The sequence below is a fragment of the Coloeus monedula genome (assembly GCF_965178545.1).
Source record: "Coloeus monedula genome assembly, chromosome: 1".
NCBI classification, from domain to species: Eukaryota; Metazoa; Chordata; class Aves; order Passeriformes; family Corvidae; genus Coloeus; species Coloeus monedula.
Genome location: NC_138781.1, coordinates 78,318,366 through 78,462,544, shown reverse-complemented (window position 1 = coordinate 78,462,544; position 144,179 = coordinate 78,318,366). Strand labels below are relative to the sequence as shown.

The 144,179-nt window shown below is 36.0% G+C and overlaps 1 protein-coding gene across 1 annotated transcript; it reads right to left on the bottom strand.

Moving 5' to 3' along the window:
- Positions 1–61,042: 61,042 nt before the first annotated feature.
- Positions 61,043–129,344, bottom strand: LOC309582968 (cadherin-9; the record flags this gene model as incomplete). Its single annotated transcript, XM_082298412.1, has 11 exons — positions 61,043–61,530; positions 64,264–64,515; positions 64,602–64,719; positions 74,636–74,757; positions 76,094–76,230; positions 77,512–77,765; positions 79,053–79,240; positions 82,937–83,104; positions 85,404–85,523; positions 105,578–105,872; positions 129,114–129,344. The coding sequence occupies 11 exons, from the start codon at positions 129,342–129,344 to the stop codon at positions 61,043–61,045; spliced, it is 2,373 nt and encodes a 790-aa protein (XP_082154538.1).
- Positions 129,345–144,179: the final 14,835 nt, after the last annotated feature.

Genomic DNA, 144,179 nt, shown 5'->3' with positions numbered 1-144,179 from the left:
TTTAAACACAGATTGGTGGCAACCTAAATGAAATGACAGAGCTAACTGTGATTCACAATTCTAGAAGTTCTTTAATCTGTTAAATATTTCACATAAATATAAGATTTTAGATTTTGTTTTTCCCTTGCTGGATATATGTTGAAACAAGGGGATGCACAATACTGTAATTTTATATTCCTCGTAACAAACTCTCATGTCCTGCTCCTCTTAGAGCAAGCAAATTCTCAGTTACTCTTTAAATTCTTCTTTAGTAGCACTTTTGAGCTGAGTACTTGAGAATTCATATTAGTACAAAGAAAGAAGGGTAGTTTTAGTAACCCTTCATTTTATTGTTCAGGGCCAACTGTGTGAAGATAGTAAATGGTAAATTGATATTACTGTATGAACACTTTTATTGTGAATTGTGAATCACGTCTGGAAGAATTTACCTCATAATATTCCCTCAATCACCAGAGACATTCCTAAAGGGAAGATTCAAATTTCAAATAGATACACACATACACATTTTTCTTAACTGTAGTTACGCTGTGACATTCAGGTTAAGCTTCTGTGGTGCAGAAATAGTTTAGAAATCAGTGTACTTCAAAGCTAACATTCTTCTGTCATTATTTGATTTGGAAGGACAGAATAAAGTCAGAAAGGATTAAGGCATGAAGGACGTTAATATAAAACGGAGGGTAGGGTAGGAAGGCTAAGTCTAACAAGCATGCTGTGAAATCCTGATGGCCAAGAAGGAGAGATTCAGGTCAGAAATGGTTACTGACAACAGTGTCCTTACCAAGCTTTCCTTCTGATCTGCAAGCTGTTAGACAGCAATCAACATCAAAACACATGTGCAGATAACTAAAAGAACAGTAACACTACTTACAATCTGTCCTCCTTTCTGCATTTCGTACAAAAGACAACTGATATGTTTCACTCAATTTACCCATAGAGTACAGTATTGCACAGAATTGTTGTTGAGAAGGGATGTTGCCTGACCTTCATCTCAAAATGATCCTATGTCTAGCACTAGGTCAGGTCAGACAAGACTTTGTCTAGTCAAATCCTGGCAAACTTCAAGGACAGTGATCCTATAGCTTCTGCACCTGTTACAGCTCTGCACTACTTTCACAGTACACATGTAGGTAGGGCTTCTCTCTTAATGTCCAAGACAAAGCTCCCAAGCCAGAATAGACATTACCCTTTGTAACACTGTGCAATAATACTGACAGTTGTTTTGTTATGTCTTTTTTCTAACCCTCCTTCAATCAGCTAATCATTAAATTGCCTTATTTGACAGAAAAAGAAAAAACTACAAAGAAGCCTGTCTCTTTCAGGTCAGGTGCACGAAAACTACTTGGGCAAAGGAGTGGTGGATAATGCACGCACGCAGAGTATATGTGATAATTTTCTAGATGGCTGTTTTCAGCTGCATCAGATTTTGATAAGTTGTGGGAACTCTGAATATTCTGTCACTTTTTGCTTTCCCAACTTAGGCTGATGTATGATCATTGCACCACTTCCTCTCCAAGTCACTTTGTGCAGAAGACATTTAACATGAGCAAAGTACCTCTGCAAGGATATACACAGCTTAAATTGCAAAGCAAGTATTTAATGGTTAAATTACAGAATACGTAGTTAGAGATAATGAGCTATTACAGTAACCATTAATATTAAAGGTGAATCTTTGCTGTCCAAGCAATCATCAGACTGTTGGAAAGGGTCAGCTTCCATTCCACCTTGGAAAGGGCTCATCCTCAGTGCTTCTGAGTTGCCATCTTATGTCTCCCTCTTTTTATGTGAGGATTTAATACCTTTTCATGTCTGTTTTTCCTCTTGAGTCCTTGTGCAGCTAACTACTGCTGTCTCAACAGTCTTACCTCTTTCTGCAGTCTTACCTTTCGTATTTGGGTATCTCTGATTTCTAGACTTCACCACTCATTCTCAAAATTTAGCCTTTCCTCAGAGAGCTGAGCCAAAGTTACCTAGCCATCTTGAATCAAAACCAGAACTTAGCTCAAATTCAGTTGAACCTGTGGAAGGAGCTAAATCCCTGTTTCCTGAAGAACATGTTAACAAACAGTTCAACTCTTACTTCCCCCAAAAGAAGAAATGTCGTTTTAGATGTGCAAATATCTTTTAACCTGTGATCTCAGATACCCATTCTCTGGTGTTACACAGAAAATTACACCAAAATTCCTGCATATTTTCAATCACAAACTGAGATTTCTCTATTCTGACATCCATCCATTTCTCAGGCTCTTGATTCCACCCACTTTCCCTAAGAGGTCAGTGAGCAAACAGTATAATTTAATACAGCTCAAATCATCACTAACATATGAAGCAAACACCAGAGCAGTCTCATGTAACAGTGAAAACAATTTCACTTGCCTTAGGTCGTACTCAGGTTTTCCTTCCAGGCCCTGCTCTTCCCATACATAAATGCTCTATGAAATGGAGGGGTTAATGGGGGCTATGCTGTGGCAGGGGATCTTTACTGAGTGCAAAAATGAAGTTGGCTTTTAAAACCATAAAGGAATATATACTGTCTGTCCCAGGGAGTCACTTTTTCTTTGATAGCATAGCACAGTTCTGCATGAATTCTACTTATCCTTCTCTCTCTTCACAGAGCAAGGAAGAAGAGCAAATGAGCCAGAGAAACTCAGACAGCCTGGGGAATTTTAAAAATTCTTTTTGAGATAAAGATTTCAGTGCCCACAGTTTTATGTGTGCTAAGAAGCTTTACTAGCAACTGAGTGCTGAAGCATGACCTGCATGTGCCTTTTAGGTCATCAGAGCCAGAATGATCTCAACCCATTTAGCTTTCAGGTTATGCCTTGGTCAAGTGAATACTTTGAAGTCATTTCAGCTGAGAAGGTTAAAGGTTGACATTTGCAGTTATGACTTGTGTATGCCAGCTTTACTGTCCTTATTAGTATCATAAATTCAGTTTCCAAATCTTCACCATAAGCAATTGAACACATTTCTAAAACTTTGGAAATATTTCTAATGTATTTTTACTCTTCAGTTTCCCCCACATACTTCCTTTGCTTTTGTGCTTTTAAATCGATTATAAATAATTTCTGTAAATGGATAATTATTGATACTATATTTTAATTTCAACTATTTTAGGGTGATATGTCTCATTTCAGCTAAAAGATGCATATTATTTTCATAATTTTATGATCTATGCATAGAAATCCTATTCTAGTGAGACCTTACAGTATATAATATGCAATAATTAGAAAACCGCTTAAGAAAAATTAAAAAAAATCTTTCTGAAAATCCCCTTTATCAGTTATGTGTTCACACAAAGATCATTCAGACTACCTGGGACCAGTCTAGTGAAAAATGACAAATTAAATTATATAGCAGCCTTTCACTGGTGTTTGTTAAACAGAGTAACACAGAAGCTGTTATATTCTATGTTATATTGCACTGACAACTCTTTTTAGTACGATTTTTGTCTTTTTTTTTAGTTCAGATGAGATAAATTGTTCACTCTTTATTGAAGGAATAAAGATAATGAAAAGAATGACAATCTTTAATACTCTTTTATGCTTTTCCCTGTCTTTCTAAGTCATATTGATGTTATTTAATTTACTTTTCAAATTAGGAAAGTATTTTTTAGGGATGACACGTGGGTAATTCTGTAGTATCAGACCCATGCAACATTTTCATACCTATACATGTTTATTTCAGGACATTTATAATAACATTAAATTAAACGCTATAACGAAGCTCTATTCATGTACACTAGAATGCAAAATAAGAACTGATTACAAAATGTAGTAGAAGTATAGTAGATTATGTTTGGCAAGAAATAGAAAATACTTGAACATAATGAAAACTATTTAGCAGGTTTTTCTATATCACTTGTCACTCAAGACAAAGCCAAGGCTGGAGAAGCCTTCTAGCTTCCACCCATCTGTGGTTTAAACTCATTAACAGAAAAGACAAAGAAAGATCCAGAGTGCTGTCTGAAGTTCTTAGCCTGCTCACTGAGGTGCAATTGTGCATTTGTATATATTTGCCTCTGTGTGTGCCTATAAACTACATATGAACACTTTGAGTTGACTGACTTTTTGGAATACTGGAAAAACGGTCTAGTCATTTATTCTTGCTATAGATTTCACAATTGTCTTACAAATTCTGACGGTTAAAAGTGGAAAGCTGGGAAGCCAGTTTGCCAGATTTCTCTCTGCTGCTGAAAATTGTGATGAGAGATTGTCACTAGGTCAAGGAGTTTGAACATGCATCATACTGGTGGTGACCTATGCCATGCTGCTGGTGCTTTTCATTAAGCTGCCTAAAAGTAGTTTCTTTCAAACCAGAAACTGTACAGGTGAGTACATGCTTAAAGCTAAAATGGACATGAGTTCAGCTATTCTTTAATTTCAAAACCTTGTCCTTCCAAGTTAGGTTTTGTGGTACATTGACATTGTGGACATCAATTTACACTAATTGCTACTTGTGTTTGCAATTTCTTATTTTTTTCTTCTTTTTTTTTCCCAATTAAAAAGAAAGGAAAAAAAAAAGAAAAAAAAAACCAAACCAACAAAAAGGACAGATAAATTATTGTGTTTTTCCTCTGTCATATTCTTCACTTTCTTTTTCTCCTCTCCTTTGTAAAGCAGCAAAACCCAACAAAAACATGATGTGTTCAAACATAATGACCAGTTTCTCTACACAAGAAAATTTGCATTCTTACTTTAGTATTGCCTCTGGCTTGTTCAGTGGACCTGTTTGTAAAGAAATTGACTTGGTTTTCTGACTGTGCTTTCACTCATATCTCAGCTAGGGACCACTAACAGAGCAGTATAAGAGGAACTGCACTTTGAATAATCATACAGTATTCATATTTTGCTACCTTTATACAAACCAAGAAGCAATCAAGTAAAACACTGCTGTCCAGACTTCCAGGAAAGTTTAAAAGCCATGGGATTTATGTTGCTTAGCTAATTTCAGTCAATACTTGTGTAACCATTGTTGCATTGTGTCAAATATTTCTGTGACTTAGAATTGAAGTATAACTTGATTATGCCCCCTTCTTTATAATGAACTACACAAAAATTTAGGAATTTGAGCTAGGTGGTACTAATACTTAAGTTTATCTGATACTTGCAAATGATAATTTGACGGGCCACATGTCATTCCAAAACAAGACAGTATGACTGCATTCAGAACTCAGAAAACTTCATGTCTTAAGGGTTCAAAAAAAAAAAAAGCAAATAAATATCTGGAAAAAAATTACCCTTGGCTGTACACCAATGTCTGATGCTTTCTGCAGCATAACATGAACACTGATTAATCTGTGTACCTATGCTGTTGATTAAGGCTGTTTTCTAAAGATCGGTAGCCCCAAATGACTTTCTGTAGTGGAACAAGATTAATTCTTATCAGACATTATCAGGTCACGTATAGTAAATGTGATGGTGATGAGGCACTGGAAGAGAACAGGAGTATCATCTTTGTCATCAGTGCTGACAGCCCATCTATGTGCATTTTTACCTGGTCTGAACTTAAAGTCACCACATAGGTGACAGAAGATTTTACCTCAGTGATTTTTTTTGTATTCTGAAACAATTACAATCCCTATTTTAGTGTGTTGGTTTTGGTTTTTGCTGCATCTTCATTTCATATTCATGAACTCATATTAGCACTGGCCTTCACCTTATTCAGGGCTGAGCATTGGTAGCTTCAGGAAACTGGCCATGTAAAACTGGAGTTGTGTAGGAACCCTGGGTTCAGAGAATTTCAGTCTTTCAGTGCTGACAGGCTGTGATGCTGAAAAGCACACTGCATTTGACCTGAGGCCTTGGGAAAAGCTTCCCAAATTGTGTGATAACACTGAGGTTGTTGCTGTGTAATTGAAGTTTGTTGTATCACTAGGTGGAATATGTAGAGATGTAGAAAATTTAGGTTTATGGGATATAGTTATATATATATATGTAACAAGATGAAGGATTTTGGGTGTAGGCTAGTTCTTCTTCCTTTCCTCCTTATTCTTCACAAATCTGGGTGGTCTGGTATTGGTTCCCGCAGTGTGGAACATGAATGATTAGTTACTGGATTATAAGTAAAAGTAAATTAGTTGGCATTCCATAATTGGATAGATTGGGCTTTAAAAGACCTTGAAAGGTAGAGCTCAGAGGCCATTTTCACCTTGTTAACTTAGAGGCACATTCTGTGCAGCTGTACTATTGATAAGAAATAATAAACATTAATTTTCTCTGGTTTTGTATTTCAAGTTCTTTTACTCAGAGTTTGAATGGAGACGCAGGAGATTTAGAATTCTTGTTTGGACTTAGTTGTTTATTATGTCTTATCAGTAATACAGCTACACAATGTGTGCCTCTTAGTTGGCAGGGTGGAAAATGGCCGTGAGTTTTAACTTTCAAGGCTTTTTAAAGTCTAAACTAGCCAATTATGAAATACCAATATGTTTTTACTTGCAACCCAATTACTAACTTTTCATGTTCTGCAGTGCAGAACTTTTGATCCAATGACAGAGCACTCAGATTTGTGAAGAAGAAGGAGAAAGAAGAAGACATAAATCCACACCCGAAATCCTTCATCTTGTTACTTTCACCCAGTGATATAACTTTTAATTACACAGCAAAAACCTCAGTGTTATCACACAGTTTAGGAAGCTTTTCCCATGGTTTTGGATTGAATACAGTGTACTTCTGAGGATCACTGCTTGCCATCACTGAAAGGCTGAAATTCTCAGAACCCAGGGTTCCAACAAACATTTGAGTCCAAAGATAAACTCTGTCTCCTGCATTTCAATCTGAACTCTGAGTAAAAGAACCAAGAGACTGAGGAAAGAAAATGCCTCAAAGAAAGAAAATTTAATAGAGTTAAAACAATTTTTTTGATCTTAGAAGTGTAACTCCTGTAGAGCTTAATTTTGAAATAGAGTTTGCTGAGAAAGCAGGAAAAAAATTTGTCAGACCTGTAGGAGCCCTGCACAAAATTCAGCAATGATTTATATGAAAGTCTACTGTTACAATTATATTAGTCACAATTACTTAGTATAATATTGAAGACAGCTACCTTATTCTGGAAAACTACTTATAGAGAAACGGTACTAAAAGTACAATGGATGCCATCTGTGTCAATAACAATATTTCTAATTTGGAATTACTGAAAACATGCCTTCCTTAAGAAAATCCTAAAATGTAGAATTCCTGTGCCTTATAACTCAAAGTCTGGGCTTTTATTTTCCAAAATTTTAGATATGCAACATGGGGCAATTATCCTGTGTGCCTTTTACCACTGACATTTGATTTTCCCCTTCATCTTTCAATGTGTGGCTTTGGAAAATTCAAAAATTTCAATATTTTTTTTTTCTAACCACTGTACAAAAGAGAAGAACTAGGGAGCCCACCACCAGCCAGTAGTCTTGCATGAGTTAATGCCACCTGGGGGCTCAAACCCAGCAGCTTTAGATTGTTACATCTTGAATATACTGGGTTTAATGTTACTTGCTCTTACAAGCCCACTTTTGATTTTTTACTGTTTAAAACTAGGTCAGGTCTGTAAGACAGAGATTGAAGTAGGAGTTAGGGTAAAATTGTACCAGTCTAAGCTTGTGAGGGAGAAACAATATATCAAGGAAATTCAAGTTCAAGGAAACTAAATCTTCCATAGCAGGTATTTTGCCTCAGCAGTCACCTCTGAAGAAATTCTCAGGGGTATGATGTTTATCTATGTGCTCCATGGGGAGAATCCCTTTAATCAGATAATTTATACTTCCATTCTCAGCTCTATGGCTTTCAGACCACTAGCAGAGCAATGTGACTCTGTTCAAAAGACATTCTTGATTTCCAGGTATGTTTTACAGAAAATGATCCCTGAGGCTATGGAGAAATGCGAATTTCTTTCTAAAATGCCCTGAAATATTCTTTTTCTCTCCCTGGAGGTAATGTCTGATGTCCAGCACACAAGAATTCATACACTGCAGTGGTAAATATCACAACAATAACCTCTTGGCAAAACAACACAAGCAGAATTCCATTCTACAATTTACTAAATTCCCAGATGCCACCATGAAAACATACAGACCCAGAAAGTATAATTTGCATTTTAGTGCAGGTAAATAAAGTATAAAGTGTGACATTTATGAAGAAGCCATTGTGATGCAACATTTTGCTGTTCATAAAATCTTGCAAACTAAATTCCAGTGTCAGAATCTAGTAATTTTAATACATCAACTTTTCTGACAAGCAACATGAAAACTACCTTTCAAAGACTAGTAGCAAAACTATGAGAGCACTACTTATATAAAACAAAGGGACTGACCCAAGGCACACTTAAATCAATGAGTGCCTTTTGATTAACTTGATCAAGTTTTTTGATCAGGCCTGTCCTGTCTGAAGCATAAATTGTTTTTTCTTCCATGTTAGTTCACAAAGTAGTGTTGTTAATTCACAAAAATTAGTTTTGTTCTATGACAAACTGCAATTTACCTAATACCTATGATTTTTATTCTACTTTTTCATATTTTTTGTTCTAGCAGATGCTTATATGTCTCTGTATATAAAACTGCTATTTTTTTTTCTTTTATGTATATAGATTAAACCAAATAATAACTTCAAAGAATTTCCTAGTAGAAAATATGAATGATTTGCATCATTGTGAGTCTTGGATTTGAGATACATTCTTGTTCTTACTATTGACATTAGAAAGGTTATTGGGCTCATAAAAGGTCAGGATAAATCAAAAGAAAGGTGGTTCAATGATCAAGTTTTGCATTGGAGATTTATGCTTCTATTAGTTCAATAACTTTGATTGCCATAGAGAAGAAACTAGGGCAATATTCAGGACATGATGTTCAGCCAAGAGTTTGGATACACGCCATCATAGCAGCGCATAATTTTAGTATACCTGCTACATCTCTGTGAAGTTGGTACAGACCAAAACTTATGTATACAACATATATGTGGGGGTTGGCCAAAAAATGTAATAAATAAAATCCCAAGTCCAGGTCCCTTCTTCTTGTCTTTCTGCCAGTAAGTGCTAGGTTTCAGTTCACAACAGAGGCTGAATGACTTTGTTGTACAGTTCACAGTTCCACAGTTCAGCTTACACCTCCCTTCTTTTGTTCACAGCATGACACATTTTTTATATCACAAATAAGATACTATGACAGGAACATATACAGGCAATCTGGAAAAATTTATAATAATAAATTTGTCTTTTAACTTCAAACTGAACAAATAAACATAGCTGGCATTTTTGCCTATATCTATCATACATGTAATGTAGGAAAATATATATGGAAGACAGAAGATACACAAGTTGTTGCCTAAATGAGACTTTAAGCAGGAGTTTCTAACCCAGCTGAGGACAATACAATGAATCTCAGCCAAAAACCTGATTGTCTAAAGAAATTTTTTACTGCTAGAGAATGTCATGGACTGCTTAGATAAAGGTCACATAGTTTTGTAAATTGCAATTGTTTTTCTAAACGCTTTATAGTCTTTCTTGTTTCTCTTCTAACTGAAAAAGACTTCATGATGTCATAATGGAAGACAGTCTGCAAAACAGCCCAATAGAGAGTGTTAATGCTTTTAAAAAACAGGACTGCTGTCAATAAAATCTGAATCAACGTGGTTAGGTCATTGATAGGTAATATAATTCAAAGACAACTGCAAGTAAGGAAGGTGAATATGAATCTGGTTTATTTTAAAGAGTAAATTTATTGATTTTTATATAGACAAAAAGTCATACAGTAGTAATAGTGCACAAGAACTATTCTGTAGTTTCCAAGAAAAAAATTGAGCAGAGCTGGGGTGGGGAAAAATTAAGATATTTTTCCTTAGATTGTAAAATATTCTGAGGCTTGTGAAATGTTGTTGGCATTCTAGGTTGTGGTCATAACAAAAAGTGAGATCCTACTCAGGAACACTGAACATCCCATGATAAAAGTACTTTACCTGTTTACTTAGAGAATGCATTGTGTGGAGAGAAGATAATGGAAATTTTCCCTGTACTTTTCTAATTCTCCGCTGAATTCCACTTGGGATATGTTATGGTTTAACTCCAGCTTGGTCACTAAGCATCACACAGCCACTTGCTTCCCATCTGGTGAGATGGGGAAGAGAATCTTAAGAATAAAATTAGAAAACTCATAGGTTGGGATAAAGACAAGCAAACAACTAGAAGAGTGAAATTAAATGTGTCTATGTTCAGTATTAGTTTGCCTATTTTCAAATTTAAAAAATCTATTTTGAATAATAATTTTGAAAAACAGTAGTTTTTCTCTAGCTCTGTTTACTTTTGTATATTTTTCTGTCTTCCATTGCAGTCTCTCTCACATGCCACCAGAATATTTCTCTGTATAATGCATTTTGCTATTAAATACACATACCTATTTTCCTTCTTTCTTAAGGGTGATTCATAATCTTTGTCAGAGATACAAGTGTGTAAGAATAGGCATTGACTCCTTCAATATTCCTGAGATCTACCTAAAACACTTCTTACTGAGCTCAGAATCTGGTGTGAATTATCACCTCCTTTTATCTATGATTCATATTCTTTTGTAATTTTGTATTGTACTCTTTGTGTGGAAATACTGGTTTATTGTATGGTTATGTGGAGATATACATGTGTATGATACTAATAAAATAGGACCATGAATAGATCTTTTACACTGTTAAATCTCTTAGTCTAGAAGGCCCTCTTGAACATCATTACAATAGGAGTATTTTAGGAGCCAGATAACCTATTCTATGTCATTCTAAAATAAATGCTGAAATTCTTCAGGTGAAATAATATTCCAACAGAAAATGGAAACTGTCAGACATTTCAGGTGATGACCACTAATACATAAGCCTCAGTAGATAGTCAGAGACAACATGCTTCACCCTTTAGACAAAAGCTTTCCAAAACTATGGTTTTGATTAAGTCTCTAAAAATGCTTAAAGTAAGTAAATAAAAAGACTTGTCATCTACCAGTATGCATAGAATTCAAAATACCAAACACAGGACAAACTGAATTTGACATTAGAAAAAACTGACTGTGACAGCTGCAGCAGTTACATCTTGTGGAAGGATATGTGTGCTTGCAAAGACTTTACATCAGGTCCTGGTTGGGAGCTGGCATTTTCAAAGGTCATGAAGCTCCTTAGCATCATTCAATTACTGCACAAAGGGTACCACTGACAGTTTTAGCACTGTGGTTAAATTAACTGAGTATTATTCGAGACAATCAAACTTTTGACAGGAATGGTAGGATAATATCTGTATATCAACAAATACCTCAAATATAATACACATCTTCCCCCCCCCCTTTAGTTTTGAATGACAAGGAAAATACAAGACAATTATTTAGTTGTCCTGTAGCTTGTGAAGATATCAAAGATATCAACACTCTCAGCCTGAAAATTGTACAAATAAAGATAAGGCAAAAACCTTTGATTTTACCCACTTTTGATTTTGTTCTTTATTTTAGGTTCTAAATGAACAGTCTGAATCATTAACATACTGTTCAAACTGTATTGTCATGGTTATACTGCTTAAAACAGAAAAAGACCAAAACTGTTCCGTTGTGTAGAAGTGCATCTGCTTTGTTGTGTCTTGACCTTCAAGCAGTTTAGATGAAACTGGAATCATAGAATCATGAAGGCTGGAAGAGTTCTTTAGGACCAAGTTCAGCCGTTAACACTGCCAAGCCTACCACTAAATCATATCTTTAAGTGCCACATCTACACTCCTTTTAAATACTCCCCTGGATGGTCACTCAGTCACTTCTCTAGGGACCCAGTTTCAAGGTTTGACATCCCTTTTGGTGAAGGAATTTTTTCTAATATCCAATCTAAACCTCCCCTGGTGCAACTTAAGGCCATTTTCCCTTGTCCTATTGCTTTTTACTCGGGAAAAGGAGACTGACTCCCACCTCACTACAACCTCTTCTCAGGTAGTTGTACACACCAGTAAGTTCCCCCCAAGTCTCCTTTTCTCCAGGCTTAACAACTTCAGCTCCCTCAGCTGCTTCCCCTAGGATTTGTGCTGGTGACATTTTTCCAGCGTTAATGATTCTATGATTTTATGCATCTTGTCTACCTGAGGGGCCTTTCCCAGGGACATCAGGGTGTGATTCCAGTAGTGTAGCATACCTTCAGTCCCCCTAATACTCCTGAACCTACTCACCTCTTCTGGAGCTCTGTCACTAACCAGAGGAGTTCCTGTACCTGGGCACACCTCCCACAGGGGTGCTCACAGCTGCTGGCCAGTCCTGGTGTAAGAGCAGGGCACACCCTGCAGCTGGTCCTGGGGTGTACCCTGCATGTTCCCACTGGAGCTGACTGCAAAGTTGCATCAGTCGTGGAGTTGTAGAGCTCAGAGAGGCCATGGCTTCTGCCAGGTGGTTACCATTGCTCCTTGTTTGAGCTGGCAGAGCTTCAGCACCCTTTGTGTATGCTCTTCCATGAGAACTCCTATGGAAACTGCCCCACAACCCTGGTTGACATACCACACTGTGTCTGTCTGCCCTGGTCCCTAACTTTCCCAAGGGGCTTCTTTTAATGTGGGGATTGTCAATTTTGTTGCCCACCATTGCTCCTTGCCTCACCTACATCTTGTGAGCCACTATTGCACGAACCATTGGCTCCTGATCAATCTCTCTACTCCCCTAAGGTTCCTCTGGTTCAGGAAATCCCCTTGTGCACCATGCTACATCACCCCACTGCAGATCATGCCAGCACCAGTGGCGGTCACTTCATCATTTTGGTCTTTATGATTGTTTACCTCTGTGTACATTCTAGCACCGTGCATTGAAGTGACATAGGGAGGCCTAGATAAATCTAAAGGAGATGGTAAACATAACACCATAATGCAACCACAACTTCTGGATATTTACACAACCACATTTGCTTCCTGTAATTAAGTATGTACACGTGTTTCTAAGGTATATACTTGCATACTTACAAGTCCCTATACAATACAAGCTATAATCAACACCTTGAAATTGAGGGGAGCAATTTGTCAGCTCTTCTGCACAGGGCACAAGTATAGTGATAATCCCCTGTCTTCGCAAATTTTCTCCTTATTTCTGATGTTTTCTATTTTCAGTAAAGATTTTTTTTTTTATACATGTTTCTAATGTTTTTAAAACTCCCTTATTAATTTCCATATAACAGTACAGAATCCAACTCCAAATATACTCACATATTCAGGGTAGGATAGAGCATTTTCATAGGGTTTGTATTAATGAACCTAGCCATTACCACTACTTATCTCGATGTTTTTCAATATTTTATATTCTTGAAAGCAAAAAGACATGCCATAGGACTGGACTCCCTGAACTTAAAATAAATTGAAATTATATTACAGTAAAGCATCTCTGTCCATTATAAATTCCTTTCCTTTCAAATATTCTCTCCCAAATTCTCAATAAGTGTTGATGACCCAAATCTTCTCTTTTGTAGCAGTAGTTTCTATTCAGTTATAAATTCAGCATCCTGGTTTTTTTTACCTCCTTTCCACATTTTGCCCTTCATATCCACATTTTAGATATCTGGAAATCACGAAAAGATGAATATGTGTCTAATCTCACTATTCACAGTTTAGGTTTTGCTGCACATCGAAATGTGTCAGCATCATTCATGAACAATGATCTGGGGCTGCTGAAGAATCTGAGATTTTCATCAAGACCTTCATGAAGATAAAATGTAGTGTCTTAGCATCTGCGTGAATTCTACTTTTTTTTGTGTTTAAACAGATTAAGGTTCATATTTATTGGGTGTCACAGACATCACCTTTGGCTTTCTGGAAGCTCCATCTTGAATTTGAGTCTTTTTATCATAGTTGATAAAGTAAACCTTGTTGATATGAGGCTATATTCTCTATAGAGATTCTGACGTTTCAGAATATCCTTACTGAAGATAAAATTTGTATGTTTTGCTAAGAAATCAAGACAGAAGTATGAAAAAAATGTAACTATTAAAACCATTAAACTATAGAAAATTATATCAAGGTACGTGAGCTAAAGTTTTACTCTAAAAATAAAGACTATGGACATGATTTTTGCTAAAACTTTCAGACTACTATTTGCATACTACTTCTCTCTTAGTCAATGAAAGTATGAAATGTAAGTTTTTACATTTACTTGAAACATGAGTCATTAGTAGCTCTACATCACTTTTTGAGTTATGGACTCTTTCACTGCTGTTATTATGCAACTTGATAGTGAAATAAATACAGGCATTCCTTTTTTAAACTTTGTGCCAATTTAGTGTCATGCTGTGCCAAAGTATCCAAATCTCAATAGTTCTTGACCAGTGCAGGTGTGCATTAATGGACCAGGAAGCAGAACAATTTCTCATTCAGTAATATTTCTAAGCATAAGAAAGACCTACAGTATTTATGACAGAGAAAATATTTGTGAAGTCCCAGACAGTGACCATTCAGATAAATTGCTTAGTTTCTTGCTAGATATCTTGTAATTATCCCCTGAAGCTCATCATATCCAGAAACTGAATATTCAGAGTTGAACATCAAGTATTTTCAAGGGGCCAGCTTGAATTTGGCATTGGACATAGACAGATAAACAGTAAGAAAAATATTTTGAAGGAAAAGGTAAGTCTGAGGAAATAGACACACTACCATGTGTCTTACTGGTCCCAGAGTGAGGGAGGCAGGTACACTTGCAGTAGAGATGCAAGTACAACATGTTTGGTCCAAAATGGCCTAGCTCTTGGAATTTGTGGTGTTCTGATACACCTTTCTGAAATGTGTTCTGTTCTGGAAGACAGAAGATATTACTGTGACAGGGTACACCATAGTAGCAGTGCAGGAACAAGAAATGCAGGAGCTGAAAGGCAATAAACTGTCCAGAAACAACAGTGCCAATGCAGTGTGCCAGGATAAGGTGCTTGTTATGCTCAAATAGTCAAATTTGATAGCCTTCTCCACCCACCTTTCTAATAAATGTTGAGAATTTTAATAAATGGCAAGATCAGAGGAACTGGGTTTTGAACAGTAATGTTTCTGATAAGGTCAATTGGCAGTCAGTCACAGTACACTGAGGCTCTTATGCACAAGTACTCAAAAGATAACACAAATTCATGTTCCATATTTCTTAACAGTGATCTCAAACACCAATGTATGTATATAATTCTAGACAATTTGCTCATACCAGTGTTAAATAGACTGATAAATACCTCATGTTTAATGAGAATCCTAGAGGTTCTGAGTTTGAAGAGATATGTCCATTCTTGATTCAATTGGCCATGATGTATTTTGATGAATCATAAGTCTTAATTTTTGAAAACAAAGCAAATTTAGCTTAAGAATTTTGATTGTCCTGGGCACAGCATTGGGACTTCTGTTCTTATGACATGATTGATAAACTATATGTTATGTGAAAATTAAGAAAGTACAGCCAATTTAACTACATGTTCTGCACATGCTCAGGACTGTTAGGAAAATATGCTCAGTAGTTGTTTTCCAGAAAGTCTGAGAACCCACTCTCTTAGATATTTGGAAAAATGCCCAGTTACAGGAAAAAGACAATCCCATAAGACTGTCTTAAGGGATGTGGAGTTTAGTGATATGCAAGAAATCTCATTATATGGGAAAAGTAGCAATGCTAAGTGGCCAAGGACTCTAGAAGGACTTTTCAAGTGGTAGAGGATTGGGTCTGGTTGCTTAAAAATGAAATTATTGGGAGTACCTAAGAATTAAGGATTTTGTACTGATTATCAGACATCTTCATAGCATGAAACCAAAACATGATTTTCTAATAAAATCTAGCTTAAAGGAGAAAAAAACATATGTAGGGACAAAAAAATCCCATTTTATATTTCAAAGATATTTTACTGGATGTTGCCATAAACAGTGTCACAATTCTATTGGCTTTGTATTGCAGGATTTTGGTAGTGGTGGGGTTACAGGGGTGGCTTCTGTGACAAGTTTCTAGAAATTTCCACCGTGTTTGATGGGGCCAATGTCAGCCAGCTCCAAGACAGACCTGCTGGCCAAAGCTGAGCCCATCAGCAATAGTGCCTCTGTTAATGCCTCTGGGATAAAATAAATATGAAGAGGAGCAATTGCAGCCAGAGAAAAGAATGTGAAGAGTCATCTCCCAGAGGAGGAAGGAACATGAGACACAACATTTGATAAACTGACCACAATTCCCATTCCTTGGCCCCTGCACCACTGAGGGGAAGAGGTAGAGAATTTAGGGCCTAAGGTTATCTCGAGAAGAAGGGAGAGGTGAGCGGAAGATGTTTTAAGATTTTATTTTATCTCTCATTGTCCTGCCTTTGTTTGACTTGTAATAAATTAAACAGATTTCCCTAAGTCAAGTCTGTTTTGGCTGTCATGATAATTGGGAGTGATTGCTCCCTGTCCTAATCTTGACCCATGAGCCTTTTGTTACATTTTCTCTACCCTGTCAAGCTGAAGAGAGGAGTGATAGAGTGGCTTTCGTGGGTACCTGGCATCCAGCCAGGGTCAACCCACCTGTCCTAATTTCCACGGGGATAGAGTTAATTTTTGTCCTTGTAGCTCATACAGTGCTGTTTTGCATTTAGTATGTATTACCGTAGGCCTCGTTCCTACGGTATATCACCGTGTCCCGCAGCCATAGGGAGGAGGTGGAGAGAAGATCCAGCAGGCAGGAATTGTGCAGCAAAATTGATTTATTTAAGTATTTTACAAACTCTTTTATAGACTTTTTTCTTCATAGTCTAATTGGACAAAGGATCAGCCACCCCTTGGGGGTGATTGGCTAAAATCCTAAAACATCCATTGCCAAAATATTTTTCTACTATACCATAAACAAGACTTTTCAAGGTTGCAGGTGGCTTGGTTGTTTACATTCCCTGCTACCTCTTCTGTGAGAGAGAAAAGTCTCTCACGGACTTAGAAAATAGCAAGAAAATCCTTGCTAGCAGCATTTTTGTATCTACAAGTATGAGATAAATGTTGATAACACACTGACATTTTGCTTGTTGCTAAGTAGTGCTTACCCCAAGTCAAGAACTTTTAACTTCCCCATGGTCTCCCACAGCAGAAGAAGGTGAGGGAAGCATAAGTGGGACAGCAGACCTGAACTGGCCAAAGGGATATTCCATACCATAGAATTTCATGCCCAGTATATGAACTGGTGCAATTTGACTGGAAGAGCCAGCTGCTGCCTGGGGATTGGCTTAGTATCATTCAGTGGGTGGTGGGCAACTTTAAGTGTGCATCTTTTGTTTTTCTTTGTTTTTCTTTTTTTTTTTTTAATTACTACTAGTAACTGGTGTAGTAGTATAATTATTATTATTGTTCCTATAATTGTTATTGTTATTGTTATTATTATATTTTGCTTTGTTTGGATTATTAAGTTCTTCCTATCTCGACCCACAAGTTTGTTGTTTTTTTCGTGATTTGCCTCGCCATCTCACCAGCGGGTGACTGCATGGGGTTAGACCAGGACACCAGCACACCATCTAAATGACAGAAAAGGCATTAGCTTTCAGTTCATCTCAGCTCACCACATATCCTCAGAGAATCAGCTGGCCACAAAGGTATTGATAATAACTTAGAAAACAGCTATAACCTTGAGATCTCTCATAAGAGTGGTTAGTCTAAACAATATGAAAATTGAAAAGGTACACAGTACTTACCTTACCATCAGTTGTGGACAAGTATGAATCAGGTCTCAGTTCAGAAAAAACAACAGATGCTTTCATTTTTGGTGATTTTTTTCTCTATAATTTGAAATTGTTACTTTGAAAACTTATTCAGTGTCAAAATAGTGGGTATGATGTTTTTCTTACCATGAAATAACCAGACAAAATATTCTTCATTAAAAAACAGGCATTGCTAACAGTGGGCCTATTAGTAAAGAGACATTTAATAAACATTTTTAAGGACTAAGCATGAAATCAGTGGTTCTGAGAAATTCTCATGTTGCTTTCTGAAGTCCTAGAAATGGTACCACTCCAGCCTTGATCCCAGGATGCAGAGAATTATTGCAAAGGATTCCACATATGGTGGTTGGGGAGCAAAAGTATTAGAGTGCCTCACAGTAGTTGTCTCCCCCATTGGGATAATGTTTTGGGGTTGCTTTTGTTGTTTAAATCTTCTGGAGGGAAAATCATTAAATATAACTAAACTTATCACTGTTAATGATATTTATTCTCCCTCCCTTCAAATGGGTAATCTGAAAAAAAAAAACCAACACAAAACTGCTACAGTATGTAACAAAATAAAATCCCTATAATCTTTTTTTTTTTTTTCTTAGTGCTTTTATAATATATGCAGTCAGTAAAGGGGAAAAAAAAAAATCCAGAAATGACTGACACCAAACATAACTCAATGTTCAATCAGTGACGTACCATGCATATTGTGTTAACATAGATTGTAATTACTTTCTCACCAAATGGTGTGCCAGATCTTTTCACTGAACGAATGTATGCAAGTGATGTGCCATCATTCCATCACTGCCAGTTTAACAGGCATCTCTTTGGAGAGAAGAAGAAAGGTGAAGGTTTTCAACTCATTTCTTTGAACTTGCACATTCAGTATTGAACAGCTATGTTTACTAGGGAACACAGAGGCTTTTATTAAAATGCTGTATAGAATTAACATCTAAAACCGTGGTGAACAAGAAGGAAAAATAAGAGCTCTGAACCCTAAGGACCTCTGACAGTACTGGGACATGAAATTCCATTCACTAGGAACACAGAAGAAAGAAAAACACAGATGGGATGAGCTTATTAGGTCTGTGCTCATCCTTTTATTTAAAAATAAAAGCACAATTAATATTTTGTCTCAAATCAGTGTTGCGGATCTTTTTTTTTCCTGGAATGTCTCCTCAGAGGAGTATAATATTTTCCTTGTATGTTTTTTCTTGTGAAACAATCATCTGAAACCTGTGAAGATAAAACAATACTCTAATGTTCTTTTTTGTGATCCTAGAGCTGACACAGCATTGGTGTGTACTACTGCACATAAAACATGTCGTGTCCACAGTGTGTTGATTGACTTGTATGAGAAATCTGACACTGCAGCATTACAGGGCAGTAAGGGAGCGAGAACAAACAGCAAATACAGACAAAATGCTGAGTATAACATGTTAAGCCATGTTTGACATGCTATAGGCTAGCAGAGAACAAAATCAAGTGAGCTTGGAGACAAAGCAGCAGCAAGCTGTAAAACAATTTCACTTTGACAGTTTTTGAACAGCTACAAAACCACTCTCAGTTCTGGTGCCTCTCACTAGGACTGTGGGATGGATGTCAGTTTTCTGTAAATTTGTGGGCTGAAGGGAAGGATCTGGGAAGGAAGGGAGTGTCACAGATGAAATGGATACGTAAATAAATTAACTTCACACTGAAAATAGGTTTCATTTTACATGAAATAAGGCTTGGGCATTTTGTTTCAGGCACTTTCAGAAGGAAAGCCAATGGAAATATGGGGTCTAGACTTCATTTGTGCTAGACCAATTTTAGGCTTTTATCTAGTATTTTGGTATCAACTGTAGAAGACATCTTTTAAATCCATTCTCTGTCTGAATCCTACAAAGGATTAAATCAGAATGCTTTAAGATATTTTGGAACAGAAAAGGCTCTCCTTTTAATTTTTCAAAACTGATGGAATGCTTAACTATCACTCTAAGGACATGCAATTCAGATGTCCAGTTAGGCCTATTCTGGAAAGCAGATTTTTTTCCTAAAAATAATCTTATTTCCTCTCATCTAGATTGTAATTCCTATCTCCAACTAGCTCTGAAAGAGAGGATTCAATATCAAGTCTTGAAGTACAGAGATATGTGAGATGCTTGACTTTCAAAAAATACACTTCTGCAGGGGTTTTTTAAGAAATCTGAAAGTTTTGTTTGAGCCTCTCTTTTTAAATGCACAAGGAAAATATTTGTTAAAAATATCTGCTGTTTTCCTTTTTACAGCATGGTGCTAATAATGCCAGGGTCATGGATTTGATCCCTGTATGGGCCATTCACTTAAGAGTTGGACTCGACAATCCTTCTTGTGTCCCTTCCAACTCAAAATATTCCGTCATTTTTGTGATTTGTTTTCAATGACAAGACCAGGATACATTATAGGAAAAATAAATGTGATTAAGAATGCTTTAGGAAGTACAAAGTCAGGAGAGACTAGTTTCACTTCCTACAAGTGATCACAAGATACTTCTAAGTAGTATTTCTCAACATAATTGTTTCATGATGATATTCTTTCTCATAAAAAAGTAAAAAATTTCAAGTAGGAAACCATACATTTTCCATTTAAATATTGCAAAGGTAACTTCAGCATACTCATACATAGCATTTTGAAGCTTAATAGTTTCAAGCAATGTAATGCCTGAAGAGTTTCCATGCTTTTTTCACTTTTCTGCATTAATTGAAATTAAAAAAGATGATATTCACAAACACCTCCCTGTCACAGGTTTCTTCTCTAGGCCCACAGCATTTTTGAGTATTTGACCCATAACTATTACTTCAGAATGAGGACTACTCTCTCTCTCTCTTTACATTTTTTTTTTTTTTTTTTTTTTTTTTAAAGATAGTATTCTACGCTGAAAGAATGCCACAAGGAATAAAAACTTAAAATCTCATCAACAGTGAGCTGTCATAAGAGCAACAGATAAACAGACATTTGTTGCTTTGGAAAACAACATCGATGAATGAAAATACAAACATAAATTAAGAAAAAAATCATATGCAATTATAAATCAATATCTTTAGGCTCTATATTTCAGGAAAAGGTGTTTTAATCACAAAAAAACCCCAGCCCAATCTCCCAGCCTCACTAATATACCTCTGTAAGAAAAAGAATGAATCCAAATTTGGAATAAAAAGAAACATCAAAAGAAGGCAAAAGCTTTTAGATATTATTAACACTTACTTTGAGTAAAGGATTTTTTTTAATTTTTCCAAACAAAATAGGTCTCCATTGTTTGGGATAACCGATACAGTGCTTTTTATTTTCTCTGTTATTTTTAGCCAAAATAATTTTAAACTGATTAACTTTATTTCTCATTAGTCTCTAATTGATTTTTTTGCATTTTCTTTTTAAAATTAACTGTACTGTTCTGTTTATATCCTTTAAGGAAAATCTGACACTGAAACTGAAGTGGTGTAATTAAATATATGTGAACCATACATGAGTGAAGAAGAAAAAACAAATAATCGTTTACTCCACAATTTTGTCTGTTATTTATATAAGTGAAATTAAAGGATCAAATTAGCAACTAGATCAATCTAGGTCTTCGAGAGTAGGTTCATTTATCCAAGAAGAACTTAGTACCCACTCAATAAAACTAAAAAAAACAACATGAAAATTTCCCAGAGAAATATGAAAACTACAGTGGACATCTAAGAGTAACAATCTGAAAAATAATAGAATAAACTTCTAATTCAGCCTAGAAGTTTGTCTACAACACTTAAAATATATGTCCTGAATGATTCAGTGTAAACATTTATAAATTAAATTGAGGTTTAATTTTTCTTTTTAGTTCTCTAATTTGTCTTGATGCTCAGACTTCCAGTCTCTATCAGCCTTTTTTATGTTTTTGTTTGTTTGGGTTGTGCTCTTTTTTTTTGGACCTTTTTTTAAAATATGTTGGTTGGGTTGAGGTTTTTTGTGGCAAGAAGTTTTTAAGATTTCTAACCTTGTGGTAATTGATAAAATTTGTGTGCAAAATTCATATGCACTTATATGTAAATGCATTTAAATGCAAATTAATATTATACGTAAAACCTTAAGAATTGGGAAGCCTGAGTAATTTTTCTCTATGTACTTTGTATCAATAAAACAGGTTCTCTAATACTGGGGGTGATCTTAGGGATTTTGTCTTCTATAATATTAATTACATAAACCTTCCTGAATTTTATATTCCTCCATAGATTCTTTATGCTTTATTTTATCTTTTTTCCCTCTGCTCAAGTTTGCCATTTATACTGGACTTTAACTTTTAACTTTAGTTTTAAGTCTATTTAGAGGTTTTAATAGTACATCATTACTTTAGTAGTAAATAAACTGAGGCTGTCGTCTCTGGAAATCTTTTAAGATTTGAAGCATTTCCAACACCAGTTTTTCATTAAAAGGCAATCTCAATTCAAAAACAAGACTACAGATACATTGATACAGATACAGATTTCATTGATTTTACATGAGATATTGTCAGGGCTGATGATAAGTGTCTGTGCTACTTTAAGTAGTCCTAATGAAAGAAAAGAGTTTAGATTCACGTGTCCTCCAGGCAGGAACAAAGCCAGTATTCCTGCTATTTTTAGGTTTCTTTTTTTTTAACATGGATTTAATGTTGGTGAAAAATTATGGATTGGAAATTCTAAACAGTACAGATGCAATGATTATAATAATGGCAGTAATGCCATAAATAGTCTTTTAGACTTTGTTGTGTGTCAACCAGTTTATGTGGTAATTGCTCTGCTCGTAAGAGGTGGAGATTATTCTTCCCTTTTGCCAATGAAGAGTTGTTGAACAGACAGACTGAAACTGCTTCCTTGGTTTCACAGGAGAAAGCAGTAGAAAACTCAAGGACGGAACTTGTACCTGGAAATTAGAATCCAATTGGGATGGAGATGACAACACCTTCTTGGTATCCTGAGACTTTATTTAGGCAGCTGAGCACATATTGTTCCTACATAACCAGTGCTGGGCTAATTTATGGAGAGATAGCTTGCTGCATTGACACACAGTACACCTCCCGCAACCAAAGAGAAGGATCATCTTCATAGAATCAGTGCTAAAAAATAACAATGGATGTTGGTCAAAGTTCAGTAATGATTATTGAAACAAATATTCACTAATGACAAAAAATCCACAAAAATTCAAAGACTGTGTAATCAGGACTTGATGATCTATGAGAAGAGAAATCACAGTAATGCCCACTGCTGAGACTCATGCCAGTGAAGCTCTTGATTTTGTTTTTGAGGTACAAGTGATGTTCTCAAAGACAACGTAAAGAAGCTGAAGACATATTCCCTCTACTTACCATTGAAACTGACTAAATCTAGTAGATCTTTTGAAAAATCTGAGCCACTGATTTCTTTTTTTCAGCATCATCCATTTGAATGTCCTTTTATAGCAACCTTTTATTTCCATTGTGTAATCTTAAACCCAGTAAATACATCATACAAATATATATATCATACTGTCATGTTTGTCTGTTGTATCATGCTGAATTGGTTGTCACACTTCAACAAATAGAAAATCCAGCAACCTTAAATTCATTCAGAAGATTATTATGGCATAATTCATTAAATTATTTGACAAACATTATCCAACCAGGCCTTACTATAAGCAACACTTATTGCTAGAGTCCTAATTATTTCAAAGGTATAAAAAGCTGAGTTTCCCATAGAAACATGGGAACAATTACACAGGTGTCATATAATGAAACATCTGTGCTGGAGTTTAGGACTTTTTTAGATTCAGGAGCAAAGAAAATGCTTCCCAATTATGGGTAAAAAAGATTCATCTTCCTACTAATTTGGCACAAATGGAAAGGTTAGGCTTTTAATTGCTTCAAAGAAGAAATTGGACTAATACAGTAAGAACAAAAGAGCAGGTCCTCAGAGTGCTGTCATAAAGAGCAATGCAGTCTCTAATTTTGTATTAAGCAAAAGTAATCAAAAGACATTTATAAAGAAATAAACATAGCTGTGAGCAATCTGTTTCCACTCAGTGTGCTTAGACCTTAAACCTCAATCCACTGAAACTGGTTTTATGTGATAAGTATTTTAGAGCAAACACACAGCAGGTGCTTGCCATTGAAGTTTGAAGTTGACTTTTACGCTTCCTCCCAAAGGAGCAGCAGATGGTGGTTCTGCTCTCTTTAGGTTCTTGGGAGGTAAGAAAGAAAGCAAACACAAGAAATGTGCTTCATTTTCAGGTGTCCTGCACAAGGGCTCACCTTGCATGTGCTAACCTTTTCAAGTATTGCTCGTGCAAGTTCCATTTGAAGTGTTACTGAGGAGCAGGCAGAAGCTGTGGCCTTTGCTGCTTGTGTACAGACCCAGCTTCATGAAGGGCTCTTCTCCAGGAGCCCAGGCACCAGCATAGCTCCTCACTGATTATTTTTCTTCAGCTCACTTTCAAACTTTTTATTCGTTCTACCATTTATCTTATCCCTTTCTAGAACAAAGTGCCCCAAAATCAGAGTGGAGATATCCTTCTGTGCCTTGTTATGCTGCTTGCTATGTAAAATCAGTAATGCTGGGCAGAAAGATATATCAAATTATCAGCCATTTTCTGGGGTAGATAACACTGATATAATTTTCAAAATCTAGAAGCATTCCTAAACTTTAAGGCTGAGAACTTTAACATATTAAAACATTAGTATAAAGTAGCTTTATAAAATAAAAAATAGGAAATAATAAAATTTTCAGTCAGGGCTTTTCATTTTCAGAAGAAATTTGAATTTTCTACCAATTTGCTTTTAGTAGGAAGTGATTATTTTCTTGGAAAGCTCTTGAAGTGTTTGCAAAAGAATTTTTTGGGTGAGAAATAGTTTAATTTTTTTACTCTTCAGATACATATATTCTGTCACATTGGCTGACAGAAGAGCTAAACAAAGCAATACTTTTGAGTATGTGTCTTAACATGAAAGGACTACTGGTGTAAGTTTTAGCTGTTTCAAGGGTGCAAATGATGGGTAAAACTCTAAATCCTATTTGACATTCAATGAAGAGACCGGTTAACACTCAGAAAGTCATGGACAGGATACAGAAATTGTCCTAGATTACATAGGAAGATAAATGAGGTGTTGCATTGGAATCACTTCCAAGTTTTCCTGTTCTCATTCTTGAAAAGTATTACAGCAACCACATCACATGTCTCCTGGTCTCATGCAGGTGGAAGATCTATTGCTGATTCTATGCAGTATTGCAATACAGAAAATAAAATAAAATCTCAGATTATGCGCTCTGATGAAGAGCAGGCACTGTCCCTTAATTATGCCATTTTCTTTTTTATTCCCACATACTACAAGAAAAAAAAGGAAAATTAAAATATTTTTCAGTGTCGTTTAGCAGGTTTTTATGGCCCTGTGTATACAGAGCATTTCATGTGTCATTTGTGGGGGTTGGTGACTGATACCCAGATACAGAATTGGCTGCCTTTGGTCTGCACTTGACATATTTAAAAACTTCAGGCTTCCCAGTCTTCCCCATATGTTCCCTTTATATACTGAAAACTAAGGAAAAGGAGGGAGATGTATGAGAGAAACAAGTTGCTTGGTAAAGTTTGTTCCTTGGTTTATGTTTTATGTTTACCGACTCTTTGGTAAGAGTTGCAGAGCCACATGAATAAAATACTTCTTCAGAAAGCTAATAATTTTATGTGTGGAGTTTCATTTCTTGTTTTTTATGGTGGTCTTTGCTCTAAGATTCAACCTATTTGATTCCTTATTGGTAAGGTGGATGACTAGTTTGCTAGAGATCAAGGCAGGTGCTTACCAGTGGCTACGAAGACTTTAATACTCTCTTAATCTGACCCAGTGGTATGGCAAAGTTGTGTAGAGTTTCTGTACCTTAGTTCCCCAGCTATAAAATAGAAATATTATCACAGCTTTAGAGTGGTGATGTGGAAGACAATCATGTTAAAATCTGTGAGGTATTTAGTCATTATAGTGATGATGGTTCAGAAATATATTAAAAAATTAGAAAAATGGATTTTTCCCCTCGCAATGAAATTTCATTTCTCTTTTGTGACTTTTGTTTTCTAATTTGAAAATAATTGAGATAAAAGTATATGTTTATTCTCTTCTTGAAAAGTTGGCAATATTTTGAGACGTGTGCAAGCGTGTTTACAGGCTGACAAAAAAAGGAGGATCACCAAAGGTTAACATCAGGTTATATGAACTTAAATAGAACAATACCATATTACCTGTTCAACATGTACTGAGGTATTCTAATGGCATGATGTTGCTTCCCAGTAAAGTCATTAACCCCATAAGAATATTCCAAGTATTTTTATATTAGGAGAAATTTTAAGTGATTCCTTAAGAAGCTGACTGTACAAATAACAGTCCTAACTTACTTTATTAGAGTTCATCCTATTCATTGTAATATATTTTATATCAAAGTTACTCTTAGTTGGAAAGATAGATAATACCCTTCAATTAATGTCTTCCTAATATAGCAAGATGGGTATAGTATAACATGCTTTACAAGATATTTATCTTCAGGAGGTACCTAGTCTGCCTTCTGTGAAAAAGAATTAATAATGTGACATAAAGCAGATAATTGACTTGCCTTAGATAAAGTATATGTTCATATGTTGTCATGAGGTTATGGGAAATTATGCCTTGATGATTGTTTAATAAAAAATAAAAACACCTTAAATTTGGAAGAGCTAGGAGAAAGAAATGCAAGAGGAGCTCAAGGGCTTGAGGGTAGGTGGAATGAAAGAAAGGATTGGCAACAATCAAAGAATGATTGATGAAATACATTTCATGCATTTCTACATGAAGCTTCTTTCTTCAGTGCTTTTTGATACTTATGTACTGAAGTGTTCTTCACTTCTTACATCCACCTTTGAGGATCATAGTGGTCCTAGAAAGAGGAGAAGTGATACATTTTACTGAGCAGCATAAACAGCTGCATCTAGCGAGCCAGATATCTCTGACTGGAACTCTAAACCAGGTGAGGGTTGCATGTTAAAGGCAGATGTCCTAAGGGGAGTACTGGTGTGGAGGTTTCATAAGCAGTTGGATATACCTGGGGCTGGGTGAAAGCCATCTCAGTTGTCTTGTAGCTGACAGCTTTTCACTTGTAAAAAAGGTATTGAGTCCCTTTTAAAAAAACTTTTTGGATTTCTTTTTGTTTGTTTCTTTTTTTTTTTTTTTTTTTTTTTCCACAGTAGAATACAGGCCAGAAGGCCGAGGAAAAACATCTGTCACGGAAATATTTAGTTCCTCTTCTCTTGTTCTGAAATCCATCTCTAAGTGGCTATTGCCTCCTCTCTTGCTGTTGTCAAAGGCTGTAGTGCTTGGCCTCTTCTATCAAGCAACTGTACTGAAAAACAGAGAGAATTATCAATTCTGCTTTTTGTTACTTCTATCAAGTTCATACTGCTTGTATGCCTCTGTATTTTGTAAATATTGTTTTTTTTCAGCACTGTTGTCCCAAGGCCAGTTTGTTCTTGGTTCTGTAGAAAATCTTAACGTGTCACACTTAACAAATAGATCTTCTGAAAATTGTAACCAATCTGAAGTTTTGCATGAATCAATATACTTCACTAGCTGAGCATAACTTGTGACTTAGTGAATTTCTTTTTTTTTTTCCCATTTATTTTCATATCATGATAGAATAATTGTAGTGGTTTGGTCCAAAATACTCATTACTGTTTATCTGCTGTGAGATAAGAATTAGGAGAAATGCAAAGCAGGCACCAAACTTGAAAGAATATAAAGAAGTTTATTAACAGACCTAAAAGAAGGAAAAGAAAAAAAAAATTATACCACCTTCAGAACTCTCCTCCTCCCCCCACCTTCCTCCCTTCTCCCACTGACAATGTAAAAAGACAACCCTTAAGATGTTCAGTCTGTTTACCACTTCCATAATAACCTTGCTCAGTCCATTTAGAAAGAGAAGTCTCTTCTTGCTCATGCTATGAAAACATTATCACAACGAGACAGCCGCCCGCTTCCAAATATTGTTCAGTCCATTTAGGAAGAGGAGTCTCTCTGCCTGCGTGTGAGTCCCTTCCCCCGACTTGCAGCTTTTCCCACAACTGCTTTCAAGGGTCCACTCTTGAAGGTTTTTTGGGGTACAATTTTAAGGTTGAGCTGTTCAGAAACAAAAACAGAGGCCCTCCTCCTTCCCTGGGAGCAAAGGGTCTTCATCATCTTCATCTTTAGGATTATCTCTGGGAGTATCTCTAGGGACTGAGGTTTTCTCCTTTCCCGTTTGGAGCAAAAGTCCTCATCTGGTTCATCTCTCCCTGTCCAAACTTCTCATGGAATTACAGCTGTGTCAGCATCTGCCTATCTCGGCGCAGGTGCTTTTGCTTACGAGTTGAACACTCCACCCCCCAGATCTTCATGAAATTACAACAGGATACTCTGATATATCATAGCTTCACAACAGAATTTCAGCTTTAAGCATCTCCTCTCTCTCTTCCCTCAGGTTTTCAGCTCTTTGCAGCAGTAAAAGGGTTAATCTCACCTCGGCCTTGCAGCTTTGCAGCTGGAATGTTGAATGTTTCTTATCACAGTGGAGAGGGGGGAGAGCCGAGCCGCTCCGGCTGCCCACGGCAAGGCAGTGGGGGGGGTTCCATGGCTGGAACAGGTCCATGGCTCCAGGATGGCCGTGGCCTGGCCCAGCCTGGCCTAAGCAGGGCCTGGCCGGGCCCGCTGGCCCCCACACGGGGCCCGCAGCCACCTGTGCCAGCGCCGGAAACGAGAGAGAGCTTGGAGGGGAGTTTGCCTATTCTTAAATGTGGATCACAGAGGTGGTCACAACTTTAAGTGGCTTCAAGAATTGTCCATATTCAAACTGGCCAGCTGATAGGTTCTATCAGTTCCCAGAGGAAACTGTAAGCACCCCTCAGCAAGGACGTCCCTTCCGGGACTATGCTTGCTAACCTATGACAATAATATTGAAAAATTTTGGTCTAAACACTTGGTGTCATAGAGGTGACGTCAAGAAACATGTTAAAGTTCATGCTTATTATGATAATCCTAAATAGGTGTTGTAATAACAGCAAAAAGGTGTTTATATAATCTAAAAAGCTTATTTTTGTAATGAACCAGTACGCTATATTTTAGATACTAGTTTTGCTAGGGATTTTAAGGCATAACTATTTTTCTGGAAGCTTGTAACTGTGGGAGGTCTTTTTCTGGGGGGAGCAGCCAATTGTACACGGCTGATGAAAAATCCAAAAATCTATAACAAATTGTGTTATGATTTTTTCATTTTATAAGTAAATAGATTTTATAGGGGACTGTAATTTTTGCCTTACATGCAAACAACCTCGTTGTAAATGTTTAATTTTAATTCAGCCATGAAAGCTCGAATGACTATGTAAATTTCTTAGAATCAGAAGTTGGAAGAACTAATTACTGGCCTTTGTGCTTACAACTGACTTCAGAATTGTTCAATTCATTATGCTGCTTTCACAATAAATCCCATTAGCAAAGAAGCTTGTCATTCAAACTGACATCGTGCATTTCATCCTGATTAAGACAAAGAGTCAAGAAAGCTGACCCAGCAATGAATCTCTGACACTCTCCATGTTTAAAGGCCCTGGCAGTCCTCTGATGGTAAAATCATCTGTAGTTTAAGACAGTGATTTTATGTAAGATTTCACGTATCTTAATTCCCCTTGGTTTCTACAGAATTCCAGTTTTACAGTACTGACTACTTATAAAGAGTTGGTGATTGATCAAATAACTACAGTGTTCATTCATTCTGTGTACAATCTTACAGAATGCAACTTGCCTGCTGTTAGAAAGTCAGTGCCTTTTGCTAACTAAAGTAACTGGCACCTTTTCCTCCATCTTTCACAGCATCAGAGTTCCATTACCAGAGAGAGGCCATGGTATTGGTGATTTTCCCCTATCATAAACAATATCTGAATATGTGAAACAATAGCAATGCTTATTATTTAATTGATTTCTACATCCAGCCCCCAACCCCAACTTCTAAATGGCTGATAAATTAAGATATATTACATCTTTAAGGCTCTTTCCTTCTACTGGCCCCTGACTCCTTCAATGAAATTGCCTCAAACACCTTTGATATTACTTCTGCATACTTGGGAAAAAAGAAATCTGACAAATGGAAAAGTCCCTATAAAAATTAAAAGAAAATTAAAACCCCAAAAAAATGAGTAAAACAAAATATCTGGATTAATAATTTTTAATGACTACTTCTCTTGCACTAAATTTGAAGAATAATCTACATATCAAGTGGCTTGAAAGTAATCAGGATATAATAAAATATCAAGATAGATTTAAAGAAAAAATCGTTAGTATTGGGTTTTGACAGATTTTTAAAATTATTTTGAAGTTCTATAATAGATTCTAAACATGTTTTGAAGATTTTCGCTGAAAACATAAGGACTGGACACTTAGTGTAGTTTTAAATGAGCCTCACATGTAAACACTGTTTCAGTGAGCTGTTTTTAAGAAGAAGACCAAATATTTTAAGACCTACAGTACAATTATTAGAATTGTTGTTATTGTAACTGGGTCCAAATGTGCCACTCAGGTGCTGTCAAATATGCAGCAAGTATAGAGTGTGCATTAAATCAGCCATGACAATACACAATGCACTTCAGTGTTAAAGAATGAGAGGTGTTTTCTGCAACTGAATGTTACATTGTTTGAAAATAATTGTTACTGCATAGAGGAGTTTCATCCCTACTCTCCCCCTCCCTAGTTCCTTTCTACTCTCCCCACTTGAGACCTGTGATAGACGTAAAGAAGCAGCATATTTACTTTCAATTTAAATAGCACTACAAGAATTAAGAAGGGGGGAAAAAAAACCCCACAACATAGTGATGGTTTTCTGAGACACAGGGTAGAATAATAAATTGTGTTGCAGAAATCAGTCATTGTCTTGTGACAGTAAGAGACATCACTCTTTCTTCTTTCAATAAACTTTAGCAAGCCGAATGTCCTGAAACTTCTATTTGAGTTAAATTTTTGACTCTGTGCCAAACATTTTCCTTTTAATTCCAGCATTATCAGCTTACTAGCTAAATATGATCACAAACAGAAAAATTACCATCTGTGGTAATGTCATTCATAATAAAGATATTGTCAGAAAGGAAGTGGAAAGATTCACTCGCTCTCATGATAATCCAACATCATGGGAACTAAGTCACATACCATAATGTATTCAGTTTGTTTAGTGAGGAAATAAAATTTTCTCTCTCTTTTTTTTCTTTTTCTTTTTCTTAATTTTATTTTTCATTTTCACCCTCCATTTTGTTTGATAAACCTCCCCAACAAAAACAAACTAACAGACAAAGAAACAATCAAAACACCACAACTCCCTCCCCCAAAAATACAAATGCCCAAATCCATAACTCCAAAATATCTTTAAAACTGTGCTGATGTGGGGTTGGGATTTTTTGGGGGTTCTTTTTCCCATGTCTGTTTTACAAGGAGGAAAAAATATATGTATATCAAGTTGTGGATATGTTTTTCAGAATCAGATTTCTGGGGTTTTTAGTTAGTTGTATTCCCTTGTCCTTCACATAACTTAGAGGAATCTGTAGTTCTTGCAAGACACTTTTCACATAGCACAGAGAATTGAACCACTTCATTTATTCATTATCCTGTTCACCCACTTTAGTCAGACATCTATGCAGCCATTCTGTATCTAAAACCACAGTTTATGCATCACTGACTATTGCTGTGAGTTTGTGGCCACTGGTTTGTATAATTTGAGGTCACACTTCATGGTCCTTCAATTTCCCCTCTGAAGTTGCTCCTGTGGTTGGGTGGCCTGTGGCTCTCAGTGGGTAGGATGTGTTGCTCTGCGACACATCTGCTACTCCACTTTCTGCACACTTGATTCGTATTCAGACCTTGTGAAACAAGCTGACGGTTCATCCTCAAGGAGCAGCTGCAAAAGTATTCAGTTCAAAGGATACTGTTAAAAACAACTGCAATTCCTCTTCAGTCTTGTTAGAGCTGCTCTCTTTTTTACTCCAGTTCAAGCTAAGTCATATGAAGAGTTACCAGCCGTGCAGCATTGATTTGAACTGTAATAATGTGCTTGAAGATTCACTTCCAGAACTAAGATGCAAGCCGAGTATTTTTGCCACTTTCAATGGCAGCAGTTATTGTGGTTGTCCACAGGCTAAAGGTGAAAGGTTCAGTTCTCTTTTTTCTTCCAAATCCCTTTCAAAACTTTTATGTCAGTTGTGCAGAATCATGGTGTCCTTTCTTCCTTCCCGTTAGAAATACTAAGCAATTCCTGCATGCTTATGTGTGTGTTCAAACTATGACATACCTCAGGAAAGCAGCTAACTTATAAACTAGGATTAAATGTAGCATTACTTTTACAGTAAAGTCATTAGTTATAGGTGAATTACACCACGAGTTCTGTTTACATATTTAAATATTGGTTGAAAAGGTCATTTCAATGCAACATATGTTTCTTTTTTGCTTTGCCCTAATCCTCATTATTTCAAGTATCACTCACTGTTCCAGAAAGAATGGCTAAGTACATTTCAGTTGGTAGCTCTAAAAAATATACTCTTCTTGAACATAAGTGACTGCTTGCTTACAAATAGACTATTTCTAGGTCTCTGGGCTGGAAAGTCCCACTGTACTCCCAAGACACAGCTCCAGCTATGAATATTGCTCTTGCAAGATTGAAATTCCCCTTGTCCTCATAGCAAATGGGGTTGTGCCTTTACATGAAGGACGCCAGACTGTATTTTTGTTTGATATTGATCACATGAAGGTGCTATAGATGTTGCATAGGAGTACATGGTCATGCATTCCTATGTGGTAGGTAACAGCATGCCCTTCTAAACATAGGGTGTACCCTGGCTTTTCCCTTTGTGCATAAAATCTAATTCACATTGGGTCTTACCTTTGTGTTTCTGAGGGTAGATAGTATGGAATTTAACATAAATCTTGGCCTCAAGGTCACTTACACTCTGCCGTGTATATTCGCTCAGTAGGTACTGCAACTCAGGTTTTGCAATAGTCAGGATTTTGATCAGTTGCATATGTGCTGTGTTCCATTTTCTGGAGATGCCTCTATCAATAGAGGAAGTGGTACTGCTTTATTTTAAGCAATTAGTTCTATTTAGGCCCTGTTATGATCGCACTCCGACAGTGCTGAATCAATATATTTTGATAGCTCGGAATTTAATGCTTTGGAATTCCATGAGAAATTCCATGAGAAATTCTTCAGCAGCAATGCTTAGTTATGATTCAAGAAAAGTAAAAACAAAACAAAAGCCTAGACTTTCTGAGAGATGAAAATTCAATTTTCAGAGCAGCTCTAATAAGCAGTGGTATTAGTTTATGCAAAAGATATAGTCCTTCTTGAAGAACAGTATTTTTCCATACTTTAAAATTTGTTTGCTTAGTTTGCTTAATACAGCCTCTCTTTTACAAGGGAACTTGATATCTCTGATCTTCCACCATGTTTGGCCTCAGTAAGACAGCTCTTTTGTTATGCTGAAGCAACTAATCAAGAGCAGCTCTCTTCTCTGCCAAGGCAAGACCCACTTGGATACATCTACCTGAAGGGACACCAAAGAGAAGCTTAATATTTCCCAGAAAACTGGTTTGTACATAGCATGCATTAGTAGGTATGTCACAGGTTGTCTGCTGACTGCAAAAGGAGATGCACTAATTGTACTACGGAGCAGAATGCAGAGTGGAATATGAAAGACAGTTTTATCATTGCTTTTTCTTTATGGTTTTGCCTGTTTGGGACTGTTGTCTTTTGGGATCAAGAAGGAGTGGGACAGCATTTTTCAAGTGGTGTTTGTTTTGTTGTGGAGAGACAGGCTAATTATTCCAATTACTACTGAAGGGAAGCTGAGGAGACTGAGAGCTGAACAGGTCCTGCAATTTGTAAGGGGATAATACCATACTGGAAACTGTTCCTGTCATAGAAAAGTCTACATATCTTTTCTCCTTTGTTAATTCTGTCTGACTCATGCTTTTGTTCTAACTGTTGCATTGAGGTAACATCTTGTGACCTTTAAATATTTTTTTTACTTATTCTTAAAAATATTTAGTAGATATATGGTAAATCTCTTGGTCAAGGTAACCGGTAACAGTGCAAAGCTGGAATTGAATTATCAAGTTTTCTTTGTGGTCTGCAAGACACAAGAATCTTATACAAATTCAAATCATGCTGCCTTGGTTTCCCTGTCTGTCAAATGTAAATAAGATGTATTGGAAAGAAGTCTAATAATAACCTTATAATGATTTGAAGATGAGCATCCAGTGCAAGCACAAGACAGAAATTTTGAGGAAGATATGGGAATAAAAAAAAGGAAATTGTAAAGTTGCCAAACAGCATTACATACTCCCCATCTTCTCCAAAAGTAATTTTTCTTATATTCCACTACCTTCTCATAGATTTTTTTTCGTCCTTCTCCAGGTACCTTGGAAAAGTAGCTGTTTCTAAGTTTCAACAAGGCAGAGATGGTACCAATTACAAACTGACATATTTTACGTGTTGATACTGTATGTTTGCCAAGTTGATCACTTCAGCTGCCCTGTACAGTTTAAGGTCTCTGTGGGGTATCCGTTTTTGTTTTGTTCTCAAAAGAGTTTTAAATTTGATTTCCTATGGCACTAAGGTTATCTGCTCATAGCTCATCTATCAGTAATTTTTGAACCAGATTGGAAGATGTGTAACCAGACTGTAACCAGATTTTAGATGTGATTGGAAGACATTCCCTTTCCCTCATCAATTAGTTCTACGTGTGCGGAAAAGGCAAGCAGATATTAATATCATCAGCTTGCTGTTTCCAAACACTCAACTTCTTTGACGAGTTCAGAGACAAGTCCATGCTTCCAAAGGCTATGGTGTGATTATCTCTGGTAGCAATGCTCTTCCTTGTCTCTGGGGATAAAGATTTAATGCTAAAGCAATTGAAAGGAAGGCTAAGGAAGTAGATGCATATGGGTAAACAAGTCTGATCAGTTAAATGGCCCTTTTTTTGTCATTTCTGTCAAATATTTCCACTCTCTACATCCTTTTCTTGTTACAGATTTGAGATCCTTTCCACCCTTTAGAGTTCTTGTTTTTTATAGTCTTTACATCCAAAAGCCCTCCATTTCCAGCCTCAATCTTTGTCACATTTGAATGAGTTCCCACAGCTCCACTTAGGCTCAATACCTGATAATTTTTTTCTGTCATTTTGTGAAAATCAAAATTTCATCTATTGTACAATGATTTTGTGCAAACTGATCATGTCCCTAACTATTTCTAAAATGCATCATGGGGGTTTCTTTAGGCAAAAAAAGCCCAGTAAAGGCATTATTGGAAATGTTTTGGGGTTTTTGGTGGAAATCTTGAACCCAATAAGCTTTGAACATACCTGATTTTTTTTTTCTACCAACAACTGAATCAGCTGAAGCCTTACTAACAATTTCTTCCAGGTTTGCAAAGTATTTGCATGGACTTTGAGAACAGATCAGAAGAGTGTTCTGCATGATTCTCAAATTATTTAAATATTGCCTTTAAGGAATATACACAGGAAAAAGATAACTTGCTTGCCATAAGAGTATTTCCTGTGTTTCACTATTTTCTACAAATCATTGCCTGAAATTCTTCATATTTTATCCCACGGTAGGTTCAGAATTAATTTTCACTTGTTTCTCTTTATTCTTTTCTCTCATGTCTTTTTTATTTTTCCCTATACAGAGAGCTCTTCTCTGCCTTGTTATATTCCATCTCTGGTGAGGCAGAGATATATAAACAATCTCAGACATATTCAATTCTCATTGGAAATGAGGACAGGTAAATAAAAGTTAATGCAGGAATTGGGCTAGAGAAATAATAAACCAAATTAAAGCTGTATAAAACCCGTTTGAAACCAATACACATTAACTTACTTTTCTGTCACTCATTTTCCATCATTAGACCTAAAAAGAAAATCTGAATTAATAATAGGTGAAATACGGAGTTCTATTAAGGGCAAAAATACTTATGTCACTGATTCCTTTTAATTTCCCATGGTGTGTAGGTCCTTGTGGTATATTGTCAAGTCTCATTTCACTTCATGAGGGTTCTTTGAATGAATGTTTCTAATCTAAATGGGACAAGGTAATTCTTCAAGGGTTCAAATAAACTTCTTTTTCTTTCATGTAATGTTTTTTATTTTAGTTTTAAAAGTAATTTTTTTGTTTGCTTTTTAAAAATATATGTTATTCTTCTTAATATTGTTTAAGAGATACAGCATTGAAATGAAAAGGTATAAGTAATACTGTAAATACCCAGTTCCTCTATTTTTTAGTATATTTATACACACAAAGTAATTTGCAAATTCAGTGGTTTTGATCAAGGTCAACAATAAATGATTTATTAAGAATTTTTGAAAGAAATCAACACAAAGGAAACCGATTCTTCTGCGGGCCAGTTAAGAACTGGTACTGGTCTTAGAATGAAATCCTGGGACTCTGCTTAAGCTTCATTGATTTTAAGTGGGAGTTGATGGACCTATTGAAAGAAAAATAGACACCTTCGAATGTTCAGCAACAAAGAAGCAGCTCCCATCTCTGTGTTACTCTAGTGACAAATGCTGGCTGGCTTCTCAGCACAAAAGAAAAGAGCTCTTTTAATAGACAGAGCTTATACTTGCAATTCTGATGCTGCCAAGCTTGAAAAGGAAAATCCTACCACCTCCACTTTCTTTTTTGCTGGTGTCAGTATGACTTGTAGGTAATGAAGCAATGGACACATTGCAAATTTCTGTGTACAGAGGTGAAAAAATCAGGACTCAGCTTACAAAGACAGGCAGCAATCCCTAACAGCAAAGTAAAAGCAATCATTGTGATATGAAATATTTCAGACAAATCCTGTGGAAATAAATTACTGTTGCCTTGCATTCCCTTATGGTAACAGTATCAAGACCCTTCTGATTTGGTCGTTCAATATGGAGGAGTTTCTCAAAAAAATGAAGAATATGGGGATTTCTTATAAGTAGTAGAAAATGAACCAAATATTACAGCAATTGCTAGATTCAAGCAACGTCATGTTTTACTTGGTCTTTTACACATTAAATCAGCATGGGCTGTGTACAGATAGTAGTGTTGGCCAGCAGGCAGCAGGACCAAGCAAAGATGGTTGCTGACTACTGGGACTGTAATCCCACAGCCCCATGTTTGCCTGCAGCCTCCCAAAGCTGCTGACAGGGCAGGAGTGGGAAGAAGCTACTGGTAAAGGGCCGGTTGGTTCCCTTTGCTGAGCATGGAGAAAAGGAAGGTAAAGTCATAAGCAGGCTCACAGAAGATGATTAGGATAACAAGGGATCACCCCTGACTTGATAGCAAATGTGAGGACAGTTTGCAATATTAATACTAGCACAGTCCTGCAAACTTGACTTTCTTGTTTGGGGTGTGGTTGTTTATTCCTTTTAATAGCTAGAATAAGCTGTTGTGTAGATGTAGCGTCATATATAGTGGGAAAAGGGAATGTTGGTGTTAAATTAATCTAGTGCTATTCTTTATATGTAACGGGATGCTACTGAACTTAATCTGCAGATGGCCTAAGTGCTGTTGGGAGGAAGAAGCATTTCCTGATAGAGGTGGCTTCAAACGATGGAGTGCTATCTCCCCCTGGTCACTCCTCTATCAATTATTTATGTTCACCCTTGAATGCTGCTCCATTTGCAACTAGAAAGAAATATCCAAGCACTTTGTCCTGTGCTGGTTTTGAATATTAAATCACATTTATATAAGCAGTTTTTAAATTTATTTCTTTAAAATGCATCATTTTCTTCGTGAGTTTAAGTGCATAATACTTTCTCTACTTTACTGTTTTAGTCCCTTTACCCCTATGAAATTTCATTTTACGCATAGAGGAGATGCTTTTCAGGAACAAATTTCCTTGATGTTGAGTTTTTGTAAACATTTGAAGTACTTCTACAAAATAACAAAATGACCTTAATAGGATATTCTTAGGAGAAATAGGAAATCAACACACCATACTGCTGTAACAGCTTTTATTTTCTTCATACATAGGTTCTAATTTCTAATTCATGTTCTGTTAAGTGTCATAGTAAAAATAGTGAAAGATAAAAAAGATTGTTTGTAATTCATGAAAGCCTCCATTGGTTCAGTCCTCTACTACTTTACAAGACCAGTATGACTTTCAATTGCATACATGAGATTATTTGTATCTAAATCAATTTAATGAAAGGATGTTGCAGAAGACAACAATATTTCTGTCAAAAAATATAAAACAATCACCTCTATTGTGATCTTTGCCACTTTGATTTACATCTGTCCATTTAGTCACAAGGCAGAGGAGTAACATCATTATGCTCTTGTGTGGGTGGTGGATGCCAGGCTGCAAAGAATTGTTCTATCATACTCATGTTTGATACTTTTTTTTAAGATTTTAAGACAAGTTTTTGTTGGCAAATCTGCATGAATTCCAAAAGACGTAAAATTTCAGTTCACAATTTCCTAACCCCAGTTCTTTTGCCTTGCATATGACATCTAAAATTCATCACAGATTTTTTTGCATTTTAAGATTGTCCTTTTTATTGGGACATCATTTGAATTCAGTGATACTAAAGGTTTTTTCCCAGCCTAAGTGACCCTATGAATCTCTGTGAATATATTGTTTTGTATAACTTAACACACTTAAATATATAATTCAATCTCAAATGAATAGCTAAACTAATAGTAGGACTAGTGCAATTATTCTTTTCTAACATTTTCTCAAAGCCTTTAGCACTTCCAGGAATCTTGTCAATTCCAGCTACTCATGAACACTTTTATAAAAGTGATGTGAGGTTTCTTGGCTTTTGTTGGGTTTTTTTTTTTTAAGAAAGGAGGAAAATATCTTTGTAAACCCATGTAACTGCTATAATAAAAATAGAAATAACACACCCATTTCCTGAGGCTTTCTAAAATCAGAATGACTATCCATTACAGAGGCATACTTCCTAGCAGAAAATAGTCAAGGTGTTCCTTACTAACTAAATTTGTATGATTGTGCATGCAGGGAGCCATGAAATTCCAGGAGGGTAACACAAAGAACAAGGGCACTCAGCATGGTTTTCATAGCATTCTTGAAGATAGACACAAGAGGATGGGCTGTGTGAATATTAAATTTTAAAAGCTTCTTATACTCCAGGAAGCCTTTAAAACTATAAAAAATTTAAAGGATTTATAAAAACTACATATGCACAGTCTTCAAAAGAGCTTGAAATATGTTTGGAAAGATCAAAGAGGAATATCTTACATTATCATATGATGGGAGAAGGAGAAGGGAGGGAGAAGAGAGAACTGGAGTTTCATGTTGCAGGTGAAGAACAGAACTGAGGATAAAGGTCTGCTTTTCACAGTCTTATCTGGCACACACTGTTTGCCATCTTCACTTTTTATATCTATCTTAGTGTTAGAAAATTGTAGAAGGAGGTGGGGTGTGAAATGTCTGAACAACCCATGATATTCTGTAGAAAAGAAATGTGCCAGTTTTAGTGCTTGAATGGCTGTAATTATCATATTGTGGGCGAGAGTGCTGAAAGCTTAACATTTCAGTGAAGTATGGTAGGATTATACAATGCAAGATGTTGATATGTACCTATAACTTGCACATGATATAGTGTGTCATTAAAAATAACAACAGAACACCCATTGCATTTAGGCTAAAACCGTACGTGAAATTTAGGTATTTTCTAGAGGTGCCTTTATAAATGTTGCATGGAGTATTTACAATAGCCTTACACTGTGGCACTTGACAGTTCAAAGCGTTCCTTCGGTTTTACTATGGTGAGTGTACTGCCAAACTTGGGATTTCAGCACACTCCTTCCTAAGCAATTACAGTCTTTCAGGGTATTCAAGGAGCTATTTATTCAGTTTGCATCTTTCTCTCCTTTTTTTCTGTCTTTTTTTTCTTTTCACCTTAATTTAAGGGGTGATGTCAGGTTAAAATTAGATCAAGTTTTATGTTTATGACATTTTCTTTAAAAATATAAAACAAAAAAGTCACAAAAGCAAACCAAAAACATGCCACGTATTGGGTTTCCATGGACAAACTTTGGTAGCAGAGGGGTTATGGGGGTGGCATCTGTGAGAAGCTGACAGAGTCTTCCTTCATGTCCGGCAGAGCTAATGCCTGGCAGCTCCAAAGACAAACATACTGCTGGTCAAGGCTGGGCCAAATAGAAATTATGGTAATGCCTCTCTGATAACAGATTTAAGAAGAAGAAAAAGAAAAGTTATTGTGCAGTTGTAATTCCAAACAGAGAAGACTGAGGTGAGAATATGTGAGAGGAACCACTCTGCAGACACCAAAGCCAGTGCAGAACAGGGAGGAGGTGCTCCAGGCACCAGAGCTGAGATTCCCCTGCAGCCTGTGGTGCAGACCATGGTGAGGCAGCTGTGCCCCTGCAGCCCATGGAGATCCATGGGGGTGCAGAGATCCACCTGCAGCCCCTGGAGGAGACCCACACTGGAGCAGGTGGATGCCTGAGAGGAGGCTGAGAACCCGTGGGAATCCCATGCTGGAACAGGCTCCTGGCAGGGACCTGCAGACCCATGGAGAGAGGAGACCACGCTGGAGTAGGTTTCCTGGTAGGACTTGTGACCCCTGGAGGACCCATCTTGGAGCAGTTTGTGGAGAATTGTTGCCCTGGAATGGGCTCATGTTGGAGGAATTAATAGAGAACTATCTCCCATGGAAGGGACCCCATGTTGGAGCAGAGGAAGGACTCTTCTCCCTGAGCAGTGGCAGAAACAATGTGTTGTGGTGATGCGAGGTTTTTTATTGTATTTTTATATGTTCTCTGTACCCCAATGGTTCATCCCTACCTTCCCCACTCCTACCCCCAGCTGGTCTGTCCCAGATCCAAGCCGCGCCCCCGGTGCTCCCAATATGGTTATCCCCTCCCCTTGTTCTGGCTCTTTCCCTATCAATCACCCAAACCCCTCCTGTTGTTCCTGAAAGTTCTGTGCCTGTCACCGAAGCCCTCCCTAATTATCCTTATGGTCCTTGTCAATCCCCCGAGATCCTGCCCCCTCGGATACCTCCCTTCTGGAAATCCCCTAAACCTCGACACCCCATTGGGGCCTGTGACCCCTTTCCCTCCACCCCTCAAGACTATTGGCCCACGTGGATGTCCATCCCTGTCCACATCCCTCTCCTAAAGATCCCTATTGGTCCCCTGTCAATCCATCCCCGTTGTAACGCCTCCCTTTATAAATTGTCGTTCAGACTTGTTCTGGGCTTGTCCGCTGTGGATACTGTTCAATAAAGGTGGATTACCTCCCGTGGCAAGCCTCCTCGCTACTTTTTATCTCTCCCTTCCTCGTGGGCTGCTGGCTGCTGCAGTGCCTGGAGCCGGTGCTCCCCTGGGTAGAGCAGAGGCTTCAGAGGAGCAGCCTTAAAGCTCCGTGCCTCCGGCTGCTCCCCATTCCTGCCGCACACCGCTGGAGCCAGCCTGGGCAGTGGACAGCAGCGGTCACTACGGCAATGCGTGATGAACTGGCGATAACCCTCATTCCCTGTCTCCCTGTGCTGCTGGGGAAAGGAGATATAGCTGGGAAAGAGGGAGTGTTGGTTGTGGGAAAGGTGTTTTTTAAGTATTATTTTACTTCTCATTAGTAAATCCTGCTCTGATTTTATTAGCAAAAAATCAGTTAATACCTCTAATTCAAGCCTGTTTTGTTCATGATGGTTTTTGGTGAGTGATCTCTCCCAGTCCATGTCTCAACCCAGGAATCCTCTGTTATATTTCTCTCCCCTGTCCAGCTGCTGAGGGGAGTGATAAAGAGGTTTTGGTGGGTGCCTGGCATTCAGCCAAGGTCAACCCAGTACAACAACACCCACCCCCAATCGATGTGAAACGAAGCAATAACCTCGCAGTTATCATTGAAGTTCTTGTGTGTGTGTAACTGAAATACTAAATTTTTGGTTAAGTGTTGAAAAGACATTAAAGGTACTAAAAAAAAAAAAAAAAAGATAAATAATTCACATTAATTGTTCAAGAAGGTGGATGCAAGCAGCCCTCCCCAAAAACAGCAGTGAATTTCTCACAGTAACTTATTTCTGTGTACTCTTTCTGTTTGTTGCTCTTTATGGATTTTTCCAAAACCATTTGTGGTTTGTGCTCAGATAGGTCACAACTGTTTTGTCTCCAGATTATCTTGCCCAGAGAGAGAATGAATTTTGTTGGTTCAGAATTCAATTTATCCGAAACACTCACAGTCAGTACCAATTGCTGCTACTCTGTTCTGCTAAAAAACCAGTTTCTGCTTCTTTGTGTTTTCATTGTTGCCACTCTAAAATCTTCTGTACCTGCTTACTGGATTTTGTCTTGTCAGGTCTGGAGTCTTTCTGAGAAACCAACATGGGCTATCAGTGGGGTGCCTCTTCTCCCACCACTTTCTGCACCTGAAGGCACATAATAGCTCTTACCATACACTGCACTAGTATGACACATTCTCTAATTTGTCTGTAGTAGGTGCTTTTGAGACAGGCTCCTTTGGTGCTTTGCAGTGAGGAGCCAGGAGAGTCTAAGAAGCTTTTTGAGCTGTTTGAGAGACAATAAATATCCGAGCTAGACGTGAAACTGTAAGGAAACAAATAAACAGAATCCACTTGCTTCCACTGTCTGTTCCAAACTCATGTATATCAAAATTATTTAACCCCTAAGAACCATATTTTGAGGTTTTAATATTATCAGAGCATTGAAATGAGGAACTGCTTTGTAAAGGTGTTTAGATGCTTTATGTACTTAACATGTCCATGAGGATTTTTGTGATCTACTGAGCTTTTCAGAGAGAGGTGCACTGCTTTATGATGTCATTTATTTCCTCTCTCATTTCCTCTCTCCTTGTTTAATGTTATCTTACAAAAAACGACCGCATTTTTCCTCCAGAATGATCCCAACATATTTTGCAAAGTGCATACTTTGAATTTATTAAAACTCAATGTAATTCTATTAAGTAGCCTCTGAAAATAAGTATGTGCATGTAGAATTCCATATTTCTGGCTACCCTATGAGGAATACAGAAGTGCTGCACATCATATTTATAAGCTCTATCTTGAATTCTTTCTGCAACTAAGACTCCCACTGAAGCCATCAAGCAAGTTACTTTTACAAGGAATGCAGACTCCTACTCAAAGTGAATATTTCTTGTTATAGACCAAGCCAGGGGATGCTGAGGGAATACTTAGTTTTACCTTTAAAAGTTAAAATAAAGTTTTGAGTCTCTAAGCAGTAGCATTACAGGAAAAGAGTAAGGGTGTGCAATGAACAGTAAAGTAGCATTTCTCTGCAGAAGCAGCAAGCCAATTCACATCTCATCAGCTGCCTCATAACCAAATTATTGGATGATGATTTCTGGGGGGGGAAAAAAAAAGGTGATTTTTGTAAATAGATAGGCAAAAAAAGGAAACAAAATAGTAAACTGCCTGTGTCAAGGTGTGGCTTTAGCTCCTTAGGCTGAATGCTCTCACAAAGATGATACACTAGATGAGCTTACTTGTGTTTGGTTCAGGCATATGCTTTTTTTTGCTGCATGTCCTAATTACCAACAAAGACTCTTACCAGAGGCTTTTGCAATCTTTCTGTCCCAAGTTACTATTTGACTGTTTACTGTGTCAACATAATGTTGTGGTGTCATTATTCATACATTTTGAAACATGTGAAGTCTAAACGCATTATTTAAAAAAACAATAAAGCAAACATATTATTGAAATATTTTGAAATTTGAAAGCAGTTTTGGTTTCACCAGCTCAGAATTTTTAGTTGCCATAGTAACAACATTATACGAGAGGGAATTAAACATCATTACAATCATTCCTAAGTATTGAATAGCTGCTCAAAGTTTTACCTCTTGACGTACTGCAAATCTAAAAGTTCATAACTCTATTGTAGCAAGACAACCCAAATGGCTCTTGGGTTTGTTTTTTTTTTTTTTTTCTCTACCAGCTTGCTCTGATATACAACAGTTTAGCAGTCTTCCCAAACATAACAGCCAGAATAACAAATTATAGTTCAGTGAAAGGTATTCTAGTGTTCAGGAACAGCAAGGAGCCCTTGTCCTTTATTCAAGCCTTTTGTTCCTTTCTCATCAAGCCAAATTCCTGTATGTAATCCTTTCACTGAATATGCAGAGTGAAAAATAATGGACGATATCTTAACTCTATTAGCACAAAAAATTATATGGCATTCATCAGTTATATAGCACTAGCTGATGTGTATAAGTCACCGATTGATTTGTATCATGTTTGGATGGCCAGGTTTGGTAGCAGTGGGGGCTACAGGGACAGTTTCTGCAAGAAGCTGCTGAAAGCTTCACCCACTGTCTGATAGGGCCAATGCCAGCCAGCTCCAAGATGGGCACACCATTGGCCACGGCCAAGATCATCAGCAATGGTGGTAGCACCTCTGCAGTGTCAGAGTTAAGAAAGGGGAGAAGTTACTGCTCAGGAGCAATTTCAGCCAGAGAAGGGAGGAGTGAAAATATGTGAGAGAAACTATTCTGCAGACATGAAGGTCAGGGAAGAAGGAGGGGGAGGAGGTGTTCCAGATGCTGGAGCAGAGGTTCTCCTGCTCAGCCTGTAGTGCACACCATGGATTTTCTCCTGTAGCCCATGGATATCCACAAGTGAGCAGATATCCACCTGCAGCGTCTGGAGGATCCCATATCAGTGCAGGTGGATGCCCAAAGGAGATTATGACCCCTTGAGAAGTCCACACTGGAAAAGGCTTCTGGCAGGACTTTTGGAAAGTGGGTAACCCATGCTGGAGCAGGTTTACTGGCAGGACTTGTGACCCCGTGGGGAATAATGCAGAAGAAATCTATTCCTGAAGGACTGCACCTTGTGTGAGGAACCCACACTGGAGCAGTTTGTGAAGAACTGCAGCCCATGGGAAGGGCTCACATTGGAGAAGTTCACAGACAACTGTGTCTTGTAGGAGGGGAGTCGGGGAAGAGTGTGAAGAGGAAGTAGGGCATGCCCTACTTCCATTCCTATAAACTTTTCAGTTGTGTTCTAAACTTCTGTCCAAAAGGTGTGTGTATTGATTAACTGTGCAGTGCACATAGAGAGACTTCATCTAGCTCTGAACCTGATGAAAGCAGTGTGAAGCCTTTCACAGCACTGGGATACAGAGCTACAGGAAATACATTTTTGGGAGGTCTCAGATTCCTCCATCGATGCTGGGAAGGTAGCCATCTGTTAAAAGCTCTTTTACAGAACTGAACAGAGATCTTAGTTCTCTCCTAAAAGATAGGTAATGGCAGCCTTTATATATGTGCATGCATACAAATACATGCATATTTATATATTTATATATTTATCAATAAATAAACAAAAGCTAATAGGGAATTTTCCAGGCTCCAAGGCCAGGTCATATTTCCACATGTTGAGAATTGCCATATCCGTAGCTTCTATTTTCTTCTTTAACCAAAAAAACTTCTGCATGGGTGGGGAGGGGGCATGAGACAAGTTGGACGCAGTAAGTTGAATAGAAATGTTTTATTCTTATATTTGAAACTCTATCAGTACTAGTCAAAAAAACCCCAACAAAAACAAATGAAAATTAAGTTTCCTGAGAGGGAGAGAGTGATTTGAAGGGAGTACAGTTTAACAAGCCTACTATTTTTAGAGCATCTCTTTGGAAAAAAGGCAAGCTCAGATTCTCTTCTCTTCTCTTCTCTTCTCTTCTCTTCTCTTCTCTTCTCTTCTCATCAGAACAATTTCTATATTTTTTCAAATAGTGTTTCAAGTACGTCACAAAAAAAGCCTTGGATTAGGGATTTTTTTTTATGCAAGGCCCTTGATTTTATGCCCCTGAATGATTAAAACAGAATATCTGGTAACTCCCTGTCACATCATATCAATTCACAGCAGCATCCTGAAGTAATGAGTCTTCTTTTCTTGTGTTTTTTAGTGCTTATGCAAACCTTCTCAGAAAGATGATTCCTACACCTGAGGTATACTGCAATTAGTATGCTATAGATAGAGAAGTGCATAATATGCACAGTGTATCATTTGTCAATGGTAGCCTAAAGAATTAGTTCCTAGCTTGTAAGAATTCTTGAATAAAAGTATCTGTTATGCCAGATCCATCTCAGAGACTAAAGAGTGAGAAAATTTAAAATTCTGTGTTCCATGCTTTATCTGCAGAGTATGCAGCAGATATTTTATGTGGCAAATATTAAGTCATAACAGTATAAGAAGAGATGGAAGAGCTCTTCTTTTATGAAGCTAGTTATGGTGTGTATGAAATGGGAAGGTAGAGAGGGTCCTTTGGGAAAATACTGTATAAATAGCAATTTAATACTGTATTGTAATGAATATACACTAGGGGATAAAATGTAAGTTCTGCAGGCGTTTTTTGTAGCATCTCCTAGCTCTCCATGGGTCTTCCAGATTAATAAAAAAATTCTGTAATCACAGAATGGTTTTGGTTGAAAGGAACCTTAAAGATCCTCTAGTTCCAACACCCCTGCCACAGGCAGGGACACCTTCCACTAGACCAAGTTGCTCAGAGTGCCATCCAGCCTGGCCTTGAACACTTCCAGGGATGGGGCATCCACAGCTTCTCTGAGCAACCAGTTTCCAGTGCCTCATCACCCCCACAGTAAATATATATATAGTAGAGCAATCTGAAAGTTCTCTTTTTTACACTAATAGATTTGCCTATGTTTTATTAAAGATGGTAGAATAAACTGTTTCCAAGTAAACAATAGTGATCTCTGCTGTATTTATATTAGCAGCAGTTGCATCTACAGTAAAAATCGTGCTGTTATTATTTTTATTTTTTAGTTTTAGTATGCAATCTATAAGGGTAGTACAGATGTTTGTATATTCTTTTTGTTTTAGAGTAGCTTGACAATAACTTTTATATATCTATTACTAAAAGTAAAAAAAGTCCTGCATTTGCAAGTTGTAGACACAACAGGAAAGAGCACACTGCTTTCTCAGAAATATGGTATGACTGCTGTTCAGCAAAATCATTAATTTGGTAAACATGAGCAACACACTTTTGCCAGATTTATACTTTTAGATACTACATAGGAGGATTTAATATAGACCGGGGCATTCAAAACCGTATTTTTATTATGACAGAAATTCTTCCAGATATTGATATGTTTCTAAAAACATTTAGATTTCAGGTTCTGTGAAACCTGAACTTACTGATTCCATTCAGTATAATGGTGAAATATATCTTAATAGAAATATGAAAATTTGAGCAAAACTGGTTTGCTATTTGCATTTTTTTTCTTTACTGTTAGAGCAGAACACCTTAATTTATGAAAAACACCTAAGAGTAAAGTGTAACATTGATGTCATTATCTAGTTATACAGCTGCCAGAAAACTGGTCATAGTTTGATCAAATATCAGTAAAGTTGCTTCCACTTAACTAACTAGCCCAGAAAATTAGATCCTGTTTTGCTGTGTATATTTATGTTAGTGTGTTTTAATGTGCTACTTAACAGAGGAAGCAGCAACATAGTAAGCCTTTTATCCATGGTTTTAGAAGTGTAGCAGGTTTTCTTTCATCTTTTTACTATTTTTTCCTTCTAGCAATAATAATATTAATGATAGCTAAAAAACCCTTAGTTTTGTGATTGATGTCAGTAAATGAGGACTGCACCCCTCGACTGCCAGAAGTAATTGAAGTTTTCACAGGATCTGAGAACATTCCCATGGTGCTTTACCAATAAACCAGAATTTCCTGTATGCTACCCTCTTACTTAGTGCATGAAAGAACATGCTTGAGGGTAAAACCAAAGGCATTTTTTGAAACATCAGTTCTAAACTTTCCCAGCCTTTTAAAAGTAAATATTAAGCTATATATAAAAATCTGTAACTTCACTGTAATTATGAGATCAGGTGGCAATTATTTTCCTTACATTTTGCATTGTGGTTCACAAATGGGTAATAAACAGTTTTTAATGTATATGGCTTTTGTGTCAGTTTTTCATACTGACATAAAATAACTGGTTTTGGAGAGCAATGTGAGATTTTTTTACCAGAATCTCCCACAGGTAAATCCTGTGAACTACAAAACCTAATCTACAAGTCATGGAAAAAGACAAATTAAATAGCCTGTCTTCCTATGACTTATTTCTGACCCACCTTTCCTCCATAGCTACATCTCCCAGAAAAGTACAAAGAGCTTTCATCATTTTTCTCTCCAGCCCCTTCTCTTCTTACCTCTTTCTTTTACTTTTTTTTCTGTTAATTTATCTGTTAGCAATGTCTGCTTATACTCTTGATTCTGACAAGAAAGGTCAAGGAGAAAGCAAAGCAACATGGAAGAAAGTTCTTTATTATCCTCTCTCACTCTTTCTCAGGCTGCTCAGGGTGCTTTGTGTGTGTAATAGTACCATGAAATTCTCTCATGTTGAACTCCTGGGTATTTTGGGGTGTGAAATCTATTGTTGTTCAGCACAGCTCTTAGAAGTGTTTTCTTACCCTGAGGCAAATTATTTGTCCAAATTCAGTAAGTGTTCTGCTGTGGCTTCCATAGAAACCACTCTCCCTGAAGTAGTTAATGTCCTCTTATTCTCTGCTAATGAAGAGTCCTTAACCTGATTTCAGTATTTGGCATTGTTGATAATCCCATCTTCCTTAATTATCTCCATAGCAATCCTAGTTATCCTACCAATCTAACCCATTTTTGTCCTACTTTGTGTTGAAAAACCTGCTTATTACATAACAAGGTTAAACTTCTGATCTTCCATTGTACATTCCAGCTATACAGCCTTCCTCTTATTTCCTTGTCTACATTTAGTAGGTTTCCATTATTGTTTTACAATAATAAATTCTGAGTGGTTTGTTACCTGTTTTAAGGAGAGGAGCACCAGGTTACAAGTTTAACTGCTAGTGTTAGAATTATTACTAAGACATGAGATCACAAAAAAAATGACATCTTTGTGAAAGACTATGCAAATAATGTAAAATAGCTATATAAAAAATGGTTACCTAATTTTTCAAAAACTTGGAAAAAATACTGTGATGTTAGCTTAGCAGTATTTATATGATGATTGTGAACCAAGACACTGCTTTTTATTTTTATCTAGGTGCATTGAGTTGCTGTGCTAGGATATAATTAGTGGTCATATGGCCTTTTAGAATGTGGCAGTAACATTTATGATAGCATAGGTTTAGCAATTTTAGTGGTTGACTGAAAAAATCCTATCGGTAGTACAAAATCACCAGGATGCTGGAGGAATTCTTGCTGAACCAGTAAGGACTAAAAGCTTTATTGGTGCACCCTCAAATCTACAGTCTTTTCCTGGTGTACTGGGAGATGTAATCCTTTTCAGTGGAGAATTAAATTTAACTTTCTCTAATAGGAATTTTTTTCAAAACATATATTTCATAAAGATTTGAAAGGAGTTGTCCACATGATGCATATGCAGATGAACATTGCTCTTTTCTAAGAAGAATGCAGATATATTTCACAGAAAAATCTAGATGTAGCTTCATTAACAAATGCAGATTTCATACTTTTTGGTTTTGTTTTGGTTTTTTTTTTGAATTTCAGAAGAGTCAACTAGTTATGTAGCACAATCCCAACTAGGGTTTTATCATTATATTCTGTTAATAAATCTCTCCTAATATCAGGTTCCCTTTCTAACCATTAAGTCCAACTACAAGACTGAGGCTAACAAAATCTGTCCTGATCACCTGTGGAAAAGAGAAGTAGGATATAAAACTTATGTAGCAAATGCAAAACAACACCCCTTTTCTGTGAAAAGAGATATGTCTAGAGAAGACGTGACTGTGGGGGAACTGTTTGGATTCTGAGAGTTCTGATTTCTGACCATGAAGTAACCACACTGAATTGGTCACGTGTTCCTTTTGCGCAAGTTGCATGGTGTTATGTAGCAGTTTCCTTGGCTGGTATCCTCATTTTCAGACAAGCCAATCCAGGTGGGCAGAACAGCCCTGCCAAGGGCAACTACATCCTTTTCCATGAAGCTGGGGAATTGGCAGAGTGGAGTATCATATCCTGCCAAATGTCTCTGAGGAGCACAGCAGGCACTGTGGGTTCTGCAGTGTATTTCTGAAGTTGCCTGCCTATCTAAATATTCGTTCAACTGGAAAGCCGTATTGGGATACAATATCACAGATTTGAGTATGGATTCTGGTAAGATGTATGTGCCAAAAAAAAGATTCAGAATAACGCAGAAGGTTAGGGGAGAGCAGTAGTTTTCTCCAGAGACTAGGTTAAAAGAGAGGAACTTATTGAAATAGACTAAATACATCCAATTTAGCTCAAAGTTGGTGCTTGAGGCCTTGCTTGTGTTTTTTCCTGCATTGTGGTTTAAACCCAGCTGTCAAATGAGCCCCAAACAAGCCACTCGCTCGCTATGTCACCTCTCCCTCTGGATGTGGGAGAGAATAGGAATGGCAAAAGGTAGAAAATTCATGGATTGAGACAATTTAACTGAGAAAGAAAAAGCTGTGCACACTAGCAAAGCAAAACAAGGAATTCATTCACTGCTTCCCATGGGCAAGCAGCCATTCCCAGGAGATCAGGGTCCCGTCATGTGTAACAGTTGCTTGGGATGACCAACACCATCATTCCAAGTGTCTCCCTCTTCCTTCTTCTTCAGCCAGCTTTATATGCTGAGCATGATGTCATATTTCAATTGATGGATTTGACAATGGCAAGTTTCTGAGCACTTGATTTTCTTTAAACACAAGTTTTTGTAGAAATCACATTCTTATTCAGTGTTGTCCTATGGCAGATAATTGCTCTAGAGTTTTTTGCTTTCAGTGGATCAACACTGAGACCATCACTTCGACCAACAGACATTGAAATTGCAACAATCAAGTCTTCTTCTTGGATCCATGGGTTGTGAGATCTTTCTACTATTATCATTTTTCTCTTCCATATATATTTTCTTGAGTAGGATCTTTATTTATCTATGTAAATATCTATTATTTGGATAATAATAATAGCCAGAAAGGCTGCACACCTTTTTAGAAAAGCAAATTCTTCTAAAATAAGTCCTACGTATTTATTTATTTATTTATCAACACTGATCATTCGGTGTCATTTTGCTCTAATCTGCCCCAAGGGGTCAATTATCAAGGACCTGAGATACCCTTGACTTCTAGGGTGGATTATAACACCCCCCATGAAATAGACTTCAAAGTCAAGGATTTGGCCTCAAATATTTAGTTGCCAATATAAGCCAACAGCAACAAAATTGTGAACATTTTTCCCCCAGCTTTCAGTGTGGGAAGTTCCATGAAGAACTAATCCATGCTCCTAAGTATGCTTTTCAGGTTCTGCTTTATTCTCACCCTTCTCACCATCCTCCCCAGTGGCACAGACTGTGATTTAGGGCAATGAGCCCTGGGTCTATTTCTCTGAATGCAGAAGTCCACCCCTTCTTGTTGTTAGGGTTACCAGTTTTGTCTGTGAGTGATATTTTTGGTAGCCTTCTAGGTGGCAGAGGAAGTGGCACAGAAACAGCAGAAGCCAGTCACAGAACTCTGTGCCTGCTAGATTTGTCCTACAAACAATGAAATACTCTTCCTTTTTTTATTTCATGCTGTTGCTCTCTATATATCTCAGTATGATAATGGCAGTACAGCAAATAACTTCAGTGCTATATTATACAAAAAATGGGAAAGAATAAAGGAAAGGTCCACACGGGAATAATAATATTTATATATGAATGTAGCTTACAAAATGTGTTTATGCTACTGAGATTTAAATTTCCATATCTGACATATTGGTGATTTGTTTTCCTTTGATTACATCCCGACAAGCAGCACAAGAAATGTATGCTGTTAACAGCTGATACATTGAATGTCATGTTTAATATTTTCCAAACATAATCAAAATATTTAATATTTTCTTGTGGGTTTTTTTCTGTATAATGCTGAAATTAAAGCAAATGAAACATCATATTTTTTTAATATTCCTTAGGAGTGCAAGAGAACATATAAAAAATGTCACATACTGGGCTGATTCAACCATTTTGCTGTATTAGCATAGGCATTTCTTTTTGAAAACAGGCGCATAAAAATCGCAGCAGGGTTGTAAGTTGGCATTCCCATGCCCCAGAGGCTTTATGCTTATGTACCACTGCTCAGAAATGAGACTCTTTAAAAAAAAAAAAAAAAAAAGGAAAGTTGACCAGTAAAAGCAATTTAATAGGGCTATTTTAGATGTATAAAAAGTTTGTCACTGGAGAAGGTCTGCAGGACCAGGTCTGCATCTCAATACTATGCAATAAAAAAAAAGGAATCTATGTACAATTATTTAATATTGCAGATGATAGTCTGTGAAAGAGTAATATTTTCTTACTCCTTCATTCTGTTTCCACTCCTTATGTCCCAGCACAATGGTTCTCTACTGAATTACTGTTTGCTCTTTTCTTAGTAAATTTAAACTGTCAGAAGGAAATGAGCATCTACATTTTTTGGGGGGAGATACTTCTATAGTGTAAGAAATATCAGTGCTTTGATATTGAATTTCCTTATAATCCATCTATATATCCCTATTCATAATTCTAAATTGAATACCTTGTGTTTCTGAAGAGAAGTATCTTGTAGACCACATCTGGTATTTACACTTTCTTCCTCTTCTCAAATTTTAATGATGCAATTCTACTGTGGAAATTTGCTTGGGTTTTAAGGGCACTTCTTGTTTCATTTGTTTAAATTATTTTAAGCGTGTCGTAGTTCACGAACAGGTCAAGTTATTTCTTAACCTATGTGTTATCAGAAGAAACTTTACCTCATGAAAACCTTTTTTATACCACAAAATCTTCTCCTTCCTTCTATTTCACTTTTCACTCCAGAAGTTTTAATTGCAGAACTATGGGTGATGCATGAGCAGAAAAGGAACACAGCTTTTGAGGCACAACTAAGAATGAAAGCAATATTTCTACTAGGAGACTGAGCAAATATGTTATTGAATATACTTCCAGTTAATAAATTTGGAGTCCCCATTTTTGTTGAACTATTTACTAGGCTAGAACTATATTGCCTAGCAATCACAAAAATTAAGATATTCTCTTAGAAGGAGAAATTGTACTTGAAATTATTTTGAAGTTACTACACAAAATCCTTAAGAAAACCCCAAGCTAGTTTAAAAAATTAAGTCTGGTTTTGGAAGTACTCATTTTTGGATACAAATAATATAATTTTTTTTTGTAATTGCTGGCTGAAGGAGGTTTGAAATCAATCACCATTGATCCAATGATCAATAGTACCAATTCACAAATTTAGCCTTTTCTAGTTTTGTGGTTCTCTGTATTGCTAAAACCAATAGCCTAATGCAGGCACATAAGCAGATTTCTGGTTAGCCAATTTCTATTCTTTGTTGCTGACCATATTCCTGATAGTCCACTCTTGGTCCCTTGATCAGTCTGTTTGCATTCTGTGACTCCTGTTTTTAAAATAAGCTCAAAATGTTTGATTTTGATTTTTGCTCCTGAATTTCCATTATCTTTCATCTTCCCACACATCTATCTTTTTTGATGCTATCATTCTGATATATATGTCCCTCTTTTATGATATATTCTGACATTTCCCAAATTGTAACTTGAAATCTGTGATCCACAGCAATTAGTAAAAATCTTGTATATAAATAATTCTTCTTTGTCCTGCTCTTTCTCCAAGCATGGTTATTGTAAGAAAGTAAAAAAAGTCATTTCCAGGTACAAAGGAAAAAGAGTGGACAAAGAAACGTGCAGTAAGCCCTAAAGACGGCAGGAATATGCCCCTTATGAGAAGGGATTCATAAGCCTAAAAGCATGCCTGGCTTTATTAAAGTAGCTAATACAGTTGGATAAAAGATACTACCTCTTTCCTCAGGCTTTCACTCTATTGTAAGTGTATAAATGTGTGGATTAAATCAGTCTGCATCACTAGTACGTGTTTGTATCAATGATGTAATGCAAATCTCATTTTTGTTTTATTTTTAAGGGTTTTTCATAAAATCAAGAGAAAGATCTTTAACAGATGGGGTTTTTTACCTCTAAAAAATTACAGTGTTCATAATACTTTGCAATGAGTTTGGTGTTGATAAGTACAGCAGCACGTCATTGACTTGGGAAGAAAAATGCCGTGGGTGAAATTTGGCCCTTACTGCTATTGCTGTGCAAAAGCTGGCTGTAAAATGGTGCAGGGTTGGCTGAACATCAGTGACAAAAAATATTCTGGCACTATTGTGCGGGATGGCTGAAGGCACTCGTCCATGGAACAGAAGAAAACACACTGGCATTGCTTTGGAAAAGATCAAACTTCCCCCTTGGTCAGTAAGTTGCAGATGGCAGCATATGTGTTAGCAGGTGGGGAAGCTGTTTACTCTCTTTGGCTCTCACTCTGGATCCCATTGGATGTTGCTGTGTTGCCTGGTGCCCATTCTGTATCCTAATTTGAGTGTTAGTTGAAACAAAGCCCTTCATTTACACAGTGGATGGGGTTGAAAAGCCTCTTCATGTCTTGCTTTCTCTCTGCATCCCTGCTGAGTGCCGTTCAGTCTTGTTCCGAAAGATTTGTCATTAAATTACAAATCCGGAATTGCTGGAGAAAATTTTTTTTTTTTTTTTCAGAAATCAAAAGATAATGTCTCATCAAGAAATCAAATGAAAAGGCATGGAAGGAGTCCTTAGGAATGAAACCCAATCAGTTCTGAAGGAGTGGAGACCAGCTGGTGCTGGGTACTACAACCTGATGTTCCTCTACTGTCCACCCCTTCTGTACCACTTGTAATCTGCTTTAAGTGGAAGATGAAGGTTAAAGCTACTTCTTTCTCAAATCTGAGCATGTTCCTACAGTCTTTAGGGCTTACTGCACATTTCTTTGTCTATCCTTTTTCCTTTGTACCTGGAATTAAAAAGCCTTTCATTCACTTTCCTGCACGAGGCTAACCCAGGAAAGCAACTGAACTTGACCTCTTGAAACTATCTTGGATCTGTCTCCAGAGCACAGACTTGTCCAAAGAACAACTTAATTTGGAAATAATCTTTGACATGCAAGGTTTTCCTCTTTTAAGATGTCTGAAATTTGTGGGGCAGTGAAATCTGATTACAAGCAAAATTTCTGCTAATTTTTGTCAGTGAAAGTACATAAATTAATGTCTCCTAAATTGTTAGCTCTCCTCAAGGCAGTATGGCCTGTGGAGAGAGGAGTTTTCTGCTTCTGTCTTCAGTATTGCCCTGCTGGGTGTCCTTGGGGGAACTGGTGCAAAAATAAGTGCTTTCCCTACCTGTAAAACTGATAATGACACTGACCTTCTTTGTATAAAAACGCTTTAAAAACTAGGGATAAAAGCATTATATAAGAAGTAAGTATTATTATCGTTGCCCCTAGCAACTAGCAGCCTGCTTCCTGACAGCTGCAAGAGCAAGTCTCAAGTGACAAAAAATCCCAGCCCCAATTTTCTTCTTACTGTTTTTACTCATGAAACTCTATCTTTCACCCCTTCTTCCACTAGTATGTACCAGATATATGCTTACATGATTTAGTGTCTGGGATGGTCATTCTGCGTCCAGCTGCTGGAGGGAAGGGAAGGCTGTAAGGATCCCAGACAGGTTTTGGGGTCCTGTGTTGCTCCAAAGATACTCTTGCACTACTCGAACAGATCATAAACTCTTTCTAGTCTGGTCTAAATGTCTACCAGTAACTCAAAAAGTAAATTGAAGGACAGAACTATAAGCAGTGAACAGTGTTACCATTTTACCAAAAATCAAGATCTGTGTTTGTGCAGGCATACTTTGTACAGCCTGTCATTCCCCTGTGAGAAGTAATGGGAGAAATGCTTGCCACACTGACTCTAAAAGCAAATGCTTTTTAAATTACATAGTTCATTCCAAGCTTGATAAAAGTATATTAATATGTGTTATGACAGGAGCTGTGTCAAATTCCATGATAAAATTAACAAATCAGGAATGTGCTCATATTTTAGGTTACAGGACTGTTATGAAAATGTATTTCCTGCTATAACAGTGCACAAGAAAAAGACATTGGAGTTGTGACAAGACACTGTCACTTCTTCGGCTTTTACTGATGATCTGAAATTTTTCTAAAAAGTATTCTAATGAATTTTGCTGGAGCGGGAGAAAGGTGCTTTGCTTTGAATGGGGATGATGGGGGGCAGGAAGTAAAAGGAAAGAAGTATATGTTCCTGTATTTCCTGTGCTGCATGGTGCCCTGTGACAACCAGTGGGCTGAGTCTGAGCAAAGGCACTCACTTCCCCTGTCGAAATAACGTCAACATGATTTCTTTGGAACACAAGAACGTTGATATTCACAGCATTCTTTTCTGCATTTTCTTGTCTGCAAGACTTTAATGAAGATGAAAAATCCCAAATTTGGAAGTGATTTTTAAGTAGAGTTCAGGCCAGATCTCTGTGTTTCTGAATTATGATTCATGAACTGAAACTGAACCAAAGTGTAAAATATACCTTCTAACAACAGGATGGTAGAACAGCATAAAACAATCTGTGAAATCAGATTGTTTTATATCCTCCAGTTTCTGCTTAGATGAATGTGTCTTGTGTTCTGCCGTGTTTTTTTTTTTTCCTTTTAGATGGGCATCTCTGTTTGACAAGGTGTGATACCTAAAGGTTGCTGTTGGCAAAACTTTTAGATAATAAAGTGGGGAATTTATTTTAATATATGCATATATATACACTCATGCATGCATATAGAACAAAAAACCCAGGTACCTACAAAATAATATCCATGCTACATTCCTGAAACATTCTTCTAGCGTTCCTCTGTTTCCCATTCATCTTCCCATGGCAGAAGTAAAAAAAGTGATATCCTCATTCTGCTTTTTTTTTCTTTCTGAAACTACTTGTTTGTCTACAAATTCAATTATAAAACATAAAATGTAACAACTCTCCAATTTGTAAAGACCCAAACACTTATGTGCACTGTCTGTCTCCTTACACAAGTGAGAAGTGAAGTGCATATGTAACTTTAAAACACAACGTTCATCAACGTTCATTGTAAATTAGACCACTAGCAGTTGAAATGCCTTTGGTAGAAAAAAAGGTGTTAATGTCTGTTGTTGCATAAGAAATATACTCAGGGAAAGTTTTATGTATTTTTTTTTTGTTCTGTGTGTGACTGTTCAGTTCTGAAAACAGCCATTTAATGAAAGGACTAAAAATTTTAGGCGTTTTTGTATATGGTGGTGGCTGCTTAATCTGGCAAAAGGAGGAGCCTGTTTCAGCATTTCACTGAAAATTGTAACCTTCTGTGGGAGATTGTCTCCAGCATTATTTTGTACTAAGACTACTTAGCAGAGTAAGCTTTTAAGTCTGTGAGACTAGTATAAAATTCAGTTTAAGTGAAAAGAAATAGAAAACACGTAGACGTTACAAAACAAGACCTCCATCGAGCTGGAATGGTTTTATGTTTGTCTTTTTTTTTTTTCCCTTGGAACATTTACTTGACATTTCTCTGTGTTCATTTTTACTCTTTTTTTTCAGCTTATTTGTTCTTAACCCTGGAGAGAGCCCATTCAAAATCGATTTAAGTCTGTTCAGAATGATTACTAAATCTAACAGTATTTCTCTGGGAGTTACTAAATTTATCTTGGTCCTTAGTAGTCACAAGTAGGTTTTCTGCTAGAGATTGAGTTAGTCTTGTAAATTTTAAGTTTCCCCAACTGCTTCTTCTCTTTTGCAGTGAACCACAACAGAGTCATTCTGAGTGGCAGAAAAGAGATCCTTGGTGAGATTAGCACCACAAAAATTACTTTGCTCCTTCCTCTTGAGCCTCTTCTACGACCCCAAGGCCTTGCACCCCCCAGTGAGAGATGTCTGACATATTAGGCAGTCCCATGGATCCAGAACTTCGGTGAACAAGCACAGATGACTTCACAGAGGATAAAGATGTGCAAAAATATGAAATTCCCAGCACTTCAATGCCTCAGTTCTCTCACAGAGGGAGGAAAATCTGCAGAAGCATCACTGGAAGCAGTTTTGACCTCTCGTCCCTCTCTTTGCTTTTTGATGAGTATGCTTTTTGATGAGCATGGCATATCCCACTGTCAATCAGCACTTCTGCCCATTATTAGACCTATCTTATTTGCCTGTCTAGCTGAATCCTGGTCTTTCCTGGTCTTTTTTTGTTAGACCTTCTGTAATTAGTACCCATCAATATCACTCATCTTGAAATGCCAAAGGAAGCTAACTTAATCAGTACCATTTTGTATGGGACAACTCAAAGACAATTTCTGTGTCAGTTAGCTCCTTCCACCACACTAGGGTAGTAGTATCCATGCTGGATCCAGGTTTTCCAAATGTGGACCTGTAAAACCAACAGTAGCCATCAAACTCTAAGAGGCCTCTCATAACCTTCTTTTCCTCTTCTGTGTCTTTGGGAATCAAGCTACTTTTTGTCATCTACTTTTATTCATTGTAAGAATGCTTGAAATTCCCAGTAATTTTGAGAAATTACTCGTTTTACTGTGTCAGGGACCTGAATTTCTGTGATCTGTAAATCACCATGTAGGTAATTTTTTAAACTTGTATTGCTTTAAGAAGTACAGGGCTCTGGGACTCACTAGTAAACTAACAGGAAAGCATGGGAAAGTCACATTCTTTTGCTGAAAACAAAGGCTAAATCTCCCTCTCTTTAGTGGCTATGACTCATGGGATGAAAAAACCTAGGGTGAGAGAAGGGGAGGGTGGTACCTTTTTTTGTTGATTTTCTGGACTTTCTGCTCCTCCCAAAGTACCACAGTGGTACCATGACATGATGATACTGAGTACATGTCTCTACCAGAGCATTCTGTGAGGTCAGTTCTATTATACTTCTTTCTGCTTTCTGTCACTAAAGAAAAACAAAACAAAACCCCAAAATACAGAAATAAGATTATTTCTATGTGGAAAATATATTTTTTTAAGTATTTTTGTGTCTTCTAGGAAGAAGAATTTCTCACACCCTGTTTCCTTTATCTTGCCTTCACTAGTAGCCTCTTTGAAGTCACAGTTTGATGTGTCCTGCACCAAGTCTTGACAACTTAAAAACCTAGTCAACTTCATGGACATACACCTTGCCTGTATCAGTTCTTGCTTGAGGACAGATTTTCCTTTTCCTCTGCCTTGTCATTTTGCTACACTGTGTGATATTCAGACTTCTGATGACAATTTACAAGATTGTTGAAAGATCTCTACTGTGTAAGATGAAGTTTGGAGTACAATTTCTATAAGTCAGGGAAGTTTATCCTATAATCTTTCCATTTTGGTTTTGTTTGGGTTTCACTCCTCCCCTCTCCCCCAGTCACTTCTCTTCAGGAACATGGGTTTTTATTGTCCCTTTGCTTTTTCTTCTATCCCATCTTAAGGCAGTGCCTTAAAGTTATAGAAATTGAAATCAAAGGGTAATGGATTCCTGTGTACTTTCATTTTGCCAGCAACAGGTTGAGAACATACACTGCATAACTCTTTTGCTTTCACCTCCAAAAGGCACAAAACAGAAGTATGTGTTCTTATGCTGTCAAGTTATGCACTCATGCCCTGTAACTGCATCACTTCCATGTACATAGCTGCCACATATTTGCAGGTTATTTTGACATTTCTGTGACACTAAATTTTTATTGTTTTCAATATAGTGTCACAGACCTGACGCGCATCTCACACCAAGCTCTTCAGGTGCTTGTTTGGAGACACAATCACAAGCACAGACATTCCTTTCCTCAAAAAAAAAGGAGTTCAATGTGAGGAAACTTTAGATACATCCTTCAGGCTGGCAGAAGAGTATAATAGAAGGACTAAATAAAGAATAATAAAGAAATATTTTTGATACATTATCTGAAAGTCAACACAATAGAAAGAGAATTAGTAGGCAGGAGTGGGTTCTTATGTCTGGCTGAAGGGTCTTTGGCTGCAGCATCTTTATTAATTTTATGGTAAGAGATGAGTGCCTCAGTAGTCCACATTACATTGTCAATGTGTATCTTAAGTTTCTTTCTGAAAAGACCTGAAAAATGGCTAAGTAATAAAGAGAAAACTTTGAAACATTATTATTTTGGATATCTGTATGTGTTGGTTTTCCTTTAAGTTGATATTAAAAATGGAAATGCTATGGTTAATGTACTTCCTATATTTTTGTCATTGTTTCTTTTCCATACGTTTGAGGTTTTATATTTTTCATTTTTTAAACAAATGTGGATAAACCCTTCAACTCTGTTAGATCACGTGATTAATTTATATTCCTTTTATCCTGTGTTGTGAAAAAAAGTGTGCATTACATGAAAGCTTATCCAGCAAATATATTTTAAACAAAAATATATACTTGCTGTCTGCCATTAAGGCTTTATGAAATATGTAAATGTACACACTTCTTTAAAGGACTAGAACATTAACATCTTTAATAAAATATAGTTAGACTTTTTTTTATTGCTTGGCTCTCTTTTGTTTAAAAGAAACTATTGGTAAAATGTCTGATTTTTCTAATTGTCTCAAAGCTTCAAAATAAGATTAGTATATAATAGCTTTCCTTTCATTATTGATGTTAGCTTAATTACTCAATTTCTTTGAAAGCATATTAAAGATTGTTTTCAAATCTACCAGAATAAACTTTAATAGTTCCTTAGATCCCCAGGCATCTATCTGGTAAGTCCTCTCAGTGGTCATCTGTTCGCATAAGAAGATATGTGGGAGCGAGCTTCACCATGAAACTGTATTATTATGCCATATAGCAATACACATTGCAAGTTAGAGTGTGTTTATTTATAATCACCTTTCAAAATAGATTCTCTTTTTTCTACACTGCATTCCCATTACAGAGCACTCTCTCCATATCATTCTTGCACAGTACATTGCAACCACTAATCCAATATAAGAAGATGCATTCAAAAATGAAGTATTGCACAATACGCAGTTTCCTTTGTTCAGAAAGATTGGACAGTTCTTTATGATTAACAAAGTACGTGAGTAAGTGGTGTTTTTATAAATACTAATTTATTTAATAAAAATACAAAAATATAAATATACATATATAAAAATATCAGGATGAATCAACACACAGACATTCTTTAACTCAATAAATATGGCAGTAATATTAATCTTTTTAAAGTATATTTTTGAGATTAAGTTACAATGCAGATGCACACTGTCCAAGATAGTAGGAAAGGTAAAGCAAAGCAATTTAAAAATATGGAGTTTCCATGTCATTATTAAAGGCACAAAAAGCCTTTTATCTTCTTTTCATTCCCTATAAAACCCTTTCATTGGAGGTTTCTAGGCAGACAGGGTGAGTTATAGGGTTTTTTTTAAATCTCAATCGTTCATATTCATTTACGTTGACTTATTGATTAAGCAAACCCTTACTAAGACAACACCTATTTTTTGTAAATTTTTTCTTCCCAAGAGAGAGTAGGCCACTTTATCTAGGAACATAGACATGAATTCCACTAACACTGACCAGGTCACAGATTACTTTCTCAGTCTCGATCACTGTCCTCTCCACCATACATATCTGCTAATTTTTTAAACCGAGGTCCCCAGTCACTGAGGTAATCATAGTCTTGGTTGCCCTCTGTGGTAAGTGATTCCAGAGAGCTGAGTGAATTTGCTATGGAATCATTTCCTTCATAGGCATATGTTGCTAGTGAATCATAAGGAGGAGCAGCTGGGTCTAAATCATTTTCCTTTAACCTTCTATGAATAAAATCTTGGACATCGATGTTTTCCCAAAGAGGTGCAGTCCGCCTTATCTGAAATATTGTTTCTGGGATAACATCTCTTCTCATCTTACTTTCCTCCCTTGCTTCTGGATTTCTCAGTGTGCCAATGTCAAAAGCCTGGGTGTCTTCTTCCCCACCTCCTTCATCATTGTAGGTCACAATATTGTCTCGAACATCATCCTTTGAGATGATCAAGGGTTCTTTCTTTCTCTGTCTCTTGAGAGCTGTAAACAAGACAACTAATACTAAAAGGAAACAAAAGATAAATGAAGAAATGGATAGTTAGAAAGGAAACAAATGAACCAAAATTCTACCTCATCTTTTGACCTGGAAAGGTTTTAAGGCTGGAATAGGATTTTTAGTAGGAATATAGTGACAAAATCTATCTCCAAGTTGAACTTAGTAAGGGAAATTATTAATGATTTTATAGATTTTATTAATGATTCTACTAGTCAAAAACGCTTTTTTTTTTTATTATTTTTGGGAGAAATGATCTAAATATTTTTATTTTATGTAGATTTACAACTAAGCTGAAGTTGAAAAGTAAACAATACCATAAAATATTATCCTACCAAGGTTTGACTTTGATTTTAATTTTGTGAAATACCACCTTTCTGGCGGTGGTTAACGGTCCTTTCATCAAATGTAGTTGAATCTCCTTGGCAAAAGTTATTCACACTCTTGAAAGTTAGTGATTTAGGTATTCCCAAGTGTCTAATTCACTTCTGAATATGGGATCTACAGGTCCTTCTTAAAATAAGAACCTGAAGACCTTAAGCTATCAATATTATTGACAGAACTACTTTTGCTTCAATGACTGCAAGAATTGAAATCCAGTCTTTGTTACTCAAAGTTTCTTTTGAAAAAACATGATTCCTTTAGTTTATGAAGAGCTAGTTGAATAACTCTTTCTTCTGAAGAGGTAAGGATTGACATAAAAATGGGGCTCTACAACAGGAAATAGAAAAATGAAGTTAGGATTTGTAAATACATTCTGGTGTCTAAATGCTATTGATTTCAGTAGCAATTCAATGCTTAAGTGCATTTAAAAATTTGACTCTCTCTCCGGTAGCTGGAGTAAATGGTAGAGGCCAGAGGGACTGGCTGTCAATGAGACATAGCAGTGGTTGCTGAACTGTAAATTACAACAGTGTTGAATGGTATTGTTGAGTCTTAGGAGCCAAGTTTTTACTCTGAATCACCTAAGTACTGGTGATTGGACATGCTGCAAGTAGGGAGAGGGGAACTGAGATCTTCCACATGCCATGGTATTATGTTGGGAATAGAAAGGGTGTTCCATTCTGTTTTATTTGGATTTTCTTCCTTGTATCTGTAAAGAAGCCCTTCTTTTCAAGTTTTCATAATGCTAGGTGAGTAACTACACACTTTAGTAAGTTTAAGAACTCCATATATGAGAAAAGGGCAGATCACTGAAAGGTTATTTTGAAGAAGTGTCTTTCACAGCCTGGTACTTAATATGTCTCATCTGTGCTGGGAATGTTGACACCAGTCTACTATTATAACACACTACTGCTTGTTGAAAAATTAAATAAGATGCTGGGTATCACACTAGCTGTAGACTAAAAATTCTGTTTAGATGCTCTGCAGCCACGTTTCTTTGACTTCATGTATGTCTGTAGTGCTAAGTAGAGCAGGGCCTCTAACCATGAGGCTGAGAGACACAAAGTGGTCATACTTGTTCTGCACAACAGTGGCCCCTTATCTTCTTCTGAGTCTCATGTGCTACTGCTGTGGCCCTAAGGCACATTTTGAATTTTGATAAGTTCAAAGATCAGTACAGATTTGTTCAATCTGTATTAAAGCATTGCAGCCAATCAGCAATGTTTGCATTGTGAGCGTGTAAAGGCATGTGTTTCACGCTCCATTTTTTTGTGCTCTGAGTTGGAGCATGAAGAATGGCTTTAAAGATGCAGAGCTTGTTGACATGGTGTTAAGAATTATGCAAGGTGAAGAGCTAGGTCTGACAGAGTTTGAACCATAATTTTCTCCTGAATGTGGTGCCCTGCAAGTTCTGCCTCTCAGATTATGCCTGGGCAATATCCTGGAGAATCCAAGGGGGCTAATGCTGAAACCAGGCCAGCAGTGATGCCTGAACCTAAGCAGTCAATCAGTTTGTCAGAGCTCAAGTATTCTCTCTTCCTTAAGCCCAGTACAGATATAGTTTCTAGATATTGCCCTTCTTCTAATACCTATAGCAAATATTAAGAGGATTACAGAGCTATCTTGAATCCAGGGTAAAAACTGAAAAAAAAGTGATCCCCTTATAATGATGTAAACTGACGCCTGTAGCTTCTCAGTGACCCCTCGGCAAGCTGTGTTTGCTAGGGCAGGTGTGAAAGGAAAGAGGCTTTCTGCAGAGTTTTACTGGAAAGTAAAGGTGATGGCACTTTTCTCGCAAAACATGCAAGTTACAATTTTTTGTTCTTAACACCAGATAATAAGCTAGCATTTATTCTACTTCCTTCATATGTCACCACATCTTTCTAATGTTTCTACCTTCCAAACATTCATTTGACTTTTGTGCTCACACTTATTTAATCAGCTGTTCTCGCTATTACTTGGAAGAAATTGAACATTTCTATCCTATGCTTTTGAGCTGAGTATTTTCTGAACAGAAAAAACCCAAATCTTTCATCATTAAATAGCTAATATAATTCATAACATTTAATCAGTGCAAAACTTAGCACTAAGATTCAGAAATATTATTTTAAAGTTCTAGATCTAAATGAAGATCTGATTATGATATGAACATTACTCAAATGAGCATGGTAACTAAAACTGACCCCATATTTTCAAATTTATTTAATCTAAATCGCACAGTCTCACTCTTTTCACACAATCTTCTAAGGAGTAATGATGATATTTTTCTGCAGGATCATGTGAATAAGGGTTTTAAGAATATCAGGGCTTTTAAAGTGACTAGATCTCAAAGTAAACATCTCATCACAGGTACCTACCTAGCAGGATAATGATGCAGAGGAGAATGGCCACCAGTGCCCCCGTGCTGAGGCCGGCAGGGAGGAGCAAGGCCTCAGCGCTGCAGGACTGCATGTTCCCCCGGCTGTCACAGGCGCACACCCGGATGGTCAGCGTGCCTGTGCTGCTCTGGATCGGGTAGTCGTTGTCAAATATTATGATTGGCAGAAGATAGGTACTCGTCTTACTACGGCTGTATCCATTTCTTCTAGTCATAATTCCTGCTGTGTTATCTTGAATGGAAACGCAGAATCAATAAATGTCTCTGAATTAAGTTGTGTGTGATATTGGGGAGAGGGGTGGTAGGGTCAGCAGTTACCTTTGTTGTCTACAACAGAGAAGTTTGGATGAACTGCAAATTCTGGCACCAATTCAAAGAAAAATTTGTGTCCTCGAGGAGGCTGATCTTTGTCAATTGCACTCACAGTCTGTATGAGCTATAAAGAAAAGAGTATTTCATGCTATTTTAGAAACCTCGTGTTTCAATTCTCTGCTTTTCATGTCCAGTAAAAATCCAATGAATCTCTATTTGAAGACAAAAACTGATGTCCTAAGCCAAATATTTCTCACATAAACACAGTAGAGGTTACAGTAAATGAATTGTTTTATCGTTTAAACACATAACAAAGGATGAAAAAGGGTCCAGTCCTCACTACAAAACAGCCATGTGCTTTGATTTGTACTCAGTATCTTGCAGTGATACAGAAACATTTGCCCTTCTGAATAAGCCATAAACCTCCTGTGGCCTCATGAAGCAATGACAGAGAGTGCTGTGTAAACCAGTTGTTAAGTGGGTCTAATTCTCAATCCACCTCATCTGCTCCTGGCGATAAATTGGAGTACTGCACTGGCAGGATGCTCAATTCTCCTGGGGTAATAAAAAGAGAGGCTTTGCTCCCTCCTAAATTGAAACCTCTGGCTGTGGATCTTAATAGCTGCCCTAACAAGGCCACTCAAGCCCAGCTGGGAAGGAGTAATAATAGTGCCAGAATAGGGTCAGAGCAGAGTGGACTGAGAAAAGAGAGACTTTTGATGCTTTCCCGTTGCATCAAAATGTGCAATTGTGTACTCATATTTATGTAGACACACATAAATGCTAACAATTTGACTCTTTTTTTATCTATCTGCTACTGGACTGACAGAGAGAGGCAGAGGGAAACAGCTGCAGAACTGAGGAAGGAAAAGCTACCTGGGAACAGCTGTGGTTTATGAATTGACTCACAACAGTTACAACCCCACATTGTGTGAGTCACAGTTACTCCAGAAAGCTCTGTAAATGGCTGCTCTGTCCTTTGTCCTTCCTGGTGGGTATCATACTAGAGAGTAACCCATAGCCCAGTTTAGCTTGCAAGGACAGGTTTGCATTCAGTCACAAGGTGAAAAAAGTTTGTGGCATAAGAACAGGAGTAAGTCTCAACTGAGGATGCTATAATTCAGTGCAGGTGCATTTCTGTGGCACCAAAACGTAAAGGCAGAATGAGTTCACCAGTCAGACATTTTGCTTTCAAAGCCAAGATAGAGCCAATGACTCCTGAGTTTTCAGGTGTTTCCAGTGTTCAGGGTGTCTTGAAATCCCACAGATATCAAAGCCACTTGTTACCAAAGACTTTGTGCCTTGTTTTTCTCTTATTTCCAGAGAAGGTGCAGCTTGACTTCTTTCAGAAATACAGTAATTGACAAGTACACTAATATGATGTGTAAGCTTTACGCCAATCAAATAAAAAATTCCTTTTTTTTATATACTTTCTCTGAACATCGGCTTGAGCGAGACTAAATTGGTTTTTTGCTGTATCACTCAGAAACTTGCTACTGCTAGTGCTGAGCTGCACCATGAATATTCGACCCACTTTTTCTAGTTAACTTTGGGATAATTTGACTACAGTTAATAATACTGAATTGTAATTAACCCCCCCCCCCAAAAAAAACCAAACCCAAAACACAACTTGAAAACAGTTGAGAGGTCTGAGTTTAGCTCATTCACTTTCTAGCAGCTCCTAAAATAAGCACAGAATCTTTTTTTTATAATTTCTTTTTATTTTTGAGGGATATTGAGGAATTTGAAAAGTAAATTGTGAAGATCAGCCTTGCACAAAAGGATATGACTATGCTGAAAGCAGGATTATGCAGTTTTTCTAAGTGTAATTAGAATAATAACTATATATAAAAATGTCTTCACTTTTATGATTTAATGATCATTGCTTTTTTGATTTTTATTTTTTTTAAGTTTTAGCTGTTCCACAAGATAAGTCAAATCCTTGTGTGTGGTGTTTAGTGTGTTTCTAAACCTCAGTTTATGTCAACAACTTTCCAATGTTCAATCGCATTTGTCTTTCCTGTAATCTACCTCTGAGAGTGTTAGTACAGAAAGCAAGACCAGGATGGGGTTTAATTTTAGTTTCCCACAGTTTAAAAATATTTTCAAAAAATCCCAAAACATTCTGAGGAGACTAAGATACCAAATTTAAATGAGAACATTTTCCTTTCACATTAGCACAAGTTTGAAAAGACAGAAGAAATAGAAATGTACCAGGGAGAAGAGAGAATCAGAGTAAATGAAAACATTTGTGCAGTTTACAATTACTTGCTGAAAAGCTCAAGGAGAAAATATCCTGGTGTAATAACTACCAGAAACTGTAGTTGAGTATCTTGGGTCTTTTTGAGATGTAATCAGTGGGTGTTTGTAAGATTTGATTCCCTTCATGTGCAAATCACAGGGAGAAGCACAATTGTACCAGGCACAGAGGAACCTAATTACAACAAAAAAATATTGTTCAGGGTAAGGCTGAAGAAGAAGAAAAATCCCAACCTTATTATCTGATCTAACTATTGGCAACATAAATTGAGAACCAGCTGTTCGCCTACCAGAAAAAATGGGAGATAAAAAGAACAATGAGAAACCATGATTGCAGGTGAATTGTTCCAAATGATGAACAGGTGAAAGGAAATTAGAAATCTTATCTAATTAAGGATTTTTTTTTTCTTTCAGTTATACAGCTGTAAATAAAAGACAATGTCAATGATAATCACCACAGAAATGAAAGCGATCTGGCTATTTTTAAGTATCTTATTGATATGAAAAAAGTTAGTACTCTTTGTGTACATTTTGTAATTTCATTTTGGAAATATATTCATCTGTTTTGATGCACTTATGGACATTGAGTTATGATCACTCTTCTCCAGGACTTCAGAGCAAGATCTCTGATGCCGTAAGGTTTATGACAGCAGAGTTATTTCAAGAAAATTATTTTTACTCCAATATATTTCAAGCATATCAGGCTTAGAGAAGATAAAAACATTCCCATTCTTTTCTTTCTTTCATACTTTCCCACATGAATGAGAACAGTTTAGAAAATACATCATTATTGTCACTATTTTGAGGGCTGCCTATGCATGTGCATGTGCACTTCTGTGTGTTTAAAAAAAGTGTCATACTCTCGAGTGGATCTTAATAGGTCAGTTCAAGTTTTTAAGGGTCACTTTTCTTTGAGGGTAATGAAAATTTAAACATAAGCATTGACATGAATTTTTCTCTTTTATATTTAAGACAAGGGGTTTGCAGCAGTTTGACAATATTAAATGAGTAGCAAATGAAGAGCAATTCCCAATGGAAACGTTTCTTAAAGATCAGGGACCAGTGCTCTTCAGCCATGCTGTTTACCAGTGCTCTGACAACGACTGGTGCTTTGGGACAGATGTTTTTTAATATCCTTATCTATGACATAGGCAGTGAGATCAAGTGCACCCTCATCAAGTTTGCAGATGACATGAAGATGAGTGGTGTGGTTGACACAACAGAAGGAAGGAATCCTATCGAGAGAGACCTGGGAAATTTTGAGAAGTAGACCTATGAGAATCTCACAAAGTTCAACAAGTCCAAGTGCAAGGTGCTGCATCTAGGTGAGGGCAGCCCCAGACAAGAGCACAGACTGGGAGAAGAACTCATTAGTGAGCAGCCCTGCAGAGAAGAACTTGAGGGTTCTGGTGGAAAAAAAGCTGGACAAGAGCCAACAATGTGCACTCAGAGCCCAGAAGGCCTACTGTATCCTGGTCTGCATCAAAAGAGGAGTGACCAGCAGGTCAAGGGAGGTGATTCTACTGCTCTACTCTTCCCTTGTGAGATCCAGCCTGGGGTCCTCAGCACAACAGACATGTGGGTCTGTTGGAGCAAGTCCAGAGTAGGGAAACAAAGATGATTAGGGGTCTGGAGCAGCTCTCCTATAGACAGGCTGAGAGAGTTGGGGTTGTTCATCATGGAGAAGACTCTAGAAACATTTTATTGTCATCCTCCAGTACTTTAAGAGGGCTTATAAAAGAGAGGAGGATTCACTTCTTACACAGGCAGATGGAGATAGGACAAGGGGGAATGGTTTTTAACTAAAAGAGGAGAGATTTAGATTAGAGGTTAGAAAGGAATTCTTCAGTCAAAGGACAGTGAGGCACTAAAAGAGTGTCCTGAGACATTGTGAATGATTCATCCCTGGAAGTGTTCCAAGCCAGGTTGTATGGAGCCCTGAGCAACCCAACCAGTCTAGTTGGTCACATTCCTGGCCATGGCCAAGGGGGTTGGCACTACATGATCTTTAGGGTCCTTTTCAATCTAAGTCATTGTATGATTCCATGATTCTATTTATTTCTTTCATGAAGAAGACAGAGATTCTGCTGAAGGGTTTGGACCTATTTCCTACCTAAATAATTTTTTTCAAACATGGAAATGGTTCAATTATAATCCTATTTCATGTTTGGTTTTTTTTTGTCCTGGATGCTGTGATTTTAGGGCCATGACTTACATCACAGTCAAAACTATGACTGTAGTTCATGTTTAGTCTATTTTATAGTTATTCATAATCATGTCTGAAAAAGTGGTTGGGGGTGAGTGGACTACCTAGAAACAGATTCCTTATATGTATCTCATACATCCTTAGGCAAAGGCTGCTCTTAAAGTTGTTTTAAAGACAAAAAGCAAGTAAAAGCTAGGTGGGGGAATTCTGAAATAGGAAGGGTCCCTGTGCACTTCAGAGCATGCTGTTAGTGTTCCTGAGGCTGCATTTTTATACACAGAGAACTGCGCAGCTAGAAGGCTTTGGTCATAGGCTCAGCCTTGGGAATGCCTTTTAAAAAATATAGGAACCATTAAAGCAAATGTTAAGCTTTACCAGCACAGAGGTCAGCACCAGCTGGCTGCTTTTAAGATGGGCTTTTCAGTTGGTGCTGGCTTAGAATGTCATGCAAATAAATGGCTGTTGAATCTTTGCTCCAGGGTATACTCTTTAAGTAAAAACTACAGCCACATGCTGTAACTTTCTCCAAAGTTCCTTGGAGAAAGATGAGCAAAATGAGGTCCATGGACAGATATGTTATAATTTTCAGGTTAAACATTTCTACTAATAAAACAAAACCTGAGATAAATAGAATGTTTGCAAAGAATTCTGCTGGTAGTTCTTTTCAAAACAGTAACATATCGGTGGAAGATATTTTATTTCTAAACCTTTTTTTTTCCAAAAGTCCTTCTTTCAAAATTCATTATAAATGGTGAAAACTAATGTCACTTTCACAGAAATCTAAAGATGGTCAGTGTTGTAGATTGCCTTTCTGAAATTTTAATATAACATGATTATCATATAGCATAAAAATTGTGCTTCCAGTCACAAAGACCAGTGGAGACAGATATTGTTAAGGTAGAGATACAGGATACAGTGACAACTGCTGAAGTTTGTTGTTTCTGTATGCAAGAGAAGAGAGGAGCAGGCCTTCAATCCACTTGAATTGTTTGGGCTTTCATTTTTGTTATATCATGCTCTTAGTTACACCTGGTTATTGTACAACAGAGAAATGTCTCAAAAGTCACTTTTTTCAGCTGCTTCTGAGATTAGACTTAAAAAATATCACTGAGCACTTGAGAAAGGGAAATGTTAGTGTTTGTTTTTGTCTAATATTTTTTAGAAGTGGTATGGGAGAGAACAGAACAAATTCTGGATCTTGAAGGACTGGCTTTCTTGAAAGTTATTGAACTTGTTTGGCACTGCAAGTGTTTCTCTAGGAATCTGGAAAGATCTCATCACTTTCTCTGCAATAAACTGTGGGGAAAAAAATCCTGTAAGAGAAACTAGTTTTGGCAATCATGAGAACAAAGTGTGCAAACGTTATGGGGAAATTGTGTAAGGACAGCTTTGTTTCTCCTGTCCTTTCTTCCTCTTGCCCCTTTTCCTGTCTGTATGATCTGGTAGGGTCAGTCACTAACTAATCTTGAATGTATTAGTAACAGCACAGTGTAAATATGTGGGATGAAGATTATGTAAAAGATATGATGATATGACCCATAGGAGTGTTTCAAAATCAATCCCGCTGTCAGTGGATGTCCATCTTGTCATTATGTGGCTTGAGTGATCACACTTGTACAGACACAATTCCAAGCTATACACTTGTAAGGTGCTAGCTGCAGAAAACAGCCTCTATCATGCATGTGCAGGCTTGAATAGATGCCTGCCACTTAACAAAACTTCATGTTCAGTAATGCAAAACAGTTTGCCTTCCAGATCTAGGCTGTGTTCCACAAATGTGTTGGCAGTTTTAAGCAGGACTGAATGCTTATCAAAAGTTGGAAAACTCGCACTTCAATTCTTACATAAAAAGACAGACATTTAGCATGGGTCTCTCACTAAAATAAGCCAGAAGGTGTCTACCTGGTGAAGCAGCTACAATGTATATAAAGTCATGACTGATAATTAGGAATGCACGCTTGAGAAAAAGTGATCCCTCTTTGCTCTATTTTAAAAAGCCAGGGAGGGTATGGAGAGTAATGAAAAGAAAAATCAGCCAGGTCTCTGAAGGTGGACACAAACTTTCTACATTCTAATGTCTGAAAGCCCATGAATGGGCAGGAATGAATGTAGCATCAGAGGGGAAAGAAAGTGACCCAGGTTGTTTTCTTGATCAGTGTTGAAATTAGCTAAATTATTGCCAACAATAAATTATGCAATACAGTATGGAGCTTGATTTTTACCAACAATTTTTTCAGTTAAATCAGTCTCCTTCTCAAGTATAACTTCCTGGTTTCCATGGAGAGTAGTCATCCTCTAATCCAGCTAAAAAGTCCCAATTAATTCCCGTGACAAGGGCATGAGAGAACTTGTACCAAAGCCTTCCCCACAACAGTCACTGGGGCTTCAGGATTAGGCATTTCTAAATTGCACGAGAGGAGGGCTGCTCCCTTCTTTTCTTTAGCCTGTGTACTAGCCAGTGGAATGAGATTCTCATGGTGACAAATGTGTTTCAGCCTAATGAACTTAGACTTTTATTAACCTTTAGTGATAAGGTTTCTCCCTAGTCATACCATTGTTGTTTGGAGACAAAAGAGGATGAGAGACTGTAAGATTTTCTTTCCTCTGACTCTCCTAAAGCTGTCTGAAAAATACAATGAGTGAAGCCTCTAATATCTGTTGATGCTGAGAATGAATAATGTTGCTTGGTGGCAGAGAACAATATTTGATCATTCTGACTGCTTCCTGATGCACCAGAGACTTAGAGAGCAGTGTGACTAATAACTGGTCTTGGCTAAAAAAAAAATAAATGAACTAAATATATTTATCTTCTCAGTCTGACTCCTGCTATGGTACCAAATGTAGAAGCAGTGCTGTGATATGTCAAGAAGCAGAAACGATTCTAATAAAAAAACTGCTTTAGGTGATCTCTAAAATAGGTTGGAGTAGTACTAAATGAACACAGGATTCTATCTATCTTATATTACACAGGGACTGCTAGACATGAGCAATACAGGCTCTCTGGAACTTAACATCCTTGGCTGAAACATTCAAATTTGTATTTCTATATTCATTGCTGTTTTTAAGCACCAAAATAAAAGTACTGTCATGTATTGAAGGTAGTCTGTTTTCTGAAATACTAAGTCAACTATGTGTAAATGTCCAGATATGAACTCAGGTGCCTCTCTTGAGGACCCCAGCTGTTAACAAATAGAAAAAAAAGAATGGATCTCTCATTTTTCTGTAGCTCCTCTTGGTGCATACTGTCTTTTAAGTATTTTTGTGGGTTTTTTCCAATGAGGGAAAGTAATTGCTGAAGTTACGTTGGTAAGCTAGATGTATGGGAGGTCTGAACAACAACGTTCCTATCTAATGGGTCTCTGTCGTATCTGTTGCTAGGTAAGCACAGAATTTACCAGAAAGGTAAATGAAATGTCATACATTAATGGATATTTCATCAAGTTTGCTAGACTAGATGGAAATTGGGTTAAGGAAACTGATAGCCAGTATGCCTGGGTTGAACTTGTTCAAATATGTGGCAAAACCTGTGTTTGCTGGTTGACCAAATTCCACAAGATTAATTTCAATTAGATCTTCATTCATAAGTTTTGGAACCTTTCTTTGTGTTATGTAATTAAAATACATGACTGACTTTTCTAGTAGTTGTTACACTGAGGTTTTAAGATTTATTTAACTCAATTTTGTCTTATACAATGAGACATTGTTACACTGACAGAATTTAGGTTCTATGGCAGCTGCTTGAACTTAATGGCTAGAATTATCTGAATGTGTACAACCTGGAAAAAGCAGCTTATAAGTCATAAACTAAAACTATATGGGTTTAAGAGCCAAAAGCTTAGAGAATTTTTGCACCTTCTGTAAGGCTTGAACTGTATTGTTAAATGACAATTTATGTCACTGGTTAAGACAGGATGATGTGATCATGAACCTAAGTTATTGTGAAAAGCACTCTTTGATCATTTTTCTGGTATGATAATTCCTTCCACTGTTCTAATTTAATTCATCACTGCCTTTGATATGTATATTCATCTATTTATATCATTTACGTGAAAAATAATAAAACTTCCTTAAAAAATAATGAAAAAATTGGCAAATACCTCTTCAAAGGCGGCTTTAATCAAAGTATCCTCTGCCATTCTAACCTGTTTTGCCTGAATTACGATATTATGTGTAATGAATGAAAAATAAATAGGAACAAATGCAGTCTCCCAACAACATATTGTATCCTCTTTTTCTCCTTTTTTTTTTCTATTTCTCTCTGTTAAACAATTCATAAATTGTTTATGAATTATAAACTTGAATTGAAGCTGAAATATTACATGGTTTTGCCTTGAATAGAGTTCTGCAGTACCTGAAATGCTAAACTCATCTCAGGTACCATCCATGCTATTTTCAGTGAAGCCTCTGTGACTTAAATAAAACACTGGGCAGAAAATGAGGTAAAATATGAGTATGGTTCCTGATGTGCATCCACATCAGCCATCTTTGTAAAATCTTTGAATATTGCATGGTCACTGTCCTCTAAAGAAAAACAAAATATTATACATTCTGATTCTTTCCACATACTTTCCATGAAGTCAGCCAGCTTTGGCTGGATGACAACAGCCTAAAGCTAGTGAGATATGAGAATAGACCTAAGTTGATCTTAGGGCTTCATCCTGGCTTGTCTCTCCACAACTCATGCTTGTGCTAGTGAAAATAATGATCTCAAGGTTTTTCTTCCAGTCAAAAGTGAATCAGTCTGGAGAAGAGACTCACACGTGGTGTCAGGTGCATTTCGGAGAGATAATCTTGAAGTACCCTAGCTGCTACTAAATCCAGTTCATTTGTAAATACTTTCAGAATTTAAAAATCTTTCTTCACAAGATTTAAAACTGAATGACTGGCATTAGCATAAATAGATGATGTTATAATCTCAGCAACATCAAGGCATTTCTATAATATGCTGTCTCTGAGTTCTCTTGGTTTATCTACTTACTCAAATGCAAATTATAACTTTATCTTCAATTTTTTTTTCTTTTTAGATTTTTACAGAATTGCTGAGGTAGTTTAGGAAGGGATATACATGATCTTTAACCAGACTCAACTCAATACCAAACTGAGTTTTAATCTACAATGGAAATAGTTGCATTGCCCTTTATTTTTAAAAAAGTTTGGTTTTCACGTCTTCTTTACCGAGACATAATAAAGATTTTCCTGCTTTGTGTACTTGAAGGTATGGCTATATTAACCAAGCCAATGATAAAAATCCAGAAAGAAATGGAATTACTGAACAGCGTATAGGATTTTGTACCATTAGGTACAACTATTTCTGAAAAATATTTTCTGATATTAGAAATGGAAAACCACCCTAAAGTATCATTTTTTATTATATCTTATGTTATTATGCTGGGATATTATCCTTCATCTTTTATCTCCTCCTTTTTTGAATCAACTTGTATTTTCTATAGAAGATAGGAAATGAAGAGGCTGGATTAGTCTGCTGCTATTCAAACTAAACTATGTTGAAGTCTTAATGATGGCAATGCAGAATAATTTCCTTATAAGTTCTTTGGTAATATAAATATTGGTTTACCTGTCCTGCTTTTGCATTTTCACAAACAAATGTTTCATAGTAGTTGGCAAACTCTGGCGCATGATCATTTATGTCTAAAATCCGAATGAAGACAGGTATCTGGCTACTTTGTTTAGGATTATCTGAAAAAATAAAATTATTTATATTACAATACAAAGAGATATGTATAGAAAAATAATCCAATACATTTTTTCCAATAGATATTATAGATGTTCTATTTTCTTGATTATACTAAAACAATTATATTTCATTTTCTGCTGACATACATTGCATATACATAAAAGTCCTATTTATATTTGGAACAAGTTTTTCTATTATTATATATACATACGTATATATATATAAATAATATAAAGTGTGTTTAAATTGATTTGCATTAAAAACAGGTCACTGAGTTCTTATGGAGTTGTATTCTATATATCAGTACAGCAAATGATTCATTGCAAAAGTTGTTTCATGAGGTTGAGCTGTTAAGAACACTCACCTTTTCCTCCAGCACAAACATAAACCCACAAAAAACCTTTCTCCCCTAACTGTAAAAAAACAAACAGTAAAATGACATATAAGGATATGATCATCCATCACTCTTCACAAACCTCCAAACTCAAGGTATTGCCAGAGAGGATTCTCTCACTATACCTATTGGAAATGTAGAACATGTTTGACCAAAGAATGAAAAGCATTTAAGAGGAAAAGAAAAAATATGTAATTTTTTCTGAAAATGGGGATATGATTCATCTCTCCATATGACCCAACTCCCAGACTCTTAAGCACATTGACTCCAGGGGAATCTATATGGAGAATAATGGAAGGGAGAAAAGTTTTTCAAATCCATGTCTGTTTTCACCCTTGATGACTGTTGCCTCGGAAAAAGTCTAGGCAAGAGACATCCATATCTAAAAGTATCTAACATAATAGTAAAGAATCCAGATGAAAGATTAGGCCCAGGTTTTACTTCAGACATAGAAGGCAAAGTATTTCCTCTAGTCTTGGCTTCAAACAAAGCCATTTTCTGAGATAAGGTAAATCAGTTGAGGTAAAGTGTAATTTGTTCCTGTTTACAGAGATTGTTTTGACAATGAATTTGTATGTCATGGACATTTTTTTTTTTTTTTCCCTTTCCCCAAGGATTTTCCCAAAGACTTAGCTTGGGATAGAGCCAGTGCATCACACCTGCACCAAATTATTTGATGTGAATTCTCAGGGAACCTTGTCTAATATATACTGTACATGGTTTTGTTGGGCCCGAGAATTCTAAAGTATCTTTTAAAAAATGGGCAAAACATATCTTAAAATAATAAATTGGACTTTTAGATGTGTGTCTAAAGATGTCCTGTCTATTGATAATATCTGGATAAGGGCAAAACTAATAAAACAAGATAAGCCATAGATACTGTAGAATTTAATTCTTTTCTCAGTTCAAATATTCTTCTGAAATAAATTTTATCTTCAACTTACTGATTTCAGTTGCTATGACAGTGATGTTGTGCCAGGGAGTTTCTTCTCGGTCAAGTGGCTTTGAGAGGAATAAGGATCCATTTCCTGAATAGATGTTGAATATTCTGTCAAGGTCAGTGTGTCGATCTACAGAATATCTGTCAAGATATGGTACAATTGAGCATCACTATCTCCTGGTGCAGTCTCCAGTTCAGCTTACAGCCACCTCTAAATGTTTTCTAATTTTAACTGTGCTTAGTCAAGAATGTTTTCTTTACAACTAACCTAAGCTTTCCCATAGTTGCCTGCATGCTACAAATACTTAGAAACAATTTTAAGGCTAGTGAGCAGGATGAATAATAAATTATTATGTGGGCAGATTTTAGACTGATAACTGAAACTACATTTTAGCTCATAAAGTGGATTCTAGAAGAACAACAAAAAGTGAATATTTTTAGATAAGATTTTTTTGCAAATTAATTGTTTCTTAGAGAACTTTGTCACCAAAGGACACATACTAAAGACATAAGGAATATCAAGTTATAAAAAAAATATTTTTGAGATGTCACAAGGACCACCGAACTCAACAGAAAAATCTTTCCATTAGTTGTTCTTTTGGATGAAATGTCTTCAAATCTTGTTTTATGATACTTGCTTTTGCTTTGTTCTTACCCAGTAAGGAAAAACTTGTTTTACAGATGTTTTTTAATTAGCCTAGTAGTTAGCAGTCATCATCAGGTTAAATTGAGATTTTATACATATTTTACTTAAAAATATTTTATTCTCTTCCTTCTTTCACACCTTCTACCTCAAAGCATACTGCTGCAGGACATAGAAGGCTTGTTCAGAAATGCAGAGATCAGTTTTCATAATCACTTGCAGGGTAAATACACAAATTTTAGTGCTGTGTTTGCCACTGCAGATAGTAATAGCAGATTGGTAACAATTACAGCAATTTCACAGTGCTGAACTCTTACCTCTAATTGTTATGACTCTAGCAATCATTTCTTATTCAATCTACTGTGATCATTAAATAGTTAAGCTATGGAATACAGATGTTATGTACAGAAGTCTGACAGTTAACAAGCATCAGAGAGAATAGAAATACACCATTTTGAGTGTTTTACATGGTATAAAAGCATAATTTTCTGAACAGTTTGGTGAAACTACTAGAACATGCTGGCAGTTAAATGCTGACATCTCCTTTCTTTTCACCTGGTGTCTATAGACTGTTTTTCAGAAGCATTGTCTGCACTGTTCATTGTGTTAATTGTATTAGCCTTCACAAGTTCATGTAGATATTTCCTTGTTCAACACTTTTTAACAGCGTCCATGTGCTTAATTGCCCAAACAGCCTCTTAATACCTTGCACTCTCATCACTCTCTGTGCATGAGACTTGACCCATATCTAAAGAATTTTATACTGTGTAATGGCTTACTTTATTGCATTCTTTGCTACATCTGGATCTTGGGCTAAAACCTGCCCAATAATGCTTCCTTCCTTGGCATCTTCATCTACCTCTATTAAATACCAGGGTCTGCTGAACACTGGAGGTTCATCAATGTCTTCAACAGAAATTTTGACCAAAGCCGTATCTTTGAATGGCCCCAGCTGAAGAAAACGAGGATCAGGATGAGTGTTGGTTGCTTCTACTCTTAGGGTATATAGCACCTTGTTTTCAAAATCCAGATGCTGAGGAGTAAATAATAATAATAAAGAAAATTATATCACTTTACAAAAAAAATGTAAGTTTTACAACATTGAACCAAAAGCTCTAAATTTTAATCAATCTTGGGGAAGATGGAGTGTATTAAGTCTTATTCTAGTCATTAAAAAAATAAGGATTATTATAGGATAGCAAGGCAACTATGATCCCTCTGCCTATTAATTGTTCAGGTTTCATTTTTTTTCTGAAAAAACCAGGAGGCTTTGACCTATATAAAAATAGAAAGAAAGAAACAGGGAAGTTTTACTCAGTCCACAACAAGGAGTTGTGTAAAGTCTAATTTTTCTCGTCTAACTGGCAGTAAAAAGAGCAATTATTTCAGTTCTTAAATGCTATCTGTCATATTTACCTTTTCTTTACTGTTCCCCCATTAGTATCTACCCTTGCCTGTTTGGTACTAGGAGCAACCCAGACTTGACCCTGATCTTAATGTTCTGCAGTGAAAAGAAAATCTATGAAGTCTGATTTTCAATCTATGTGACATTGACATCATGCTTATCCATATATACGTATGTATATAGACGTTCATACATACATATACATAAAAAAGTATACATCTTTCCGAATATGTTTATAGATCTATATTTTATTTATATGCAGGTATCAATTAATGTTACTGATATATTTAATAACACTAGAATCAAAAAGTGTTCAGAGTTTAACAGGATGAATTCTGAAAAGCAACCAATAAATCTATCAGAGATGGTATTTTAAAATACATTTCTGTGAATGTCTTTGCACTTTGAACTTTCATTGACATCATATGTAACAACTGAAGTGTCACCAAGACTGGACTTAAACCAAGACAGATTCTAGCTACTGGAGATAACTGGCTGTTGGACAGATCAGAGAGGGAGAGTTTAGCCTTGGATGTGTAAATTCATGAAACTCCAGGTAAGCCTCCCACCCTTCCAAGTCTTACCACAACAATCAGCTGATAAACCCCACTGTGAACTGAACCTCTCCAGGTTTTCACAGCCCTAATTTGAAAGTACTGTGTGTGAGACTCTATATATTGAACAGACAGCAGCCACTGAAATATTGCTTTATGTGAAGTGACATGCCAGTAAATTTCCCTTGAGACTTGAAAATAACAGATACCTGCTGAAGAAAGAGAAGAACGAAACTAATACAACAGCTCCTTGGTAGCCTGACCCCTTGTGAGATCTACCCTCCCTTACCCTGGAAAAAGAAAAATAACTGTAACACCTGAAGAGCTAAGTACATATAAAAGAGAGGGAGAAAAAATAAACCTTTTTGACAGTTATAATCCCTTCCTGTGTGTCCTTGTCAGTGATGATATCAAACATGTCTGATCCATCCCCATTGGAGATGCTATACTCAATCTCTGCATTTTCTCCCACATCGGGGTCATTGGCTTTAATTCTGCCAAGTGGAGTCCCAGGTGGTGCAGATTCAGGAGAGCTGAACTGGTAGGAGCCTGGAAGAGAAAAATCAAACATTTATTGTTTTCAGAAACTTTTTTTTCTGAATAAAAACCATCTTCAATTTCACCAAGATTTTTTACGTTACTTGAAGTTCCCAACACTTTAAGAAAAATGCTGCTAGCCATCACACTAAACTTTAAAACAGGATTCAGAGTTGATTGATAAACTGTCACAAAAAGTTCAAATTATTCTTCAAAGCCATTGAAGACTGTGATTTTTTTCTTTTTTCTTTTTTTTTTCAGTTTTAAGGGACAAAAGAGCTATACAGTAAGGTACCAGTTCTTACCCTGATTATTAACACTGTATAATTTTTTTTCTCTAGAAACATTCCTAGACATATTTAGAAATAGCAGACAATTTTGTTTTGTTTTCTCAAGGTACAATAGTTGTAGAAATCAGTGAGGATTTGGAAAAACACTAAAATAGCATAGCCTTTAATTATTTTGAAATATATTCAAGTAAGTGTTCTGTTTGAAAATAATTCATTAATCTCTTTTTGATAATACATACTAAAGAGTCATGGTAGAGAGCATTTGGATACATGTTCGTGTTAATTGCTATTGCTATTTTTATAATCAGAGTCTTCTAGAAAGAAATCTGGTGACACAGACATTTTCCTCTTTCTTGTGTGCAGGAAAAGTGAATTCATATGTATTTTCTGACAACATATGTAAAAAAAACCCCAATTGTAAAGACATGCTGTAGCAGAAAAGGTATTAATCAGAGGCATTTTTTAACCAGTAAGAAGCAGACACTGAAGAAGTTTCATCATTAGCAAGACAAAAAAAATTCTAAATCTGTATTTTCTGTTATTTGTTACCAAAAAAATGTAAAAAAAAAATCTGATGGGTTAAGATTTTGTACATAACATGCCAGAATCTGATGTTTCTTCTGATCTGTTTTTTCATGTAAATTCATATTACTTAATTGAGTGAAGTAGTAGCATTGGAGAAATACCTTAAGACAAAATTAGCACCTAATAAAATGTACAACCCTTGTCCAAAGAATCCAATAAGAACACATATAAAGTTTATTGACTTGTAGTGAAGTACAGTCAACTCTTTCTTTCAACAACCCTAGTCCCTATATTTACGTGTCCTTTGCCTTTTAAGACACTAAGAGGGTCCTGAATATTCCATTTAAAACAAGGAATATTTCAGACTGCTGAGTGCAGAATGAGTTTCTGTCCCCAGTTGTAAAGACTAAGCACAAAAGAGAGTCACTGAAAATACCCTATATTTATACAGATGTGTAGCAAAATGGAAGCTAATGCCTGATGCTAAATTGTGATTGCTGTTACAAATTCAAAGTTATAAGTGAAAACTCAGCAGTGGCCTGTTTGACTGCAATCCACACAGGCTAAAATGCATATTTTTCCCTTAAACCAGTCTGCAAATGGGATGAAGGTAGGATTCCTGGCAGCTAAAACATGAGTTTGAAGCCTTGAACCCTTGACAAATTCAATCATTTGGCAGCTGAGCCAGAAATACCAAAGGAACAGATTCAATCATGGTACTTATTACTCCTTCCAGATGAATACCTCCCTTTAGTGCTTTTCGTTTGAAAGCATTCCTATTTTTGTGGTGCTGTGTGAATGCTACACATATTCGGCATGTGAAGTGGCTATTTGGTTTCGAGTACAGTAGAATTCAAAATGTGTAAGGTTTTCATTATAGTACCATTTAAATTCCATTTAGGCCTATATGTCTCTTAATTTTCCACAACTCCTTTCAGGAAACAAAACAAAACAGAAAATGCTTCTTCTTAACACAGTCTGAGCAACCAGTACTTCACAGTGCTATTTTGCTTTCTCCTGTCCCTCTAAAAAATTAATTTTTCTCTCTTAAATACCTTGATATTAACTGATGTTGTTTGCAACTGCCATTGACTCTCTATTTTTGACAACATTTTCATTTACTGTTGCCTCACATAAGAGAAAATGGAAGACAAATGTTTTTGTAAAAAGCAAACTTCCACAATAGATAATTTTTTGAAGATGTGCCCCTCTTCATAACTACCTAAAAAGAAGTCAGATCTGCCAGATATTCCTCTATCTTTGATTTCCTAGAAAGTGTTAAAAACCACCCTGCTGACAAGAAAGAAAATGAGTGGGAAGGGTTACCTCTGAATTTGAAATTGCGGCATTGGAAAATCCCACAGCAGGCCTTCTGTAGGCCATGCAATGTGTTTCAGTGATGTTCAGAGTGGAACACTACAGAGAAGATTGTATGAGGCATCAAATTGTGTAAATTTTCTAAAAAGTACCCATCCCAAAGCTTTTTGAAATAATCAGAAAAACTTTCGTAGACATGAGGTTTCAGTTAATTTTGAAAGAAGAACATCGTAAGGAACACAGGCTAAGGAGACTGGAAGCCTTAAATTATTTTGCAGTTCTCTATGTTCTTCTTTCTTTATTTTATCTTATTTTATTTTATTCAGTAGTGAGGGTTAAAATGCAATGTGCTACATTATAATTTAGGTTCAAGTATTCCTATTTGCCAAAACATTATAGGCTACATCATGCTATATGTGTTTAAAAAGTGTCTCCTCATGAAGTCGAAGTTTGGTTAAAAATTGCTGTTTGAGTTTGCCGTGTGAAGGTGATTCTCATCAAGTGAACTCTGAATGTGAATTCAAATTATCATTTCTTTATGAGGGTTGCAGTACTTCCCCTCCCCTCTTTTCTTTTAAAGTAATGTGTTATCATGGATAGAGATTAAAAGATTAATTTATAATTCCAAGGATCCATTCTTCCATACTGTCAGAATTTACCAATTTTTTTTTTTTTAATCCACAAGAGGTTGAAGAGTTTGTGCTGTTCTGGGTGTACTTATTGCCATGGTACTGAAGTGCTTTTCAAATCTGGGAGAGCATTTTCTAAATCAGCTCTTTGTTCAGTCCTTAGTGGATCTGTAAAGAGAGCCAGGTCCCTCATCAGTGTGAACAAGCAATTCAAATTTTATTATGTGGACATTTTTCTGGTTGGCACAGAACCGAGGCTGTAAATTTCTCCTGTCTGCAGCCTATCAAACAGTTATCAGACACTGACTGTAATAACGTGAGACTGGATTTAAACACTGGCCAAAGATAAAAAGATCTGGAGTGTGCTACTCTGAAGCTTTCTGTATTGTGTAGCTTTCTGCTATTTGCCATTTTTTTTCTTCTACAGAGGAATTTTTAAAAACCCAACATTATTGTGTCAGACTGGCCTAGATTATCAAAACTATTCAAGAACTGAACACAGATTACGAGTACCTAAAGTAAATGCTTAGACTGCCAGCAGAACATTCCACCTGATCAGCTCTGCCTGTGCAAGGCAGAATATTAGAAAACCTGTGACATACTTGCTTAAATATGTGGAGCTAAAATTGTTTCCAAGAACAGATTTTTATATTTTGTAGTTAAATTCCTCTAAAGTCCCTGCAGTTGGCCTAAATTATTGTTACAGTTTATATTTCTATAAGCAGAGTAAGAGTGAGAAACAAATTTATCATTCCAACAAATAATTTGATATTAAAAGATGTAGGCAGACATTCCTGTTGGCCCTAATAGTGCTGCAACATAAACAGACACAGCAGTCAGTAAGTGCTACAAAAAGAGTGATAAAAAAGAATCTTCCAGATGGCCAAAGCAAACCAGCTGATTGTTGAGAGGTTCTTTGGAAAACCAAACAATTAGATGCTCCATACTCTGGGGGAAGCGAGGTGGATTGTCATTGACATCAGTCAGTGTGATGTTCACGGTGGTGGTCCCTGATAGTCCTCCCATCTGGCCTCCCATGTCTTTAGCCTGGATGACCACTTGGTACTGCTCCCTGTTTTCTCGGCTCATGTCCGGTAAAGCAGTCTTGATTATGCCTTGAAGGAGTGGAAAAAAAAAAAAAAAAAAAAAAAAAAAAAAAAAAAAAAAAAAAGAAAAGAGCAGTGAAGGAGAAGCACCATCCACTTTAATCTCAGAGCTCTTAAATGGATTCATGTCAGATATACTGTGCAGATGATAATCCATAGCAATCACAACAAGGTATACTGCAATAAGCCTTGCAATCTATGGCTGCTTTAACATGATTTTAAGAAAAAAGAGAAAAAATATGGAGCAGATGCATCATTCATTGTTTTTGTTGTGCTAAATCAATTTGATTATTCTTTTAATGACAAAAATATTAATATGTTCATTGAATTAATGACATTTTTCAGTTTCTATCCCCAGTTATTATTTTAATATATTGTGTAACCTCCAGCTCTGGTGACATTTTGATATTATACCACAAGGCTGAACTCTAAAAAGCTCAGGATTCATTATTCTGGGCTGTAATAGATCATTGATTGTAGTGCTCAGTGATGGACACTGTAAGTCAGCTGGGGCTATAGCTAAAAAAGAATTGGACAAGACTCTAAAATTAGTTTTGAAAAGTCTTTTTTGGGGTGTCCAATTTCAAAAATTTCATAACTGTAATTTACATTCTCAAACATTTTTACAGTATACAAAAAGAATACGGGTCTCAGGTGAGAAAGCCAAAAGTGGTGCTGTACACCACTTTTCATTAAAGTGGGCATGCACAGGTTTTCTTTTAGAAAACCAAGTAGAGATTTTTATTTTTATTTTTATTTTTACTTATTTTTATTTTTATTTTTATTTTTATTTAGAAGTGTGGTGGCTTTTTAAAGCTGGAGTGATGAGAGCTTTCTCTTGTGAAGTGGGAAAATTTAAACATAGTGTTCTTTTCTGCTTGGAGGATTCACACCCCTACCCTTTCTTTCTCAGAAGAAGGCTCTCATTTTAGGCTCGATTTGATATTATGCAGAAGAAAAAAGGCAACCCTGGAAAATTTCTTCTAGCAAGTGACTGAAAGAGAAAAAAACTTTGCAGCTGAGGGGTTATGACATTTATGTCTGATCCAGGATTATCAGGTTCTGATTACCATACCTAGGCTCGTTAATACATGTAATATGAAACAGCAAATTGGATTAAAATGAAAAATAATCTCTGAACCAAAGATGAGAGTCCAGGCCTTTCCCAAACAGTCTGCCTGCCTAAACACCTGCTTCCATCAGTTATTGTCTGTGGGGTACTGGTCCTGTTTTCCTGTTCATGCCTGGTAAAGATGTTTGAGTAGGGGACTCAAGAAAATAGAAAAAAAGAGAGGGATTGAAAAAAGGGAGAAAAAAACAAACACTTTTATTCAAGGCAAAATCCTTATGCTTCTTTTAAAACTGTAGCCTTGTGATTCATTATCTTTTGCATACTATGGCTTTGCTGTATTTAGAAAAAGCCAAATTGTTTAAAAACAAAGATAGCCATCATCTGAGCACTTTCAATGGATTAGGAACTTCAGTGATTCTGGGCAGAGTTGCACTTAAATTCTCAATTCACAAACCAGAATAGTTTTGGTAACATGCAGGAAAACCTAGAGCAATGCCTGCTGACTCTTGAGTGCCTTAGGATCAGGTATCTGGAAGGGGGGAGTTTGTGGCTGCATCTTTCTTTTCTGAACCCTAATTTTGAATTATAAATATCTAAAATTCACACTTTTTTTTTAGTTTGTATTTGTCTCTTATCCAACTCACTGCATAACAGTGAAAAAGTCTTCAATTCATGCTTTACAGCTTGAAAACATTAATGATTCTTGCTTCAGTTCTCATAACTCTGGAAATCAGAATGCAGGTTCAAAAAGCAACTCAAGTTAAAAATTTTCAGTGGTCAGGAATCTATTCCAAACTTTTAGAAATTTTTAACTACCTGTGAGATTTTTTTTTTTTTTTTTTTTACCTTATAGTATGAAAATGTCCAGTTCCTAGTTACATTTCTTAAAGGTAAACAGATGAAATTTCCAGAAACTAGTGTAAAATAGGTTTGTGACTAATTTTGATGATTCTTTGGATCCTTTACAGTATTTTACACCTTTTTTAAACTGTTGACCTTTACATTTAACAATCATCTTCTGGAAATCATACCAAGTAAAGCAATTCTTCTGCAATAATATTATTTTAACAGAAAAAGCATACTTTTATTTTGGTTCCAGTTTTCATTCAATGAAAGGGTATCAGCTTTGTGTCAAGTCATATGTCTGTTCCAGAACTGAAATGGAAGTGAAAAGTAACTTGATCCCTGCATCCTGTCTCTGTTACTGCAGACAGTGAGACTGAATGAATTGCTAACCTGTTTCTGGATCCACTGAGAAATATGGCTGTCCCTGGAGGATGCTGTACACCACTTTGGCACTGTTCCCGTAGTTCGCATCATCCGCGTCTGTGGCTGTCACCTGAATAACAGATGTACCTAAATGGGTACCAAGCAAAGAATCAGCAGATTTTAGGAAGGTATCTACTTCTTGCAAACATACAGTTGTTGCAGTACTGAATTCAGTAAGAAATCAAACAGCATCCAGTGGACAAATCCAGAGTTATCCTACTCAGGAGAAACTAAAATAAAATCACATCTTCCTCATAACTAGACTTAAAATCATTAACACTTAAGATTCATGCTTCAGTTTAACATGAGTAAACACACAGGGACTGACACATCTTTGAAACCCAACACAGCATTAGGGTTTTTGGTGATCAAATAGATTTGAAGATTGTTCTCTAGTAATAATATGACCTCAGCTGAAACTGTTCACTTAAAGGTTTGGTTTAATCAGTAAATAAATCTAAAGCAAATTTCCCCATACTCATTTTCTGCTTAGATGGCAAACTCCAAATATCTGAATTCTGAATAAATAAAAAATTTTGTCTCATCAAGAACTGATTTTTGAGATTCTCTTAAAAATAGATTGGTTTCACAATAAGAAATTACGTTTGTGGGGTTTTCTTTGTTAATTTGTTTGCTTTTTCTTTCTCAGTCAAAGTTATCCACTTATTTGGCAAATAAAAGACATTAAATGTTACTGTCATTTTTTCAGCATTCATTTGTTTTGCTTGACAATAGTTTACCCTTGTCCTGTGATCATAAAGAAGGCAATATAGTTTATATGGGATTAAGAGCACTGTGAGCCAATATATTTGATGTAGTTTATGGGTCAGAAGCAAATAAAAAGAAAGGCTTTTTACAGAAAGCTTCTGTCAAGCCTTTCTTAGAAAAGCACAAAGCTGTCCTTCACAAGCTTTTATATCTTAGCACTTCTCAAGATTTCAGAATGCATTTTGCTAACACAAATATCTAGATAAATGTAGGCAGTCCAATAGCTTGAGGTGTAAAGGTGCTCAACTCCTTGCCAGGGCAAGAAGGCTGACTGAGAAGAAGCTCTTTACCCTACTTCTGGCTTTTTTGTTTGGGTTGTTTTTTTTTTTTTTGTATCTCACTTTCTTTGAAAGAAAGAAGTCTAGTGAGCGCTGTCCACTTAATTAATGCTATTCCCTATTACTCTTCTTCTACAACTTCAGTCTCTCTAGATTGAAGTTCATCCAGATAGCTTGCAGTCAAATGTCTGTCTTGTCTGTAAGTTTAGAAGATCCTCATTTACCTGTTATTAATGTCATTGAAGTGAATAATTTCTACTGTCGCTTTTCAGCATATTCCAGGGATTGGAATAAGTAGAAATCCAGAGTAATCAAAACAGATTTGTGAGAGTACATTGTTATTGAGTACAGTTAGATGCAACTATTTTTTCATAGAACGTAATACAGCTCTACAAATAATAGTTTTACCTACACAACAATTCCCAGTATTTCAGGTTATCTGCAGAGCATGTCAAGAGAGGAGGAATACTTCTCTCTCTGCAACAGACCACCAGAAAAGCGTTGTAAAAATGCTTTGTCACAAATCATCAAACTCTGAGAGAATTTTTGCCATCAGCTCTCCAGATTACTTTTTGCCTGGTTAAACAGTTGGAGGTCTTCTGTGTGCCAAGCTGAGCTGTTAAGATTATCCCAAAGAAGTGAATATTTAAGGACATCGTTATCACTAACAGTGTCCAGCAGAACTGCTCATCTGGACAAAAAGTGAAGACAATTCTTTGAGAATGTTAAAATTCCATTAGTCCTGCTTTCAGAGAAGCAAGTAAGTTAAATCCCCTGCCTCCTCAAGATGAATAGGGAAAGAAAAGTCAATATCCCCTGCTAGCCTATAAAAAACATAATCGGTAGAATCATATGCTTATATTGTATGACATTGTAGCATATAGAAGTTAAAAAATCAGGAGGAATTTAGATGTCCATCCCCAAAAAAACAAAGCAATCTAAATACCTTAATTAGGAAAGGTTATTGCTGTGGCCTCCTGATCACTGTCATGGGACTGACGCAGAAGCTGGAGTATGGTTATAGTAACCAAATGCACAATAATGTTCTTTCTTTCTTTCCCTAGTTCATTGTTTTGATGAAAAGAAAAAATGCTGAATTTGTTTTGAACTTTTTTATTTTTCTCTTTTTTTAAGACAATTATTAGAGAGCTTAGGGCAGTCTTTGGGAGACTTCTGTGTTTGTCTCATTGGAATGTCTATCTTTGTTTCCTGAGGCTCAAGTGTCATATAAATATGGCTGTTGAGGAGAGTAGAGAAGATGTAACCCTACAGAAACTTTTCATGTGGTGAAAACATATTATTACAAAGCTCCTTCTTCTGTTAAACTAATAGTACAGCTAGGAAAAGTTATTAACAAGAGTATATCCTCAAAAAATTCAATGTCAGCAGGCAGTTAACTCTCTTCTCTGCCAACAGTCTGCTGTGTCATAAAGAAGGATGCTCACAAATGATAGACAGTACTTGTGCAACTTTCTTTCACAAGGTAAGAAACTTCTCTTAGCTTTTTGGGTCAGAAACGACAGTGAAATAAAGGCAGTGAAATAAAGGAACTCAAAGTTAATTATGTAATATTTGGTAAAGAGGCAAAATCAGTCTGGAACTTTTTAATCAAAGAAAAGTATGTTTTATATTTACCCCACTTGAATGGTACCCACAGTATGATCTATTTATTTATTTGTTTATTTATGGTCTAGATTACCTCACAAGCAGCCTCTTACCACATTTGTCAGCAGAAATCAGCTTGATTAAAAGTACGAATAGGCTGTCTGGATGAATACAGCAGGAGTGAAGGGAGGAAGTAGAGTCTGAGAAGAACTGGGTGTGGGGGAATCTATTTTAATGTTTACCTTTGTTTCTCACTATCCAACTCTATTTTTAATGTGCAATAAATTAAATTAATTTCCCAAGTGAAGTCTGTTTTCATCCTTATGGTAACTGATAGGAAATCACTCACTCTCTATTTCAACCCATGAGCTTTTCCATTTTCCTTTTCTTTCCCAGTTTTGTTGAGGAGGGGGGAGTGAGAGTGCAGTTGGGTGGGTTTCTGTGAGCCAGCCATGATCAAATGTGCCACAGAGCAAATTGGTGTGAAGGATGACAGAGAAAATGTGAGAATAACTACAATAGCAGTCTAAGTAGTGATAACATCACCCTTCTGCAAAGCAAAGTTCTCAAGAGGTATGTCATCTTTTTTTTTTTTTTTTTTTTGTCTTGAATCTGGAAGCTTAAGCACTTTGATACCATATCTGGTTTATGATATTTAGGGTCCTAACGTAAGGGCAGAAAAATGCAGAAAGTAAATTTTGAAGGTGACCTAAGACAAATCTATACTAAATCCATGTAAGTAGTGGTTCTGTGTGTGTTTCTGTGTGCATAAATTTTCATGTAAGTGCAAGTAAAAATGTAGAACCCAAAAAGGAAAACTATTAGAGCCAGAGTGTCACTTCATATCTAGGAAGTGTCAGAACTGAGTGTCATGAACACAGATTACTAGAACTCATGAAGACATAAATTTGAAAAACCACTGCAACATTTGAAATGAGAATGCTTTTATGAATTACGTTTAAAATTCTTTCTATTCCTTTCTGCTATTTAGTGTTTGAAAGAGTCCCTCTGGTATAATTAGGTCTCCTAGCATAATACCAGCGTCCATTGCAAAACTGAAGAAAATAGCTTAAAGAGGATTGTTGTAGTGGAAAAGAGGTCTTCCACTAGATGAGACAGGCACATATTTTGCTACCTTTTCATGTGAAGTCATGCTGTTCAGCATGCAACTCTTGTTCCTACTTGGCTCCTTTGGCTGACATGAATTACAACAGCTTCTGCCAGTCAGAAGAATATATCTGCATTTATTGGAAAATTTTAGTTTTACTGATAACTTGTTCTGTAACCTTCATTTTAAACAGTATTCTCCATCTTGGGAGAAGAAAATGAGCAGATTATGTTGTTAGTAATGTGTGCCTCAAGATTCTACCATGAATGTTGGATAAAAAAATGACAGTGATTTAAATATCATTCAGAACTATATCTTTTTTTTTTTTTTACTAAAAGGAAATCTGTAACTTCAAAGTGCATTTTGATTCTGACATTTTTTATAAATGTAGTATTTCAGAACAATTAAACTTCTAAGAAAGCTTAGGCTTTGGCCTTCCAGTATAAATTATTCAAAAAGTAGTTTGGAAACAAAACAATCTGAAAATGCTGAAACAGGATGTTTTTTACATTATGAGACAACTTTATTTCTATTTTATTTCAAGTCAACTTCTGTCACAATTGGCGATTATTGAGAAGTTCTGACTTTTACAGAGGAGTTTTGTCTGTGTATGTGCAGAAAATCTGTTTCATTTTCAGAAATAGAAGACCAGCTGGGGTAAGTGGAGAGGCAGGAAGGACTTTATCTCCCTAAAGGAGAAGCTCTTATGCTTGCTTCCTGTTTTCAAGCACAATGACAATCTGCTGTTCGTCAAGTTTATTTACAGAGGGAAGATTTTAGAAGAGGGTTACTTTTACAAGTGAAAAGATTTGGGTGAGCTCTGGAAAACCTCTGGAAGGCACAATTAGGGATTTTGTATCTCTAGAAAACTAAAGAAGATGAATGGACACACGGTTTGCTCGAACAACATCACTCTGAAGATTATGCAGGCGCACTGTGGAGATGCCCCTGTTGAAAACATGAGTGAAATTTTAAGTGAGCTACAGAAATTTTGAGAGGTTTTAAACTACTTTTGTCTTTGAGAGCAGGTTGTTCTCTCTGGATAGTAGTATGCGATTAGGAAAAGAACTGGACAAATGATGAACTAGGAGCTACATGGCACTACCCAAGCCTTAAAAGTTTAAGGAGGTATCTCATTACCACATCAGCTGGATGACAACATTTCTGACTACTTTGTATGTAAGGGACAGGACTAAATGAGGTTGAGATACATCTCTTATATTTTGATTGAAAGACAAATCTACCTAGAGAGCTGAAAGAATAGTGATCTGCAAAGTGAACTTAGCTCTTTTGCACATGACCACAGTTTAGTGGGGCTTTCACTACACTGGTCTTCCTTTTATGCAGAAAGGCCCAGAAAGTTGGTAGCATGAAAGATTTCATAGAACAAAGGAAAAGAAAGAGTAAAAGCAGAAAAGGAGTAAGTGTCAACAGGTAAATAGATACATGATCCAAGGCAGAAGAGGAGTGAATGGGCATGACCAAGAAAAGAAACAAAAAAGCCAGCATAGGACAAATATGCAACCTGAGGAACCAGACTCAAAAGAGCAAAAACATTGAAATGGAAAATTGAAAAGGATCTAAAAATGTAGTTCACCTATATATACACTGAGAAGACATTTCTTAAAAAGACAAAAGAGAGAAGGTAAAAAGATGGCATGAAAGAGGGCATGTAATAAATAATTCATAAATTACATTTTATTAAATTAACAATTTTTAATAATCCATTGCATAGTTATGAGGTGAAGCTTAGTTTCACTTGAAAACTTGCTGTCTTATTTTTGTGTATCATGTTCCACAAAATGTTTGATTGAGAAATCAGCTGATATACTAGCTACTGTACTGTGGGTACTGCACCTTTGTTTTTGATGTCCACTGTCCTCCAACCCAGGAATCACAAACTTCGCACCACTGCTGTGTATGTAAAGAGTCACTGCAATCCCTGCTAATGTGACTAAAAGTAATTTGTGAGAGGCTTAAGAAAACCAAGCTGTGCTGCCTGCTGTAGCCTTAATTTCCCTCAGAACTACTTCCATTTTAGTCCATATCAGTAAAAACAGATGGACCAAACCACTCATTTCAGAAATATGAGATACTATTTTTGCGCAGAACTTCAGAAACAGTATTTTTACTTCAGAAACAGTACTTTATATTTTGTAAACAGAACAAGGAAATAATGCTCATAATTTCTTGTGTGTATTGCATTTGGATAGTTTTGGGTTTTGTTTCCTGCATCCTTTCCTACGACAAAAAGAAGCCCCATTTCAGATTATGTTATGAGAACTTGCATTAGAGTAGGAACTAAGCGCCAATGGTTGTCTCACCACACAGAGAGATGCAATGTGACTAAACTACTCTGTCGATAACCTGCCTGAAATGCTGCATTTTCCAGTGAATACAATACATACACCATTGTAACATAATGTCAGAAATTGAACTAGGAAAGAATGGCTAAAGCTGAACAAAGACTCCAGCCCTTACCCTCCTGCTGTTCTATACCTTGATACAGTAACTTTAGTTTTCCTTTGACAGTAATTGTAACTGTGAAGTGCATCAGATGCCCTGCATGAGAATTTGAAAAGCATTATGGATGCAATAACAAGTGGGAAACAGTGAAAAGAATGAGGAATAGTTTGAAGGACTGGTGGGTGAACAACTCTGTGCAAGTTTATTCTTTTGTGAGGCTCATTTTTCCCCTTCTCACCATAAAGTCACTGCTGAAACAGTAATACTGGTGCAATCAAATGGCAGAGATGAAACAGAGGAAAGAGTAGTCAGATTCTTTCAAGTGTTAACATAGATTACCTTTTACATTGCATTTTCTAGTGACTAAAGAGGTACAGTATAAAATGATCTGCCACCCTTAATAAATGAACAGCAGCTTAGAAGTCTTCTTCATTTTCTTCAATACACTGTACATCTTTAAAATTAGGAAACACAGCTTTTCTAAGGCCAAACAAGTACTTACAGTCTATGTTTGAAAATAAACTAAACTTCAATTAAAATAATTAATCACAGAATTGCCCTCAAAATTTCAATTCAAAATAATGATGAAACTCACCAGTAGTATGTTTCTGGTCTGAAGCTGCTGTATGTACAGAGGGGTTGTTCCAACTAGAAATAGTTGACAATGAAATTGATATGTGGAAGGATCCACAAGTAATACTGTAATACGGCCATTAATTACCTTTGTTACTCCTAATTTGCCCTCAGGCAATGTGGAAATAGGCCACCTGTATGAACTGGCAGCTGCCAGATCCATGACAGATCAATCATAGCAACTCCACCACTTGTTTCCTTCTTAAAGATGAGAGCTGGCAATTTTCACCCTTTGCCCCATCTTAATTTCTGGAATACTCCAAAAGAGAGAAACAATGTTCAGCTGTTTTTATGATTAAACATAGGAAGAGTTTGACCCTGTTGATCCTATTAGGAGAAGCAGTAGTTCATAAAGGCTGCAGCATGCTTATCTCTTGGTTAAAAAACCCTACTCCTAGCCAACAGTTTCAAAGAAGGCTTCATTTTATTTATACTTTTTTTATTTATAAACTAATGACATAGAAACGTTATTTCTTCACTACTCTTAGCTTCCTTTGTTCATGTATTACAGCTTTAAGAACTTTCTGCTTTGCTCTTTTTCTTTTCTCAAAACTAGTTAATTGTGGTCCTCCAAACAATCTCTGAAGTTCTCATTTAAAAGAAAAAAAGCAAGCTTAAAAGAAACAGTTTTCAAATTTTGAGTTCTGATGTATATGCCTGTAGTGTTGTGTATTTTGCAATGAAACACCAACAGAGTTTTGATTTTTTTTTTTTTTGAGAAGGAACAAGTTAACCTTCTGCACTTATTTTTCATTTGCTCCTTATTTGAGTTCATCTTATGTAACTCCTTATAAGTTTTTGAATTTCTATGATTGAGAACTAGAATACTCTCATTTCCATCTTCAAAATTAGTCTGTAATACAAATTAATAGAAACATTTACAGAGTTTGTACCTTTTGCCACCTCTGCAAACAGGTGCATTTTAAAGCCACATGTGAATCTCTGTTATGAGCATGAAAAAGTACATAATTATTTTTACAATGATGGGCCAGCCTCATCTCTATTTTACTTGGGATCATTTTCATCATCTGTTGGAACTCCTTTTCAGGTAGTGATAAAGTTTGTCTCTTTAAAATTAATACAGCTGTGGAAAATAGTAATTTCCATAAAGATGTAGTTAATGAAGCTATTATGGCAGCCCCAAATTTACATTAGTTTATAAGATGTGATTCATGAAAAGCTCTTGCTTCCATCGTATTTAGATATTCTGGATGTTGTCTGTTAAAATAACAATAAAGACCTATAATTTTGAGGTGAAATGGAGTCTAGAACAGAGCAAATTAATCAAATTCCAGGGTTATCTCAGTCATTTGCTTTTTAAAGTTACATTAATTAGAGTACCATTTTCACACACAAGCAGAACACTTCTAGAGTGTGCATGTGTATATATAAGTAAATACAGAAGTAAGGATATATATGTGTGGGGGTATCAGTGTAGGTACATGTCTAGAATATTAAGTAGGCTCAATCAAGAGACTTTTTTATTATTGTTTCTAGATATTTCATTTGTCTTGAAAAATGTTCAAAATTCTTAAGTATAATGTGTCAAATGATTCAAAGGCAAAAGTGTTCTGCTAAAGACTGTTGAGTTTTCAGTATGACTGCAAATCAATTATAAGTTCATTGGCCATTTAAGACTCTGGTCACAGTAAATGATGTGCATCATGGGGACGATCTCATCTGGGCATATCTCACAGATTGGCATGTTTCTGACCAAAAATTTAAAGGTGTTGACTACAAATTACTTGCTTGGGAAATACTCTTAAAAATGCCTGAGCCAATTTCAGAATGCTTAGACACTGTGGTGATTAGGACTCCATGAAAATACATTTGGCATATGCATTTAAACAGTTTGTTTGTCTTCCTTGGGTAGACACGCGTTCCTGACAGCCAAGGTGTCTTTTAAAATTGTAGTCATGAAGACAGTAAGTATCAGTCTTCTGGACCATGAAATATAAGATTATTTTTTAACCTTCCTCTCAAACCACCTCAGTGCACTAAAGGGGTGGCTACCCTTTAGGTGTCGGGTATATATTTTTTTTTCACAACTGTCACATATTTTGACTTTATGAAGAAATAAACCTTTCAATTTTGTTTTGTTTTGTTTTGTTTTTTAATACTGTGTATGTAGCCTTATTTATCACAGACTACTTATCATTTGCCTTGGAGTAGAATGAAGTAACTGTTATTGAACTGGCTTTCTCACAGGAAGCTTTGATAAGAATTTGGGGTTTATTGGCAGTTAAATGCAAGATATTCACACATATAGATACTTCAGAGGACATTAAGTTAGGTTATATTGTTCTGTTTTTTTGGAGGGTTTTGTTTGTTTTTAATCTCCAGTTAGGTGTGAGCAATGTATTTTAAATATGAAGATACAAACAACTTTCATAAGGAATAAAACTGATACTTGTACAGACCTTAATCATGCTTGATCTTAATTTTACAGTGTTACATATTTTTGAGGTTGTAGGAAAAAGCTATTCTGGAAAATGTTCTGAGGCATCTTGTAAAATAGTACAAAATTAGGTAAATGTGAGCATCAGGATTGCTGTCATTGTGGAAACTTACAGATGTATGTTTTGCAAGGTGTTGAGAAAAATAAATGTGAGATGCTGTAACCCATTTGTTACACATGCTTAGTAAAAGATAAGTATCAGTGAGAATAATACCAAGTACTTTTCAAACAAGCAGGAGTAGAGCAAGAAAGTCCAGGATAAGACTTTTCTTACCTTCATTTTCCTGACTCTGTGAAGGCTGTGTATGGCAGGGAAAATTTCCAAAATGACTATATGATTGGCAAGAAGGAAAATTGCTGTTCTATAATAGAATTCAAGCTGAAGTATTAATTGAACTAAGAAAACCACACATGTAACTGCCATTCCTATAATTCATCTTCTGTGTTGCTAATAACTTCTCATCAACTATACTTTTTTAAATGATTTAACTTAAAAACCATCACATTTATGTAATGTATAAAAGCATATGTATCTAATGTATACATATACATATATGTATGAGCACATTTTAAGTGAGAAATTTACTTATTTAATAATACTGTATCCATTATGGACAGATATTGTATCATATCTATTAATGTGAGCAGTGGACTTCTTGGGGGCTGGTAATCTTCTTTTCCTGTGCTTTCTACTCTTAGCCTGCTGGAATGCTGCAGCTAAATCATTTATATTTGAAATGCTACTAATCATTCAGATTCACATGAGATAAAGCTTTAACTTCTCAGTAGCCCTACTAAAACTGAGAATTAGAGTGGAGTGGGATAACTCACAAGAATAGGTTTACAGGATAAATAAAGATTTTGGAATCTGGACCTTTGTTTTGTGAGAGATTGATCTGTTTGATGAAACTTCTATCACCTTTGAAGACTGAGAATTATGTCAAACCATCTTTATGTGTGTTCTATTCTCTCTGTGTGATGATTAGTTAATTTACAATAGATTAGGGAAAAAAAAGTGGTTTATCTTGAATGCAAATATGACCCATTGTATTTTATTTATATATTTTGGAGATTCTTAGAAATTATGTAGAAATCTGGTAGGAAAAAAAAGAAAAAAAAAACAAAACAAAACAACAGAAACAACCCTGCCTGTGTGTTTTACTTTCAAAATAGATGCTTGCATGTGTTAGCATGGTTAAAAAAAAAAAAAAAAATCAACAACTTTTACACTCAGCTGCTTTATGTTAGCAACTAAAGTGTATACTCAGGCATTCAGAAAGCTGTCTTTCCTTTTATAGACAACTGAAAATATTCTGCATTCAATAGATTAGAATAAGTAAGCATCCCAGATGGGCTTTAATTTAAAAAAATAATAATTTTAAAAAATTATATTTCTCAATATAATTTGGAAATTCTCTTTTATGGGTACATATTAAAAAAATCTCAAACAGATTTACCTTTTATCTAGTTAATTGCAATTTCTCACTTATATCTGTGCAACCAGCCTTCCCAGCCAACTACAGAACTAACATTTGAGAAATCCCATTCTCAAAAATCATTTAAATGAAGAAAAGGATTTTTTTTTCAGACACCTAAAACTGCACAAGGATCATAATTACATGATTTCAGAATAGACCTGTGCGTTAGCTTGATATAAGTAGTGACACTAATGTTAGCACTTTTAATGCAGAATCTGTCCTTAGACAACATATCATCTCCTCTCCAATACTAACCTGTTTAATTTAATGTCTGGCATATTTTAGTTGTAATGAAGGCTATAACACATGTATGCCTCTGTTTGACATGTTCCCTCTGAAGAAGACACAGGTGTTCCTAATATTAGTACTGCTAATTAGTACCAGCTATTCCAGTCCTTAGTACCAGCAGTTCAATTGCTGCCTGCAGGCTTCAATAGGGTCCCATAAATGTGAGAAGGGTCTCACTGCAAGACTTATTCTGTAGCATGTCTTAAAAGAAGGAAAATTATTTGGTGGTTGGTAGCTTCAAAGGCTCATAAGGGATTAAATTAGGTAAATATAAACTGGCATCATGCATAGGAACTCTATTTACTGTGGCTCTGAGAACAGGTTGCACGTGGCTGTGAATTGTAACATGTTTATATCAAAGGGTGTATGGAAGAGTGTATGTTCACATTAAGAGGTTTGGCTGAAGCAACATGCTGTTTCAGAATGTGATGTTTTTAGTTTTCAGATGAGAAGCCATGAAAGATGAAAGGATTTAATGTCCAGTCAGAGGGACAGCATCTCTAACAATGCAGAACATATCCCATTGTATTGCCCTGCAGTGTGAGCAAAAGTGCTGATGTAAAGAATCCAGGAGCATTATGCTTCTGTTCAGTGATTATAGTGTTATAGCTGAAATCTAGTGAAATAAAAGTGAGGAAAATTAATGCATCAATTTTTTTTTTTTTTGTGTAGGTAAGAGACAGGAGATTTTAATGGTAGCTTCAAGCTCTAATTTAGACATGTGCAGGTCTCTGGTTTTCAGGGATTTTTTTAGTATTTTGGGGTTTTTTTTGTCTTTTTTTCATTTTGTTTTGTTTTCAGTGTACACAGAGAATGGGAAATAACAAATTTGTTGCAATGAAGTAGCCAGGCAAACAGTTTTGCAGTGAGTCATTTCAGAGAGGTAGAAAGGGGAGGCACATTTAACACAGCCCAGGTCTGAAAATTCCATTTGGCAAGATGACTGTCATTCCAAGGCTATCATTTCAGTGTCCATTGCTGCAGTAGCTGAACTTATTAAAACATATCTATGGAGTAGATCTGTTCTAGTGTTCTATGAACTGGTAGGAAATTGAGTTTAAATGAGTTTGTGGTCAGCTTAAAACTGCATCTCCAAAGTTTAGAACAGTTAGTTGATGAATCCTAAAGTCCCATATGGTGCTATAAAAGTCACCCCTCCTGCTTACTAATTGCTGCATTTGAAATTCTGGCATCTTATTTCTTCCTATGAAAAATATTTTAGAACATCATGAAAGGTCAGTGGGTGGAGGTTTAAGGGAGCTCAGAGGAGGTCACAGACTGACAGTGAGTTGACAGTGGCTCAGTTCTCACAGGACAGAAATACAAAAATTATTTATACCTTCCTGTGTTGGCAGCAAACACTAGTTATTTTTACTTGCCAACAGCACTTCTACAAAACCCCAATTTCTTGTAGCACCATGAGTCAGCAGTTACTCATAGTGGGTGAATAAATGGTTCTGGTTTTCCCATTGTGCTGCCTCAGACTTGTGGTGTCTTTGTAGGAAACCAAACTTGCCCGCATCCCAAAACAAAAGAAAAAACAAGAAAGAAAGTGGTGAATCCTGTTTAGTTTAGAAGGATTTTGTAGCTGAAGAAAAATGAATATGTCAAGTGATTCTTTAGCTAAGGTTAGACACTGCCAGATGAAATATTCTCACCTGCTTTTACCTGCTATACTTTGCATATTCCTGTCACTTCCCTAGTACCAACTCTGGCATCAAACCTCATGTGATTTGAACCAGGGAACAAAAGTAGTAGAAAATGAATATTGACTTTGAAAAATCCATCTTTATGATGATTTAGCTCCCTAAACTTCCTTCTTTTGGGTTCAGAGAACAGTGGGAAAGACCTAAGACAGCACACCTGGGAGGGAACAGAGAGACCAAAAGGAGAAAAAGGGTGCCACTCCTTTTTCTGTAGCTTGAGATCCTATCTGTAACGTTAAAATGTTCTGTGAACCGTAACTTTGTGAATGATTTGAAATCTTCACAAAAATGTTACAGATGTTTTCTACCTGGTCTTCTGTAAAACCTTTGACATGGTCCGCCACAATTCTTTTCTATAAATTGGAGAGAGAAAGATTTGATAGGTGGACTGTTAGGTGCATAAGGAATTGGTTGGGCTGTCACAATAAGTGTGTAGTGGCCAATGCTTCAGTGTCCCAATGGACATCAGTGACAAGTGGTGTCCCTCTGGTGTCTCTACTGGGACAAACGTCATTTAATACCTTAATGACATAGACAAAGGGATCAAGTGTAGCCTCAGCAAATTTGTAGATGACCCCACATGAGTAATGTGATTGACACACCTGAAGAACAGGACGCCATCCAGAGGGATCTGGACAAGCTTGAGAACTGGGCCCATGGGAATCGCGTGAGGATTAACAAGACTAATGCAAGGTGCTGCACCTGGATCGGGGCAATGCCCCATATCAACACAGGCTGGGAGATGAGCAGGTAGAGAGCAGACCTGCTGATAAAGGCTTGGGGGTGCTGGTGGATGGGAGGCTGGACATGACCCAGCAGTGTGCACTTACAGAAAGCCAAATGTGTCCTGGGCTGCATCAAAAGCATCTTCGCCAGCAGGGTGAGAGCCCACCTGGAATGGTGCATCCAGCTCTGGGGTCCCCAGAACAGGAACAACATTGACCTGTTGGAGCAAGTCCAGAGGAGGCCATGAAGATGATTAGAGGGATGGAGCACCTCTCCTGTGGGGAATGGCTGAGAGAATTGGAATTGTTCAGCTGGAGGAGAGAAGGCTTCAGGGTTACCTGATTGCAGCCTTCCAGTACCTGGAGAAATCCTATAGGAAAGAGTGAGAGAGACTATTCACAAGGGCCTGTAGTGACAGGGCAAGGGGGAATTATTTTAAACTGAAAAAGAGTAGGTTTAGATTACATATATTAGGTCGAAATTCTTTAGTGTGAGGATGGTGAGGAACATTCAAGGGTAGGTTGGATGGAGGTCTGAGCAACCTGGTCTAGTGGAAGGTGGCTCTGCCCATGGCAGGGACCTAGATATCTTTAAGGTCCTTTCCAACCCAAACTATTCTATAATTACATGATATATACAATACATACATGTTAGTTTTTGATGTGATTGCTTATACTATATATTAGGTGTTTATTTTATCTTCAACCTGTAACAAAGAATAATAGTAATTGCAAATGAATATTTAAATTTTACAGAAATTATATACTTTGATCATGAAATGAATACATGCAGGAAGATCCTAACACTTCTGTAAAATCCAGCTTGAAATCAGTGGAGCTGTACAAACTCAAAATAACCTGTTTACACTAGCAGAGCTGTAGTAAGTTCCTTGCAGACATCCTTTTTGCTGGGAAAATGTTGTCCATATTGTGTATACAGATGAATGTGTAGACAAATGATAGAATAATTTAAGCTAAAAATAATCATGATCTAAATAAGATTCCTTTGGTGTTCAAGTGATTTTCTTTTGTACTCTAGAAATATGGAGTTTTAAAACATCCATTCATGCTATCTAAAAATTGTATCTACCTCATCCCAAATGCAAAATACTTATAAATACTTCTATATACTTCCCTAATAAAAATACTCTACATGTCCTTAACAGACTGCATGCCCAAAAGTGAAAGAAAAAATCCCCAAATTTCCAAAATTATTTGAAAATATCCAGGAAAGATTTATGGTTTTTAACTACTTAATAAAAAAGGGTTTTGACTTTTTTACCTTAATGGTTTAAGAAAGAATTACTGGGCATTGAACTTTTATTTTATATTTTAATTTTTTTCATAACAAAGACTTGCATGAAAATAAGAAAGAACCTAAATTAGGATAAAAATTCTGCATTTAAAAATTATTCTGACATATACAAAACTTTTGAAATTCTTTATAGTGGCAAATGCAAAAAGAAATATTGAAAGTATTCTAGTTACAGAATTTCTGCCATCATGCTTAGTTTGACTAAAAGGAATTCTAATTCTGTCTTGTAAAATATGAACTTGTGGATAAAATTTTAATTTGAAATGTACCTTTCTCTTAAACCTAACTCAATAATTCATTTTAAAATAGAGTGCACATTAACAATTAGCATTCTGAAGTTTTGCAAGTTAGCAAAGTAGTTTTTGTAAGCTTGTGTCAAAGTCAAGACAGTCATTCATAGCTTCTTTTTATAAATGTCTGAAACCAGGGAAAATATACAAAAGAGAAAATATAAATATTTCCTGCTGAATCATGGAACATGAGAGCTGCCTCCCTTTAGTTGTTTATAGACATCTGTAGATTAATGGCTACTGACATAAGCAAATTCAAAAATACAAAATGTGATGGTTACTGCATTTGGTTAATTTTCTTTCTTTCTTTTTTTTTTTTTTTTCTACCAAAAGTCCGACTTGTTCTTGAAAGAGCTTCCTGTACAAAATAACAAACTGTTCTTGAGAAATGTGTGCTTGGGATTATGTGATGCTGAAAACATGGCGTAACTAAAAATAATATCAGAATGGAGTGCAGTCTTACTTAAATGAAGTAGTAGTTGTGATCATTATAGATTCCCAAGAGATACTGTAGAAATACTGAACAATGATAATGGAATGTCTAAGAGAATCATTGTATAATTGGTGTTTCAGGATATACTAGTGCACTCAGATACAACAGCATGGTAATAAGAATGGTAATGTTAATGTATATTACCCACTGTGTTTTATTGCAATCTCATCTTGCTTTTTATTCATGTGTATGTCTTTTACATATATCTTTTATTTACAGCTTTTATTTAGAATAGCTGTTCAATACAAGGCATGTTTAGTCTTGCTATAATCCTGTAAAGCTCAATTGAAAATGGCCATATTTATATTTCATATATAACATTCTTCTATCAACCCCCACTCATCAGCTGAAGAAAAACTCTTTTATTCTGATTATTTTCTATAAAAGTGGTATAATGGAAAAAATTTATGTTCCAAATTTAGATTAATATATTTAGATTAATCCTGTCATGTAGAAATCCCGAAATATGTTAGGTGTCTTTGGTTAGATCTATAAATTTAAAAAGTAGCAGTTTGAAGAAATGACTAGTAAATTAAATTAGACTTTATCCCTTCTCTTAGTAGAATCCATGCAAAGACTAAAAATTTGTTGTGAAGTACTCATCAGCTGCATGCTAAAGAAGCTTAATGACATAAAACTGATAAGTCTTACTCATTAAAATTAGCAAAACAGGTACAGAGGGGTGTAATGATATTGACCTGGATGCCAAAAGGGATTAACTACACAGGACATCTCATTGCTAACTTCCCTTTTCAAAAAGTTCTTAATAACCTGAGAGTGGTTTACACAGTGATGTGTGGTGCTAGTTTTGATTTTATTTGGGTTTTTTTTTAGGCATGTTTCACTCAGAAAAATCCTTGGACTGAGCTTATACTCATGTAAATCTTGAAGATGAAATGAGTAGATTTTAAATGTGATTAAGACTGTACTTTTCATTCTACATGAAGAGGAAATCAAAAGATTATTCATGATGCATAATATGCATTTAACTTCTCTGAATTTTTGGGGGTTTTGGATAGGTAGTTCAGATTAGGTCATGCTTGAAATCCACCAGTTCTTCATTGTGATCAAGATTGTACCTTAGAACTTCGGCATTGCATCAGTTTAAAATCTTGAACATCTTTTGTAAATTTGCTCCCTATATTATGTTTTGATTAACCTCTATGGGTCTTTCTAGCCTCTTTTTCTCATTTTTTGAAATTATATTTTATTGAAATAATTTACTAAATCTGATATAAATCTCAGGATTCTTCCAGTCAACTCTAGTATTGTCTAAAAATATAGCTACAGCAGTTATTATCCTCTAGTACTTCAGTACAGCAGATGATTTTAATGAGAGATTCCATGTTACTGAGTTTCAGAATATTTTAAACTAACTTTCTCATTCAACTTTTTAAGTCAATATCAGTGTGAACATTTAACATGATCATTTCCATAAAATTTATCTGAAATGACACTGCAGTCAGCTCACTTCAGTGGTTTTGATTACTCCCAGTACTAACTTTGCTACACCGCATTTTAGGTTTATCCATAACACTGTTGGATTGGATCCATTTAGGCATAGCAGGGCTAATTTATATATAACTTGATGGCTGCACAAACTAGTGCACAAATAAGCATTCATATTTCCCCCGGGCTTGAATAGGTTGCGCTGAAAATCCACATTATGCTTTCACTCTTCTTGCTATCAAACTGGTTAAACGTGATGGAGATCTGCTTATTGGTACTGAAAATCACAAATTCTGTCAGAGGTGTTGACTTACCATTTTCCCTAGTGTGTTCTAGACACAGTTATTCCAAGAAACAGTCAGTAACACACTGAGAAGTACATAGTATGATTTCACTTTGAATAACAGATATACACACAGCTGGAAACATTGCTAGTGATGATTCCTCTTCAATTTCTCCATCTTAGTGACATTTTCCTGAGCTTTCATAAATATCTGCTGTTATATTGGTTGGATTTGACAAACATAATAAATATAATAGTTAAGAAAAAAATTGTGGTTTGAGACAGAAAATTGGGAAGACATAAAGAATTGAAAGAAACTGTGATTTTCCTACAGATTTTTGACCTGCTTATCATGAGTATATCTATTTCTTATAGCATGTATAGTATAACCATATAGCAATTTCCAGTCAGAAAACTTCTTAGATTAGGTATGCAGGAATCTCTATATACAATCTAAAAAATATCTCTCATAATTTCAAGTGTTCATGTAGGTAATGCAGGAATACTTTGACTTTTTCATTTTGCTTAGTCTTAATAAAGATGATCACTCTCTTCCAGAGATTCTGGATTTTATTATATTATTCTTATTTTCATCCATTTGTTAGCAGAAAATAGAGGAAAATATAGAATTAAAAGGCACTTAATTTTTTATTCTGCACTCTTTTGGTTTTCTGAAATACTCTTTTGTGATTTCTCTTTGGGGCTACTGCTTTAACAAATTTAGACTTTGGGCTTTTATTTAAGTTGTTTATTTTCCAGTTAGGGCATCCAGTTCCTTATCTGGAGGAATGATACAAAAGGATTCCAAGAAGAAATACATGTGTGCTCAATCTTATTCACATCTGTATGCTCATCCTGACTCTTGAAGCATTCTTATGGCTGACTTCAGAAATATAGAATATATGTTGCTAGAATGGACTGGTCTGGATTTGGGTTCTTCTATTCCACTTTAAAAAAATTACAAACCTACTTTCATTCATTCAAATTCAAATGCTAAAAATTCCAATTCCAGTGGTTTTTATATTCTTAAGTGCCAGCTAAATGTCAATTAAACAGAGGAAAGAATAACTCAGATACCTTCTTTTGCTTTCATATTAGAAGCCAAAGAACATTTTTTACTGTTTATATCCTTTTCCTCAAGGGAAAGTATACAAAGTCTCCTTCAAAGTAAAATTCCCCTTTACTTTTGTCTTTTATGGACACTTCCTCAGCTTAAACTACATCATGGTACTTATTCTATCATCCCTCATAAAATATAAACATTTCATAGACTTAATATTTCTCGGGCAGTGCCAAAGCACTGGATCTTATTCACTTCTCTTTTATTCATGCCTCTCAATTGACTCTAATAAAGTTGGACTAAGTGATAATGTTAAACATGGACATCATGCTTTTCTCCTGTCTATTCCCATAGAGTTCCTTCCTTACAAATAGATTTCAAATTAAATATGACAGGTGCACTGCCAACGTTTTTCTTTCAGGTAATATCAGCAATTTAAATTCTTAATGGAAAGGATTTCTCTATTTTCCATATATCTTTGAAGGAAGCATCCTTGGACTCTTTGCATTACACATAGTAGTATATTTTTTCCCTTCTCATGCTCACAAAATATTACTTTATTATTAAAATGTGTTTTATAAGTATATTATCAAATATTTTATTTTATAAAATAAGTAAAAATAATATTTTATACTCTCATGTTTATAAAATAAATCCTTATTCTGTTATACTTCTACTGCTCTCAGAGATATTAGCTTCTGGAAATTATTTTGTGAAGATGCATATTAATCACAAGATTCAATGGGTATTTTATTGTCTCTCTTAGCAATGCCATCATCCAGGGCTGATTTTGCAAACCATTACAGTAAATCATGAGAAGTAAATAACTCTTGAGAATTTATCGGTTAGTTGTTTCCCATAGCCTATGGATTTTATGCTTACATATCTTATGAGAGAATCTGTCTCTGCTGTAAGAACGTGAAGCACTTAGGTAATAATGATAACTTCCGATGAGTGTGTGCTGGTGAATATTATCCATCACTTTATATATTTGAACAAAACTCAGAGAATTATTTTCCTGTTATACTGTATTTTTCACATCTACTGTAACTCCACATTTTTACTTTTCATTGCAGCAATAATAAATAGGTGTAAATTTTTACCCATTAAGGCGAATATTTTTGAAACAAAAATAGTTAATTATTTAGAGACAGTGTTCATATATTTGTTATGAAAAAATTCACAATTAAATTAACAAGTCCATATTAAAAAAAAACCCAAAACAAAAAAAAACCCACCACCAACAACTATCAATACTGATAACAGAAAGAAAAAGAAAAGACATTTGTAGGAACATATTTTGCATAATTTTGATATATTAATTGATTTACATACTTACATGCTTAAAACTGTTTGTGTCTAAAGGTACAGAAAGTTTTGGTAAATTAGACCTTAAAACACAAAGATGACACTTTTTATGCGAGTGATAGTCTCAGCTGTGGCGACACTGTGTAGTAACTGATGAGACAGCCATACATGCTGCATTCCGTGATGGTTCCGGTGGGCTTAGAAGAGTAAGAGTAGCTTATAGCATGGAAAAAGGATTAAAAAGTGGATGAAGATGAAACAAATGAATAAAAGCAGAAACCAGTTATTTATGACACATTGCTGGCAACAGAAATTGTTCCATGGATATTCAGAGCAGCTAGTAGCAAGTGCTTCAAATAATAAATTACTTATAACTTCCCAGTCAGCTCAAACCTGTTTGCATTTTACATAAGGAGAAGTTTTTACCTACCAACTCCAGACATCTCCGGAATACTGGCGGTGTACATGTCCTTGGTGAATTTTGGTTCATTGTCATTGATATCGTGGATTTTAATGATAAATTCAGACTCTGGCTCCACTTGTCTTCCAGTTTTTCTGTCTATAGCCTTGGCACGTAGCACATATAGGGACTTTTCTTCTCTGTCCAATTTCTTTGCAGCATGAATATCTCCTGTATTTTCATCTATAATGAACAGACTGCCAGCCCCATCTCCTGTTAATATGTATTTTAAATTTCCATCTCCTTTATCTTGGTCAGTGTGTAGCTTCAGAGAGGTAGAAAAGAAGAATTTTATAAATATATATATTGTTATTACAGACCAAATAATTCATCACATATGAATAAGTCTGTACAATCTTGACTATAATTGGGGTCAGTAGTGGTTATCTTCTGTCACTGTTGGAAAAATTGAAAATTTTAGATTCAGTCATACACAAAAAATAGCTCCAAACAAACTCATAAGGACAGAGGATGATGTAGAAGATATTGAAATAGTATTTAAAATAACAAACTTATAACAAAAATTTGTATTTCTTTGAACAGTCTGACCAGAAACTACTAGAATTCTCCTTTTTGTAAGATGACGGAGAGTGTAAAACTCCCTATTTTCTATTTTGCATTTACTTGCTGATAGGGTAACCAGTTACCTTGAAACAAATGGGTTTTAAGGATCAGAGATTCTGAACTTCCCAAAATCACCTATAAGTGTTCTGATTTAAGTAACTTATGTTTCTAGTTGTATTGTTTTCTTTTTTTATTTTTTTTTTTTTTAAGAAACATCTTATCTCCCTTGATTATTTCTTTCTTTCCAGTCCTCTCCACACAGAAGAAATAATTTTCAAGAACACTAGGAGGTAAATGTTCAAAGCATAGAGGGGTTTAACAATCCTTTTCCTACTCGACCTCCTCATAAGGGTTCAAAACTCTGTCCCTGTGAACTTACAGGCACTGGTTAGTTTGCCATATAGCACCATTATAAAAAAGTGTCTAAAACCAAAGTCAAAACAAGCCATTGAAGCTGACCCAGGCACTAGAAATTCTCATATAATGGACTTCTTCAGGTGTCTATTCCTCTTATTTCATTTACATGGCCCTGTAGTTCATTTTATTAGCTTCTGCCACATATTTTCTTTATATAAATCCTTACAGTCATGTCTGGTCACAGATTGGTGACTTGAGTGCTTCTGAAGTGTGAACAGAGAGAGTCTTATCCTGACATGTTTTTAAATTCTCTGAGTAGAGCATAGTATATCATCAACCCAAGAAAATCTTGTTCAGTATCAGTAATGGTATCATTCTAGATAGTCACTAGAACAATAAGCTTGTTTTTGCCACATCTTTCCTTGTTTCTGTATTCCTGCCAGTGTTTACCTCCATGTTTCATAGGTGAGCCTTGCAAAATTTTATTACTCTACCTGTATAAAGGATGATTGCAATAGATTTCGTCCAAATTATTCACTTTATTTTTTCCTCCATTTTAGCACTCTATCATAACGCTAGTCACCAAGTATTATCTGATTACTGCTTTGGCCTTCCAGAGATAAGACTGGATGAGATAACTATCCAAGGTAGGTCACCTCATAGTAAGTACTAGGACCTACCATATTCAGTGTTTATCTGTAATAAATACCTGTGAAAATTATTGAGGATTGCATGGTTGTCTGCTAAAAAGAGGTCCTATACACTAAAAGCTGCAGATGAATAGCAAGCTGTAAACATAAATAGTATGAGCTTGACAACCTCGTTTTGACTGCTCATATAAGCAACTCAGCGGTAATCCAGGGTCTACAACCTCTCAAAAGGGACAGCAATAAGCAAGTAGTGGGACTGGTGATCTTTTCTATGCAAACGAGTGGTTCTGACAAAAAACCTTATATGTCCATTGTCATTCCTTTCCCCATCCTCTTAACAACACACAGACCCCCCCCCCCCCCCCCCCCCCGAGATAAGATTAATTTCTTTTATCCATCTGTTCAAACTGTCTACAGAGTTGCCAGGTAGCTCAAACTGTGATAGATATTTTAAGCTTCCTGCTTATCTCATGTTTCTACCAAATGATAAACAGAATTTTCAAGCATGTTAAAATTGTGAATAGAATGTGATTTCCTAGCAAAGAAGAGTTCCGCTGCCTATTGCCAATTTACTATTAGAAATTACTAAAATTACATTTGCAAGCTATCACTAAATGTGACAATTTCTAATTCCTATGTATGTTTTGTTTTGCTCTTCATATTAGAGGAATCTCCATTAATCTGTGAAGCAATTTTGCAACATCATAGCTTGTGAAAAAGAAAAGGGACCATTTTCATATATAAGAATAAATAAACCAAAACATTATCTGGCATCTTATAAAAATAAAATACTAGTTGTGTGAAGCAGAGAAATTAAGCCCTCTTCTTACTATTTGAAATTATGTAATTACAAAATATGCTTTTAACTTATGAGACAAAGTAACTTCAAACAATATTGTGAAGGTTTCTGCAGAATAAGTATACTAATAAATATATTTGTAAAGAGATACTGCAATGTAATTTTGACAATCTATACTGTGTTTCTTGATGACTGGTAATCTTCTGTAAACTGTTTAAATATTTTGAATTTATAATATAAAATACAATTCCAGCTTTTCAAATGTTAATTATCCTATATAAAGTCTACAGAAAATTGTCTTCAGTAAATCACATGCAAAAATGTGGTGTGTTATAATAATCATGCCCTTTTATTGACTAAAACCAAGGAACAAAACCAGAAAAATTTTCTAATTCATATTTCCAGTTACAGTAAATCAGTTTACATACAAAATATTTTGTGGAATTTTTTTCATTAGTAAACTGTTTAGGTGTGTGAAAAAGGCTCAGATGTTCAAAATGGAAAATAATATCAACACGTGATCTGAAGTAATCTTTGACTGCTGTCATTTCCCTCTACATTTTACAGACTCAGCAGGTCTGGGAATGCCCACCATTTACAGAAAGCAAAAAGTCATTCCTGTTGTTTACTCTGCATGACCTTTCTCTAGTTGGAGTGGGGTAAGTTAGAAAGCAAAAACTCCACATGTGTGGAAAATGAATTTGTCAAACGTTTCCTTTCTCATATCACAAATTGTTCATTCTGCAAGTCAGATAACCATGAAACATTTTGATAAATGAAAAAACAAACAAGCCAACATCCCCCTCCCCTAATCAAACCTACAAAGAAGAATCCAAACAAGCCTCCAAAAAAACCCCAAACAAAAGCAGATAATACATTAGATTCCTCAGGATGTATGTATAGTACATAGTGACCACAGATAACAAGTGCCATCCCCATTAATTCGAAACATGTTGGAAATGAAGACATAACCCAGATGCACTGCTGAGTATCTTGATTTCTTAATAATCTTTTGCACATATTTCTCTCTCTGTATTCTTCTGTGTGACTGGCTAAATAGTTCTCAACACAACTTTTCCTGTGGATCATCAGAGAAAAATATATTGGTAATGGTTAGGGGTGTGACAATTAGCTATTTTTGTAACAATGTGTATCTTATAAATATGGGCATACTTATAAATTCTCTCTCAATCTTTTTTTTTCCTTTTTTTTTTTTTTTTATGTAGATGAAGTGTGCCTCTAAAATTAGCATGTCTATCCAATTTTGTGAAACTGAATTTTTATGTGATGTGATGTGGTAATTGAAATCTTGATGGTCTCAAAAATCTTACCCTAATGGTTACTCTGATTTCCAATAAATAAATGAGTAAGCAAGCAGAGATTATCTCAGAGTTCTGTAGCATAATTTTATTTTCCCTAAATCAAGTACCTTGCTCCTCTAGCTTACACCTCACCCTTATCTAGTACTCAATATTCATCAAAAAAGGTGTTTATGGCACATAACTTCTTGGTTTCAGGCAGTATTTTATTTGACTATACATTCTTACTATGTCTGAGGTTAATTCATGACTTCTCTCAAAACTGCTATTTTTATACATAGTAGAGAAGTCATCAGTATTCTTTGAAGTGAGAATATATCTCAAATTAAGTTCAGAAATTGGTATGGAATGTCAAAAAAAATATGGAGGAAAAATAAAATAGCCTTGCCTTAGAAAAGAGTTCCTTAAAGGTCCATGTTTCTTATTAATTCGGTTTTAATTTACTAAATTTCCTCTAAATTGTAGCAGATCACATTCTCAACTCTTTCTAATAGACAATAACTCTTTTCAAGTTAGGCAGACATATAATCAATGGAAGAGGAGAGAATCAATGGACACAGTAAACAACTAATACAGTTATATGAATGCATTTCTGCATTTAGAAGCAAGAAATTGCCAGATTTCATTTAGATTTCATTTTATTTGTAGTTTAATTCTGTACAACTATTGTTGCAGAAGAAAAGGGTTAAAAAAGAGCAAGAGCTACTTATTACTAGTGAGATGGTTATGAATAAATACAGTGAAAACATTGATTTGTTTGCCTAAATTCAGAAAAGAGGTATAATCTCCTTTGTGGAGACAGGGGAGGGGAAATTAAAGACAAAGACTCATCTGGAGAGGACAGACCTATGTTTAACTTGTGGTAGGCACTCTAATAATGCTTAAAAATTAGGACTTTTACAGTGTGCCTCTGTATCTTGGTATAGAAAAAGGTCTGTTACTACAGATCTCTTACCTCCACTGCCTCCACCCATACAGTTGTGTCATGGGTTAGCAAGCATAATCCCGGAAGTGATGTTCTTGCTAAGGGGTGCTTACAGCTTCCTCTGTGACCTGACAGAACCTATCAGCTGGCCAGTTTGAACATGGACAATTCTTTAAGCCACTTAAAATTGTGACCGCCTCTGTGATCCACACTTAAGAATAGACGCATCCCAGGCAGAGTCTCTCTCTCGTTTCCGGCGCTGGCACAGGTGGCTGCGGGCCCCATGCGGGGGCTGGCGGGCCTGGCCCAGGCCCTGCTCTGGCCAGGCCGGGCCAGGCCACGGCCATCCTGGAGCCGATGGGCCCTGTTCCAGCCACAGAACCCACCCTGCAGCCCTGCTCTGGGCAGCCGGAGCACCCTGGCTCCCCCTTTCCAGTGCGGCCAAGATTCAGCTGAAGCTGCACCACTGTCTGACCAAAGATCATGTGACCAACAGAGATAAGCGACATTCCAGCTGCAAGGCCGAGGTGAGATTAACCCTTTTAGTGCTGTGAAGAGCTGAAAACTTGAGGGAGGAGAAAGAGGAGATGCTTAAAGCTGAAATTCTGTTGTAAAGCTATGATATATCAGAGTACCCGTTGTAATTTCATGAAGATATGGGGGGTGAAGCGTTCAACTTGTACTTGAGAGCAAAGGCACCTGCGCTGAGATAGGCAGATGCTGACACAGCTGTAATTTCATGAGAAATTTGAACAGGGAGAGATGGAAGCGATGAGGACTTTTGCTCCAAATGGAAAAGAAGACCTCAGTTCCTAGAAATGCTCCCAGAGATAGTCCTAGAGGATAGTCCTGAGATGAGAAGATGAGGAAGACCCTTTGCTCCCAGGGAAGGAGAAGGACCTCTGTTTTAGAGATTAAATGCTCCCAGAGATGGGTGAAGAGAACTTTTGTTTCTGAACGGCTCAACCTTAAAATTTATACCCCAGTAATTCAAGAGTGGACCCTCGAAAGCAGTTGTGAGAAAAGCTGCAAGCTGGGGGAAGGGACTCACATGCGAGCAGAGAACCAACCCGGACGGCTGTCTCGTTGTGATAATGTTTTCATAACATGGGCAAGAGAGACTCCTCTTCCTAAATGGACTGAACAAGGTTATTATGGAAGTGGTAAACAGACTGAGCATCTCAATGGTTGTCTTTTTACATTGTCACTTGGAGAAGGGAGGAAGGTGGAGGGGGGGAGGAGAAGTGTTCTGAAGGTGTGATATGATTTTTTTTCTTCTTTTAGGTCTGTTAATAAACTTCTTCATATTCTTTCAAGTTTGGTGCCTGCTTTGCATTTCTCCTAATTCTTATCTCACAGAAGATAAACAGTAATGAGTATTTTGGACCAAACCACTACAAGTTGTCTCCAACAGAGGAATCCTGATGTCCTGTGGTCTATTTGCCTGTAAATACCTTCTAGTAGGCGTGAGCAATTTTCTTTCCTTACCTTTAAAGTGAAGAAAATACACTGGGGGGTTGTTGTGGTCAAGCGAACTCTTTAGAGACATTGAATTGGTATATTTGCATATTTTAGTGGGAGATGAAGACCATCCTAATTTCCGCATTGTCCTAGTGAAACTACTATCAGAACACAAGTGAATCTTTTAAAGGCTATCGAGGAATTAGGATTGCATGGAGCAGCAATCAAAGTTAGAATACAGATGTACATGGGAGGGCCAAAAGGTGCAAATGCAGAGTTTTAAAGTTAGGAATGTTGTAAGGTGGGAAGGAGGTGTCCAAATGTTTCATAAACTTATCAGATAGGTAGGTAGGTGATTTAAATGTGATCTGGAGGACGAGTGAATTCATGGGCATGCCTAGTCCCAGACCCAAACACCTGAAACTCCAAACACTCTAATATCCTGGCCACAGGGGAGTGAGCAGAAGTTCCTATTTGTCTCAGCTATTTTTGTTTCCTCTCCTCAAACCATGCCATGAAGGAATGGGAGGAAGATGCAAAACTGAATCTTTTCTTGGCCTGGGGAAGCAGTTCTGGGTACCACAGGTTAGATCCAGAAATGTTGTATTACCTTTCTTTCTGTGTTCACTGTCAAACACATGGCCTTGTATATTGTGTATGGTGCAATATTGTGCTTGGCATTCATCCTTACTCACTATTTAGTGTTGTGTATAAAGTCCTTTCAGTAAAAGTCCTACAAATTACATTAGACAATCTTACTGTTCTCACAATATTTATTAATTCCATCCTGTGGAACTGTGAAGGTATTTTCATAATTTCTGTAATTTTGCTATTATAATCTAAAGGGATTAATTCCCCTTTTGCATTATATTTCTGTGATGGAATTCTGAAGGAATCTGGTATACAGCAGTCTTTTTTGTGATTTTTTTCCACTTCCACCAGTAAAGTTAGATTGTATTTGTATTTATACAAATCACTGAAAATGTTAATGGTAAATTTGTGAATACCTCTGTGTATTTCAGATGTTCAGAGCAGTAGCGTATTTCATGCTGTTTGTTAATTTTATCTGGAATAGTGTTTTATTTTGATATGTGTAATTCAGAGGTCTTTCTTAAAGGAGTTTCTTAGGGTTTACTACCTGGATTTTTTCTTCCAGTTGATGGAGGTAAAAGAATAAAATGTGAAATGTAAATGATGCTAGTTATTTTGGTTGAGATTATCACAAGTCAGAAGGAGAAAAGTGAAAGCTATAAAAGACAAAGATTTTTAGCCCTGTGAAAATTAATACTTATTTGTCATATATCAAATGTATTTCTATTTAAAGTTTTGATAAGCCAAAATGCAGATGTATGAATACATGTCTGGGGCTTTTTTATTTCATGTGCAATTTATGAATCAGATGGAAAATATTCCTCCTCCTCTATCAAACCACTGTATATCCAGTCTTAGTTTCTGGCACAGCTAAGGTGTTTCCACATAGAATCACAGAATATTCTGGGTTGGAAGGGACCTTAAAGATCATATACCTTCATCCCATCTGCCATGGGCAGAGGCACCTTCCACATGCAAGTCATAACTTTACCTTTGCTACAAAGTCTTTTTCTTGAATTTACCTTTTGTAACACTGCTTTCTTCATAGCTTAAGGTGAAATACTTAAGCCATGTGTAACTTCAAATTAAAAATATTTTTCATAAAATTAACCTAATGAAGCATTATATTAATAGCTCTATAGCTAGAAAATGTTGGGGTTTGGCTGTAATGTATCCAGACCTCCTGGCTCTGGGAAATGTATAGAGAAAGAATAATAGACTGTATATGGCATGAACTATCAACCTGAAAAAGTGTCATTAACTGTCATATTTTGTATGATGCATTCAAATAGATCTTTTAAAATTTTAAAACAGTAAGTGTTATGGTAAGCAGTGGGAAGGAACACAGAAGCATAAGATACTCAAGTGTGTCCAAAGTGATCCTTTCTGAAACCAGAGGAAAATAAAGAAAATTTCTCTATTTGTAGGATTCCTCAAATATCTTTCAATCACAATTTTTAGCTAAAGCTCCTGGCCTGAGGGAAGAAACACGCTAAGTACAGGAAAATGTGTGTATGTTTTTTTCTACAAAGCCATGTGTCTATTTACATCAAATTTCTATTCATATATGGGGATTATACTATGCTATTTATTATGAAACTGTGAAACAGAAAGAAATTGAGTTTTCCATGTCATCCCAGTATGTATGAAAGCACAAATTTATTTGAGTCCAGGAGACTTGACTGTAATTATCACTCTAAGCTTGCTTCAGTTAAAGAAGTTTGCGTATATAGAGGTGGGAAAGAAGACAGTATTTGTGAGAGAGGATGAGTATTGCCCAAACCAAAATAATTTACTTCTAATCAAAAAATGAAAGTGGTGTGCTTGAAATACGGTCTGGTATCATCTCAGCCAAACCTAAAATCTCACACACAGTGCATTAAGAGCTAGTGACAGGCAGGATATTAACTAGTGCCCCTACTGTATGATTTCAGACCTTTGTGAGATCCTCAGCAGTTAGGATACAGCAGCTCAGCCAATATTCTCTTTCATTAGCATTTTAAGTAATTAAAAACTCTAAAGAAGTCTTAACAGCTGCAGTAGTTCTTCAGTGTGGATTGGAGTAGCAGTATATGCATTGCTTTAATTTTCTATTTATGTGTGTTTAATCAAAAGTTTTATGTGTGTGCTAAATGGCAATGTATTTACCTGACTTGAATTTGTGACATCAGCACAAACTTCTTAATTAAACAACCAGATTCTGTGTGTGCTGGTAACCTAAGTGACTGTATATTAAACAAGGCAAATGACATTTACTTTTCTTATCTTCTGCTTTCCAGCATCTGGTTCTTGTGTTCAGCTGTCTATTGTTAGAAATTCTCTAGAGAATGATATTGTGAAAAACACTGCTGACATCAGCTGCAGGTGCTGATTTTTACTTAGTACGTAAGGGTAAATCTTGTTTCCATTCAGGAAGGGTTCAGCAGAATTCTTAGTAGTCTTTTGGTTTGAATGATACAAACACAATATGGGGAAATTTCATATACATCCACTGCATACCTAGGAAGGAGTCCTGGAAACCAGAGCTGTATTCTCAAGTGCCTCCTTTCCCTTCTCACCTTCTGTATCTCCTGTGCCTTTTATGCTAAGCTGTAGTCAAACCTGCAAAAGAGGTTGCATCCTTCTTCTACACAAGGAACTGGATTTCAGAGCACATAGGATTTTTTCTCTCTCTACTCTCCAAATCACCCTGAGTTACAGGTTTTCAGCCTGATGAAAAGAGCCAACTTTTTTTATTATTATTTATGGTTTGCCATACACAGTCATTTTTCTGTTCCGCAACATGAGATACAGATTTAGGGGAAGTGACTCCAGTCATCAGTTGTGTCCACAGGTCAAAGTTATGACATCATAACATTAAGCACTGTCACTTTAATCAATCCCTGGAACAGGTGTTAAATCCATCATTTTTTTAAAGGCTTCCCAATAACAGAAATTTCTTTCTCATGGATTTTTCTTTCATCAGAAACTCCTGAGTGAAATCTGTCTGTGTGCATGACTTCTCTTGCTGTTCTAGAGCCACTCATATTGCCCTTTAGTTCCAAAAGATGTGCACAAATATAGGCAGGAATAAAAGCTCTGGCCCTGAAAGCAACATGAGTTTGTCATATGGATGGATCATCCCTTACCCTCTGCAAAACTAATTGCTCTGAGTTCAGCTCTATACTAATAAGCTTACAAGAAATACTCTAATAGGGGAAACCAATGTCTTTTTTAGACAAGTACTTTATCTCAGAGGCAACAGGAGGTGCTGGTTTGAGAGTATTCAGTCTGACCACCACACTTTTTGATTATTTTAGTGTCCCTGCCTCCCAGAATTCAGATTGTAATAGACCTGTGTGTGGTTCTGTGATTTTTTTTTTCTTTTTTCTCTTTCTTTTCTTTTCTTTTTTCTTTTCTTTTCTTTTCTTTTCTTTTCTTTTCTTTTCTTTTCTTTTCTTTTCTTTTCTTTTCTTTTTTCTTTTCTTTTCTTTTCTCTCTTCTCTTCTCTTCTCTTCTCTTCTCTTCTCTTCTCTTCTCTTCTCTTCTCTTCTCTTCTCTTCTCTTCTCTTTTCTTTTTCTCTTCTTTTCTCTTCTTTTCTTTCATTTCCTTTTCCTTTTTTTCCTTTTCCTTTTCCTTTTCCTTTTCCTTTTCCTTTTCCTTTTCCTTTTCCTTTTCCTTTTCCTTTTCCTCTTCCTTTTCCTCTTCCCCTTCCCCTTCCTCTTCCTCTTCCTCTTCCTCTTCCTCTTCCTCTTCCTCTTCCTCTTCCTCTTCCTTTTCTCTTATCTTTATCTTTAAACTTTTCTGGTTATCCATTGTCCCAACTTTGGACAAGGGCTGTATTAACTGAATATACTGAATGTTAAAGTGTTTCCAGGGATGGGTCATCCACAACAATCTAAAGAATATATCAATAACAGGAATATTTGAGCATTTTGTCACTCCTGATCATAATTTCATATATATATATATATATATATATATATATACACTTAGAGACAGTTGTGCACTGATCAAGACTGCATGATTTTTAGAAAGTCATACAGTATAATAGAATAGTAAGATATTGAGGTGTAAGCCAATACAATTGGAGTCTTTTTTGGCCTTAAATATGTAAACAGACTTCCAGGTTTTCAACACCAAGCAAGCAAAACCAGACTGCAGACATCTGGACTGAAATGTAGATTTTTTTTTAAGCTGCTGGATATGTAGTTTCCAGAAATATTCAAAATGAGTTATTTATTATCCTTAAAATGTACTTGCTTTTACATGAATGCATTTCAAACCTAAAAAGTTATTATGCTGAGTGTCATGATTATTGATTCACAATGATCTCTACCACAAAGCTTCATTTTAAAATGATGTATTTTTCCTAAGATCCTGCTTTGCAAACTGGTAAACTAAATATTTTGTGGATATTGTACACACCTCACAAGAAGAAATTCATTAATTCCTCAATACTCATTTCAGAATTCCATTGTTATGTGGTGACATTTTAAATACCTTAAATTTTTATCTAAAACCGAATTTTCAGGTGAACAGTCCTGGAAAGAAGGTGAGGTCATTGCTTGACTTAAAGTATCACTAAGGTCCTTTGCTACTGCTTATTTATTGACAAAGTTGACCAAGCCAAAAAAAAAAAAAAAAAAGAAACAAAAAGAAAAACACAGACAATTTAATTTAAAGTATTATACTGTTTTTCTGTTCTGCTGACTGTATTGAAAATGTATATTGTCACACCAACTCAAGACTAGCCAGTGAAAGTATACTGTGGAGTTATCCATGTCATACCTTCATCAGTCTGAGTGCAATTCCCCCGCCCCATGTCTGCTCCAAGACAGATAGGCACATGTCTAATTCCTGGTAGAATTCAGGAAGCAGATTCTCAAAGGTAGATATATCAAAGAAAAAGGTTTTAATCAGGACAGAACATAATAAGCACCAAGCCTTAAATCTGTGTTATGTAAAGGTAGCTTCCTAAGTGAAGCTATTGTTTCAAGAAGAGTGTCATGAAAACCAGTAGTTAGGAAAATATATTCAATGTATTTTTTTTTCGTATTTGTCACTAATTTTGTATTTATTCAAATTTGCACTACGTACTCATATGGTTCTTTTAAATCTTATTTCAAAATACCATCCTTGGAAGGTCATAACTGTAAATTAGGGCAAAGACAAGGCAGTGGCTGGAATAGTTATCAACACTTCTTAATGACTTCCGGGGCACAACAGAAACTGATAAGTGTAACTCCATTTGGAGGGGGGCCTGAGATGGAGTTCAGGTTCTGCATAAACCACAGGCTGATTGTACCTGTCTGATTAAACATGAAGATCATGGCTTAGAGGTGAGCCAGGATAAGGCTCCCTGGGGCTTCAGATGAAAACTCCATGAAAGAGAAGTGGTGCCTAGAGAAATCAAAAAATAAGGCCCAAACCAAGCATAAAGCCCTGCAGACCAACAGTGTTGCTTCATGTTTAATTTCAGAGCTGAATCTGAAAGCTTGTCAGATGAAGTGAGATTAAGAAGGAGACATTAGACAATGCAGGACTTATTTAGAAGGGGTTTTAAAAAAAATTCTTAATGCAAATATTAATTAAAAGAAAAACACAGCAGGCGATGCATAAGGGAGGAGTTAAACTATTATCAGTTTAACAGAAAGGATATTCAAAGCATTTGCATGTGGTTAAACCAGATAAAATTCTGAATGTATTGATGCTAATTTTCTAATAACTTGATGAAAAAAAAGATTTGTGGGGCTAGAACTGAAGAATTCAATGATGACTGTTTCCGTTCTTTTCTGAAATCCATTTTTATCTAAGAAAGTACTCTGTACTTTGGAGTACAGCAGACATAATAAAACTGGTTGTTTTGCTAATTATCCTACAACTTCATCTGGAGTCAAACTTTGACAATGTTCTAGTTAATCATTTGAAAATAGGTTTTAAGATAGAGCTTGAGATTTCGCTATTATTTAAAATAAGTAAACAGAAGTGCTCTTTTTTTTTCAAATCGTTTTCACTCTTGATGAGTGCTGTCCTTTCTGTCTTGACCTCTACAAATAGATAAGCCTTGCCATTATGTGAGTTTGTCCCTATCCAGAAGCTATTCCGTTCTGCAGCAAACTGTTGGCATTGACTTGTTCTGTGACCTCAAGTCACTGTTTCAGCAACTTGGTTGCAATTTTCTCCTCAGAAGAAATATTTTGTCAGTCTGTCTCACCATAGGTGATGTTCATTTATTGTAAAATACTTTTATACATTTCATTGAATGATACTTAAGGAAGTGGAAATTATTAATCTTAGAATCATGATTTTAGCATTTTACTTATCCTTTTTTATCCTCATCAAAGAGATCAATGTAAATCCTTTCTTTATCCTAAAGATTTACATGAATATATACACACATATTTTCATAATTTTTAGGACCACAAAATGATTTTAAATTACAGGGGGTTTGTTTCTTTTACACACTATGAAGTTAGACCAGATTTAGCCACCTGAAATATGAAGAAAATTAATTGCACTGTCTACAATAAGATGAAAACAGAATGGGTGATTCCTTTTCCCTCAATACTTTTAAGGGACTAAAAAATTTCTTCTGCTATAGATTCATATTTTTCCCTTCATGGCTTTCTGTATGTGATTCTAAATTTTTCATACGGAGTGTGTGGGAATCAATCCATGACCTCTTCCATTTCATAATTACTAGCCTTTACGAAGATGAATGCTTTTACATGTTCTGTGAAACTCATCCCAAGACACTTCCGTGATTTATTTTGCTTTCTTGCAACAACCCTCCTTCCATTTGCTTCAGTGACAGTGTATAAAGAAATACTTGTTCCCATGCCAAATTCCTCTTTAAATTAATTTTCTTGTCCACACCTAATTAATATAGGTTTAAAATTAAAGGCAAATATACACAGTTATTTCTTTTATTCAGTTGTTTTACACAGCACATACAATCTTTTTTTCTTTTTTTTTTTCTTAATTATTGTTTTAAAGGAATTTTAATGTCACCATTTTAAATACAAATGTTGCAATGGTGGAGAGAAAAGGAAAACAAATGCTTTCAATATTTTATTTTTCATTTCTTAATTTGCTCCTATCAGTCAGCTACCTGACCCAGTTGTATATGAACATTTAATGGTCTGTTACCTCCTGGTATTTGACAGTATTTATTCATCAGAAATGCTTATTAAAAAGAAAAATATGTTTACTTCCACAATCCCTGTAAGACTGAACTATCAGAAGAGCACAATTTTTAAAGGTTGCATTAGTACTTGCAACATTTTTATCAGTTTGATATATTAGTGTTTAATTCCACTTTAACTGCATAGAAGTTGTAAACCAGAACTTTTCTATAAGAACCAAATTTATTCTCAATATTTGGAAATGTAGTTTATTTCAGCTCTTAATTGGAAATACGTAGTAACGGCTAGAAATTCGAAAGGCAAAAATGGCTACAGGTGCTGACAAAAAGCACAAATTTTAAGTTAGGTATATTATTTTTATGAGTGCTTGAGTAGAAGTATAACAATATCCCACTTAGTATCTCTGTCTTTGTCATTGTTACGCATTAGGAAAAATTAAAGCAATCGATTTTGTCACAAATTCAAGCACTGTTCACCAAGTTGGTAACTAGTAAATATTTTGGTTCTGTATCTTCCTCCATTTCATCATGTACCCTGGTATACCATTCAGCCCAATACTTCATGGCTACTGTCATTATATTCCAGAGCTTTTGTTTTGTAATACTGTGTGGGAACACCTCATACACAGACATGTTCTGAGGGAAGCATCACTAGAGAAATGTTGGCAATTACAATTTATGGATGGAAAAAATGAAGTAAAATTTATATAAAACAAAAATATAATCAAATTTTATTAATAATTATTTCCACCATTACCAATTAGTTTTATGGCAGGAAAGGGGCTAAAAATTAATTTTTGTAGCTGAATCAACCATTCCAAAAACCTCTTTGAGATTCTGTTAAGAGTTTTATAACTTAAAAAAGGGCGAATTGGTTCCATTTCTCTTTAGGGTCCTCCTATGAAAATGGAGTATACATAACAAACTTTCTCTTCAGTTAAAAAACTCTGTTAATATTATCACCCTGGTTGTCATTTCCTTGAACTCAAAATTTGACAAAAACAGTTATAGTGGCTTCCATCTGAAATAGGCATACTTGTCTCTGAAATGTGAAGCAAGACAGGGATGAATTTGGAACTTCTGAAATGTTCATGGAGGCTGTAATGCTTTCTTATTATTTTTACTACATTCTGCTGTGTAGAAACAGAAAAGAGGCATTTCAGCAGTTTCTTGACCCTAGACTGATGTAAGCGTGAGCAGAAGTTAGCCCAGCGTGTTTGTGCTGCTACAGCAGTATATATGGTTACATACGTGGTTGTGTATTTACAAAAATTATGAGTACACAGGTTCCTCTTTTGATTGATACCCAGCATAGTGTTAAATTGGCCAATTACATGGACCAGACTAACATTGTTTTTCATTTTCCAGAAGACTGAAATGTGTGATGATTCCTGCAATAGACAAGATTTGATGTATCGGGCACATACAGGAAGAAAAGTCTTGCTGTTCTTGGCAGTTGTTTGTTGACAGCTTCCCTATTTGTTGTCAAGACGACTATTCATAACTCTCTCCATGACAGACAAGTCATTGCACAACACCACCCTCTAATGCTGTCAAATTGACCTTTTTAGGGAGTCACATTTTGTTTTGCTCTGATGAGTTTTGTACTCTATCACCAGGCTGGCAGGTACCACTAAACCACAATATAGTCAAAGCACTTACCCCCTCCAGAATTGCTCCCATAATGTAATCAAGGGAATAAATAAACAGCATAATGAAAAATATCTCATGAAATACATTTTCCTCACCCTCCCACCTTTTCATGCACAATAAATGATTGCCTGATAATAGATAATGATAGGTCTGCAGATTGCCACTGGTCTAATCTTCTTTTCCCAGGCTTAAAGCTGCAAGGTCTAGAAATACCAGCCAATGAAGTTGTAACAAGATAGGACTATTCTATGCATTACAATTTCCTATTGTGCCAAGTTCCTGAGCCAGCCAGATCTTCAAGCCAGACCTTCTTAGGCCTTTTCGCATAAGGAGCTTGACAAGAACAAGAGACTTTAAAGCTCAGAAAAGCCACTGTTTATTAAAAAGAAAATTATATTTTAACTGGCAGCTGGAAGTTACCGCTGCAGACAAAAGAGAACTCCATTCTCTGTGCCCACTATGTCTTTAAAACAGGTGGTTTTGCTTCAAGCCTTGTTTTTTTATTAGCTTGTCAACATTCTCAATCCCAGTGAACTCCACAGGGGAGGCCTCCATTGTGCAGGCCCCCGACCTCCATTCCTGTTTTCTGGTCCGACCCCCCTGGTGCTCTCAGCACACTCAGGACATCCCCTGGGAAGCTGTGACTAAGCCAAGAGCAAGCATGGAGATGAACTGTAAGCTAGACTCCACACCTTTACTGCTAGGTTGGGGGTTGGGTGTTGGGTGAGCATAACTTTTTCCACACCTGGGAGAAGCATGGAGGGAGAGAGGGAAAAGGGAAAAGAATTGGAGAAATATTGCTGGTTTGCCTATGTTGAATTGTCTTGCATTGACTTTGGCTTTAAAAGTAGGTTAGTAATTTTTTAGATGCCTGCATTTTTGCTATGGATGAAGTTTTCAGTTAGTGTTGCTAAATTTTCAAAAATTATGTCGTGAATTCCCCTTTTTCCATTAAATATCTATAAAGGCACATATTTGGTAGCTTCCTGTTATGTTCTTTTAAAATTGAAAATCATTGCATACTAGATGTTCTGTCACGAAAGAGAGGGAAGGAGGGACAAGGAAATGGAAAAAAAAAAGGGAAAGGAGAAAGGGAAAAAATGATGATAAAAGGTTTGAGGACTGCCTCATTTCTTATGTTTCTGGATTTATTTTTTGGTTCAGGTTTTTTCTGGTTTGTTTGTTTAATTTTTTCCCCCAAAACCAGTTTAGCTGATTTAGCAGTTGAACTTGGAAAACTCACACAGAATCCTTGAGAACAGGACAGAGGGGGCCCTAAAGTGGTATACAGCCTCCATCCTCCAGGTAGGATCAGTGTCAACTTTCTGGCATGTGGTTTTTTTTTAGTTTGGCATGAAAACCTCCAGTATCAATATAATCCTGTCTCTCTGAGCATTCTTTACCTAGTACTTAACTGTATTGACTGTATTTACCATCAATTTTTTTTTCCTGCTGATGACTGTAAATCAACCTTATGAAAATATGAACCCAACTTCTTGTCCTGAACATGACAAGAACTTCAGATTGTTTTTTTAGCAGTCTTTTATGTAGTTGAAGACAGAATCTGACAGATCTCATGACAGCTGCTCTATCTGTACCAAACAATGCCAACTCACCCTTGTTATTCATGTCTTTGAAGCTTCTGATCATTCCAGTTGTTTTCAAAAATAAATCTTTTTTTATGTGAAATATGATGTTCAAATTTGACAGCAAAATTCTAGCTTAGGCCCATTATTGCAATGTAACATTCAAGATACTTCATGTTTAAACTGTTTATACTTGGGTTATGCGTGATGTGATTACATCTCGTCACTATTTTTGAAACTTCAGTCGAAAATGTATTTAGGTTGTCAGAAATCACTGCTCTCCTTCCTCCAAAAAAAAAGAGTCCCTTGTGTTTGGCAGATGTAACAGTTGTCTTTCATCATTTTCTTCCCTGGCCCTCCAGCCTCCTTTTTAAAATAGCAAAATTTATGGAAGACTTTGCTTTTTTTTATTTTTTGACAAAAGTATATTTTACTTCCACCAATTTTTCAATAAGGCTTATGTTGGAAGCCTTCAGAATACAAATTATTTTTAAACAAGTAAAATTAAGGCTCCTTATTGGTCTTTGCAATTAAGTTATTAATGTACCTAAGACAGAGTCTTGTTGTGGACTTTTTTAACACTTTTTTTTCTGTTTGCCCATTTCAATTTTAGCTTTATTTCGGTGATTCATCTGCTTAGGGATATGGCTGCTTGAAGCTAGATCAAATGTTTATTGAAAAAATGTGCTAACTGAAGAATGCAGTGTAAGTGGAGATGGTTTATTAATTTATGAATCAAAGAGGTTTTCTCTTTTGTATTTTTTAAAATATTGGTCAGACTCTTTTTCTTATTCCTTTGGTACTTACTGTCTTTATTTTTCTTTCCCTTTTAGCTTTGATACATCATTATTTCCTTGTATTTATTTAAATACGAGGAAAGCTTGAGGTCTGAGAAAGGAAAGACAAAAGGAGACCCTACTAATTTTTCTTCTTTTATTTAATCTTAATATATTGGTTATACTTTAGGAACAGAAATTCTAATGAAAATATATTATTAGATCTTCTTCAAAGAAGAATTTGATTTATAAGATGGCTTTGGGATACTGTGCACACTTGAAATTCTGAAAGGATAGTGCACCTCCCATCCTTATAGGTCACTCTTAAGCTGACTCTGTAGAGGGGAAATAGCAAATGCTGTAAAGAAATCTTATGGAAAAATTACATAAATTGATTAAGGTCACAAGTAAAAAAGTAAGTTCTCTGTCACACTCCAAACACAAGATTAAGATAATTCAACACACAAAGAAAATAATATCAGGCAATTATTAAAAACTACTGTGGAAGAGAACATTATGCTTCAGGATGGAGCAACTAAGGTTACTGCTGATTTGGGCACTGCGGTGTTGCCAAGAGCCAGCTTGTTTGGGTAACCCCTGGGGGCTATAAGCATCTTCCTTCCAAACTGCTCAGAGCAGAGACTGAGTACGGCCAACTCCTCAGCAACATGTTGAGAGGACATGAATGAATGAGTGTAGGACTAATGAAGGAAGGGCTTTTTAATACACTGCTTTGCATATGAAGAGGGAGCCTACTCTGGACTGGTAGGTGTACCAAAGACAGACAGCAAAGTAATGTGAAATAATATTTTCAGCCATTAGAACTTTTACCATGTATATTTACAAGAAAATACTATCCATTCCATTAAATAATAAGAAAAAACTCCAAAACCGTTCAGTACAAAGGGGCAATTGATTGAAATTTTATATAAAAAACCTAGTCTGGTGAGGTTGGCAATTGTTACATTAAGTTCTTCTGGTTTTGTCTGTCTTTTTTCTTATAAGATGCACTGCTACAGCACACAACCTTCCTTGTGGAAGTCTGAATATTTATAAACGCAGATTACAAGAAATAAATGGTTGCATATGTTGTACTCTGCCCTTCCAAAAACCAAACCAAACCAAACACTCTCCCCCCAAAAAACTAGCTTCTTATTATTTTTCTTTTCACTTTATATTTCTTGTTAAGACACACAAGCAAATGTCATGAAACAAATTTCTTGCTTAACTGGTGGTAGAAAAGAGATATTTCTTCAGTTTGCATCCAATTTAAATGCCCCTTATGACATGCAGAACCTAGTTCATTTATTTTTATGGAAGTTATTAAACAGGAGGTTATTCATGAACAGCTAATTTTGAACAGTGACATTTATTTTGTGCTTGATTTTGTATTTCCCCCCTTATTATGAGAAAGAAAAGTTGCAGGTGGTGTGAAAAAAAGTTTTTATTCTTGTTTGTTCTTTCTTTTTAAAATTCTGGAGTACAGCAGGTGTTTGGTTGTAAAGTTTTGTATGTCTGACATATATGGCATGGTACTTCACACATTATCTGCCCATCAAGATTAGCAGACTTTGATTAGCAAAATGCCTGTTTGATATAGGGAGAGAAGAGCTTCCATGTAAAAAATGTAACTGAGTGACTTAAAGGAGGAAAAATATCATCTCTTGAAATCACTTCAATATACTGCTACAAAACATAAAGGACCATGTTTTCCAAAATGGCTAATGATTTTGATCAGGTCTATTTCTTCTTGTCTAGGGAAATTTCATAAGGACTGGAGTTAATGGTATTTGCCATTTTGCACGAGTAATGTCCATTCAATGGGTATCAGGTAAGTCATTTAAAAATGGAGACACATAAAATCAATATTATCTTCGGAAAATAAAACTGATTTTCCCTCAAGGGAAAATGGTTAGAGCCTTCAGTGCAATTAATGAATGTTGTCCTCATCAACATTTTAATACTTCCTGAATTGCTAGTCCTTTTTTTTTAGGTTATTATCTCTTTGGATTGTTTGTTAGGAAGTGAGTACATTTTGTACACTTTTCTCATATACAGTCAGTGTTTTAATTTTCATATCTCAGGCTCTGCAAGGGGCTTAAAGTCAGTATCAGCTAAGGGGCTGGATCTATGGCCCCTCCCTAATGAAAGAAAAGGAGATCCCAGATATGACATACAGTGAGGTGTTTATTTTCCCAACCACTTATTTCACACAAAAAAAAAAAAAACAAAAAACCACAACAGTTTTTTTTCTTCCTTTAAAAAGAAATTTATATCATAAATTTAACTCTTAATACATATTATAATCCACTTTTCCCATTAATTCTTAGTAGGCAGAATCAGGTTTTACAGTTCCTCTCACTACATCTTCTGAAAATTCCTCACATTAGTGATCTGATTGAGATATTCAACAGTCTCACTAAGCGACAGGCATTTTGAAAGAATATGGCCATTTTTATTTTCTAGAATTTATTTTTTCTTCTTGGCTAATTTTTTAAATAGGACTCTATTACTGCTTACCTTACATATGTCTGACTGAATATTTCACTTGTAAACTCTCCAGAACAATGTTTATCTCCCTATGCATTTTATAAATGACATGTAGCAAGATGGATCTGCTGGTTTGTCTAAGAATTTCCTGAATATAATTTAGAAGGATAAGAAATTGAAGGATACCATAAGCAGTTTCTGCATTTTTACAAGCATGAGTAGTAGGACCTAAAAAATTTAGAGACTCCCTATGCACTTATCTTTTACATTCACCTGTATTTGAGACAGATGAATCCTCTGAGTTGGCAGCAGGAAAGAAAGATATGAGGTGGACATACTGTAAGTTGTCTGAATTTACCTTGACTCCCATCACATTCACAAAGCAATTGTTCTGCATATATCACCCATCCTTGAAGGGTGGCTGCCAACCATCCAGCTATAAAAATTACTATTTAAGATGATAGCACCTCAGATATGAGGGAGAAACTCCACTCCAGAGACCCTTGAAACTTAGTAGAGCCTGAGCACAAGGAGTCTTCTCATAGGGGCCAGACAGATTTGGATGGTCCAGTGGTCAAAGCAAGTGTCCAGTTGCCCTGATGCTGATCTGAACTGGATTGGGGTCTTAGCAGTGAGAATGAGAGGTGTGGGGATGTCACAGAATATCTCTCCATCCTGTGTACCCCTCCTTCTTAGTAAACAAATTTTATCTCATTATGTCATACCAAATGATTCTTCCCCACTGCCAATAACAGAATGCACTCATAACAAAATAAAATATCTATAAATTAACATTAGTAACAAAATACAATCAATGACCACACAGATAAAAATTTTATGAGAATTAAAATAGGGTGGGAAAATGAAGATTTTAATATTATGACTATTATCCCCTAGAAGTTTATTTTCTGATAAAGTTTCTTAATTCAGTTTATTTAAATTTTAATACTACATTTGTTATTCTACCCCAGTAGCCCTTCTGCATGTGCATATCAATATTAAAGAGGGGATAGATAGGAATGCTTGCTATGAACTAGTCCCCATGGGTTGGAATAAAAGTGCTCTTACTTCACACATACCAGTTTGCTAATTACCATCCCTTTGAGGAGGAGAATAATAAACCTGCGATTTAAGCCTTTCTCAGAACAATGTTGTTCAATGAAGTTGTTGGGGTGTTTTTTCTTTCTTTAAAAAAAATTCCTTCTTTGACTTCTTGTTGTAGCATCTCCCTCTTGGTGCTGTATGTCACATGTACCTAGGATAATTTGAACTAACTCAAAATGAATTTACCACAGTTTTATACCACTGAGGACAGAACTGTGATCATTTCATCATGTTATAAAATTAAAAAACAACATGGAGTTCATCAGTTCAATGCAACTCCTATTTGGAGCACAGGATAATATTTGGGGTGATTTACATCTGTTTAGAGAATCTGTGTTTAGTGATGCTGACCTCTCTCAGGGGTCCTTCTGTAATATTTTGCAGTGAAGTGTAAAAAATATCAATATGTAATTGTAAAATGTTGTAAGAAGTGAAACATCTCAGATCCAACTGCTCTACAGCCAATTGAGTTTTCTTCCTGGACTTAAGTCCATGGTAGTAAGGTCCAATAGCTTTTAGTTAGTTTGGAATAAGTAAGATGCAAATTTACCTTACTCTGGTAAGTTTGCATCTGTTGCAGCAAAGCATGTAAGCATTCCTTGAGTGAAACAGGGATGGTGGTGATGGTCTTGATGTAAGCTTAATTTATTTGAGTCTTAAAGTGGTTTGAAGTCTTTCATCTATATTCAGTGGGACTGAAATTGGAAGCAGCTCTTATGTTCAATATTTATTTCTCCTCTATGACAGATTTCTATTTTTAAAAAAATCAGTCTATTTCTGTGAGTCTAGGTAGAAATTACAGCTAAGGAGTTTGAATTATTGTGTACCTTTTTCTTTGTTTTCTTGGCAAGTCTACTCAATATTAAATAATACTTGTAAACAAGTTGTTTTTAGAAATATCTCTATGTGATTAATTCACCCTTTATTGAAGACCTTTTTGCCTACAATAAACCTTCCTATTTTGCACACTGATAAACGGATTTAGCAATAGGATTATTTGCCTTCGTCTTACTTCTCCTACTTCAAGTCAGAATTTTTGTCACAGAAAACAACTGTACAGGTGTTGGTATGAACAAGGTCAGAATCAAGTTCATAGTTACGAGGGTTGACTTCTCTGACATTTGTTTCTTAATAGAGAGAGATGATTTTTGTGTTTTCTGGTTATCATGTCTGCCATGACCAGAGATATTAACTGATGTTCAAAAATATCTTGGAACTTTTGTATACAAATGTCCAAATCGGTTTAGTAGCTAGGCACCTGAAAATGAGACAGCTACCTGACAATAAGAGCTAGTGACAACATGGTGGATGAATGACAGAAACTGGAAAGGGCATTTATTCATTTAAGCCATTAAGATCAACATTTCCTTAATTGTAAGTCATTCTGGGTGTATTCTAGATCTCTGATATTCTAGATCTTGATAAAAATTACTAGACCATAAATCAGATCTGTGGATGGTGAGACACCAAAGGGCTAAATATCTAGAAATCTCTGAGTTGCATGTTATCAGAGAAAGTAGGACTGAAGACAACTGGAATTCAGAGGTGCCATTGTCGACAACATCTGATGTAGACAGATCTCAAAGAATGCAAAGCCCTTCAAGTCATTAAGTAAAATTTTTGGTTTATTTCATAAATGACAAAACTCAGATTTTTTTCCCTCAAACACTACACCCCTATTTGGAATCATGGATAGACAGCAATTTTATTGTTAATAGAATTGTATATTTCACTTGAGGAAGGACACAGCCCAGTATACTGGTGAATGCCACAAGGTAGACGAATGAAATCATAACTTTTCTATCCTCTTATCTAATATTTATGTTTAACTGTTCAAAAAGTGATAAAACTTGCATGGGCATATGTAATAAGAAATTAGAACATTTTAGTCTGAACCGTTTCCTTCTTTTTTTCACTGAGCTGCTTCATTTCTCTCACAGCTTTGGACAATCATGGAATCTCAGGTGGTCTGTGGTGTGCTTTGACTTAATGAGAAATTGGGACCACTGCCACACAGAAAGCAAAACAACTGTGTAGAAGGTGTGAAAATAGCAAGGGTGTTAGATGCATCACCTTTAAAGAATCCTTGAAACACAAGGCTTACCTTGCCCACGTATTGAGTGTCTGGACCTGTGTACTCCTCCAGCAAGAAAAATTGATTCCACATCCAACCACGCTTGGTGCGGTGCAGTGTTTTTCCATCATTCTCTGACAATCCTGTTATCCTTTCACTGTGTGAGTGCTTGTTAGTCCTTTTCTGGGATGGCGTCATATGAATCACATAAAACACAGAGCTCCAAAGCAAAACTGTCAGAAAGGAGTGAATCCTCATCATTTCCACAGATGCTGTTAGCCTCCACTCCTCTAATAATTCACCAGAAAAAAAATTTTCAAATGTTGTATTCCTCTTGTAAGAACCTAAGGGACAGAGGAAAGTGTTTGTGTAAGCTGAAATAACTTTCTTCGCTAAGGAAACAGGAACACAGTCTAGTGATCACAACAATAACCCATGGGAATGACAAATAACCATGAAAATTACTCAGAGAGTTCTGAGTCAAGTTCTTTAACATCTTTTTTCATCTTATATTAGTTCACTCACACCATATATAGACATTAAGTTAAAACACAAGATAGTAAAATATTTTATCTGAAAGCTTTAGCTACCAGCAGCATCCTGACAAAAGGAAACAGCCCAAATAGGAAACCTTCCAACCTAATCCCTTCCAGCTCAGCCTGGTGCTATCCTTCCTTAGCATCTGTTCAGAATTGTCTGCAATTCTGAATTTTCTGTTACCTTGTGATTAATACATCTCATTCTTCCCCTTTGCTAGCCCCAAATTGTCCAGAGGATCTTCTTTTATTTCTGCAGAAAGGAAGTCATAAAATGGAATTTGGAAAATATTATTGATGCCTTCCACAGATCCTTGAAACAAGAACAAAAAGTACTTGTTTGACAACTGTGGGTTCATAGGAATCCTGCTGAGGTTAACAAAATTCTGCATTTGGAAAATAATTCTCCATTTGGAAAGTATTTCATATTTCCCTGAATCATGGCTGAATGAATGGTAATTTTCATGATATAGAACCTTATTGTAATTAGTATTTTTCTGAAAATTACTCCGATGTTTTCTGTGGAGATTTGTAAGCAATATTTAATCAAACCAAATCAATCTCATACTCTTTATCTGGCAGTATAAATGAAGTGCCTGATGTCCCAGTCTTTTCTATAATTTTTTTCATGTTAAGTCTGTTTTTGCTTTAGGATATCTTTTGCTGAGCTGTCATTGTATATTACAGAAATCATAGGAAAATAATTCAGCAGCAAAAGTATATTTTCTTTGAGAATCCTGGTCCATTAACAGTGATAGTAGCATGAGGCCATAACATTCAGAAATTTTGAAATTAAAAAACCCATGCAAAATTATCCCCCTTTCTTCTGCAACCCATCATTACCAACAGCTATTTTCACTCTGTTGTTTATTTGTTTGGGGTTTTTATAGGAGAGGGGAAGGGAGTCTTTTCTGTACAAAAAGTTCATTTTGGAAATAAGATGCTTTTTGTGAAAATTATTAGTCAGTTGAGAACCAAAACTGTTTAATGGAAAACATTCAGTGAATTGTGCTCTAAAGGCCTTAATGATTAAATTACTGGAATTGTGCCCTTGTGTGAAATTGTCTTAAAATGATGATATTCTGTATGGACTCAGGGTCTTAACTAGCAATTGTGAAGGAGGATCAAAGTCTTAGCATTTTAGTAACTTCAAACAGAGTTTTAGCTGAGCAAGAAGTGAAGGCTTGGAATATTTATCACTTTCTAAGATCATGTTCAAAAACAAGAAGAAAACCTAATAGGTGTCATATTTATGCAGAAGATCATGTATAGAGCGCAGGAAAACTTGTTTTCTTTTGTTTTCTATTTTAAGTGACGAGTCAAAGCACAAGTAAATTAACTCAATTTGCATAAAATCATGAATGTACATAGATCCTAGCAGAAATTCATGAATGTGTTTTCTTTGAATTCTGGTTTTCTCTGTTGTAATGCTCAGTATGTTCCTGTTGCACGCAGAGGGGCAAAGTGCAACTCTCTTGTGGTTAATTTAATACCAGTAAATTTTGACATTAACTGGAAAACATGTTTCGTACATGATGATCGTGCTGTGTGATTGAAATTTACTGGATACAGATCAAAAGAGAAAAAAAACCCCAACAGTCAGCCAATCTTCTATCCATGTTTAAGTTTGATGAGTCAAATTCCCTGTATAATATTAGACTGAAGTAGATTTTAATCACTGAATGATTTTAATCACTATTTATTAATGTAGAGCATAAGACATCATTGTTTGTGCTTCAAATCCATCCCACTGCATCACCTGAGGTGGATTGAAGGGCCTCTTCATTCTTTGTAAATTGGATCCTGCTTAAGGTATTGCAGAATGAAAGCAGGCAGCAACAGGAACCTTTGGAAATACTGTATTCAGAAGTCAGACAATCAGCTTTGTCCAGTGACTCTTATCAAGTCTCTTATCTCTTCTGAAGATATTGCTTGATGTGTCCTCAAATAGTTCTCTTTCACAACTGCATTTGGACTGTAGTTCAAGAATTCCTCTTCTGCACATTCTGAAGGATAACATTCAAATGTTCTTATAAATCAAATATTGGATTTGATTACTTTTGGTTTGATATGAACTATGTGTTGTTATGTATCTATTCTCATAAATATTGTGTTTTTATATATTTAAGGTTGTGACTGATTTATTTCTCTACTTTCTTGGACCATGCCATCTTTTCTCCATTAAAACATAACAAACCATAAAGGGAAAAAAACCTCCTGAAAATGACATGCAAATTTGGCAAAATTTTAATACATAGTGAATCTATAAAGTACTAAAAATGCTAAAAATATATTTTCCAAAACTTCTAAGCCTTGAAAGACTGCTGTGAAAAAGTAGCTATACAAAACTACCAAACAGTTTAAATTTTCTCTCAAAAATGTCCTTATTTCAAAACTTAGACAAACCTGACAGTCAGATGATTTAGTCTGCTTTGATTTTACTCTTTTTTTTTTTTTTTTTAAGAGAGAAGGATGGGTGACACCAATATATTTTCATTTGGCATTTTAGAGATGTATGATTGCATGTTCAGTTTGGTGATAATTTAAAATGTAAACAAAATTTCAAGTGCTTCACTTTTGTTATTTCAAAACTGCACATTTTTAATTTCCTGAAATTGCCTTCATTCCTTTCTGTCCAAACACTATTTGCCATACTCATTTAAATGCAGGAGATGTTTATACTACTCTTTTGTTTGTACTCAGAGAAATACTTCAAGGTGGTCATTGGCTTATGCATCTTGTCTCATTGTCAACTGTTCAAGCAGGTCAGGAGTTGCTCTTGGTAGACTCAGAAGGTGGAGTTTAATACTGAAACAAAGGATTGTGGTATAGTGTGGAAAAGTAAGACAAACTTTTCCAATTCAAAGGAACCCAGTGCTTCGTGCACACATGTTCTCAAACTGCTAGAAGAAATTATCTCTGTGCGAACAGCAATTTTTCACAGAGGTCTTTTTCTCGAAGGATTCTAGGTTCCCACATTTCGTCCCGGCCAGGGCAGAAGTTGAACAGATATTGCTTTACACGTGTGGTTTTCTGTGTAGCGCTGCCCTCTACTGATTTCCTTGATAATTAGCAGGACGTTACTACGGAGGGGAAAGGTGGAATCCTTAATGTCAAGAAGAATGAGGAAAAAACAAAAACAAAGAATGAAGTTACAGCCCATTTTTTTCTTGCTTTTTCATTTTTTAAATAATTGGACCTTTCAGGTGTAAAAAGAGACTTATTAGTCTGGGTCAGTGTGTCTTCTGAACATTGTGATAAACATCTAACTTGATTTTTTCTAAGAGCAGCAAAGATTTTTGGTCTGAAAACAAAGAGAACAATTTCTTTTTCCAAGCAACCAATCAATATTCTATATGCAATCTCTCCTCGCTTCATTTCTGCTCCCATCATTTAATCAGTAAATTGTCAACTTCTTGTTCTTGTCAAACTACAGAAAATGGTTTTCTTTCTAGTTATCTTGGAAACGTCTCTTAAGATTGGGCATTCATGTGTTAAATATTTTAATGCCAAATATTTTTGAGAACCTGATTTTCCTCCCCATTTTGCAAATCAGTGAATCTGAGTGGAGGTAATAAGTATTTTTTCATTTGTGTGGTTTGAGAGATATGTAGTGGTAGCCTAGAACCATTTCAGTCTCTCCTTGCAGTAAGGACTTTGATATCAGAATCCTAAAACAGTTCCAGGTAAATGAATTATCTCTGTATGAAAAACATTATTCTCCTGAGCACAGTAACAACTGTAAAAAATTTATCTCTCAAAGTCCTTTTGAATGCAAAATATTCTATTTAGATTCTTCAGGTGTAGTGTGAAATATGCCTTGCTGGGATCAATAGCAAGGATTTGTTACTGATGATGCCAATTTAAATGTTTCTATAGCAATCGCCATGGCAATGTTTTTAATTAGTGCAGCACAGTCACCCATAAGCATGACATGAAGAAAAGCTAACCTTCGGCAACTTGATAATGTATCCCACATTAGTTTGTTTCGTTTGTTAACAGTGAAGCAAAATTTGTGTTCTAAAAGAATCAGATCGGGCGCTAAAGTAGCTAAAAATAGCAGAGATAACTGCAGCAGCAGTGCTTCGTATTGCACTCCAATCTCTAAATAAGAAAGATGTAACTAATGTTCAGGATGATCTAAACAATCTGTAAAACTAAGTATGTATTTTAACAGGATATAGCAAATATAAATCTTGTGTAGCCTGCATGCATGGAAGCAGTCTCATTGGCTTTGTCAGCCTTTTTTTGGAAAACAAAACATCTGAATGCATCTTTAATCTTCCTAGACTGAGCACTAAGAATGGTGAAGCTGTAGCAACAAAAGGCTGTGCTATAAACAGCACACTGCCACCAGTAGTACCAAGATTTAGGAAGAGGCTGGATCTGTGCCATTGCAGTCTCACTTTTATTACTTCCCCAACTAATTAAAGATATCCCAGGTATGCATACACATGCTTCCCTCTGACTGCAGCACTCAAATATTCTCTGAGTGCAGTCATAGTGCAGACATGAATATAGACTCTGGATGTAAGACTTTCTAAAAACAGCATTCTTTTTTAGCATTCTTCTGCCTGAAAGTTGGGGTTCTTTTCTTCCCTCTCCTATCCATGGATAAAGATGGGGTTGGGAATAAGGATGAAAAGATTAAAAGGAAACAACCAATGTGCATACGGACTAAACTTGAGGTAATCAAGAAAGGTGTTTTCATTTATTTCTAGGAGAGCCAAAGTAGCTTTTGAGGGATTCCCAAAGCTTAAGTGACAGGTTTTTTTGACTGATGAGCACCCATTCTCTGAGTACAAACTCAGATCCTCTTCAGGCACAGAAACATGGGCCACACTAATAAAGTAACATTTTCCCACTCAGCAGCTCCCACTGCAAACCTTTCAGAACAGATTTTCAGAGCTACTTTTTGCCTATTGGGTTGCTGATCTGTTCAGCAACACATGCAGTAAAGATAAGCTCATTTGAAAATTTTGCCAGAAAACAGCTGAAGGCAATTGTTAATTTCTGGGTCACCAGTGCAGGTTCCCTTAGCTACATGTCTCCAGGAGTCATACTAATAAAAATAAATTTATAGGGAATTTGAAATAATAGCAATTTGTATTGGAATGTCTGTTGAGTTAATGTCTTTAGGCAAATGAATCTATGGTTTGTAGGCGTATTAGAAGAAACATTTCTTTTGCTGTGACAAGAGAGAGTTAGCATTTATTTTAGAGTTTTTCCAGACTCTTGGGTATCTACATTGGAGATGCAGGTCCAAATTCACCTCATCATGGCCTCAGTCACCCTCTCTACAGCACTCACAGGGAGAAACTCCAATCCCCTGGGTGGGTGGATCTGGCAGGAGAAAGTGTTGATTCATATTTGGACAATCCCCACTGGCAGAATTGTGCAGAGACATAGCTGTGGTTTAAAGCAACTCTCCTTGGGCAGTGAAAGTACCATCAGCCCTTCGCTGGGGCAAGTATCTTCTGAGGAGCAGATGAAACTGTTTCTGGACTGCTTGTCCTCCAACCATCCTTCCATCAGCTAGTGAACGAAGGCTGCAGCACTCCCAACCCACCATGTAAAGTATCTCTCAATTCTTAGCAACGGTATTAAATGAAGCTAAAAGAGGCTTTTAAAATATCTACTTCTGAGGCAGCAGGTCACTAGATTACAAATGTGAAATGTGCATTTTCTCACTGAAAAAAAAAAAGGACTTTTTTCTTCAATAATGAACATTTTTAGAGGATCTCCTTTTCATCAACGTGAGGAGAGCAAGGAAATATAGCACTTGTAAACCCTTAAAGCAAGGACTTTTGAAGATATTCCTTTGATCTTTAGTATTGATTTTTCTCCACAGGGAACACATTTCAGTCTTATCATATAATGAAGGTGCATTATAAATTTTTATGCCACACCTTATTTACAAATGCAACACATCCATCACATTCATGGTTTTAAAGAACAACCTTTAGAAATATGAGGAAAAAATAAGTGCTATCACCAAAGAAAAATTCTTCTCTTTTCCTCCCCTTTAAGATTGTTTCACGTTTTGTCACTCATAACCAGATTGTCTGTACTTTGACACTGATATCCTGCAGGTATCAAAGTTGAGGGATTTATTTTTGTTGGGTTTTGGGGGGTTGAGGTTTTCTTGTTTGCTTGTGTGTTCCGGGTTTTTTCATAAGCAGTACAGCCTTCTATCTGCCAGATACAAACCCAAAACATATCTGGAGGCATAGGCCCCTATTTTCCAGACATATTGATTCTCATTATTGTCTCTGCATGAAGCAGATGAGATTCACCTATGTCAGCACTGTTAATACAGGACCTACCAGTTCCCCTGATAACTGGGACTACATGTTTTCAGTAAATTTCTTTTTCTTGCTGTTTCATTATGCTTCAGTCTACTCTGGTCACACAGCCAACTCCTAACGAAGCATTCTGAGTTTCCACATCTGGTGCCTCCTATCTCTGCATATCTCCTGAGCATGACATGTACCACAATGAGAGCTTGCTAAACTTCCTGAGTCTACAGCTTGTATAATGGCCCAAGAGGCTGTTACAAGAATTTCTCAGAATAAAGACATCTTCAAGCTAGTATCTCAAAGTCTTTTTAAAAACTTTTATCTCTGCCATACTTTTTTTTTTTTTGCTCATGTACATCTGAGTCATAAGAAATCTTGTTCCTATAGAGAAGGACTTAATTACTGCCTGCAAGGGATTATACATTCACTTCTCTGGACTGGAAAAACTGAGTTGCTGACCAATTAAAGGTGGTTAGCAAATTCAGAATGTAATTCTAGCCCATTGTTGCTGCTTCCTTCCTCAGGGAATTGAGCAGCTGCTGAATGCTGTCATTTATTAGAGCTCAACCTCCTTTATGTCCTTCTGCTGTCTCCGATGCGATCACAAAATCTAGGAAAGTCTTATTCTCAGAGCTGAGCAGTACTCTTGAAAGCCTAGGAATTTGTGCACAGAAATAATGCATAACCTTAACATAAATTTTTGGTATTAATTTATCTCAGGTTGTCTGAAAGGAGTCTGGTGCAACTGAGATTTCATCCTATATTTCCATAATAAACACTTTAAAGTACCTACAAATGGTAATTCTCTTATTTGCAACAATAAAATAGATCTCAGAAATATAAGTTATGACAACTTTCCTTTTTCTTATTTTTAGGTCTGATACTCTTTTTAAAAATTAAAAACAGTCCCCCAACAGAGAACCAAAAACTCGTTCACTCACATGTCGTTTTAATGAAAGATAAACACGAAACATGAATAAATGCAGAATAAGTACAATAAAGTAATGTTTATTAGTAGTAACCTGATAAAACAAAATCAGGATGTCTTCAACAAGCAGACACTCATGATAGTACCTAAGTGTGGAGAAGCATATAATAGTTTTTCTTCTGTATGTTTTCTCAGTCTCCAAATATTAGGTAGCAGTCCCCCGTAGATTCTCTTTGCCATGACTTTCTCAAAGTTTTCTTTGAAAGCATGTAAGTGTCTCAGAGAAACAATACTCTGCAAGGACATTCATATTTTAACAATCTTGTGAAAAGAACAAACCCTTTTTGTTTGTTTTTGAACATTGTAAGTGACATCTTCATTAGACAACGAGTACAGCCATTGGAAGCCATGGTAAATAGTTATTCCCTCTCCACTCTTCTTGCCACTGATGAATGTATGGACTTAAATCAATTTCTCATTCAGCTGTCTTTTTTCCAAGATGGAAAGATCTGGGACTGCCTGCTTAATCATTTCTTGTATGGAAGCTGTGCCAGGTTTTTGATTGCAACTCTAGCCTCCTTCTGAATCTCTTCTATTTTTTTTTTTTTTTTTTTGGTGTATCTCTTGAGATTGGCAATCATAATTTGTTGCTTCATGCATATAGAAACAGCAGCTTAATCGCTCTCTCTACTTAATTTCATCATGATATATGGCATAGTTTGCTTTTTTATTGACAGCACAACCCTGGGCTAAAGTTTTCCTGTGTTATCTTTTGTTACATTATGGTGTAATTCCCCAATGGCAAGTAGTAAAAATTTATTATTTTAAATTTGTAGTCTGGGTTTTACCATTTGTGTGGCTTCACATAATTTCATAACCATTTCATCAGGTATCATTTGTGTGTCCACTCACTGTATTGCATAGACTTCAAATGTAAGTATGGCAAACTCCTGTAGCTATTAGACCATTGTAAGGTAGAGATTGGTTGGCATAGCAAGGCTCAAATCCTTATGGGTAAACTGTCTTCTTCTCTCCCCTGCCTCAAGCCAAAGTGGGTCTACCCTGTCCATACCATCTGTGAGACTTCACAATGGGAATTTTCTGGGAGAATGACAGTTGGTACAAGCTAAATAATGCCAGGGTCTGTAATAATATTGAAAAGTTATGGAGAGGTGCATTACAAAGTTTCAAAGTTGAAGCATGTTAGCTTAGCCATATAGCCATAAGATTCCTTTCATATATAGCCATAAGATTCCTTTGCACACCCCCTTGGCTTTATTTTGCTGTGTTGTGGTGGTTTATCCCCAGGTGGAAACTAAGCCTCACACAGCCACTCCTCACCATATGGTAGAACAGGGGAGAGATACAGAAGAGTAAAAGTGAGAAAACTCATGGGTTGATATAAAAACAATTTAATAGGTAAAACAAAAGCTACACTCACAAGCAAAGTAAAACAAGGAATTCATTCACTGCTTCCCATGGGCAGGCAGGTGCTCAGTCATCTCCAGGAGGGCAGGGCCTCATCATCACATTAAATAGTTACTTGGGAAGACAAACAAATTTATGCTGAACGTCCCTCTTTTCCTTTTTCTCTGCCCAGCTTTATATCTGAAGCATGATGCCATTTGGTCTGGAATATCACTTGGGTCTGTTAAGGTCACCTGTTCTGGCTGTGACCCTTCCAGTTTCATGGGAACCTCCAGCCTGCTCACCCATGCGGTGCTGTGAGGAGCAGAAAAGGCTTTGGCCCTGTGTAAGCCCTGATTAGCAGTAATGAAAACATTTCTATCAATGCTGTTTCCAACACAAATCTGAAACATAGCCCATTACTAGCCACTATGAAATAAATTAACTTTATCCCAGCACGTGCTGAATGTCACTTGCAAAGTTTTTCACCTTGATTTCCAAACCTGTTTTCAGTTTATTTATAGGTATGTGTATTTCTGGCTCTAGTACAGATCCCTGTGGAACACTGAAACAGACATTTCAATGTCAAAACTCATTATTTACTTTTCCCTGTTGGTTTCTGTCATTTAATCAATTCAATGGATTTATTATTTAATTAATATTTATTTATTTACTAAATTAAAATTAGTTAAAATTGTTTTTATTTAATCAATTAATGATATATGCAGGGACCTTCACTTCTAGCTCATGGGTGCTTAAGATCATTTGGTGAGTCACCCTGTCAAAAGCCTTCTAGAAGTACAGCTAGATCATATCAAAGAGATCAAAGCTACTCCTATGCTTAATGACTCCTCAGAAAACTTGAATAGGTCTGTGAGGCAGGAATTTCCTACTGAAGAGCTACACTGGCTTTTCTCCGGTACACCATGTGTCTACTGGGTTCTTTATAAATGTTAACAGTTTCACTCATCTGGGCCTCAAACTTAGTTTCAGTTGTACCAGAAACAAGTTGCAGGAAAAGATTTTTAAAACTTGGTATTGCATATAGAGAAAATAATGAATATTTCAGCAGTTTCAACACTGAGATTTTTAGGATTCCTGATAGTATGCATGAAGTGGCTGCCAACTTGAAATCCCACTGTACTGAAATGAGATCTTCTGCTGAGTCCCTTGTCAAATAAATAAATAAACAAATAAACAAACCAATGTGACATTCATTCCCTTGGGGTTTATAAATCCTTCTCTATTTTCCGGAAAACTGTGACAAATGAACCACAGAACACTGGGTAGCCAAGGCACAGCACTGATGGTAAAGTGCTTCATGGAACTTCCCAAAGAAGTTTTTAATCATACCAGTTTGTTAAAATGTTTCCCCCATCCTCTGACGAAATGACAGAAAGGGTATCACACTAATACGTAGCTCTGGACATTAGTTGTATATGCTTTTTTAGTGGAGCCCTGTTCCACTATTTGTTTCCTAATGGTCTATATTTATACTCCCTCTCAAGAGATAATAGCTTGAATGTGGCCCTCTGGTGTTTGAAAGTCCCGCAGAGAAGCCCACCAAGAGCTCTGAGCAGTAGCTGAGAGTTTGGCTTTTATGTTCAATTTCTTATTGAAAATTTGATTAAACTTTTCCCCGATGAGGTTTTGAGATCTGTAGTATTTCCTGAATTTGCCCTCCTCAAATTTGTATTGTTGGTGAAAACTTTATATGTGGTTTATCATTGCTCCCATGGCAGGAAATTTCAGGAGACTTCAGACCCACCTAGAACTGCATCTAAAGGTAGAGGAATATGTCTCTGCATATGTCTTTAATAATTTAATTGTTCTCTGATGACAATGCAGTTGTTATTGCTGATACCGACTGTTTTGCTATCTGTTTTGCTATTTTGTTCTTTTTTTTTCTAGCTACCAGAGAAGGAAATAACTAGTTTATTTCTCTTAAAATACAAGTCAGCTTTAAATGGCATGTGGCATATTTCCTTTAGTAATACCTGAACCAGATTTGAGGATTTAATAATCTATATCTCAGCATGAATTCCCAGAACATTCAGATTTTCATGTGATTTATTTGGATTAATTCAAAACACACAGAATACTTTTCAGACAGCATTTCAGAATTGCCTCCTATATTTTCCTTGTCATTTTGGTTAAAAGCCAGTAAAAAGCAAAATTATAACTGCATGAAACCATGTATATGGTTCCCATTTCAAACTGAAAAAAGAATAGAAATAAGATTGAAAAAAAGTTGATATAGCAAAGCATAAGCTTTATGGTTTCTGGTCTAGTACTTTTCATCTAGCTTTGCCTGAAATGGCAGTGCATAGTCTGGCTTTAAAACTTTATTGCATAAACTCAAATGTCTGTGACTCTCTCCGTTCCTTCTTGCATTCCTAAAAAATTGAGAGCAAAGGATATATGAGGAGATGTGTCTTTGGGCTTCATACGGCTAAGACAAGTCATAAATGTGTGACTTCATAGAAAACAAATAAACATGTAACAGGAAAAAAAGGTACATAGTTAATCTATACAGACGGATGTCTCAGGCTCTGATTTTTAATCTTTTCTTTGTTTAAATAGGAAGAGATATTTCGTGTGAAACAAACTTACATCTTGTACAAGGAAATTTCTTCCCTCTTTTTAACTTTGTGATTCTGCAATCTTTATTACAGCCAAATTTTGCTGTCATGTTTTAGTAGTATGGCTGGGAGTATACAACATCACTTAGTTAAACAGCCTAATTTCTATTTTCAATAAGCCTTGCTAAATTGCCTTGTTTTTCCTAACTCTGAAACACTGTCATTATATGCACTATCCACAGGCAGTTCTTCATGGGAAAGATGTACCCTCATCTAATTCTCATTACTGCAGTGTTGATTATAAAATAAACATTTTATAGTTACTGTTACTAATAAATAGAATGAATAATAATGACCCACCCTAGTAAAATGCAACTGTCCTATTGCAGTTCTGGATGTTGAGAAAACACACTGCAATGGTGTAATAAAAATGACCATCATGACATAACAATTTTAAGTTAGTTGATATAAATCCAGCTAATTTTATAATTGTACAGCTCAACATCATAATGAGTGTTTAGGAATGGCTATTTTTAGGAATGGAAAGTGCTAAACAAAACCTGTAAATCCATTCATTTATATGTGCCTCCCTAACATCAATATTTTATACAAAGGAATAAGAAAGCAATAGGAAGGGGTTTTGAGTGAAATAAACTCTGCCTTCCAGCTGATGCTGCTGAAGTCATTGAATAGTGCTACTGAATTTTGCATGGGCATTTTTGCAAAAATTTTATTTCTAGTTGTCTCACAGCAGCAGACAGGGATACATGATGAAAATTGAAACTTTTATGGAATTGTGACTAGATATTAATGTAGAAGAATGGTGGCATGCTGCCAGTACTTGGGAAAACAAAATCCAAATTCAGAATTAAATGCAACAATCTCTATAAAGACAACAATGATTACTAATCTTACATTAGGAAAAGATCTTAAACCATAGAAGTTTAACCTCTGTCAGGAGTCACTATTTTGTGTTGATTGATACATTTTAACAATTTTACTCTTTCCTCACCTTCCTCATTTAACAAAAAAAAATTTATTTTACAGAAATTATTATTTTTCTTTAAATTCTAAACATGTTACATTTCTTTTTATTCTTTAATGGTATGTTAAAAAACCAGTGCATATAAATCTGTGGATTTCCAACTGGGTTGCATTTACCATGGAGATTCTAAAAGAAGAACCCAAGTGACCATTCATTTTATTTTTCACTCACAGTTATAAATGAAGTAATAATAGTGTAGGAGAAAAATTTGTTCCTTTCTGGTCACTTGTTCAGAGGGTAAGTGCTTTCATCAATCATCTCTTTAGTGTTCTCAATTTTGTATTAACAACACTGTTAAAATAAGGAGCAATCCATCAGAGTTTCATGTTCCAGTTTTTATAGGTACTTGATAGACTAATGTTCAACATATTTCAAAAATATTCTAACTACAGTGCTATCTTGGAAATGCATGTCTATTTTATAAAATGGACACCTACCATATAATTGCATTTTGCAAGAAACTTATAAAAAGCTTGTTTTTATTGACTGCATTAATCATTGTTAAGTATTATCTGGGGGAAAAAAATCGAGCCCAGAGGAGGTTTTTTTTGGTGTTAAGGACATGATGAGTTTTTTTATTATTTAATACTAGATATCTGTTATCCAAAAGAGGGAGCCATAACATTATACTATATCTTTGCACTTTTTGAGACAGTGAAGCTACATAAATTCCTTTTATTCCATTTTTTTAAAGATGATACTTGTTCTGAAGCATCTTTTGTTTTTTTTATATTAAGAAGTATAACCCAGAACTAGATAATACATGCTAATAATCTTATCAGATCTGAGTGAAATGGTTACACTAAAGACAAATATGATTTAGAAAACATCCTGTCATGAAAAAAAATAGTTGAAATAATTTTTCTTGCTCTTGATTTCACCCACATGCACTTTTACCAATTTTGAGAAAAGAGTGTAGTGGCTTTTTATTTATTTCCTGTGTTTTGAAATGGAATATATATTTATACATATGTATATATATATATATAAAATAAAAGTGCCTAAGTTATTTTCTAAATGTACTTTGATTGCACATCTCTGTAAAAAGTGAGATTGACATAATATACTCTTAATAACTGATGAGACTTCCAGTTATTAACCATTTGCTTAGAGGAACACAGTACTTATAAAGGCATTGCCCATACTTTGGAAAACATGGACTAGATTGCCTTCATATCTGAAAGGTCAGTGGGCAAGAATGTATCTGAAAGAGTAGAATGGAAAAGCATAGAGTGATCAGTAATATGTTCTTTACTTTCACGATTTCTTTACAGCATTCTCTTTCCCTGAGAGTTCCATGTGCCACATTGGGATTCCAGCACAGCCTTGTGAACCCCTTGTGAGGAAGGACTTTCGGTATTCACAACATCAGAGGTGTATTGACAGTGGTTTAATCCCTTTCTAATATTTTTTAACTGAAGTATATGTTTGATTTTCCTGTTGATGTACAAATAGGAAGCTCTCTCATGGTTTATTTGTGACTATATCTCAGTATTTTGTAGCAATGTAATCAGCAGAAAGTAATGTGAATGCTGATTTTGCTGACCTATTTGGTCAATGAGAAAAGACAGGCCAAGTTAAAAGTCCAGAGATGCAAGTCCAAATACAAATTCTGTAGTTGAAATCATATATGCAAAAAAATATATGAAAACCCTTGTATGGAATGTGATTTCTTCTAGTATTTTTCTGCTTATTCTTAAGTAAAATTATACACCATGGAATTATATGTCATAAAATCTAAGCCACTATGTCTTTTAGTGTCTTTTTTGTTTGTTTGCTTGCTTCTAGTCTTTAGTGACATGAATGCTGAGTAAATAAGATGAGGGAGGCAAGTATAGGAATAGGAAAGAGCAAGTGCGAAGATGGGAAAGCGCCAAGAAGATGAGGAAAAAGGAGAAGGGAGAGGATAAAAACACTTGAGAAAAACAAAGGTGTAGGAAAGGAGAATAAGTGTTCTTCAGAGAAGAGTCTAAAGGTAAATGTGAACCTTCCATTCATAGCATCTATTTGTTAGATGAAGTATGGCTGTCCGTTAGGAACGCTTTCCAGTTATCCAGCTCAAGAAACCTGGATCTGACTTTTTCAGAGCTGCTAACTATCAGGTGGTCCACGAATTAAGCTAGTTTTATAGATGCTCAGCAATTGTGTAAACAGTCTGTCTTACACTGGATCTAGTGTTTCATTTATTATGAGATTTTTCTCACTGGAAATATTTATAATAGCAGTACTTTCTCCATGCGTTTTAAGAACCTCTGCTACTTTTTGTGAAACTTTAAAGATAATATTTTTCTGGGAATAA